The sequence below is a fragment of the Vespa mandarinia genome, chromosome 5, assembly GCF_050613455.1.
Source record: "Vespa mandarinia isolate Hongniang chromosome 5, ASM5061345v1, whole genome shotgun sequence".
NCBI lineage: Eukaryota > Metazoa > Arthropoda > Insecta > Hymenoptera > Vespidae > Vespa > Vespa mandarinia.
The window spans coordinates 9394330-9534575 of NC_140814.1; the positions used below are offsets into that span (position 1 = coordinate 9394330).

The following is a 140246-nucleotide window of genomic DNA, read 5'->3' on the forward strand; positions in this document are numbered from 1 at the left end:
CTATAATTTGATATCATCTACCGCGAAAATTGTCTTTACTGATAGAAACGAAGATGTAACGTTGCGTTATAGTAATGTTATAGTAATGGTCAATAAATGATAAGACAAATAGATATCGTAGAGTGTTAAGTTTAAAATGAAAAGTATCAAAATGGTAATGCGAAAATCGATAATCATAATTTTTTTTTTCTAATTTTTCCTTCTTTATTTCAAACAAATCCTATAATTCGATATCATCTACCGCGAAAATTGTCTTTACTGATAGAAACGAAGATGTAACGTTGCGTTATAGTAATGTTATAGTAATGGTCAATAAATGATAAGACAAATAGATATCGTAGAGTGTTAAGTTTAAAATGAAAAGTATCAAAATGGTAATGCGAAAATCGATAATCATAATTTTTTTTTTCTAATTTTTCCTTCTTTATTTCAAACAAATCCTATAATTCGATATCATCTACCGCGAAAATTGTCTTTACAGATAGAAACGAAGATGTAACATTGCGTTATAGTAATGTTATAGTAATGATCACTAAATGATAAGACAAACAGATATCGCGTTATAGTAATGTTATAGTAATGGTCACTAAATGATAAGACAAATAGATATCGTAGAGTGTTAAGTTTAAAATGAAAAGTATCAAAATGGTAATGCAAAAATCGATAATCATAATTTTGTTTTTAATTTTTCCTTCTTTATTTCAAACAAATCCTATAATTCAATATCATCTACCGCGAAAATTGTCTTTACAGATAGAAACGAAGATGTAACGTTGCGTTATAGTAATGTTAGTAATGGTCACTAAGTGATAAGACAAACAGATATCGTAGAGTGTTAAGTTTGAAATGGAGTACCAAAATAGTAACATTTAATGAGATTCGTAAACAAAGATATTTTTTCAATAGGAGATTGTAATAGGTGACAAAGATACGTAAGTAACTTAGCTATATATATCTACGTAGTAAAATAGATTTTTCATTCTATATTGAAATAGGAATCACTAATTTCGTAAACATCTGATGTTATCGAACGGTTTAAACCAATCACGTCATTTGAATTCTCATTATGTCTCATTATTTCTAAATTTTCCTGTATCCAAGATGCAAATGTATATACGAAACGAGTTTATAAAAACGAGAAATAGTACATGGAATCGTCTAAAGTATTCTAATGTCGTGCATAACAGTCAAATTTCAAAAAAGGTAATAGGTAGTAAAAGTTGTTTTTAAAGAATTGAATACATTTTGGATATTGACCTGTCGTCGATCTCCAACAGTGACGATACCAACGGATAGACTCGTAAGGCGCCACTTCATGCTCGTAAACCAGTCAAAATGTCGACGCTTTTCGACCCTCGTTGCGTTTTAAATCTGTTAACAAGAACAAGAGATTGTGGGCTCCTTTTAATTCCGTTCTGGTAGCTCGTAAAATTTGTCACAAGTTATTGGATTCGTCGAAACCAAAAGCGTGGTGAGGTTGGAGGGAGAAACAAATAGATAGCAAATTTTGTCAAAGTAGGTAAACGTAAAAGATAATTCACGATTATCGTAAGGAAAAGACGAGATATAAAAATAAGAATAAGATTGGTAAAAAAAGAAAAAAAAGAAAAAAAAAGAAAAGTTGATATAGATAAGAATTCGATTCAGACAAAAAGGATTATCGAACGTTTCAAAAGAAGGATGAGTTTTCCCATAGGGAAAAAAAAGAAAGAAGAAAAAAATAAAAGAAGCCAAAGAGAGAGAGAGAGAGAGAGAGAGAGAGAGAGAGAGAGAAACGTGCCACGCGATCGGCTTCTTTATTCTCGCATTTCTTGTTTCTTTCCTTTTTTCTTGCATCGATCGAATTTGACTCCACGAGAGAGCCCCCAGCGAAGAAGAACGAAGAAGAAAGAGAAGAGAGGCGTGTCCGGTCTTGCGGCTTCTACAAAGAGATGCCCACTTCCCCGTGGATCCCTTCCACTCCTCAGGGATCCCCTTCCACGTGGGTCCCAGAAGCACGCTCTCTCCCTCCCTTCCATTAAGTCCCAAGAAAAGCAGCCGGCATGGTCCAGGCCACGAGATCGCCAGGTAAAGCCAGTTTACGCAACGCTTCCGTACGTGAAGCATCCTATACGGGACACGAGAAAATCGTGAAACTTATCTTATCGATCGCGAGAAGTATTAAAGTTTAAAAAGGATAACATGACATACGATTGACCGATAAGCAAATAAAAAAAAAAGTAAAGAAAACAAATCAGTTCAGAGATTGAAAGGGCAGACGTCATTACGTTTACGATATGATTCAAATGTGAAATACAATATTTCCTTCGTATCACGTAGAAAGACAACACAAATAGGATCCTGTGGGGGTAGGATGACCGCCTACGCGAACTTTCAGCAATACGATTTAATGGATTCCGAGGGTTATGGATCAGCGAGTAGTCCTGAATCGAATCCGCGAGTCTCTTGGCCTCATCAGGAGGTTTATCCTCAGCCACCAAGATCACGAGGCAGTAGTTGTGGTAGCGTTAGCTCGTTGGACAGTCACAATCATCAGGAATATCAAGAGATCGGTGCTTTGAATGGTGCTTTTCACGTTACCACTACGGCAACCTTTAATTTCGCTGAGTTTTATGAAGGTTATTACAAGGAAGGTTATAGAAACGATCATCAAACGCAAACTATGATAGGAAATCCAAAGGAACGTACGAAGATCGTATTCAGAACGAACGATCATCATCAACGTCTCGAAGAAATCTATCAAGCTCCTTTGAACAGTACAACGACATTTAACAACGAAACGTTCCCGAGCAAACAGGAATCCGGTTACGCGCCAAAAATGGAACATCATCCCACGAGCGTTGTCTTTGGGAACGACAGGTGCGAGTTCTCGCAAAAGCAGGATACTTTTTTTGTTGCAAAAGCCTATGCTATTGCAAAAAGTAATGGTCTTACTCACTCCGGAAGTAACGACAGTGGACCAGACGTTGGTCCTTACGGTCAAAGGCCAGAGGTCCTTTACTTTGGTAGTACCTGTACTATGCAGAGAAAGGACGGTTGTGCTACGAGCAATCAGACAACAATCGAAAACGATCAAATTAGGTATCATCATCAAAGGAACGAATCTTTTCGTAATACGGATTATACCGAACATAAGGACAAGGAATCCGTGCAAAAGATGAAGAATGGTACTGCACCGGGTGTCGAAGTGCTTAGGAGAAGAAGATTGGCAGCTAACGCCAGAGAGAGAAGGAGAATGAATAGTTTAAACGATGCCTTTGATAGGTTACGTGACGTCGTTCCTAGTTTAGGTAACGATAGGAAACTCAGCAAGTTTGAAACATTACAAATGGCACAGACTTACATAGCTGCGCTCTATGAACTTTTGCAAAGAGAATGAACTCGAATATTTCTTCCTTTTTGTTCTGTTTTGTTTTGTTCCTTTTTTTCTTTTCTTTTCTTTTCTTTTTCGTTTTTTTTTTTCTTTTTTTTGGGTTTCTTTCGTTCAGACTTCTAACATTTGTCATTTCGCGATTTTATAAACGATAAAGTAAACGCGATATGCCTAATCGATTCCTGTGTATATAAATAGATATACATATGTATATGTGTAAACGGATATATATATATATATATATATATATATATATATATATAAACAAGAGAGAGAGAGGGAATATCGATTCGAATTCCTTGTACAGCCGGTGAGTTTAATCAAGAGCAATAATTACAGCAGTTTCGTGCCGCGCGATATTTCATCGCTAATGTTTCTCCCTCGTGCCACATTGCCACGAGATTCCACGTGACTTTTTCCTGCGCGATCTCTTTTCTCTCTCTCTCTCTCTCTCTCTTTCTTTTCTCTTTCTCTCTCTCTCTCTCTCTCTTTCTCTCTCTCTCTCTCTCTAGTAGATAATATCGGTAGCAAAGAGAATAAGAGAGAAAGATGCAGAAAGTATCATACGTCGAGTACGAATACTCGCTAACAGATAAGGAAAAATGTATAAAAATGTGATTCCTCGATAATTCAATATTTTCCTTTGAGAGAAATAATAGAATCATTTTTGATGGATCATTTGAGTTACTCTCAATTGTATAATAAATCTCGCTGGTGGATCGTCTCGAAATATCACGTGCTTAAGCGACTTTTTGTTTATCTTTCTCTCTCTCTCTCTCTCTCTCTCTCTTTCTCTCTCTTTCTCTCTCTCTCTCTGTACATAAGCAGATAAATATGTTCGATTGGAGTCACTTCTTAAATTATTAGATCTGAAACTTTGCCGATATAAACGATGACGACTTTCTCTAACGAGGAAATTTCGCAAACCGGAATATCATCGATTCGAATGAAACTTCGTGGGATTGTAAGGGGAATAACAAAAAAAAAAAAGAAAGAAAAAAAAAAAAAAGAAAAAAAAACAAGAAAAAGAAAAAAAGAGAAAGAAAAACGAAGAGGAAAAGAAAAAAGAAAAGAAAAAATAGAAACGTGAGTAATAATGTAATTAAAGAGAATGAAATTGGCTCTTATAAGTAAGAAACCAGGTGATATCGCATGGTTTTTAACGTCTAAGTCATCAATGACTTGGCGAATCGTTCGATTCCTTTTTATAATCTGCTTTAGTCAGAGATTGTTTACTTTCTAAATTCTTAAAGCGGTATGGCTATAGTATTTTTTTTCTTTTTTTTTCTTTTTTTTTTTTTATTTTTATTTATATTTTTTTTCTCCTTCCTTTTTTCTTTTCTTCCTTCATGAAATCAATCTCGCAATACTTATTATAAATTGTATTGAAAATACGATATCATTTGTTTTTCTTTCCTTTTTTTTTTTTTTTTTTTTTTTTTTTCCATTGAAACAAAATTAATTTCATCCCTGAGATCTAACGAAATCATCATACGAATCATCAAATGAATTCTCTCGAGATTTCATCAAAAGAAGTTCATCGAATTTTATCAAAGAGATGATATAAGCATCAGGAGCAAGGTCGTGATTCCTTCTCGTACGAGTGAATAAAGCTCGATTCACAAGGCGATTCTAAGAACGAGAAAGAGTATGGCTCCCTCTTGCAATTAGGGATATGCAAAAATCGCGGGACAAATGGCAGCGACGGGCCACCTCCACTTAGCAGTCAATCACAATTAAATACAATTTTGCGCGGGCCGCCGGGGCCCGGTAATGGTGCAAAAAGAGAGCAAATTGAAATCTCCTAGCTGACAGAATGATAGATGGTAGTAGTGGCTGGACGAGAGAAAGAGAGTGAACGAAAGTGTGAGAGAGAGAGAGAGAAAGAGAGAGATAAAGAGAAGACCTTCTTCCAAGCTTTTTCTTCGCGAGCTGTGAGAAAGCTCCTCTTCGTTCAAACGACGACGAGTCGTAGTCACGAAGTCGAGCGAAAATATAATATAAGAAGAAACTGCGAAGGGTTGTACGATGATAATCGTCAAGTACTTCATCGACAATTCTATTTCTCTTTTTCTCTCTAAAGTTCCTGTCCGAATATTTCGCCTTTTTTCTCTCTCTCTCTCTCTCTCTCTTTCTTTCTTTCTTTCTTTCTTCTTTCTTTTTTTTATCCTTTTTTTCCCAAAAAAATAACTTCTTTGGCCTGTTAATTACGGTTTAATTAAGGCTCTCGACTGATGACTCGACTCTTCACTCGAAACGAGCTATACTCGACGATTCTATTCTACACGAGTGAGGATTAAATAAATCTTCGTGCTAAGGTGACAGAGAGACAAAAGATGAGAGGGATAGAGAGAGAGAGAGAGAGAGAGAGAGAGAAAGAGAGAGACGATCTACGAACTCAATGACGGCATTCATTAATTTCGTCTCGAGAAAAGCGAGAAAAATTCGTATCAACGTCTTTGTCCGCTACGTAAAGGCAAATTTATTTCGCATCACCTTCTGGCTTCCGCAATTAAGGGAGATAGGATAGGAGTTTCTAACGTCGTCTTTTCTATTATTGTCGATCGTTTCTTCGGAGAAAACTGTTAACGGAAAAAGGAGAACGGCTGATTATCCAATGAGTTTATTTGAGAAGTATCAACGTTATAAAAGATAGATAGACATATAGATAGATAGAACAGGGGAAAAAGAGAGAAATGAACAGATAGAGAAACAAAAAGACAGACGTAGGAAAAAAAAATAGAAAAAACAGAAAGATGATGGAGTAATATTAAAATTAAAAAAAAAGAAAGAGAGAGAGAATGAGAGAGAGAGAGAGAGAGAACAAAATTGGCTGAAAACCGGAAAAGATAGAAAGAGAAAAGAAATAAACGTTACATTAATAGTGGTCCAGAGCATACGATTCTAACATCCCATTTTCTCTCTCTCTCTCTCTCTCTCTCTTTCTCTCTCTCTCTCTCTCTCTCTCTCTCTCTCTCTCTCTCTCTCTCTCTTGCTTTCTTTTACAACGAAGGAATAAAACGCAGGATGCGTAGCACGAACGCAGCTAATCGGTCGACGCGAACGTCTTCATTTACTGTGGCGCGTCGTGCCATCAACGGCGTATATATATTCTTCGCTCACGTATCCCGGCTATTCGCACAATTTCTCTTCGACGGGGCTCGACGAAATCGCGCGCGAAACAGAGGCAACGGCCTCTTCTTCTTCGACTCGCGCGCACGCCATTACGGAAGACAGAGAGTAATACGCGCGACGAATCACTCCGGTATAGTACATCAGCGATAGCACCGTTTTTCCTTCGGGCGAGGACTATACTTTGTACTTAGGGGGGGAGAAACCTTCTAAAGTCGATTCAAAAGCGCTTCTTTCGATACCTGACGTTAGCCAACTTGATTCAATCAATTTGTAAATAGTATATATATATGTATGTATATGAAATATATATATATATATATATATATATATATGTAGGGTGAATTACGTACTATTATATTTTAATATTCGATATTTCAATATTAATAAGAAGAAAAAAAAGGACAAAATGCCACCAAAAATTGATTTTATATCACTAAAATATGTTAAAAATGTATATATATATATATATATATATAAATATATACATATATATGTATGTACCTATGTGGATTTAATGTAACGTAAGAAACATACGTGACTCACCCTGTATGAGGGTGTATAAGATAATTTAAGAATAGCAAATAATTTTCTCTGTTATTATTATTATTATTATTATTATTATTATTATTATTATTATTATTATTATTATTATTATTATTATTATTATTATTATTACCATTATTATTATTTTTTTCTACCTTTTCTACGATCGTACTCTACACGAAGATTTTTTTCTTATTTAATCGATCTCCCCATCCCGTCTTCTTTTCATTTTCTCTTCTCCATAGTAATAGTTATTATTATTATTATTATTATTATTATTATTATTATTATTATTATTATTATTATTATTATTATTATTATTATTATTAATATTATTATTATTATTGTTATTATTATTAAAACGATGAAACAAATTCCCACCAATAAATGTTCCTCGATCAAGACCAAATGTATTTAAAGAAGTGCAATGCGAATAGATGAGAGAGAGAGAGAAAGGGAAAAAGAGTGATAGAGAGAGAGAGAGAGAGAGAGAGAGAAAAAGGACAAAAAGCTAAATACTGAATTACCAAGGATGATTGTGCGTGCACCCTTAACTTCTCCCCCCCCACCTCGCCCCCTTACCACTTTTTTCTCCTTCCTCTTCCTTTCGTAGAATCGCGTGCAGCAAGGAGGAGAATTATGCAGATTTCGTGTTGCGTTCGAAGTGGATCATCGACGGAGAAAGAAAGAGAGAGAGAGAGAGAGAGAGAGAGATAAAAAAGAAAAAGAAAGAAAAGAAAAAAAAAAGATAAAACACATCAAATATATTATATAGTATAGTTATGTATAATATTTTCGAAGGTAAGGGAATTATCACGAAATCGATCCATTGATTCGATAGTTGACGATCTACGAAACTTTCGATCGAAATAGATCGTCGTCGATCAGGAGATCGACGGAACCCATTCGATGGACGAATGCATAGTGATGCATCTCGTGCTGAACCGAATTGGACTCTTCGCTACGAACAGACAGAGAGAAAGAGAGAAAGAGAGAAAGAGAGAGAGAAAGAGAAAAAGAGAGAGAGAGAAAGAAAGAGAGAGAGAGAGACAGACAGAGAGCGAGAGAGAACTTAAACTATTCCTTCGGGCCATCGTCTTCTTCTACGAATTCTTCTATATAACTACCACGTAAACTGCGCATCGGTTAACCTTTTCTAGGACGGCTAAAAGTAGATATCTCTCTTTCTCTTATCTCTTGCAATATTTTTTTTTTTCTTTCTTCTCTTCCTTTCCTTTTATTTTTATTTCTTATATATATATATATATATATGTATTTTTTTTTCCTTTGTTTTCTTCTTTTTTTTTTCTTTTTTTTTTTTTTTTATTTCTATACATATCTTCCCGACGGAGAATGCAAAATCAAAAGGGCCGATTAGCAATTATCTACTTAATAAATTTTTAAAATAAAATAAAATAAAAAGGAGCATATAGGGTATTCAAAAAATATCGCTATCAAACTCATCATCTTACGTGTTACTAAGATCAAATAAATGAAAAGAAAAAGAAAAAAAATAGGTTCATATAAAATTATTTCCAAAAATGATTTATCAAAAGGATATATATACTTTGAAAGATATTTATGATTTATTGTGACTGTTATAAGAAATGTTTGAAAATTTTTCCCTTTTGAAAAAATGGTTACTTTCATTCGTAGAATTATCGATTGCCTAACTCTTTCTAATATTCCAACGATATTGAAAATAATAGTAAGTGCATTTTGAATACATTCGTAAAGTTCATCTTCTGTTTCTATCGTATTTAAAAAAAAAAAGAAAAAACAAAAAGACCAAATCTTTCACGTGACCCCATAAATAAGAGGTCAAAAAAAGGAGGGAAAAAAACAAAAAGAGAGAGAGAGAGAGAGAGAGTTTGGTAAAAGTATATAACTTTTTAAATATAAATTAATACGAATGTTTTTCATCTATTCGATCACAGTAACACGTAATATAAGTTTAATCTCATACTTTTTGAATACTATATAATAATTGTAAAATATTATATCAAATAATTAAAATTAATAATACATTATTCATTTATTCATATGTATATATGTGTATATATACATGTATATATATATATATATATATATATGTATATACACGTACACATTGTATGTAATAAAAGTTAAAGTCGAAGATATGATCAGTTGGACCATAGAAACGAGCAAGCATTGAAACGTGAAAGCTGTAGTCGAAGAACATACTGTATTATTAACCATGCGTTTCGACGATAAGCCGGTTAACGCGTTAACAATGGCGGCTAGCGGAGTCTTCGATGATCCTACCATCCAGTATCCTTGTCTCGGCGTCCATGATTATGACGCGATAATAACGTGAATCCGTTAACGCGCGTGAAAAGTAATCGGAGAGAGCAGAAGGATACGTATAACGGGCGATCATGGAATAAGAAATAAAATTAAAAAAAAAAATCAAAAAATAAAAAGAAAAAGAAAAAGATGAAACTCATTATTTTCAATTGTAACGAATTATCGAATGAGATCAATCGTTACATAAATTTATTATTTATAGATAACCTGGTTACGTTAAAACTTGTCAAATTTGTGTCGCATAGATTCGACTTTCTTTTCTCTCTCTCTCTCTCTCTCTCTCTCTCTCTCTCTCTCTCTCTCTCTCTCTCTCTCTCTGTCTCTGTCTCTGTCTCTCTCTCTCTGTCTCTGTCTCTCTCTCTCTCTCTCTGTCTCTGTCTCTGTCTCTCTCTCTCTGTCTCTGTCTCTCTCTCTCTCTCTCTTTCTCGCTAAATGAACGATATTAAGTTGATCAACGAATAATATCGCTACGTTCAATATTTTATATCTAAATAAAATATTAAAATATTGTAGTGACAATTCTTTAAATGGATTATTGGCCAATCCAATATCACCATATCATTGTATTATATTATCTGTAATATATCATTATTATATATTTAGATATGAAATATATGAAAATTTCTTACATTACTTATTATCCAATTTAATATAATATTAAAAAAACTCGTGTTATATACGGTGACTCATACTATACACACTAACCCAATTTCATTATTCATTAAAGAAAACCTAATTCTCTTTGTTAGATCCTTTTGAGCTAACATACTTATCCTTACTTCCTTTCTTTTTTTATTTTTTTTTTTCTTGTTGTTGTTGTTGTTTCTTTAGATAAAACTTGAACCGAAGTAAGTTTAATTCAACATTAGATAGAAAAAGGGACATACAGAGGGGGTAAGAGTCAAAGATGGCAACGAAGAGAAGGGCAGCGTTTAATTTTCGATTTCCATTGGCTCGCACGTGAGCTGGCGCAAGTCTATGTGCCAGAGGTAATTGGTATCTTACGCGGTCCGTTGAGAGAATAAATCGATCGCGGCGGATGTTGTTGGGGTTTGATAGAACGGCGGATAGCGGCTCGTACAAAGCGACCTTCGTCTGTTCGACCGAACCTGCTACCAGGCAGACAAATTGATACCAGGCAACGCACTCACTCTCCCTATCTTTTCCGCCTGTACTCGGGACTTACCTTACGTGCCTGGAGTAGGTACGGGCGCATAACTTACAAACCTCGATATGCCGCCAGTGGGAACGGTCAGGGTCGGCGAGCACGCGGCGCCTACATCTTCCTATCGAACCTTTCGACTATGGATTCACAAAGCTTGTGTTAACTTTACCTTCTACCGAGACCTTGGCAATTCACATAATCAAATAAAGAATTATGAATTGAACTTCTTCAAAGTCAACTTCTTGTTCAGAAGCTTGTTTCATTTATAAACATATTGAAATGTCGATTGTTTTCAAATAAATCTTATGACAGATCAAAACATTTAAATATTATTAATAGTATATAGTATTATAATATTTATATTATTTATAATATTATATTTTTATATTATTAAAAATATTATTAATAGTATATAATCGATATAATATTTGATTCGAAAAGCTATATAATTCATATATACATATATATATATATATATATATATATATATATATATATATATATATATATATATATATATATGTATATGAATTATTTTTTATACATATTTTATATATGTATAAAATAATAAAATATTATTAATAAAATATTATTAATATTTTTAATATTAATAATATTTATATTATTAATAATATATAATATTATTAATAATATAAAAAACATTTATATATATATAAAATAATAAAATATTATTAATAAAATATTATTAATAATATAAATATTATTAATAGTATATAATCGATATAATATATTGATTAGAAAAAAAGCTATACAATTCATATATATATATACATATATATATAAATATATGAGCTGCGCACTTGCCAAATCGATTAACTCCATGAAACAAGAGAATTGAAAAATGTGATGAAATAATATTAATTGCTTTTTATAATTCCCTTTAATATATAAATTCAAATAAACACTGTAAAATGCTATTTTTGAATCTCATTATTGCAACGATTTATATTAGAGTACGATAATTAATCAAAGATTGGCTTCTGAAATGAATTATTTTTTATTCGACGATAGAAAAACTTTTCTCATCAAATGATATCAAATAACGAATATTAAGGAAATTTATTATCAATATAAAATAATCTTATCAAGTGCTTTGACACTTAAATTAAAAAAAAAAAAAAAAAAAAAAAAAAAAAAAAAGGAAAAAAACAAACAAAAATTCCCGAAGTGGAGTTAAATCGATTTCGAGATTGTACGATCTTCTATACCGATATTGAAATAAGAATTAGGTCAAAGTTCAAGGTCATTGCGAAGGACGAAATCAAAGAGGTATAGAAAAAAAAAAAAAAAAGAAAAAATCCACGAAACATCGATGGTCAATTCTCAAATCGAATTACTATTGGCTAATGTGTTTTGGGATCCATTCAGAACGATCGCACCTGTATCTTTGCTTCCTTATATCCGTTGGCAGTCTCCACCTGGCACATTACTCCCGCAAAGAGTTTACACGCATCCGGACACGCAAAGTTAAGCGTTAGAAGGATAAGACGACTATATCTATCTCTCTTTCTCTATACGATCGTTCTCGAAATAACCTCTCGTATGTTCTGAGAAACGTCATCTCAGTAAGTGGAATACGCAGGTATTTCCACTCTACTCTAGTAAGCTCGTTCTCTCTCACACCTTTCGTATGCCACGAGCAATCGTCATAATTGCAGTAATAGTAGTAATCGCGATAATGCCGTTTTACTCCATTGTACGAGCAACAGACGCATTAACTTCATTACCGTCCCATATAATCACCCATGGACCATCTTCTCTATACGTATGTACGTATGTATGTATGTATTTATGTATATATGTATGTATTTACCAAGAGTGTATTCGCACAGCTGGATAGAAAGCAATGGTTAATAAAGACCAACTTCAAACTGCTCCTTTTAATTCGGTCTTTGCGAGGCATCCTTCTCTGTATATAAATGCTCTGAGTGAGACTATTTGAAAAGGACCAAACAAAACGGTATATCTCCGATTCCGTTTCATCTTGATACATTTAGTAAGATCCAAGAAGTCTAAGAATTTCGTCGTGAAATTCGTCAGCGAAATTCCAGGTGGAATTGATCGATTTAACGGTTCGATGGACTCTGAGAATCATTCTCCCTCTCTTTCTAACAGAAGGTTGCTATAATTTGACGAGTTGAACGCCTTGCGTTCTCTCCTTCGTGTGTCATCCACGTCCTCCGATTCATTGACCGTACATTTCCGCACTGTCACTGCATAACCGTTGCCATGATGTCCCTCCTCCTCCCCCCAGCCTCCCCTCTCGCCTCCCTCCTACTTCGAGTTTCTTCCATGGAGAAGAGATAAAAAGGAGGAAGGGGTGGAAGAAGAAGAAGAAGAGGAAGAAGAAGGATCCTAGTGATAAGTAGAGGATGAAACTTTTTACTTTATGTTATTAATTTCACTTCGTTGATAACTTTCTTCTAACCTTAATTAACCATTACTTAGGAACGTTATTGCGAAAGAATGTTCAATGTTCAAAGTTTTACCAAAAACTTGGAAAAAAGATAAAAATAGGGAACGAGGATGAAGACATTGCTAGAGAAACAGCATGGCTCCGGTTTCTTTCTTCTTATTTTTCTTCTTCTTCTTCTTCTTCTTCTTCTTCTGCTTCTTCTTCTTATTCTTCTTTTTCTTCTTCTTCCTCATGGATCGTGGACGAACGAACGATCTTTTTGCTCGTTCGTAATCGCCACACTAGTCCGAACGAACGAGCAAAACCAAAACGGCCGCCACGGTGTCTTAGAGAAATCACGCCTCGAACGTAACTCTTAAGCGTATATACATCGATTTTATCTCTTTATTTGCGATGATAAGCGCAAATACAAATACCTCGTGATGTGTCCACAAGACTCGACGAAATGTTCGGAGGGGGAGGGTGCAGGGGGGCAGGGGAGACGGTGAAGGAAAAAGCATAGATCGAATTACTTCGACGATAACGCGATGATATATTGTATCTAAAGATGAAGAATTTGAAAAGTGCAATTTTTTCTTTTTTTTCTTTTCTTTTTTTTTTTTTTTTGATTGTATAATGATTAACTGAATAAACACGTTCTTTTTCTTTTTTTTTTTTTGTGTGCGTTCTCTTTTTAACATCTTAGGAAATGGTTGATTTTATTGAAATATAAACGATTAAAATTGGTATTTGTATTTAATCGAATCTATACTTAACTTTCGATATATAAATGCTAATGTAATTAAAAACATCAAAAGGAAAATCATGTCGAACCGATCGATAAAATAAGCAAAACGTCGTAGTCGAATGAATAAAAATAAAGTCCTTCGGTAAGAAATACGATTTCACCTATCACGTCGCGGAATCAACTCGATCGGCAAGCCTATAAATAGTCAAAGAGCGTTAGAAGCGTAATAACAGATTGGACGACGTCGGGGTTTACCGTCGATCCGTATCGCGATTCTCGCGAGTCTCGATCACATGCCGATAATTAAATAGCCGATCTACCGATATATCTATCCTTTTGCTTCACCAAGCAAATGCACCGTCCTCGCGAGTTTACGAGAAAACTGGATAAAGTCGTCAAACGGCGATCGCTTGTGAGATCACAAGCGATTCCGCATAAACATCGGTTCTTGATCGTGTGAGCGAAACTACGAGAGATAAGATCAGTTTGTGTCTCGTGAATATCGATTTTAGGATGGATCAATAATAATAAAGAAAAATATGTTGACGCTATACTTCCGCAAAATGATCATCCGAACGTATATAATTTCAAATGTTTGACGATAATATTTTTAATCTTTCTAAAATTGATATACATATGTATATAATGACCGAAGAAAGTATTTATAGTGTATGATGATTAAAGTAAATGTGAAATCATATTATTCCGAAAGGATCATGTTGAAAAATATTATGTTAGGAAAAAGAACATATGCTATTACTATAAATCGTAATATTATTTCTATCATAATCACGTTTCCTATGATATATATATATATATATATATATATATATATATACTCGCTATATTAATATATGTATTAGTATATATTTCTAATTACATTAATAATTTCATTATTATCATATAATAATAATTATTAACGATTTATTAAGAATTCTTATAAATCTTATAAATTTGAAAGTATAGAAAATTTTAGCGATTAGAATTCTAAAACATTTGGAATAAAATCATTTCCGGAAGAATAAGCAACAATATACTCTTATCTAAGAAGGAAATTGAAGGAATACGGTAGGTAGCGAAGCGAAATATGGGCGGAACTGCGAAAGCAGGACGAATCGAAGGGTACCGATCTCGATCGAAAGAGGTAGAAAGAGGGCCCGAGGGTAGTCGAACATCAGCAGGCACACCTGCCTTATCGCGAACGTCTTTGACGTATTCTTAACGTTAAGTTAGAAAGAGAAAGAGAGCAGAGAATAGTTCTTCAATAGTAGTACGGCGCCAAACTCATCGAAGATCTTAACCTACAAATACAGCCTGAAGCCATAAACGGACACGCCTAGTTAAGCCGCCTGATGAATGCGCAAAAATGGCTGCCGATCGATGCAGATGCAGAGCAGAGTTACACGAAACGTTGATCAAGAGCAGTGGCAGATTCTTCAAAGCGATTTCCTATTGACTAACATACCTCGATATCAACCCTTTCTCTCTTTCTATCTCTCTCTGGTTTTTTTTTCTTTTCTTTTTTTTCTTTTTTTTCTTTTTCTTTTTTTCTAAACTAGGACCGTCATTGTCTTTTTTTCAGGGACGATTTTACAATCCCGATATCCTCGGGCTAAGCAAATTATTATTCGTCTTTCCTAGCGAGACTCAGTCGACCCTCGCCTCTCACCTATTGTAACCGCTCGTGACTTATCATGCTTAATTGCATGGTCTACCGTTGAATTATTGCCGGTTTACAATCGAACGGGAGAAAGAAAGAAAGAGAGAAAGAAAGAAGTGCCAATTAACGGTAGAAACTTTAGACGTTCTTTTGTTTCGAAGCATCTTATAAAAAAAAAAAAAATAAAAAAAATAAAAAAAATAAAGGAAATAAAAAAAATAAAAAGTAAAAAGAGAGAGAGAGGTGGAGAAAGATATATGTATATATATATATATATATATATATATATATATATACATACAAAGACTCTTTCGCTTTCTACAAATTCGTCGAGCGAGTTAAGTACACGAAACATATTTCAAGAACACGACGTACCGTATATTAGCCGAACGACGACGATCCATAATTGTTTCATTAAGATCTTGCATAGCAATGCCGATATGGTTTGGGATGCATAAATCAATGAAAAATTACAACGAATAGTATTTACATCGAGATACTTTCAATACGAGAACAAAGAGTGCACGGGGCACCTTTAAGAATTGTTCCTTCTGAACGATTGAAAAAGAAAAGAAAGGAAAAGAAGGAGGAGGAGGAGAAGGAGGAAAAAAAATGAAAAAAAGAATAAACAAAGTGAATGAGATGAGAAAGAGAGAGAAAATATCGGATTGTATATGTATCATGGGACGCCCTCAGCCAATACCGTTCTGTCTCTCGTTAAGCAACCCGACTAAGCATCATCGTTTCTTCTACAACGAAGCGGCTTACTTAAGCGTGGACTCGCGGCGCTGATTTTACTAACGAAGACAACGATTTATAATACGGTCGAAACGTTGGACGCCGTTAAACGGCACCTGCTATGCAATCCGGTGCATATCATTCGTATATTCAAACGTTGTTTATATATGTTAAACGTCATATCGTACAATGGAAAGAAAAAGATCGTACAAATGGAAAAAAAAATCTTTTCATAATGATAATGACAAAAAAAAAAAATGGAAAGAGAAGTTCCATACGAATGATATTTTTTATATTGAAAAAAGAAAACCAATCGGGATCAATGGAGAAAAACGAAAGTTTTATCGAACGTTTGTTAGGATCTATCGATCCTTAATCCTATCGATATGCCTGAGAGAGAGATACGTGGGGCGGCAGGGGGGGGGGAGGGGAGAGGAAATAATAGACGTGTAAAAAGAATAAGAAAAGAAGAAAGGGAGAAAGTAAAGAAGAATTTGTATCGAACGATTGTTACGATCGATCGATCGATCGATATATCTGAAAGTTAAAGAAGAGATAGACATGTAAAAAAAAAAAAAAAAAAAAAAAAGAAAAAAGAAGAAGAAAAGATAAAGAAAGAAGGAAAGAAAGAAGAGTAAAAGAAAAAGAAAATAAGGAAAAACGAATTAAATTATTGTACGATTCGTTTCATGAGGATTTAATCGAGAAAGAATTTAAAAGGTCGAAAAGAGGTCGAACGTTAAAAAGAATAATATAAATGAAAAATATAATTGTAAAAATATAATAAAGAGATAATGATATAATTGAAAAAATAAATAAATAATAAGTGAATAATATAATATACTAAGTAAATAAATATAAGTGAATAAATTAATCAATTAATTAATTATTTAATGAGTGTACGAGAAGTAAAGGAAAAAAAAAAAAGAAAAAAAAAAAAAGAAAAAAGAAAAGAAAAAAGAAAAGAAAAGAAAGGGAGAAAGAAAGAAGAGGATGATAGATCAAAAAAAAAAAAAAAGGTAAACGAGAAGGCGTAACTCGGATACTAGAGTCGCTCGATTTTACGTTTCCGGTTAGCTCGTATCACGATTTCGCGAATAGACATCGTGGGTCGAAGACTCTCTCTCTCTCTCTCCCCCCCCCTTCCCTCCCTCTCTCCTTCCCTTCCCTCCTTCCCTCACTCACTCTCTCTCTCTCTCTCTCTCTCTCTCTCTCTCTCTCTCTCTCTCTCTCTCTCTCTCTCTCTCTCTCTCTCTCTCTTTCTTTCTCTTTCTCTTTCTCGCTTCACTGTGTCGGGGATAGTAACTCAAAGTTAAGGTAGGTCGGGGCGTAACCCAGGATTAAACGAGTCAATAACTCGTGCCGTTCCTCCTCCACCTACAATGAGAAATCACCACAGCGGACAATGAATCCGTGCGGGATTTAACGTAGGTATTGTCGGGGGCGAGTTCGAGCAAGCACGTGGGCGAGGGTGCACGAATACGTCTTCATGAAATCAAAATCGCCGATACAATTCTGTACGAAGTCATTGAGTCATTTAAAAATTTGGAAGCACGTTCACTTTTCTTTCCTTTTTTCTTTTCTTTTCCTCTTGTTCTTTCTTTTTTTCTTTTTGTTGTTGTCGTTACCTCGCTCTCTTTCAAATAATTCTTCTCCATCCAAAAAAAAAAAAAAAAAAAAGAAAAAGAAAAAAAAAAGGAAAAAAAATATCTTTCCAAGAAAAGATAAAATGAGATTGAAAAGACGACGAATGATATACGAGAGAAAGGTCCTGAAAATATACGATTATAATGGAAAACGTGTGACATATGTTCGAAAGAGAATTTTTGATGAAAATGAAAAATAATATAAAATATATATAATAAAAAATAAAGAAATGAATAATTTCATTTTCTTTTAAAAATCTTCCCTTTTTTTCTTCTTCTTCTTCTTCTTCTTCTTCTTCTTTATCTCACGTTTCATTTTTACTGATTATATTATCCTTTTATTATTAATTATATATGTTTATTATTAATTATTTATATATATTCATATATATTTCTCTTTCTCTTTCTCTTTTTCTGTTTCTTTCTTTTTTACATAGACCAAATAAGACGAAAAGAGATGAAATGAGTATACCATACGGATCTGCGACGAACTTATTATTTTTTCTACTGCCACTCAAGAAATATTATTTTTCGTTATTTGGCCTTCTCCGGCGCGCTCTCCCCTTTACCCTCCGAGCTTATATTTCTCTTTCTTTCTCTCTTTCTCTCTTGTACGATCGCAACACGAGGCTGGCTCTGCGTGAGCAACCGAGACAATAATAATTCACCGCCCCGGGCTCCGCAGCACGCAGACCGTGCTCGCGCTTCTAATCCTTCAGCAAATTGCACGGAGCGCCATAAAATAAGAACCGAAAGAATGCATGCAAAGGAAGGGAGGATGACTGTCCTTCGAACTACACTTTTCTATTCAAATAATAAATATCATAGGAATGATATCTAATATACGACGACTATTCGTCGATATAATATTAATACGCGATCAAAAATATGAAAGATCTTTTTCAATGAAAACGCGGAAATGAAAATAATCTAAGATGAAAATTATATATCAAACGAAAAAAAAAAAAAAAAAAAAAAAAAGAAAGAAAAAAGAAAGGGGAGAGAGAAGAAAAAGAAAAAAAGAGAAAGAAAGATAAGCGTTTTCATAAAAACGATGAGAATAATTTCTACGTATTATAAATCAAACTCGATTAGATATGTTATGAAAATGAATAATATCGTTTTGGTATAATCTCATCAAGAAGTGTAAGTCTCTCTTGCAAGATTGGAACTTTAGGATCGAAAGGTGGTGACCTTTCGCGACCGGTCGAATTCCTAGAGCGGTCAAGAACCCGAAAATCGGTCGAAGTCCTTCTCAAAGCCCGCGGAGAAACGGGCCTGGTAAACCTCTTTCCTAATAAACAGCCGTGAGCTATCACGAAAACGTAAAATGTCTAAGGGTCCACCGAACGGCCGGGGACCTTCGATCTCGCGCGCTCGTCTCCGCCATTGGAAATTGCAATCGGTCCTTCTTCTCCTCCTCCTCCTCCTCCTCCTCCTCCTCCTCCTTCTTCTTCTCCTTCCTCTTCTTCTTCTTCTTCTTCTTCTTCTTCTTCTTCTTATTCTTCTTCTTCTCTCTTTCTCTTTTTCTTCTCTCGAACTCGGCGCTACGTTTCATCGTCTACACGCTCGAGGGGATTTCCATGGAAAAAGAAAGGCCCGTACCATATTCGGTATCTTTAAAAAAATCCACCTAAGAAGAGAAAGAGGATGCTGTTTAAACAATTTGGAATATTAGGACGTTGCCGAAACTCTCGGAGAGAAGAAGATAAAAAAAAAAGGAAGAAAGAAAGAAAGAAAGAAAGAAAGAAAGAAAGAAAGAAAGAAAGATAGAGAAACTTTGAAGAAAAGACAGACGTAAGTACCAGGAAGATCACAGGTCTCTATCGTATATTAAGATTTACTTTAATTAAAGCCAACAACAAGTAGTCTCGGCTCCTCATAAATCAACGTCGATCGTATCGTAAGCATAACGTAATTCTGACATACGTATGTACGTAAAGGTACATTGTAAGGCTAGGTCTAGAACGAAGAGTTGTCTTACACTGGCAACCTGACGAGAATGCCTACAACGTTATCCTACTTTCTTGGAAAGAGTATGATGCGGAATGATGGAAAGGACAAAGATAGAAAAATAGAATCGGAGAGAGGAGATGAGAAGATCATCGTCGATCTTTGCTCGAACAACTTGAAGAGTCAATTAACTGTCTATATTTCTCTCTATCTCTCTCTCTCTCTCTCTCTCTCTCTCTCTTTCTCCCTTCATCCCTCTTTCTAACAGAAAGAAAACACAAATAAAGTCAAAAAGAGTTCGTCTTATTCTAAAGACGGCAAGTTGAGTATATATTTGCTTATTGTCATAGTACCGACATTCTGTCCCCGTGTGAGGTTAAAGAGCAACGGTGGAGAAAGGTAGCGGGGAGGGGAGGGGAGGGGGGTTGAGAGAGGGGGAGGAAAAAACAGGAAAAAAAAGGGGAGGAAGATAGAGAAAGAAAGAAAGTAAAGGAAAAGAGAAAGATATTAAAGAAAGAAAGAAAGAAAGGAGGAAATGTTTATATGCAAGAGAGCGAGTTCAACCTCTAGGAATTTATCACCGCTACCGAGTGCCATTAATATGGCATTGTGCGACCGCGGACACCGACAGTGGCTCGTCCATCTTTTCGTGACGCGTTAACGACTGACCTCCACAGCGAAAGACTCCTTACGAATACTCTCTATCTTTCTTTCTCCTTCTTCCTCTTCTATATCACTCTAACAGGATCTAGATCCGTAATAGTACTCGATCGGTCCAATGGGCCAACTGAAAGAGTTCATCGAGAAAAGTCCGTCGAGAAGGAAACATTGTCGAGTCACCTAATCAGTCACGTATGATCACATAAGAAAGCGAGCCCCTCTTCTAGCTACGAGTTAATTTGCTTACGAATCGCTTCCTAGAGATATATACATATATACATACATATATACATATATACATATCCTACATATATAGATGTATTTTTAACATAGTTTATTATTACTAATAATAAAATAAAGAGAGAGAGAGAGAGAGAGAGAGAGAAAGGGAAAGATCAAAAATTTCGTAGGTAGGTACGATCGACGGTAGCCAGGCGTTGAAATCACCGGTGGCGATGATCCCACAAATAATAAATATACTTACATATAAATATCTTTATACATATATACATATATATATATATATATATATATATATATATATGTATATGTATATATCTTTCTCTCAGTTATTGTCGAACTATTCACACAACAACTATCGTCGAACGATCATTAATCATATCTCGCTCTCGTCACGATATAGTCACGCACGAAGAAGGAATGATTTCACCTTGGCAATGATCCGGGAAACGAAAAGCTTCGTGCACAGTGAATTTACCAAGCAGGTCCTAAGCTAAGTTTCTTTTCTCTCCCTCTCTCTCTCTTTCTCTTTCTCTCTTTCTCTTTCTCTTTCTCTCCATTCAGGGCTGTACGACTAACTCCCATCGCTCGTAGTTTCCTAACGTATGTACCACGCTGCGAGCAGCTAGAACGGACTAAAGTCTAAAAAGAGAGAAAGGAAAGAGAAAGGAGAGAGAGAAAGAGAGAAAGTTCATAAGTCAAGCATTTCCGCATATATCTAGCTCGAGAATCTCCCTCTCTTCCCGTTCGAACGTTAACCGCCGCTCTAGCGGGATATCATGCCAAGCGATAGATACGCACTGGATAATGCGAGATTTATCGCGATTTCGCAGGGTAAGCTATAGAGATTAGTAAACGTCAGATTTCCAATGACGCATTTCATACGGCACTGGACTTAGGACCGGTTGTTCTTTCACGAACAATTCTCTTTTGATACTTCTTACGGATTTTTTTTTTTGGATTTTCTTTTTCTTCTTTTTTTTTTCTTTTTTCTTTTTTTTTTACCTTTTCACCACAAGAAAGATTACTCTATGTATCTATAATAATCATTAATTAAGCATATAATTAGCTATTGATGCTCGTATTATTCTTTTGAGAATCGATTGGGTCATTGTACTTTATCTTAAAAGATTATTTTAAGACAGGTGACTGATAGAGGAAGTTTCTCGATGTGTTAATTAAAAAATTCTAATTTTCAAACGTGTACATATATTATGAAAAGGATCTTTAATAATTATATTCGGATATTTTGACAGTATGTATGATTTAAAGAATTTATTCATATAACCGTATATATATATATATATATTTTTTTTTTCTTTTATTAATAATAAGATCAATAATACCGTGCTACGATATTTTTGTTCGATCTTTCAATTATTAATTCGAATGACAATTGAGAAACGTACCCGTTATTTTTTCGCATGATCGATAAATCGATTTATATTATAGATATATCCAAAATGAGATCGTAAAGTTTCAGATCTGTGGATCTTATATATAAAGTATGAACATTTTCTTGGAATATCACTCGACACCTTCGTGCACGTACTTTTCTTCGTGAAAAAAAAAAGAGACGGAATAACAAGCAAACGGGATATCTCTTGTTCTAATTGGCTCGTTATACAAATAATGCGTTTCCCTCGCTCGAATCGACTTACCGCCGTTGAAGTCAGAAATTTCAAAAACTTATTAATATTCACACTCCAGGCAGTCGCGGCACATTTCATAAATAATGACGATCAATCACGTGTCACGTACAGATGGAGTGATCCGCTCTTGTCTCCCGTCTATATATTCGAAACACGCTAATTTATCAGTCCCCGCTTCGATACAATGAACGCTTGTCATTTTTCTCTCTCACTCTCTCTATCTTTCCATATATCTCTCTCTTTCTCTCTCAAAAGATAGAAAGAAAGAAAGAAAGAGATAGAAAGAGAGAAAGAGAGAGAGAGAGAGAGAGAGAGAGAAAGAAAGTAATTGTAATTTTGACTTTTCTGAAGGACATTTTACTGTCGAGAATCTTTTTGCCGAGGAACCAGTTAACGAGATTCTTCTTACTCCTTAGCTAGTTATTTATTTCACCGTTTTCAAAATTGTTACGTAAGAATGATATCCCAACAAAGAAGTAAAGGGAACGAATTATTTAAATACATATATTATAAATAGTTCCATAACATCTACGTATATATTAAAATACAATGTATCTGATTTAATCCGAATTACGAAATTATCGATATTATTGTATCTAAATAAAGAATATATTACATTGTACACACATATATATATATATATATATATATATATATGATATACTATTTTGCTTGAAAATAAGTACTCTCGGAATTTTGAATAAAAAATACATGTATTGTTTCCAACATTACTTATTAGTAAAATATATATATATATATATATATATATATATATTTATATATATGTATGTCTGAAAACATCGTAATACATGAAAAGCAAACAGAGAAAGAGTATGTCTTATTGAAAAATAAAAAGAAAGAAGAAAAAAAAGTGAAAAGGATGGACGTTTCTTCGCAGTCGTACCATATAGACAGTGCGTGTCACACCGCAAAGAAACACTGCGGTCCAGTCTGGCATAGAGAGAGAGAGAGAGAGAGAGAGAAAGAGAGAGAAAGAGAGAGAGAGAGATAATAATGAAAGCGGTAAAACTTCCGCTACCGGAAGGATATTGCGTAAACGGAAATGCGTGCCTTTTCCTCATTTCTTCATAACTCCTCCCTCATTCAGGGATGAATGAGTGAATACAACAATGTTATCCGTAGAAGTAGAATGAACAGAGGAAGGATACGAATAATTATGAGCTGTCCCGGAAATCGATCGATCCCGCAGCATCGAACCTGAATGAATATCATTGAGGTTGAGCACCCCTAATGAAAATCATTGAGGTTGACCATCCCTGCTTTAAATCTTCCTCACGTAATTCAGTAGGATTATAATTAATTATAAAGGATGATTATGAGGTAGGTAAATAGATTTATAGATAAAAAAGAATCTAATATAATTATCATTTCGTAATTTTTACATTCCTTATAGAAAAGTTTTCATTAAAATTATATTTTTGATAATTGAATCATAATCATTTAAAAATCAAAATCCTAAAAGTATGAAACATTTCTAACGAGGATTGTATAAAAAAAAAAAAAAATAAAAATAAAAAAGAAAAGAGTAAAAAGAGAGAGAGAGAGAGAGAGAGAGAGAGAGAGAATAAAAAAAAAAAGTGAAAAAGATTATATAATAGAAGAATTTGAAAATTTCTTAAAGTTAATTTAATAAAGCGATGTTATAAAGTTATTTCAATTTTCTGAATCACTTTGTATGCATGCGATAATCCCCCACCCCCTCTGTCTCTCTCTCACATACACACACACACACACACACACACACACGTAGTCTAAAAATATACGAGTACATTTTTCTTCCAAAAGCGTGGACTTCCGCAAAAATGAAAAACATCCCGACGATCCACGGTGATCCTTTCCCCTTCCGATGTGTCCGTTCTTTACAATGCTTGGGCCCGCGTATGTCGCATCGACGCGCGCGCGCACGCGTTACCTGCATTTAAAGTACAGGGTACACAGGGCGAAAAGAAAGGTCCTGATTATACACCGAGAGTACCGAACTCAATGCATGACGACGCCGATCTTAAAAGTCACGGTCGCATATATCGAACTTGTATACCCCCTGCGGGTTAACGACGACGATGATGATGGTAATGGTGTTGGTAGTGATGCTTCGGTAACAAATTTGACTAAAAAGAAAAAAAAAAAAAAAAAAGGAAAAAAAACAAAGAGAAAGAGAGAAACAAAGAAAGAAAAGGAGGAAAGAAGACAAAGAAAGAAAGAAAGAAAAAAAAAAAAGAAGAAGAAGAAACGACGCGGCTCGGAGAAAATTAGAGCTTTCATACCGAAACGAAGGAAAAAAAAGAAAAAGACAAAGAAAAAGAAAAAGAAATAAATCTGAAGGTGTAGCTTTATCCTCGATTTACCTGCTGGTCTCTCTTTTCGAATCAAGGAACCAGTCGATGTTTCCGATACTGACCTCGCTCTCTTGCGAATCCTTTTTATTTTTTTATTTTTTTATTCTTTTATTTTTTTATTTTTTCTTTTTTTTTCCTTTTTCTTCTTTTTTTTTTTTTTTTTTGTCGTCAGAAAAGAAACGAAAAGAAAGGACGAAGTGTATCGTGAAAGAGGCAAAAGATTCTCTCACGTAGTGATTTAAAGATACAAAATTACAAATTTTCCAATGTTCTTCTTGGAAAGTAATCTAACGTTAAGAGAAACGAAACAGCTGTTCAAAATTTCGATTGAATCTAAGAGAAAACGATTAAGAAGGATACGACATCGTTTTATTATATTGGAGGGTTGCAATAGAATCGAGAACATCTTTCGTATTATTGTTCGTGGCTGCGTGTGATCGATCACGATATGATAGTTTCAAAATGATATCTAAAAATCGATTTTCCAAGACAACGTCAAAATGATTTACCTTTAATACCGTTAATTCGATCGAATGTTTTTAATGAAATCAAATCTGATTCAAACTTCGTATTCATTGTGAGATATAAAAGTGTCCTGGAAGATCCTTTCCTGAAGCATATATCCTTTTCGAAATAGGATGATCGGTAAGAGTAAAGGGGCATATGGGATATCTAAAGGGATGCGAGTCATCACGAAACTTACGATAGAAAATTGAGGAAGACGTCGAAAGATGGAGGGGGTGGGGGTGGGGGAAATGGGGAAAAAAAAAAAGGAAAAAGAAGAAGAAGAAGAAGAAGAAGAAAAAAAGAAAAGAAAAGAAAAAGAAGGAGGTATCAATGAGGAAGATATTTCACGCGAAATTTTGAAAAAAGAATCGATCGGCCATTAATAAAACCCTGGTAGGTGTTCGTGAATAACGGGGTTCGTGAAGAGATTATTTCTCACTCTACCAAGAGATTTGTTATTGTCTAATCGAACCTTTGTAATGGGAACCGTATAAATTGTCCTAAAAGAAATCTATGCCGACCTTTTACCGCCCACGTGGATATACAATGTCCATGTAAGGATCGAATGTAAGAAGAATTTCGATCGTAGAGAACACAGGGTATAAAAAGTTTGGCTATTTTCACGCGGTCAAATCGTTTATAATGTTAACGAAAAATGAATAGAAACGTTGAATGAAACTCGATGATTGAGAACCACTGGAATAGGGATAAGGTCTACTAGAGGAGAAGGAGAAGGAAGATGAGGAGGAAGAAGAAGAAGAAGAAGAAGAAGAAGAAGAAGAAGAAGGGGTTACGACGAGCACGTGCGAGAAACAAATTGCTCGCGTGGTAGGTGCCACGAGAAATGTCGGAGTAGTCTCGCTCGAAAACAGAGATTCTAGCACGATCAACGCCATCATTTTTATTGGTCTAATCGCATCAGTGATCCTTAATGACCTAACGTAATATTACACCAAATTGAGATATTCCAATTTAACGAGTACATCTAACGTCGAGTGATTTATGAACGAACGATCCACTTTTCTTTGTAAGTCGAGATGTATCTCTCTCAACGGGGTACGTTCAGATGGAAGATGCAGAGAAAGAAAGAGGAAGAAGGAGAAAAAGAAAGAGAGAAAGAGAGAGAGAGAGAGGGAGGGAGGGAGGGAGAGAGAGAGAGAGGGAGAACGACCACCCATCGCGGAAGTGCCGCGAAGACGAATTAAGTCACAATACGGCCGTGAAGATTTCGGGATCGCCAAGCTGATTTTCTTTTCTTCTTACTTTACGTCTTGCCGCTGGCCAAATCGCCTCAACACGGCTGCCAACTTGTTTTCGTATAGTTTAGAGAATATCGTTTTAGAAAGATTCTTGTTTTCTTCTTATTTTTTTTCTCTTTTTCTTTCTTTTTTCTTATCTTTTCACTTAACTATTATTATTCGTTTAACAACTCAAGACATACTTTGTCTTTCTGATATTTTTCCCCCTTTTTCTTTTCTCTTTTTTTTTTTTTTTTTTTTTTCTCGTTAGTTCAACAGCCCCATATCGTATATCTCATTTTATTATTAAACAACACGGCAGCAATGTTTAAGAACTAAGAAAGAAACGTTTCCCAATGCAATTTCACACCTTTTCCTTGCATGATTGGAAAACGATCTATAGATCTTCGAACACGGGAAATGTACGTGCGTCGCAAACAATTAAAACATCGTAACGCAAACGCAAGATTCCATATAAGGTAACGACAGTTAAAAGGTAACTTTTAATTTACAACTTATTAAATTTTTCCCTTCGGCGTCTCTTTGACGATTTGACTAACTGTCCATTCGTAAGAGATCCTCTCGTCCTTGATCCCCGCAATATGATTTATGATGAAGATACATTGACAACGACACGATGTACGTTCAGTCAATGATCTGTCAATGAACCTAGTGAACGGTACTTTTGCAAATAACCGAATGGAATTTTCAATCCGACTCAATTCTTTCTTTTCTTATTTTTTTTTTCTTTTTTTCTTTCTTTTTTTTCCATTTTTTTTTTTCTTTTAAGAAATTTATTCAAAATAATGGATACCGAAGAATGCTTCGTTAAGCACGACCGATTAGAGAAAGAAAGAGAGAGAGAGCAAAACGAACAATAACACCTGTTATCACAATCTCTACTGTTATCTTATATATATATATATATATATATATATATATATATATAAATCTTATATATATATATATATATATATAAGATAAATATATAAAAAGACTAAGACTTTTATTAAAGCAATTATCTATTATTAATTATAATAACCATAGAAAATTGTATTCATTCAATCTTATGACTTGAATCATTACCACCAACGTTTCTTTTCTTATACATTTTCTATTCTTTATTTCTTATCCCGAGGGGATGTGGGTGGGGGTTGGGGGTTGGGGGTTGAGGGTTGGGGAGGGGAAAAAAAAAGAAACAAAAACGAAAAAAAGAAAGAAAGAGAAAAATTCATTTCCATTTTCATCCCAGTGACTAGGTGGTCCTTTTACAAGACCAATTTTCACAGAAGAGAAAAAAAGATATTCACGGCTTAGAATAAGACGGTAGCGATAATTCTCGATCGTCGAAATCAGCCAAGAAAAGGAAGAAGAAGAAGAAGAAGAAGAAGAAGAAGAAGAATAAGAAGAATCACATCAATTTCAACGTCCTGAAGTCTCTGCTCTTTTGTCATTTGAAGAAGTAGGAAGTTCATTATGTCGAATGCATTCGCGTCGATACGCTTATCTAACACAGCTCTGGTAAAGACGTATTCGTCTCTTTCTCTCTCTCTCTCTCTCTCTCTCTCTCTCTCTCTCTCTGTATCTCTCTTTTCTCTTGGAGAGCTCCCTTTTTCGGAAATAGAGAAAAATGAGAATTGAGTCTCTAGAATGGGAAGAACTATCGTGAAAGCTTTCCAATGAGTCATTCTAAACACGATCGTGAACCACCAACCGCCAATCGTACGTCATGACGATGCGCGAATCTAAGACGAAGACGTGCATACAAACGATTAACGAATCGAACGATCTCATCGACATAGTCCAATGCGACAATGTATTGATAAGAGAGTTACTGGAGTTTTATTAATTTTGTCCGAGATCGTGCCAATTTTCCACGTAATAATATCTATCGAATTACACAAACACAAATACACAAATACACACACACACACACACACACACACACAAGCGCGCACGCACGCATATATATGTTACATATATATATATATATATATATATACCTATATGATATAACCATTTATTCATAAAAATTATATATAGGATTATTCATAAAAATACAGATAGGAATTTGAGAATATGAAAATATTGTTTTTTTTAACATTAATAATCAATAAGATCGTCGATTTCTCTGCTCTACCTGATACATCCTCAGTTCTTAAAAAAAAAAAAAAAAAAAAAAAAAAAACAAAGCTATTAAGATATACTAGACGGTAGCTGTGATCAGGTATAAAAATATGGCTGGAAAGAAAAGGAAAAGAAAAAAAAAACTGATGAAAGGATAAAGAGAAAAAAATAGATGAAGCGTGTGCGCAACCTTGAGGAAGTTCACTATATTGAGAGATCATTCCCTCTCGAAGAATCTATAATGATGATGTGAACAACACCCTCCCATTTAAAGGCTTAATATTCAATGATCGGCATCTTAATAATTAAGCACCTGTTACGTCTCTCTCACTATCACCATCAACACCGGACATATGGAACATCATCGTAACTCTTTTCTTTCCACTTCTTCTTCTTCTTCTTCTTCTTCTTCTTCTTCTTCTTCTTCCTCTTTCTTTCTCTTTTCTTTTTTTGTTTCCTTTCATTTCTTTTTCTTTCTTTCTTTCTTTCTTTCTTTCTTTCTTTCTTTCTTTCTTCAACGTCCCTTTTCCCAACGACGATACCCCATATTTTCTTTTTTCTTTTTTTTACTCCCACCTCACGACAAAATCCTCCCACGTTTCCTTCCTTCTGACTTCCTTTCATCTTCTCGACCTTCCATCTCACGCGAGATCCACGCGTACATCCCGCCTTCCGTTCCCAGGACTCCTTCTCTTTCTTCACGAAATACGTGAGGACTTTAATTTTGCGATTTCCGATGAGATCGACCCTTTTACGAAACTGCTTTTCCCTTTTTTGTACAAATAAAAAAGAAGAACAAATAAAAAAGAAGAACAAAAGAAAAGAAAAGAAAAAAAAATGATTCGACCTAATTCTACGATAGACAATTGAATCTTTTCTTCTTTTCTTTTTTCTTTTTTCTTTTTTCTTTTTTCTTTTTTCTTTTTTTTTTTTGCATATAAGTAACTAATCTTATATACATGTTAAGTTTGTAAATTAATCATCGTATTTATTTATAATTTATAATCAAGAGAGAAACAATGTCTCGTAGGAAATAATTCGTATAACGAAGTTTCTTATATTAACAGGTCAAATGACAAGCATTCTATTTTTTTTTCTTCTTTTTTTTCACTATTTTATCGTACAATTTCTTTTGTAACATTTTAAAGACTAAAAACATACGAGTATATTTTATATGTATGATGTAAAATTATGATCTGTATCTTTTATGATCTTTTATCTAAATAAAAAAAAAACAATTATAACAGAAGTATTAACGCAATTTATGCATAGATTTTTTTATAGAAAATCGATTAAACATTCCTTAATGGATGTTAAGTGGATTAAATATTTCTTAATTAAAATAATTTCAAATGAAAATTAAAATCAATAAATCTAATAATTATATCACTTAGAAATACTAACTGATTTATATTGAACAACGGAAGATAACACCTCTCTCTCTCTCTCTCTCTCTCTCTCTCTCTCTCTCTCTCTCTCTCTCTCTCTCTCTCTCTCTCTCTGTCTCTCTGTCTCTCTGTCTTGTAATATAAATGATTTCGTATTGCGTCATCTTAGGATACACAAAAATGACGAAGGAGTAGAAACTGCACGTGGAGGAAGATTTTAACACCCTTTTAAATCATAAGCGAAGCTATGTGGAAAGCGAGAGGGTGCCAGACCGGTTAAGAGAAGGGAAGAAGGTAGAGACGAGTAGAAAGTGGGGAGAGAGAGAGAGAGAGAGAGAAGTAGCATAAAAATAATGAACAGAGAGACCGCCACGTCGAGCCGTTTGAGCCGCGTAAAAATTCCCACGAGATATACGACGTTGTTACCAGGATTGGAGCTAATTACCACCCAGAAGCGACGTCCATATCCTCGGTAATAGTGAATCAGCGTTAGCTGACCTCCTATCACCGACTATATAACCCGACCTCAACGTCGACCTCACCGATTTATTCGCGATCTAACGAGCTAAAAAGATGGAATCGTGGAAGATGACTACTCCACGTGTCTTCACGATATATATGATAGAAAGAAAGAGAAGTATAAAACGGAACCTTATGCATACTAATTGTAAAGCAATGCTCACCGACCCTCGTTTAACGTGACCATCACCATCACCATCATTATCATCATCATCATCATCATCATCATCATCATCATCATCATCGGCAATGTCACGTTTCATCGTAATTATCAGCACTCACTATAAAGAAAATATTTTCTTATACAATGACGATCATTCGATAAAACGTTCGAGACAAGCTTTTAGTTAAAGAAGAAACATATTTTGACTCATGAAACGATTCAACGAGGGGATAAGGATAGATGATAAATCATTCAGAAATCCAAAGAGATCGATAGATCTGTCGGACGGATTTTATGAAACAGGTCGTCTATGATACATTCAAATGAGGAAAATTTAATGAAACAACTTGATAATATAAATCAATGAAAAGCAGATGAATGTTCTAGATGAGAAACAAATCAATTAGAGAAGCAAAAAAAAAAAGAAAGAGGGAGAGGGAGAGAGAGAGAGAGAGAGAGAGAGAGAGAAAGATAAACAGAGAAAGAGAGAGAGAAAAAGAGACAGAGAGTGAGAGTGAGAGAGTGAAAGAGAGAGGAAGATGAGGAAAAAGATTAACGATTTCTAACATTTTGATTTAAAAAGATTTAAATTGATTAGAAAATCGATCGATGAATCGATTATTCAAAACCACAAGTAAAGAGGCAAAGGTCAATGAATTTAAAAAAGGGAAAGAAAGAGAGGAAGAGGGAGAGGGAAAGAGAGAGAGAGAGAGAGAGAGAGAGAGAGAGAGAGAGAGAAAGAGAGAGAGATAGAGATAGAGATAGAGAGATGTTAGGAGTTGTGAAAGTACTTGCTGATCTCAAAGGGAAAAGACGAAGCGAGAAGGTACGCAACGGTGACTGCGAAAGGTAGCAAAGAGAGAGAGAGAGAGAGAGAGAAAGAGAGAAAAAGAAAGAGTGAGAGAGAGAGAGAGAGAGAGAGGAGGAGGACTCAGCACCTCGCTCGGTTTTTCAAGCAAGTAGCAGAGGATAGGAGGGACTGATTGCGCGGGATTCCCGCTTTGAAGTGGCACCGCGAGCGATGCACAACCATCTCGACTCGTTACTACTCTCTCTCTCTCTCTCTCTCTCACTCACTCACTCACTCACTCACTCACTCACTCACTGTTTCTTTCTCTTTCTGCAGTCTACAGAATCGAGATAAGTTCTTATGAATTTCGTTCAATTTTTACAGACGACTAAACCAAATTTTTTCGATCTTATAATAATGAATTTTTAATAGAATGATTATCATTGAAAATTACAAATGGCATCGTGGCATCGATCAATGATACATACATATTTTGTGTCCTTTCAAGGAAAAATAATGATAATACCCAATGATTACAAAACAACTTTAGAAGACATATGTAGAAGCAAAATAATACGAATTTTGTTGTTTCGATAGGGCGCATATGCCGTGCACGGTAATGATCATTACCCTCTAATGACCGGAGGAATCGATCGAGTATGATCGATATATATAGATATATTTATATAGGTATATATAGCTCTATATATATATATATATATATAAATATATAAATATATATATACAACGAGACAGCTACGCCAACATATTTGTAAAGCCATGTCAAGAGTTTCGCACCACCATAGTGGATTGCCGTATCCCTCGCTTGCAACACCGCTTATTAGGTGAATTAAGTGGTTATACTTTGTTTGATCGGGCCCACGGAGGCCCGAATTAAGTTGTTATCGGGAATTAGCTGATTACCGGGCCGCCGTAAGGTGTCGACTTGATTTGTTGTTTGCGAAATAGCGTACAGTTTGTTTACGCTTTTTTTCACCCCCTCCCCCCTTTTTTTCTTCTTCTTCTTCTTCTCTTTTTTTTTGTTTCTTTGAGGGTGAGATCTCCGTTTTTTTCTCTTTTTTTTCTTTGTAAACAAATCGCTGGTTCCATTATTAAGGGTCAAATTTCATTGCACTCTCAGTCCATCGAGTTCCTTGTTTTATTCGAATAAAAAGATCAAAGAAATCAAAAAAGAATTTATTCTACTGAATGTAGAGTGGAACGCGATGGCTCAGAACAAACTGAATCTATTCGTTTGATCGTGTCGAATCGTAAGAAGAAATCTCAAGAAGGAGTTCACACACTTGGAATTCCATCTTTCCGCGGAAATTACGGCCGAGTACGGCGCCGTAATACTCTTTTATTGCTGCGTCGCATCGAATTATAACTACGTCGGCGTAATCTCGTGGCAGATTGCATTTACCAGATCCTTTTGATCCCTTTTTGCCTCTCCTTTCTTTCTTTCTTTCCTTTCCTTTCCTTTCTTTATTTGTCTCTATTCTATCTGGACAAGCGTTTCCCGAACTCTTTCTCTTTCTCTCTTCTTTTCTTTCATAAAATATATGACTCTTCTAAGAATAATCGTAACGATTTAACAAGCAAATTTTCATTCGAAACGACCAAGATGAATTTCTTTTAATTTTCAATAAACGTTCACTGGAACGTGAAACTCGAATCGTTCTGTTCTCAAAAAGAGCTCTTCTGCACGTTCATTCGTTCGTTCGTTCGTTCGTTCGTTCGTTCGTTCGTTCGGAATCTCAGTGCAAGAAAAAGCAAGGATGGCACTGTGGAGGACGTGCCAACCTGTAATTGTTCTCCGATGTAATTGTCGAATGACCTCCCATCACCTCTTCTTAAAGAAATCAAAAAGAGATCAACGATTGCAAAGACAAATATTATTTCAAATATAGATATTTCGAAAAGTTCTATTTTATTTCAAATCAATTTCAAATTAATTATTTCAAATTAATTTGAAATAATTAATTTGATTTAAATTAATTATAATTTCAAATTAATTATAATCAAATTAATTTCAATTTTAATTCATTCAAATTTATTATAATCAAATTAATTTAAATTTTAATTCATTCAAATTTATTATAATCAAATTAATTTGAAATTTTAATTCATTCAAATTAATTCTAATCAAATTAATTTGAAATTTTAATTCATTCAAATTAATTCTAATCAAATTAATTTGAAATTTTAATTGATTTAAATTAATTATAATTTCAAATTAATTCTAATCAAATTAATTCAAATTAATTCGTTTAAATGATAGAACAATAACAACAACGACAACAACAACAACGACAACGAGAACAACGACAACAACAAAAAGAAATCAAATATAATTGCGCACGATAATTCATATATATTATTTCTAAAGATTATTAATAAAATCATGTTTTTCATTATCTATACGACATTGAAACAAATTAATCGAATGAACTTGAAAAGAAAATAAGAGACACTCTATTAAATTTTTGTTCAGAATTTTCTTTTCACAATGATCCGACGTATGTCAAAAGAAAATTGGCAAAAAATCAAAGTCAACGTGTATGTGATTAGAACAAGAAAGAGACAAAGATAAGGTAGAAAGAGAGAGAGAGAGAGAGAGAGAGAGAGAGAGAGAGAAAGAGAGAGAGAGAGAGAGACAGGAAAAGAGGGTGGGAAGGGATTGGGGGAAGGGGAGGTAGTGAAGGGGAGGGGGGAGATAAAACGGAGAATTCGATACGTTTACGGAGAGGATCGAATAAGGGTCTCGAACATAATTATCCCTCAAGTAAAGGAACCCAAGGGCTGCGAGAAGAGGAAGAAAAAGAGAAAGGGAGATAAAGTAAAGGGGAACGAAAGTGAGTGAGAGAGAGAAAGAGAGAGAGAGACAGAGAGAGATAGATGGAAAGAGAGAGGGAAAGGCAGCCGCGAAGAGGGAATCTTATTCTTCGGTACGGCTGGAATCTGAAATGTTCGGAGGGCGTATTATCTTTCTTGCGGAGGCCGGTCAGCGCCACTCGCGGATTCCACGATAGGGATACATTCTACGTATGTGTATTTTATACGTGTAAGTGTAGACGTCATGTATGTTAGAAAGAGCGAGAGAGAGAGAGAGTGAGAGAGAGAGAGAGATAGAGTATGCTCCGCTATTGGAATAACCTTGGCATTATTCGACGGGAAAATCTCTTTCGATGAGAATATGGTTAAAAAAAAAAAAAAAGAAAAAAAAAAGAAAAATGAAGGTCATCCTTTTCAACGAGCAATTAAAATTCCAAAACTATTCGGAAAAGTTAGACAACGAAGGAATATTGACGATAAACTTGAGAACTCTTCTCGTAGAAAAATTTCTCTCCTCCCCTCTTCTCTCTCTCTCTCTCTCTCTCTTTCTGTTTCTCTTATTTTCTTCCTTCGTCTATCTTTCTCTTTCTTTCTTCGTCTATATTTCCCTTTCTTTTTATCTCAATACACGAACCGGATCTTCTTCTCCTGTCTCGTACATCGACTCTCGTGGCTCGTGCCTTTTTGCATCGTCATCGATGTTAGGGTGAGAAATTGAAATGTAGCGATGCGTTCGCCTAATTACCAATTTGATCTTCTCTACGATACAAAATGTCTCTCGTTAAAGACCATGTGAGATAATAAAAAGATTTTTTATACGAATATCGTATTTATATTTACATACGTACATACATACATACATACATACATACATACATACATACATACATACATACATACATACATACATACATACATACATACATACATACATACATACATACATACATACATACATACATACATACATACATACATACATACATACATACATACATACATACATATACATATATCTATTTTTATAACATATATATCATAAGTATATACATTATATAAATATATTATGCATATATATATACACACACACACACACGCATGTATACAATATACTATAAGCTGGAAACAGAACAAAGTTGAAAGAGGATCATTGATGTGCCCTCGGTATAGTCAATGAAAAAGAGTCTAATAAAACACGATTCTGCTTCAAAGTAGCATTGTTAGCTTCGCCACATAATTTGGAGAACGGTAGGTATGTATGTATGTCTACTGTAGGTTCGCGTGGAATCTTCGAGAAGGCATTTCGAGCTATACGATCACCCGAAACAAATAATTATCTTACCTCTAACACGTCTTTCCCGTTGTAAACACTTCGAATTCATTTATATAGAATTAAGATAGATTCGAATTTGACAAATATATTAAGATTTAGTAATCGTAAATTATATCTAAATCGATGATCATCTTTTAAATATTTTTTCAGGAAAATTTGACGAAGTGAAAATAAATTATTTATTTAAAATCTGTATAATAAATTTTTATCAATTATTTCAATGTTTAATAGAACTTAGAATATTTTTATCTTCGTGAAATTTTATATTTAAACATATAATTTCATTCAATGATGAATTCATTCAATGACGACAATGCACTAATCATAATGAATAATAATAATAATAATAAAGATTTATGTAACACTGGCGTTAAATTAAATAGAATATAGGTATACACATGTGGAGGACCGTAAATTATATAAATTCGGCGCTCGTGCGTATTGAAAATTATCGGTTGAACAACCATGGTAGAGCTTTTTAGAAAGCAACAGAAGAAGAAGAAGAAGAGACTGAAACCGCAGTCCAGACGCTCAAAAAGGGATAAAAAAAAAAAGGAATCGCCTAAGAAGAGAAGGAGGAAGAGGGGGAGGGAGAGAAAGAAGAACAACGTGCGATCAAAGTCGAAGAAACGAGAATAGGATGTACCAAACATAGAGAAGGAGAGAGAGAGAGAGAGCTTCATCGTGACGAAGAACGGGGGTTGGTTCAAGAGAAGACGAGACGAGACGAGAAACCCGCTGTTATTACCTTCTAATATCATGGGCATTGTGCCCCAGTGAGAAAGTGCAAACGGTATAAAAGAAAACGTGCTGAGGGCTCTCTCAAAAAAAGGAAGTAAATAATTTAAGCGGAAAACAAAAAGTGAGGACGTGCGACGATCAGGTCCGACACTTCTTTTCTTAAAATTCTTTTCAACGGCACGACAGTGTTCCCCTGTCCCGCGTTCTATTCAATCTCACTTTTGCCTCACGCTAGGTGCCTCCTCTAATCACTGAGTTACCAACTACCGAGATTAGCGTTGTTAGAAATTCAGATGAGCCAATGTCGCGACATGCACGCGATTATAAAGACAAAGACAACGCATCAGACTCAAATTTTTTCTTGTCTTCGAAAATAACTTAAAATTCTTACGACTTAGATACTCTTTTTTGATTTAATTATAATGATATACATATGTATGTATATATAATTCATAACAGTTGATACGGAATTTTTTTAAACTACTATAAGTGATATATTTTTAATATAGACGCTTGAAAAAATTTAAGCTTACTACTACTACTACTATTAATGCTGAAGATTTAATGTAATTAAGGGATAGTATAGCTTTAATAGTTAACATCGATAAAATTTTAGCTTCAGAAAAAAAACGAGAAAAATGCGAAGCGAAATGGATAAAGCGTAAAAGTTTTTTGTCCTTTTCCATCGCAATGTTACTTTCAATCATTGTCAAAAATTAATTTTCATATAATTTTCCTAATTTACTATAAATAATGTATAAATATAAATATAAATTTTATCTTTCTAATCATTTTCTAAAATAAAATATAATATATTGTAACGATATATTATCATTAATTTTTAACGATTAATCATTTCAATTTCATATAAATAACATTAAATAACATTTTCTTCTTTGATTATCATTATAAATTATAAATTATTAAAATTATAAATCATTATAATTATCATTATAAATTTCATTATCTCGTTGTCGTTATTTTTCATTATCTCATTATTTAAATATCAATCTATAATGAATCATATTACGAATCATATCGTATAAATTTCTAAATATTGTTAAACATTTATACATTCGGATAAGATAAATTTGCAAATTGTTTAATCTCTCTTAACCATCATTTCGAGGAACCCAAATTCGGAGTAAGAGAATGCGAATGTAAGGTCCGATTCAGAGATGATCATTCTACCGTCCTCCTTCTTCGTTTCTCTCATCTTACGGCGCATTGCGGTCGATGTTCGATAATCGCGAAGCGGGACGACGAACGACGGGGTTTGTTTTTGCTCATGGCGCGCGCGCGCGCCCGCGCGCACGGTTACTACGTGCTCTGATAATTAAGACATTTCCATTTAGAGTTGACGTCGGTCAGAGTGGTCAGAATCCCACCGCTCGTGGCTCGAACGTACGCTTTCGGCAGTCCATGGATCAAGAAAAAGATAATCGTTATGCATCGTGTTGATAATTAATGGTGTATGATCGAAGACGGTCCTTCTTGGAACTATTAGAATTTCATTCGAATTCGAAAAAAGAGTGAAACTCGTATTTTGCGAGACAGACGAATTTATAGCTATTGTAAAAACTAGAGAGAAAAATTATAAACGTAGTACGGACATCTTAAAGATTATTTAAATAAATCTAAATAATATCTAATGAATGACTTTATAATAACATTGAAAGAATTTTAACGTATTCATTTAGACATACATACATATATATATATATATATACCTATGTATAAAATCTTGTTTCGATAATCGTTACTCGTGTTTACATTCAAGATTCCTTGTAAGTTAACAGAGAACACGGAAAATGAAAATTTATCGGCGGTGATTCATTGCATCTTGCAGATGTTTATAATTTACGAGGATTCCCGCGCCAACTAAGCGAGCCATGATCATAGCGCCAAATCCAAATGCAGAGACGGCTTATAAGACAGAACGTTGGCAGGTTCTTCTACCTCTGTCTTGACAAAATCATTAAGAGACTAAATCCAATAAAGGGGGATGGACCTCGTCGTCCGGGGACACCCAGCATAAGAAAACATTCTCGGTGAGGCGATCGACTGCATCGTAATCGACATCAATGATAGCTCGTCGTGAGTCCGCGAACCAAATCGGATTGTATGCCGACAGTCGTTTCCATGTTAACTCTTACCGTATATAACATATATCCTTCTTATGACACGTCTTTCTCCTTGCTTCTGTCTATTAAATTAGCGAAATTCCTTTGAGGAGTAAACGGGCTGCCATCGGTAGAATAATTATTGCACGTTTCGAATTCCAAAGTCTGAAAATAACGTTTGAAAGACAAAAAGAAAAGAAAAGGAAAAATGAAATAAGAAAGCGAGGAGAAAACAAAAGAAAAGGAAAGAAAGAAAGAACCTATTGCAGTATCAAGTCGTAACAATTTATTACACCTCATTCGTTAAATAACTTACTCGATATTGTTTATGCGTTTAATATGAATTTACGTATTTATTTACATTGAATTAAAATTCCAAGATGGAATTCTTGGATCTCTGGATATGAAAGTAGAAAAAAGTTTTAGAAGAAGAAGAAGAAGAATTACGTATACGATGATATCGCGTCAATCATAGAGAATAAATCGATGGATCTTGGAAAAGGAAGGATATTGAAAAGAAAAAAAAAAAAAATACGAGGAAAAAAAAGAAAAGAAAAGGAAAAAAAAATAAAAAAAAAAAAATGGAAAAAACAATCGTGACGGCGCGAGTTTCAAAGACTAAAGATCATCCGTTTCGTATTCGTTAGATTGTAAAGGGAGAGTGATCGTCGAAGGACAAGAAGGGAAGAAACGAAAACACGAAGATCGATATATAAGAAAACATTCGCTTCGGCAAACTCACGACCGGATATATAATGGATATCTTTATTATCGTGAAGGAAAGACTTTTAGTTCATGAGAGAGTTCGAGTTCATCGATGGTGGATGGACTGGTGACGATTCCGATCGACAACGACAACGTTACGCTACACTAACACTACGAGTAGTAAAACTTCGGTTCCAATTGGTCCTCGTCCCTTCCCCTATCATTATAAATATTTATGAAAACGATACGTTTATACGCGAACGACAAGACCGTCCAAGATTGAAAAAAAACCGGGAGATTTATCGGAACGTGCTCTCGCGCCGACAGCCATTTCTGAAGCTATCATACATCAAGTTGTGCCTCCGCGACGATCCGGATTCTTTCTTTCTCGTTGTGCTTTTCGTGGGACTTCCACTCGTGAAATCCTTCACACTCGATCGCTTTTAATATCAATAATCATATTTATCTTACGATATATTACGGAAACGCTTTGATCTTTTTTTCTTTTTTCTTTTTTTCTTTTTTTCTTTTTTTCTTTTTTTATTATATCTTTCTTTTTATTATATCCTTTTTTTTTCTTTCTTTCTTGTTTATTTTTAAAAGAGGAAGAAGAAGAAAAAAGATAGGTAGAAAAAACATTGATTTTAAATAACAAATTAATAAGCAACTTTTACGAATTGTTTCGAATCTTTTTATTATATGTATAATCCATCTTGAATTTGATTTTCTTCCATTCGATTAATTATGATTTTTAATGTTTATAAATTTTAAAAAAGGTTTAAATTAATAGATAAGAAATTAGATATATGGACATAAGGAAAACAAAGTTATTAATGTAGAATTTGTGTTACGATTAATTAGCAATTCGATTATATGTAAATGAATTTTATATATAGTAATATTAGTTCAAACATACGATATGTGCAAATCCTAGATATACATAGTTCGAAATACTTGATGTAATATTTCGAGTATCGAATTTTTCGCCATCTGATGAGAAAATATCTAAACTAATTTTAGTGGCGCATTCTCAATAAGTAACGCTCGCTTATGCGTACCTGAGAAAAGATATATATATATGTATATATATGTGCACACGATATATGATATAATACGTAAGAATTAGATCATATATTTTCTCGAGTGATAAATTTTGAGCAATTTTAAAAAATCAAAACCATTTAATTTATAAATCGTAAATATGTATATAAATGATAAGAAATTAATTGGAAAAATTCTGTGATATAATTTATCGATTGTCACTATTGTTTTTTAACATTAATTCGTATGATTCTCCGTTAGGTGGCACTGAATATCCAATAATCGATAAACAGATACCTGCAAGAAGGATTACCTACACATAAAAAAAGTTTTATTAAAAATCTGATATATACTCCCTACTTCTAAAAACTGTTCACAAGTGCTTTCTAAAAGAGAGTTTATCGTTACGTCATTAATAACGTCATATGTTGGAGGAATAAATACGATCTACGTATTGAAAACTTCACGATTCTCTGGTAAAACATATATAATAAATTAGACTTCTGAAATTATTATTATACGTTAGACGATAGACCACATACGTGATAGATATTTAACTTTACTTGCGAGTACATCATGCTAGCATTACAAGTATACGCGTTACTATAGCCATGTGTAAGCATGGAAATACATGATACACAAGGTGACGTTGTACACCTACCATTTTCAGAAATGAAGTACGACTTGAATGTGTGTACGGCATATAAACGAATTTGAACTAATATTTATTGATTAAAGTTTAATGCGATAAGGAACCACATTCACACAATGCGATTAGCATTAACATATATAGGTGGTAAAATTGAAAATTGCATAAATGTAAGAAGTAGCGTTATAAATTATAAAAATGAAATTTTTCATTCTAATCTCAAGACTATCCTGAAATCAGCTGTTACAAGCAGACGATAAGCAGGTAACGAATTATTTTTTTTTTTTATATATCAAATGAAATATGCATCAATTATTAATATTATTTCTTAATGTTTATGCTTTATAATAGTTCATCGTTATTAATATTTTTCTTTTTATCCATTACGGATAATTCACAATTATATTCATAAGAATATAATAATTGATTTATAATATTGTAAGATTTCACGCATAGATATATATATATGTATATATATGTGTATTTATATACATGTATATGTATATATATAATGAGAGTTTGTTTAATATTAGGTGTATTATATCTTGTTTATTTAGGATATGGAAATTAGTGAAACAGATGTACAGATAACAAATCGTCCTATTGACTTTATTTCGGTATATGTCAAGGAAGAAAATGATGAATGTGAAACTGAATTTAATGACGTCGAAATTATTGCTGCAGCACAGCATTTTTGTTCTATCGAAATAAAAGAAACCAAAGGTTATGATAAAAATTATAAACAAAGAGAGTTTAATATTGATAATGATAACAATTGGGAAAATAGAAAAAATATAGAATCAAACAATTCTAATACGGATGCTATGCAATCTAGCGAAGCTTGTAATATTGGTAGCATTTTAACAGACTCCATTTGTCTGGATACATTAGATTCAGACACTACAAATGATCAGATCAAAAAACAAATTAATCAGTCTTCTGAAGTTTTTGAATCCCAATCAGAGGACACAGAAACAAACTATAATATATCAACTGTCGCTACGTCAAATCAATTTTTAGACAGTTTGAGTCTTGATATAAAAAAGGAAAATAAACAATCAAGTCATAAACCTGATTCTGATGGAATCTATATGACAGAATGGTTGTGCGATGTAAATGGTGATACGAATTTACGATTGAAGGTTTTGAAGAATGATAAACAAGAAGTACAAATTCCCACTGACATTGAAGCTACAATAACACCCATAGCCATATGTAAGGATCAAACATTGGATCACGGTGGTAATTTGACGAAAGAAGAAACAAAGAAATATAATACAACGAAAAAGAGAACAAAATTAAAATCTTCTACGTTGAATGATTACGAGGAAAGATTGAGGAAAAAAGCTGAATGCATGAGAGAAAAACGAAGAAAATTGTATGAAAATGAAAGTGAGGAGCAAAGAGTACAAAGACTTGCAAGAGAAGCTGCCAAAAGACGAGAAATGAGAATGTATTACGAAACGCCAGAACAAAGAAGAAAACGGCTTGATGCCGAGGCAGCAAGAAAGAGACAATATAGATTGTATAACGAAACGCCAGATGATAGAAGAAAACGATTAGATCGTGAAGCAGAAAGAAGAAGAATCAAACGTCTTTCTTTATATGCCAGTGAATCACCGGAACAACGTAGAGAAAGATTAAATAGAGAATCTGCTAAAAGGAGGGAGGCAAGATTAAATCAATATGCAAAGGAAACGGAGGAAGAAAGGAAAGAAAGATTACGGAAGGATGCTTTAAGAGCCCGAGAAATAAGATTCACAAGATCTGCAGTAGAAACTGAAGAGGAACGCAGACGAAGGTTAGTAAAAGATGCTCTTAGAAAGAGAGAGGTAAGAATGCATGGAAATCATTCGGTAAACAGCGGTTTTACAGAACTTCAAACCGTTCGTAATTTTGAAGAATTAAACAATGCACAGATAAAGAATAATCCAGATAATCAAATAGGAGGTCATTATCTTAGTAACTGGATGATGTGGTTTCAAAATACACTAGCTCAACCTGTACATATTGGAGAACAAATATTTGAATCACGTCCACAAAATAGTGGATAGATAGATTTTTCTCTATATTACTTTTTACTGACCAAATAAATTCGATACTATTGTAGACAATGATAGACAGATAATAATAACTGGAATAAGTGTGCTTTTTCCATACTTCTCATGCCATTTCAAAAGATAGTAATCAGACTGTTTTCTCATGTTTTGTTTGCATTAAAGAGTATTTTAATCCATTTCAGTTGGAACAGTATTATCACTGATCTACCAAACTAGAAATGACTGTACAAGACTTATTAGTAATAATATTTTATAGAATGTAAATATATTATATAATTTAGAATGAATTATGATTTCCAATTTTTAAGCTTTGTTAATTTATGTAAATATATTGAACTTCCAAATTAAATTAACATTTAAATATTTATGAATGTCAAGGGATTTTAAATGAATACATAAAAAGAAAAAAATACTATTATTGTCTATTGGCCTTCATAAAATGTTTATTAATTTATCAATCAATAATTTGAACAATAAATTATATAATTTTTAATCTTAAGCAACACATATCATGCATCCAAAAATATATTGATTAAAATATAAATTAGATACCGCTTTGTAATAAATGTTTGTTAAAATATATATTGTAAATAATTAAAAACAAATTATTCTTGCCAGTGCCTTTTGTTCACTATTATTTATCCAAATCATTTGATTGTTATGAATGCTTTTTTATCATATATCTGCGTTAGTATTAATCTATAATTCTGCAAAATTTCGTAAATGGTATACGGATATATACAGATATTATGTACTTTTTACAATCCATTTATAATAAATAAAAAGAATTGTGATTAGAGATCTATGTGTTATTCATTTTGCCCTTTTCTTTCTTCCTTGATCTAAATTATTTAACTATATACGTAATATTATTTTTAATACTATAATACTTTAATAATGAATACGTTAATATGTTGATTTGTGTAATAAAATAATTTTTTTTAATAAAAGTGTATCCTATATATTCTTTATTCATACAAAACGGAAGTCCTGTATCCACCATTTTAATAAGCTACTTCTTTTATTGCTATTACTATTTAAAAATTTTTCCCAATTCTTATTTAGATTATATTTATAGTTGGACTAATTTGTATAAACCATATTATATATGATTTAATTATTATCGTTCCTTTAATTTATATATTTATTTTAAAATTCATAATCTATAATAATCGATATATTTTATATTTGTCGTAAACGAAACCACCATTGTTAAGATATTCTCGTTTCGAAGCACGTGTGCATCTAACCTCAAAATATAAAGCATGTATTATCCGTTCAAATAAAATAACACTTATTATATGACGCATAAACCTTAAATTGATATACGATCAGTATTGATAATATAAAAATACAAAATGAATGAAAAAATGGGCTTAACAAAACAATATTTAAGATACGTTCCATCTGGTAATGTAAATATAATTGTAAGTCCCCGGTGCAATGTGATTTTTGTAACGTTACAAGGACAAGAGGGTAGATTCGTAGCAGTGGGAGCATGCGAACATGTAATTATTTGGGATCTAAGATTAGGTGAGAAAGTACAAGTTTTAACTGGAGAAAAAATAATTGTTACACGTTTAGCTGCTTCACCAAATAAAGAAAACATTGCTGTTGGTTATGCGGATGGTACTGTTAAGATATTTGATCTTAAATCTGGAGAAAATGTTAGTATATTTGTTGGGCATCGTTCTGAAGTTACATCCTTATCATATGATAATTTAGGCCACAGATTAGCATCTGGATCTAAGGTAATACAAAAGAAGAAATAAATTATATTCATATTTATATATCATGTATTCTATTTTTATAAATATTGATGCTCTCTATTCTTTCAGGATACAGATATAATAATTTGGGACATAGTAGCAGAAACAGGGATATGTCGGCTAGCAGGACACAAAGATGTAATAACTAAAATTGTATTTATGTCTGAACATAATATAATTATCAGCGCCAGTAAAGATACATTAGTAAAATTTTGGGATTTAGATACAGAACATAATTTCAGAACTCTCGTAGGTCACAGATCAGAGGTATATATTGATTATACTTTAATTAAATTATCAATTAAAATATCAGTAATAAATATATAATAAAAAAATGTTTCCTTTATTATCAACATTAAGGTCTGGAGTCTTACATTAGCAAAAAATGATCAATATCTAATTACTGGATGTAATGATAATGAATTACATGTATGGAAGATCTGTTTTGTTGATGCACAAAATACTGAATATGATATTAATTTAAGTACTTTGAATATTGACGAGGACGAAACCACAGATATGGTATGCTTATACAATTTTCTTTTATAAAAAATAAATGAATCTATACATAAATATATAATTTAATATTTAAATATACAAATTTGTAGCAAAAATATCCATTGAGATGTGGAAAAGTTGGAAGTATTTTAAGAAGTAGTAAAGGAAGAATTGTCTCTCTTGAAGTTGATCCATCAAAGACAATAATTGGTTGTCATGGAGTAGACAATACAATAGAATTATTTCATTTTTTACAAGACAGTAAAGTAAAAGAAAAAGTAACGAAAAGACTGAAAAAAGAAAGGAAGAAAGCAAATAGGTCTGTTTTCAAAAACTGAAAAATGATCATATTAAAGTGTTAAATTAAAAATAACAAAAAATATTTTTTTCTATAGGAATAAGAATGATGTAAATACTAATTCTCTTAATATACCAACTTTAAAGGATGAAATCAAACGTTTGCCTTCTATTAAAGTTTCAAATAAAGCTAAAGGATTAGATATGATTATGGGTAAAGGTGGTGAACTCAGGGTAAGTTTTATAATTAATATTATATAATTATTTAACTTATCTCTCTACTCTTCTTTAGTATTTTAAGAAATTACTAATCATGATATACGTTTGTTATAGGTTTGTATTGGAATCGATAATAATTCTATTGATTTATATTCTTTACTTATAGAAGAAAAAGATGCTGAAGTAAAATGTTTACGTTCTATAGCAGCTCATGGACATCGTACCAATGTTCGAGTTGTCTGCTTTAGTTCTGATAATTTAGCATTTGCCACAGCAAGTGGTGATTCTGTTAAATTATGGAATAGGTGCTATATTTTATATTTACATATATATATATATATATATATATATTTATTTATTTTTATATATAGTACCATTTTATACATATTTTAATTTAATTTAATTTTATTTATTGTATATTTTTTAGACCTTCTTTGGCATGTTTGCGTACTGTAGAATGTGGATATGCTTTAACGGCCACTTTTGTACCTGGTGATCGACATTTGATAGTAGGATTAAAAGATGGTAAAATGCTAATCATTGACATTGCATCTGGTGATATTTTAGAAGAAGTACCAGCTCATACTAAAGAACTTTGGAGTGTGACTTTATTTCCTGATTTGGTAAATAATAATAATAATAAAAAAGAATTCATTTGCCTTTATTGATAAAAATAACTTAATTAGATATTAATTTTATATATAGAAAGGAATTGCAAGTGGTGGTGGTGATCAAACAGTAAAGTTTTGGAATTTTGAACTTATTCATGATCCTGATAGTAAAATAAAAGCAAAAGTTTTATCAGTACTACATACAAGAACTCTTAAATTAGAGGAATGTGTATTGTGCGTTAGGATAAGTCCTAATAATAGATTTGTAGCAGTTTCTTTATTGGATTCCACCGTGAAAATATTTTTTTTGGATACGTTCAAGGTAATTAATAACAAAAATATTAATGACAATAATATTAATTAAAATGATATACTTACATAATTGTTTCCAGTTTTTCGTATCTCTTTATGGACATAAGCTACCAGTTTTATGTATGGATATATCTAGTGATTCTACTCTCATAGCAACAGGTTCTACTGATCGTAATATTAAAATTTGGGGTTTGGACTTTGGAGATTGTCATAAATCAATATTTGCGCATGATGATTCCGTGACAGGACTTTCATTTGTTCCTGGGACTCATTACATTTTTACTTGTGGCAAAGATGGTAAAGTTAAACAATGGGATGCTGACATATATCAAAAAATTGTGACTTTACAAGTAATATATAATAAATTATTAAGTTTTACATGTAAACTAGAAAATAAATATATATATATATATAAATTATTGAAAATTTATACAAATAATTAATTAGGGACACTCTGGTGAAGCTTGGAATTGTACTATATCACCAAATGGCGTTTATGTTGTATCTTGTGGATCAGATAAAGTAGTAAGATTATATGAAAAAACTGCTGAACCTTTGGTACTAGAAGATGAGGCAGAAGAAGAAAGAGAACGTGCAGAAAATGAATTGATTACTGGAGAAACTTCGGCTGTACAAGGACAAAAGCAACAATTATTACCTTCAAGGAAAACTGTGAACAGTGAGAAAGGAGTAAGTAATTTATTATATCTTAAAAATATAGTAGTATCATTTTCATTGTTTATATATTATAACTATTTACTTTTTATTTAGGCAGAGTTAATTCTCGAATGTTTAGAAGTATCAAAAGCTTATGATGAAGAATTATCTAAAGTTAAAAATTCTAACATTCTACCTGTATTGCCACTATTGATGCAAGCTTATAATAGTAGAACAAGTGAAGAATTTTTCTTAGAAACTATAAAACGCGTTAGAGCAAGGTAAAATTACGATAAATAAATTTAAAAATTTTAATAGCGATCTATTAAATCGGATATTTTCTTTTTTTAGTGATTTAGAAGAAACTTTATTATTGCTCCCATATTCTGCTGCTTGTGAAATTTTAGAAATGCTTCCCAGATTATTGAAAAGTAATTTTCACACCGAATTATTAACTAGATTAACAATTTGTTTAATACAAGCTCATCATGGACCCATTATGTCAAATCAAAATCTATTATTGACATTAGAAACTATAAAACCACTCATCTTCGATAAAATATCTACATTAAGGGTAATAATATATTCATCCAAAATTATTCAAATTTTAAACAAATTGGCAAATACAAAGATAATATTTTTTTCAGGATATCGTTGGATATAATTTACACTGCATGTTGTACGTACAACGTAATCTAGAACAAAAAGAAGGTGTGCAACTATTTAAAGATGCTACTCAAAAGAAAGGACAAAGAAATAGAATTAGAAAAAATAAGCAAAAAGCCTTAAAAAGAGCCATTATGGCTTTATAATGTAATTATAAATGATGATGTTTTTTGTATATACATTAAAATAATAAAATTTTTAAATAAGAAAAGATATAAATTAAAATGTCTTGAGATAATATATTTGTATATAAGTATTAGGTTGTATATTATGTAGTATATTTGTATATAAGTATTAGGTCGGAAACTATGAAACGAGGTTTTTTTGTTTAGCTTTTTTATTTTCATTCAACGCCCGTTTCATAGTTTCCAATCTAATAGTTATATTTTTGATACTAGGTGGCACTGATGTTCAAATATTTAGTACAAAGTTCGGCCACTTGTCCTTAATCAACATAACCTTTATTTGTTTCAGTTTATTTCAATCGTATTTATAATATTGATATGAGATTTGTACGTTGTGTAATAAAGCATATTTTCTAATAACAATTGAAATAGAATATATTTTTTGTTTTTTGTTTTCTTTTTCTGAAATTAAGAGGAAATATCAATTATCTTTTACATTAAAAGGTGTGTACATGTTTATTTTTACATAACCTAAAATTTAAGTATATTGTTAATAAAGACGATGCGCTTTTAACTTATATTTATTGTTTCAAGAAAACTTGTTAATAAATAATAATGGAAGATTTTATACCAACCAAAGTTTCGAAAGTAAAAAAAGATGCAGTTAAAGATTTTTTTTCGGCTACTTACATAGCTCCAAAGAAAGCATCGAAATCGTCGAATGATATCGATAAAAAAGATGAAGTAGACGTAGAGACTGATAATAGGGACGAGTTTTCTGATGCAAAAGGTAATTCGCAGCTAGATCGAAGGAAGCAACAAGAATTAGAAATGAAAAAGGCTAGATACGATGTTATCAAGTTTGGTATATCCGGTTTCGAAAGTTCTAAGGCCAAAGAAGCAAAAGTAGAACTAGCAATAAGATTAGGTGCAAAACCTCCAAAAAATAAAAGTTTAAATTATAAAGTTTTGAAAGATGAAAGGAAAAAAGAAGCTGAAGCAGCCAAAAACAAAGAACCGATATCAGGACTTAGTAAAAGTTTAATGAAACATAAAAGTAGGCCAAAACAAAAGAAAAATTCGGGTATTTTAGGAATGTATGGAAAAGTACACAAAGATGCACTTGTTAAAAATAAGAAGTAGATTTATAACCATAAACATTTAAAATATCTTTTGTTAACTCATCGTTGTCATTATAACATCAATCATCTATGTCTAACAACGTCCTCTATATATTGTATATTATGTAAGAAGAATAACGAGTAATAAAATAATATTTTTATGTATGTTCTTGGATCAATCCAAGCAAACTTCGAGCATCGATAAAACGGTATTTTTGTTTCTGTACGTACATTAAAAATATATTCTCACATGTACATTTTAAATATGCCACAGTGGAATGATAAAATCTTTAAAAAATCATTTTCGATGTTTTATATTGGAATCAATCGAAAGCAGCTGCGGTTGGCGCCACCTCTAATAACATTTGAAGAAAAGCATTTACTCCTTCTGAAATAACAATTAACGACAAAAATTTTAATATTAATTAGAATCATATAATTTATTTGTCAAAGTGTTTAGGCAGAAATATTTTATCCTTATAAATATAGAAACAAAAATATAATTATATTAGAAAATCATTCACTCACCCATAAATTTCGGCACGTAACCATATTTCACAAAAGGTAGATAAACAAACATGCCTGCGAAAATAAATCCGGTTGCATATAAGTACTCGATTTGAGGCTTGTCGATGATGGGTGCCACTATCAGGTACGCAGAGATTACAAGTACAAGTGCAGGTATGATCAAGGGACATTTGTAAGGTCTTGGATGATTTGGTCTTGTTCTTCGCATCACCAACAAAGCTAGCATTGATCCACCATAGAAAATCCAAGCGGTAAAGGAAAAGAAATCAATTAAGGAATCTATATTTCCAGAAACGACCATTGCACCTGTACAAAGTGGATTAGCATATGCGATTGTATTTGGTTCTTGATATTTTTAATACTAATTTTTATGATGTATCGTTATACCTGCAACGATAGAATGAAATATAAGGCCTGGCGCAGGCGTAAAACGGCGTACATGTACATAACTTAAGCAATCGAGCAAGTGTCCCTCTCTGGATGCAGCAAAACAAAGTCTACCTGCCGCAAAAAGAGTTCCATTGGCGGAACCAAAAGTACTAATAGCAACCGATAAAGGCATAAGCCATGCCATTACGCCGAGTATCCGATTCCCAAATGTCTGAAGAGGGAAAAAAGACGAATGACATTTGTAAATAATTAATAAAAATCATTAAAAAGAATAAGAGGTACAAATGGGTCATTCATCTTACCACAGCAACAGCCTCGCTTTCAATCATCTCCGAAGGCGACATAACCGCCAAATAAGAAATATTAATCAGCGCGTAACAAAGCGTAACAAGAGGTATCCCAATCATAATAGACCTTGGTAGATTCTTCGATGGATCCTTGATTTCCTCCGTAACGTAATTCAAATTATTCCAGCCGTCGTAGGCCCATAGACCCGTATAAAAAGCGGTAGCGAGTCTACCGAAGTTAACGTTACTACCGTCCATGGTATCTAAGGCTCCTTTCAGGTGTTGCGTGTTTCCCTGTATCAACTTGTACGCACCGCCGACGATAACTACAAGTATAGCAATGAGTTTCGCTGCGGTGAAAGCATTTTGTACTCCGGTTGCCAGATTAACGCTGTAACAATTCACCAGAAGTATAAGAATGATCGCAAGGAGAGCGACCAGCTTGACCACCTCGTCGGGAGGATCGCAGTCCGCTACGAAAGCTTCAACGACGTATTGGGCGAAGGAGAGACAGATTATCGCCATTTGCGATGGTTTCAATACCAGGGTAGAAACCCAGGAGAAAAGGAAAGCCGGTGGTGCACCAAAGGCGTCCATGAAATAAGCGTATTCTGCGCCGCTGCTGGTGTTCATCGTGCCAAGCTCCGCATAAGCGAGTGCACCGCACAAGCTCAAAAGCCCACAGGCCGTCCATACGAAGAAGCTAACTCCGACGCTGCCGGTTCGAACTAGGAGGCCCGATGGCGAAACGAATATCCCTGATCCGATCATGGTGCCAACGATTAAAGCCACCCCACTGACGAGTCCCACCCGTCTCTTGAGGTGAACAGCGTGGTTCGCCTCTGGGTCCGTCCCCTCCACCCCTCCGCTCCCTCCACCCCCGTCTTCGTCATCCCCCACACCTCCAGATTCGCCTTGTTGCTCTTCTTGGCGCCTCCGCCTTTGTTGTTGTTGTTGTTGATGTTGCGGTAGCGACGATGATTTAACCCCTTCCCACCCACTACCGCCACTACCGTTGCTGTTGCTACTCCGAGCAATCCGTGATATGAGCGTCGTTTCACCTGGGCTTCCCAACCATTGAAGTTGTTGCTGTTGTTGCTGTGCCTGACTGCCGTTGTTCGTCTGCGGGTCATGTCCAACGGTAGCTGGAATACACAATTTTTCTTTTTCGTTTTTTTTTTCTTTCCCTTTCTCTTCTATTTTCTCTTTCACTATTCATCAGTACCGATTTTTTTTTTTTTTTTTTTTTTTTTTTTTTTTGAATTTTTTTTTCTTTATTTTGAACCATTTTAAATTCTAAACCATTCCATATTTATCATGTATATTCATATACATGATAAATACAATATGATATCATTTATTCATTCAACAATTTTTTTTTATCCAAAATTAAAATCGTAATACAATCAATACTAATTATTCAAGTTACATGATTCATTCTGTATAAACGACAATAAAAGTCGATAGGAAATAACAATATTATATTATAGATTGCAGACTCTACCGATGATATTCCTCTTTACAGGAAATAACGTATTAAGCGAAACACGGGAATTCCAGCTAAACCGTTTCCTAAGTTTAGAGTCACCGAGAATGAACCACGTGATCAAACTTCGTGCATAATTTCTACGACGACGTTATACCACTGGTCTTGAAATACGATTATACTCTTTATACAGTGTATTAAATCAAGAGAACCAAATGACAATATATTCTTTATTGAATGAATTCTTCCCGTCAAAATATTAGTTTAAGAAGATTCCCAGTATATCAATTGACAAATACAATACAACTTTTTTAACAGGTGTCACGAATGATATTGATACACTATTGTATAAAATAAGTTCATAAAAGATATATTTAGAATCTCTAATTAAATTTAATCCAATAATTATAATCAAATTAAAAGAATAATTATTATTTATGCTTTTATAATGAATTACTCAAAACTCGGAGGTGCTCGTCAAGGAACGTGGCCGTTTTGTGTCGCATCCCTTTGCCGACTGGCTGAGGTAGCGTTTCTTCAAAGCCGTGAAGGAGCGAGGGAATCGCGTCATTAAATGAAATGGTGCGTATATTTGCGTTTGTGCAGCACGTGACAAGGTATATGTTATTATATTTATTGTTATAGAATATACGTCGTAACCATTATAGTTTATATGGCCGACAGCCAAAATTCCTTGCTTGCAAGACTATCTCGATTTCTTTTTCGACCAATGATCACGAGATACTCTTATATTTAATATATAGGTTTATATCTTTAATAAATTTGAATATTTGATCCCATATAATTTTTATCCGTATAATTTCTATTATGTATGTTAATATAAAAAAATGTTTTCGTGAACAAACTAAGTTTAACGATATTGATTTATTGATCTATCATTTATCGAAGTAAATTCTTTATCGGAGATCACATTTAAAGGTCGTCTTGCTCAAAACAAAGACACAATATTAAGATTTATAATTGACAGCACAATTAGGACACCTGGTTGAAGTGAAATCGACGATACTCGACATTCTTTTTCAAATTTCTCTCTCTCTCTCTCTCTCTCTTTTTCTCTCTCTCTCTCTCTTTTTATTTATGAAATTTCCATATGAAATTATAAATCGCTAATTCAAATTTTTATTATTGTCATCGATTAAAATCTTCAAAGATACCAAGCATAAAAATTTAAAAATAGCACGTCTTGTCGTGATTCGCGGAACATATGCGTTATGTTATCACCGACACATTTCAAACGAAATACATTTCTGTTGCTTTTAAGAGAGTGATGACGTAAGCAATCACCTTTAAACCATCTCTTTCAAGTAATACAGAGTCAATATTTAAGAATTTGCTAACATGGTAAATATTTCGATGTGTTCACAATATTTGTCAGGATTTCATTATCGTTGAAGTGGACGTATGGAAAAATTTTAAATAAGTTTTTTTTTTTTTTTTTTCTTTCGATATAAATCTTTTCAAAATATGTATAAAGGTAATAACGTCGATTAAATTTCATCCGAATTAATTATTAATAATGATAGATATTTTTTATCGTTTAACCAATCTCATTATTCTCCGAGCAAAAAAAAAATGCGATATCCTAGATTACATAGGAGGCTCTAAAAATCGATAAAAATTCTTATAGCTCATTCGATTGTACAGAGGAAAATAAAAAATATCACACATATATATATATATATATATATATATATATATATATACCTGGTATATTCAAAACAAACTGACAAAGAAAGATGATGATCGGTTACGTGCTTTTCGTATCCTCAGAATAAAAAAAACTTATTCTACAAGCACTTACTATACAACGTTCAGCGCATCATTCTGTTCAATAACTTACCTGATGAACGAACGTAGGGGAAAATATACATTCTTCTATATTTAAGTTTAAACAAGAAATAGACTAGGAATAGAATCCAGAACTATACTTCTCTGCATTCTTTAGAGCATTAAAGATAATCCTAATTTCTAATAATATTATCATGAGTTTTTGTTATGAAAAACTTATTTTAATAATAATACAAAAAAAAAGAAAAAAACGAAACAAAACAGTCACTTTAATACAAGGACTATTGGACAATTCAGCATTTACATTTAATTTTTATTAAAAAAATAAAAAAACAAAAAAAAAGACAGTAAACGTTTTCAAAAAAGAAAAAGTGCTATACATGGTAACGTGATCGGTCACATGATAAAGACAGATAATTGAATGATAAAACTTAATACGAATACGAAGCGTCAACGAGTTAAATGATGATAATCGCTATAACAGGAGAGAAGAAACGAATATATGAGCATGAAAAGACGTACAGGCATCTCTAAATCCCATTAAAACTCATTGCCGCAAAAGCATATCAATGAATCAATTGCAGTTAATTCTCAGTGCTCGTGAGGGTCTACCTAATGTCGCGTAGACATAAAGAAAATGTACTTTGTAGAGCAAGGTTAAAATGAGACGTAGAAGAAAAAAGAAAAGAAACAAAAAAAAAAAGAAAAGAAAAAAGAAAACAAAAGTTGATGATAATAATAATAATAACGTGATAATCTATTCTTTAGAATTCTTCGAAATGCTTCCTCCTTCGCACATAGTTACGAAATGAAATAAAATGCGAACTGTCTTTGCATATTTAAAACTGCTTCGCAGAAGGAAAAAAAAAAAAAGAAGAAGAAACAGGAAAAAAATGATATCCACTTGTATATACATGAAAAATGGATATGATTTTGCATCAATTCCCCCCCTCCCCACCAGTTTACATAATCTTTCATCTAATGACATTGAGACAGGATTGTCAATAATTGAAAGAAATGAAAAGATTCACACGATAATTATTGTGACATAAAAAGCGACTCACTTAAAACCGTAAGCAATATAAATACGTAAGACGTGAAGTTAGTCTTCGTTGAAACATTTAAACAGGCCGGAATGTGGTTGTGATGAGAATGACCAGTATAGATTCGCGTCTAAAGAATAATCAGCTTAAACGATAGGTCGAAGCCTTTTCGATCAGTTTATATACATGCATCAAAGATTTCTCCGATCTATTTGTAGACAATTCACGTGCTATTTATCGTCGGAAGAAGCTTTTAAGGACTCGTTGACGTTCCTTCGTGAAAAACGATATCTAATCGTCGTTTATCGATTATTTCTTTATCGCTATTTCTGATTGGCGGAACGATGGTGTTAAATATCTCTCTCTCTCTCTCTTTCTCTCTCTCTCTCTCATAGTGTCACCCGAGAACCTCCTACTCTATTCCGAGTATGCAAAAAGATAAATAAGAGAAGAAGATAGAGAGAAAGAACGAAGAGGATATTTTCGAAACGTGCCACTGCTATGCTCATGTTCCAGAAGTACGAGGAGTTTCTGGTTTCACGCTATGACGCAATCATCGTAAGCTTTTGCGAACAGTGCTTACACACATTACATAACCTCTACTGAGCTTCGACTAATAAATGAAAGAAATTTAACGAGGATATTCGTACAGTACTTAAGGAGAAAAAAAAAAAAATTGTTTTTTTCCTCTCTCTGAAAACATTAATTGAATCGAACCGACAGTTTTATCGGACTCATTATCACATGATTCAGACTTTATCTTTATATTTTTTTTTTCTTTTTTTTTTTTTTTTTTTTTACGCTTCAGTCTTATCGAATTGAATAAGTGGGCTAACTCCACCGATCGATTAGCGATCAATACTCAAAAGATAAACTTATGCATCATATGCGTCGTTTATCATCATGTGACGTAATCTTTATTAAATTTTTTTTCATCCATTACATTTGAATTTCGCGCCATTAAATGAAACGTTCATTCTATAAATTCAAATCTTAGGAAAGGATCTTCTGGGTGAGTTTTACGTTTTCATAAAATATAATAAGTACGGGAAATAATACTTTCGTAATAAAGAAATCGTAACCTCTAAACCTGTTTTCAAATACTCGTTACATAGGGAATAACAATAGCTCCCCGGCATGTTGCTTATGACAATTATAATTAGCCCGCCAAGGCAAACCAATAGGAAAAGACTACGACGTAATCTTGGCATACACGTGGTTTTAAATGTCCGATGACCAAATCAAATCATTTCTCCGTAACGGCTAATAAATTTCTTTCTTAGAATAAAAACTAATAAGATTACATCATTAAAACATTACATCATAGATATTCTTTAAACGATACAAGTAAATATTAAAAATCCATCGGATAAATATTCTTAGATATTTAAGAGGGATAAAAATAAAGAGTGGGGGGGGAGAGAGAGAGTGGGGAGGGAAGGGAGAGTGGGGGATGAGGAGGGAGTAAGTATCGCAATAATCGCGGGGAAAGATATTTCAATTTCCTTTCGAAGTTTGAAATATCTTAGTTTAGAATTTAATTAATTGATTAATTAATTAATTGCTCGATGAATGATCTGATACAATTTAAAAAGACGAAAAGCGCGCGAATCTTTTCTAGATCAATTTATGTCTCATTGACCATCGCGAAGGACCAAAGAGGGTGGTAAGACAGTTTTATAAGTAAGAGCTGTTAGCTCGAAAGAAGTGGGCGGGCATAAGGGTCTATTCTTACCTCGTTTGAAGGGCGCGACATGCATGACTTCAGGAGGGACCGATTAAAAGGGCGGACCGTGAGACCGCCTCTCATGACACTACGCCGACTTTTCGGTGCAACCAGTTGGTCTTTTGCCTCCCCCGCTTTGCTACCGATGTCAATGCCTTCTAAAATCTCACACTGTGTTGCCCCTTCCGAGTAATGCGCGGCCCTTGCTATTTGTGCGAAGCACGATTTTCTCTCTATCTCTCTCTCCCTCTTTTTCTCTGTCTCTCTCTCCTTCTCTCTCTTTCTCTCTTCTTGACAAACCTTATACTCTCTCTCTTTCTCTCTCTCTCTTTCTCTTTCTATCTTTTCTTGACAAACCTTATGCTCTCTTTCTCTCTCTCTCTCGCTCGCTCGCTCGCTCGCTCGCTCTCTCTTTCTATCTCTATCTCTTTCAACTCTAGCCCTTTTACCCTTCGAAAATCGAGCTCTTGTGATAATCTTGAAAATAAATTCTTTCTTTTTATACTTCTCTTTCTTTCAAACTTTCTGCCTTCGTCGAAGTTCAACCTCTAGTTTAAGGATAATAATATTTAATTTTCGTTGCGTCGTCGTATTACATGCGATCCGCGTCTAGCGAGCTTTCGCGCTCAACTGGGCGTTCGCAATACGAAGGAGGATGAGAACAATGTGGTGGAACGATGAAGGGCGATCGGTGCACGAATAGGACAGAGAGGAAAGTAGTATTCGTACGACAAGAGAGACCGAATAACCGGCGTCGGCGCTTCGAGTCGCTCGATATCCATCCACTGTCATTGGACTCTTTCTAACGGGTAGCCATGAAACTACGAACTACATACATTTTGTTTGCATCACTCTGTTTAATCCCTCGTTCTTTTTTTTTTCTTTTTTCTTCTTTTATTTTATTTTCTTCGATCGAAATAATTTCGAGGAAATTCCAACGATCGTAGATATAAACGTTTCTTTTTTCGAATCATCGAGATAACAGCGATAAATATTTGTTTTGTTATCATTAGCGATAAGTTATTTAAGTCCCCCGTAAAAATGATTATAATTATATTGGCGATTTAATTAAACGTGATAAAAATTTATTGGATTACGTGACTTCTAACGCGTTTGATCGATTTAGATAATTTCAAATTGTAGGTATATAAAGCATATCCATACTATGGCGTACAACGTTAAGAATATAATGATCTGAATTAATTTTGATAAATTTGTAATATTATATCGACACCTTGATGTATAATAGAATTAAATTCTTAATTATTTAAATTACAAATTAGTAACTTACAAATTAGTAAACGCGAAGAAAGGAAGGGGATTATAATAAAATTTACGATACTTTTAAATAGTAATTTTAATACGCATATATTTCATACGCTATTTACACTGTAGATAATTACATAAACTTAGTCATTTATAAGCATAATATGGTAAAGGTTATCACGTAGAACTATTTCATTATAAAACGTTTATATAATAAAAATATCAACATTTATTTATTTCTAAGAAAATTCATATACATTTATGTATCATCTTTGAAATTTAGATATCTTAATCGTAACATATTGTACATTTATTTTTGACGAGAATATTTAAGCTTTCATAGTTCTTATGTCATATTACTTATAAACTTATAATAATAAAACATTTAAAAAACGATGATAAAAAATAGATCACTTTATTGATATATCAATGTAAATCGTAAATGATCTATCAATTTCTTTTTGTATCTAAGGAAATGTTTTATTTTTTTTAAGGAAGCCGACCACAGTCATGCAAATTAAATTAATTTATTTTTGGCTTCATAGATACTGTACTAATTGATACACATATATACATACAGATATATTATGTCTGATGTTCTCTAGATATAAATGCTAGACCATCTGATTGTTTAGCTTTTCATAGCTTCCAATAAAAAATAATTACAATAGTGTGTAACATAGAATGATTGTTCACGCCGAATTATACACAACAATCAATTCTTAACACGTTATGTATATATATATGTATATATATATATATGTTTATAAAATAAGATAATAATCTTATGGAATGTTTCAATGTGCGCTGATGAAATAACGGTAGATAAGAGTTGCTAGCACCCCAAGTACAACAGGAATCAGCCAGGATCTCCAAGAACCACTGCAATAGCCAATCATCACATGACCATGCAGCAACTATTATTTAGATATATAGTGATATTTAAAAAAATTTTCCTAATTTCATTTATTTGAACAACACAAATGGTATAATCAATGGAATCATGCTTCTCGCAAACACTTACATGATTAAAGCCAGGAATAGACTGCATTTCTCTATTACTTTTGCATGTAGTAAAAATAAGTAATAACAAGAAACATTGTATGAATAATAACAAATTTTTAATAGCATAAAGCATTATGAAAAAAAGCAACCCGTTCGTAAATGAAACCAATGTTTTTTTTTTTAACAAATAGAGAATAATTGAACTGATATGATAGAAACATAAATGTATATAGGAACATATAATACATTGTGTATTCATACCTAGAACTGTCTCCATTTGAAGCACCATTTGCCCAGTCCCGTTCTTTCTTATCGTCACTTTTTGTTCTTTCTTCCTAAATTAAAATTATAAAATTACAATAATTACAATGATATTTTATTATTTTTATATAAAATATTTCAACAATAAAAATATTAATTTAAATTCTAATTAAACTGTACTTACTTCTACTAATTCTCCTATTTTATATGGTTCCATCATTTCTCTTGCATCACTAGAATGACCAATATCTTCAAAGGGTTCTGTTCCATCTCGTCCAGCATGTTCCAAAATAACTTCTTCACCACCAGGATGCTTCAATAAAGAAGATCATATATAATTTATATTACAATTTTACATTTGTAATACAAATAAATAAACATAATATAAGAAATTAAATCATTTAATTTATATATGTCAGTAAAGATTTAATAAAAATTGTAAAAGAAATTAAAAAAAAGGAAAGAAAAAAACATTAAAAAAAATATTCTAAAAAGCTTTTATTATATTAATATACCTGTTTTAAAAATTTTGTCACATCATACACTTTATCATGAATAATTATCCATGAATTTGTAGCTGTATTATATTTTGCAACTTCGGCACGTGTATAATATTTAATTGTAGAAGTACCAGTAGCATCTTCGGACGCCATTTCAATATTATTTAATATTTTATATTTTTAGGCACTATCAAAATAATAAAGTTGTTCTACAATCAATGACTCGAAGTCCGTTCTCTTAGAATGATTTCCTTCTAGTGATCTTCACTCAGAAACGAAGTTTAACATTAGAGAATTTCTATTACCAATAGATCACTATTGTATATTGTATTAAATATAGTATAGTTATATACTATCATGTAATATCTCTATGTATATTTCTATTTAACGCGACAATTTTAAAGGCTGATTTTTACGAATGATCCTATTATATAATACATGTTTATCATTTTTATCATAATTCTTATTGGTTAATAAACAAAGGAAGTATGATTTTATAATACTTCGAATTATTAAAAAGATAAAGAGCTTAAAGTGGCATTAAAGAGATATAAAGATATCGATTAGTTAATATATATCTAAAAATTAATTTTTACAATTTCTGTACAAATAAAATGATAGAATATTTATGTTGGTAATACTGTTATGGTTCAACGCCAATTCTCTATGAATTCAAAATCAAATAACGGTCATATGAGTTTTCTTATTCTATATTCTTCACAGATTCATTATCAACAGATAGGATATCTTATTAACGATGGAAGGATTCAAGACACCTGTTAGAAGGAACCGTAGACCTACAGATGATTCCAATTTACAAACCCCAATTAAAATTCCAGCTTCTCCATTTTTACAGCAATTAGCTCATGGAACTGGTATGTGCATTTAAATAAATATTCATAAATAAGGATTTTAAAATCTGTTATGTTAGGTGTACATATTCTTAGTTTGGAAAGATCTCCAAAAGTTGGTTTTGCAAGATCACCTTGGGCAATAAAAAAAAGAAATAGTAAACTTGCAAAGAATTCAGAATATGACAAGCGCTTATGGTCTGAAGCCGATTTATTGAAAAAATTAAATCACCCAAACATCGTGGGTTTCAGAGCATTTACGTTATCTTCCAAGGGTGAACCATGCCTTGCCATGGAACAACTGGATATTTCTTTAGGTATATATGTTACTATGATGATATGAAATGTTCGTCAAGTCAAAGTTCTAACTTTTTTTGTCATTTTTTTTTATAGGAGACTTGATTGAAGATAGAGTCGACAGAGGAGATGACATTTTTGCAGCTAAAGATATTTTATATGTTGGTTATGAGATGGCAAAGGGTTTAGAGTATCTACATCATATTATATATATTTTGCATGGAGATATTAAAAGTTATAATGTTCTAGTTTCAAAAGATTTGAAAAAAGTAAAACTTTGTGACTTTGGAGTTTCTGTACCACTTACAAAGACTTTAGAAATGGATAAATCACAAGAAAATTTTATGTATGTTGGAACTGAATGTTGGAATCCACCAGAAGTATTATTTGGTATATTAATTTTTATATTTATAACCATATATATATATTTTATATATATATATAATAATATATTTGTAATTATTTTATTGAATTAATATATTTACATATTTCTATCTTTTTATTTTTTTTTTTTTTTTTATATAGAGGAAGGTCCTATAACAAACAAATGTGATATATGGGCATATGGTCTTGTTATATGGGAAATGTTAGCCTTATCTGCTCCTTTCGTAAATTCTGATCACTCTAGCGATGATATCGAGGATATTTCTACATCAGAAAAATGTATGTCTTTAACAACAACAAATGATGACAATGATCTTACTATGGATGATAGTATTATGTTCGAGGAAGAAACAAAAAAAAATTATGGTAAGTAATTTTTAAATATTTTAATGAAATTTTTAATTATTACAATAAAAAATATTTTTCCAAATATTGTTAGGCGTTCGGCCACCTTTACCTGCAATTGATATAGGTCCAGAATATGCAGAAGTATTAGACATATTTTATACCTGCACCATTGTAGATCATAAGTTAAGGCCAAGTTCAAAAGGCTTAGTGATGTACTTTTCAAAAATTATGCCTTCTAAAGTATAAATTTATGTCTTTATGTTTAGAATATTATTTTTTATATAGAATATAACTTCATAGAATATAACTTTATAGAATATAACTTTATATATAAGAATATTTGACGAATATTTGGTTTACACATGTGATAAAATGCAAGTTAATATAAAAAAAATTAATTGAGAAATACTATAATTAATAGAATAACAAATATTATTATCCCAATGATAATGCCAATCTTTATCTTTCTCTGGAAAAGTGACAAATTTTAGTAATGAATTCTTTTATTAATATATTAAAAAATATGTTTATGTATACTTTTTTGTATCTATGACTTCTTTCTTCTGCTTTATTAAGGCATTTTTTACCACTCTCAACATCATCTGTAGTATTTTTTGCAAAGTATTCTACACTATTTATTTGCTCTCCCTAAAAAAGAAAAAAAAAAAAAAACAAAAAATTAAAAATAATTAAAAAAAAAGAAAAAAAGGAGATATATATATATAAAGATATCCAATATAACATTTATATGTATTTAATATTATTTATTACTTATTACTTACTTGTTTTTCGATAAGAAAAGCTGTTTCAGTAAACATATCTTTTATTTCATGAATAGATTTTTCCAATTTCAAAACTTCATTATGTCGTACTTCTATAGCAGACAATTGCTCTTTGGTGATTTTGCTATCTTCTAGGATCTACTTATAAATATTTTATAACAAATTTATGAAAAAAAGAATTTCCAGAGATTATATTATTCAATAGATTTATAAGATTTAAAATATCTTGTACAACAACATATGAAGATACTTTGTAAAATAACATCATGAATACTTACATTATCCACAAATATGCTATTTCCTTGTATATTATCTGTTTCATCTATCTCATATGTTGTATGTTTCTTTACTAGAATAGAAATATAATTAATTAAGTATATTTTATTCTTAAAATGAAAATATATATGTATTATATATAACTCACTTAACATTCTCTGTTGCTGTAAAAGTTGTAAGCATTTATCATGATATCTTAATAATGATGCATTGTAATCCTCCATAATATCTGAAAACATCTTTAGCATAGTTGCATATTGTAAACGTCTGATTCGTATATGAGCAGGAGTTTCCTTTGTATTATCTGTATTAAAAGAATCTGTAGCAGCTATATTTTCCTTCATACCTGAAAAAATGCTAAATAAATAAGTGTACATTTCCTGATATATATATATATATTTTTTTTTGTTTATACAACAAAATGTTTATGCGTTCGATTGCTAAGTAAAAAATTAAATCTTTTTTATTATCACTCTAAAAAAGTTTATTCCGTTTAAATACCCATATCCCGCGCATAATAAAACAAAATGGTAGACCAACGTATAACAAGAAATTTATTTTTATAAAAAATATACAAAATAAATGCAATAAATTTTAATTAATTATAATCTTTATTCACTGAAATATTAAAAGAAAAAAAAAACCAAGAAATTAAAAAATTGAGAATTTATAAAAAGTACATATGAATATATTAATCTATATATGCATATATCATGATTATGATTGGTTTGTTGGATTTCCCTCCTTTGGATGAACGTTATCGTTTATTCCAGCGGTAACTACATTTTAGACGAAATGTTATATCACATGTATTTAATAAATATCAGTTTTTGTGATATTAATTGGGACAAAATCATATATTCATTATCCATAGGTGTTCAAAAAATGATAACCTGAAGATCAAATTTACTTTATCAGAAAATGATAGGTTAAGGTTATCTTTACATATTTAACTTCACTTATAAATGATAAAATAGTCACATAAACGATTTTAGTTTATTGGACTTTAGTGATGGAGTTTCTACAAATTTTTGACAATTTTAAATTGGACGATCTGAACGATAAGTGGGTAAATACTGTGTGGGATTCACAATTTCTAACCTACGAGGAACCACCTCAAGATGATTATTTTCTTTTCATTGAAAGCGAGGATATGGACTTATTATTACAAGACACTTGTGAAGTCGTCAAAGATTGGCTTGCTGAAATTCAAACTTCAGAAGAATGCAATAATAAAGAAGCAAATGTTTCTTGGGATGTATTAGTAAGTTTGAATATAAATGTGCATGCTTTGTTATCGGTTTTATACTATATAATAAAATCTGGTCAACGTGATGAAGCTAACAAAACAAGTAAGCAAACTTGTTTAAGCGCAACAAATTTATATTTTATGTTATTGGCTATACCTGGAAGTCATGCTTTTAATATATTTCATCCAAACTTATATAAAAAAGCAATTGAATCTTTGAAATTATGCAAACTCTTAATTCCAATAATTACAAAGGGAAATAAAACTGTAAATTTAGAATATATGGATATTAATGAAGATCAATCGAGCGATCATGTTACTTCACTTTCAGAAAAGGTTTTATTGATTGAAGGTCTTAAAAGTATTTTGTGTAATTTCATCACAATGATAAAGTTATTTTCTTTTAGAACTTATTCACATTCATTAGATATTACTATCTCTATATTACTTGAAGTTACTGATGTCAATCAGTTTGAATATCAAAGAACAAGAACTAAATTATTTTGTAATGCTTATACAGCTCTATTTAAATTATGTGATAATAAACACGGACCTATCAAAGCAACTATTATGATAATAGCAAAATACATACATCCTCGTTTTCTTTTTAATCATAATGATCATCAAATAAAGTTTATGGCAAATATGCATGAATTAACAATAGATTTTTTAAGAAAATTATTAGATTCTTATGAAAAAGAAGCAAAGATTGCTATAATGACATTAATTCAATATATTATGATTAAATGTCCAGAACGGCAAGAGGCTCGTCAGAAGCAAGCTACAGTATTATTAAAACTAATTACAATATGCAAAGAAGATATCATTATACATATTATTAATGATATAATATCCCTTTCGCATCATACTAAAGTATCCTGTAGGCTATTTGCTCAAGAGATGATTGGAAAACTTTTAATGGAATATAATTTAAATAATGATGGTTTAATAGAATCTTCTCAGTGGAAGAAGATAAAAAAAGCATTAATTGCTACAACATTGAGTAGATGTCTGGATTCTTCTAATATGGTAAGAGGTAGAGCTATGGCAACAATTGCAGAATTTACAGATACACAAAATAATATCATTGAAATGCTCGTAGAAGATACATCTGAAGTATCGTCCTCTAATGAGACACTTCCTGTATTCGATGAATTAAAAACAATATTAATAAGAGATGTTAATCTGATGCCAAGATTAAATACAGTACTCGTTATGTTAATAGACCGAGTAGAAGATGAAAGAGCATTAGTAAGACGAAGTGCATTACAGATTTTAAAAAATTTGACTATTAAATTTCCCATACTGACATGTCAAGTTGCTCCTATAGTTGGTCGTCGTTGCAGAGACCCTGTAATGACAGTACGTCGTTTTGCAATACATATATTATCTGTTATTTTAGAATATTTTCCTAGTGATTCACAAATCCTTAATGAATGGGTAGAAACAGTATTACCACAAATATTTGATACTGAAATTAAAGTACAAGAAAAAGCACTAGAATCCTTCCAAGACTTACTAATAAGTAAGATAACAAATCATTCCAATTATACTGATAATGCAAAAAACAGTTTACCATGGAGAATCGTGGGTAAATTAACTGACATGAAAATGATGAAACATTTATCAAGAGCTTGTAAAATATGGATTAAAAATAATCTCATAAACAACTCTTTAATCACAGATATACAATCACATATTGGATCAGAGAATGATACATCTGCATGGGTTCTTTTAACGGCAATATCTGAAAGCATGAAATTACCAAATTTGGATAAACATATTGGCGATTATAAAGATGTTATACAAAAAAATAACTATCATTCAAATTTAATTTTACAAATATTGAGAAATTCTTGGTCGTCATTAAATAAAAATGATATGAAGGATTTGTATGAATATCTTTATCAATGCCTTTGTGATTTCAAAATTCATTTTGGTTTAATTAGTATTTGTCTTGATATCATTGGTGGAATAATGAAACAATTATATCCTATTGATAATAATCGTTTAGTGCAATCTAACACAATGAAATTAATGGAAATATCAGAAGTAAAAATACAAAAAATGCTTAAAACTAACAATAAAACGATGATAGATACGTCAAATTATATAAAAGCTATGTCTACGTTAGGACATGTTGCATTTTCATGTACTAATAAGCTTTCATCATCTACTTTACGTATTTTGGAAGGCTTATTACTTGAATCGGAATTATTACCAGATTCAATAAAGGAAGTAAAAGAATTACAAGCTTTTGCTGTGGTTGTGCTTGGACAACATGCAATAAGAGATCATGAGATAGCACAAGAGGTAATACCAATTTTAGGTAGACTCTTGCGTATGGATATAAATCATAATTCAAGCACAGAAATAGCTATTAAGGTGAATGCTGCTAAAGCTTTAGCAGATCTCTGTATTAGGTTCACTACATTAGTTGAACCTTATTTATCAGACATGTGTATTTGTATGAAAGATCGTAGTTCTATAGTAAGAGAAGCTGTTGTTGTAATATTTATACAGTTATTGTTAGAAGATTTTATAAAAGTAAAAGGACCATTCTTTTTCCATATATTAACAATGCTATTTGATCCAGATAAAATGATACGGGAGTTAACTATTTTTTTAATCGAAGAAAGACTTTTAAAAAAGAATAAAGTACTGATATCACAAAAGTTTTTGGAAAGCATATATCATTATAATGATTATCAATTCAAGCACAAATTATGTGATCGTAAAATGCGAAAGGAAGAAAAAGAAATCTTAACATTTCCAGGAAATAAGAATCATGATAATAGAGCAATTATTTATAATTTTATGATAGAACATTTAGATCCTCCTGAAAAAATAAAATTACTTGTAAAATTAACTACGCAAGTACTTGGTAGAGTTTCTAATGGTACAATTAATGTTACAAGTCAAAAAGGTGCATGTGTTCTAAAAGATACATTATATATACTTAATAATGAACGTTTACAACCATTTCTATCCTCTAATAAACATCCTATAAATACTCAAGATCAAGAAGACTTTATGAATCCATCAGATGTATCAACTACTAATGCAATAACTGTAATTATAGAAGGAATGAAAAGGCATGGTTTAGAGATATTATTGCCAACATTATTAAAAGTAAAAGAGAAATTGGAAATTTTAAAATCACCTTTAAAACATGATGTAATGAAATTTGTCTTTAGAATGTATACAATTTACAGCAAAGAACATCTTGCAAATTTATTAAATGAATATCCACAATTGGAGAAAGAAATTGATCAATACAAAAGGTATGTTCTTGATTACTTCTTTAATATATTCAAATATTCTATGAAAAGAATTTACTGATTACAAACATGATATTACATTTCAGAAATGTTGATAAAGATGCAAACACAGAGACTGATGATATTGAAATACAAAATAATTTGGCATCATTTAAGAATGGCACAGAGAATCTTAAAACAAATGTACAACTTTCTATCTGTACTCGTATACCTAAAGTTATTTTACATCGTATTTCACCAACGTCCTTTAAAAAAAGGTATTCAAAAATATTATCTTCAAATTTAATAAATAATTTACAATCTGAGATAAGTTCTTCAGATAATCGGCCTAATTTAATATCTACAAAGTTAAGTGATTCATATATTTTTAGACAAGAATCTAATCCAAGTACTAGTACACCAAAATTATCTGACCGAAGTTATGGTTATAAACGTGATTATATATTACCAATTAAATGTAATAAAAGATCCTCTCATTCTCAGGAGATGACATTGAATCATAAAGTCATAAAAAGTAGTACAGTGCAAATTGAAAGTGATTCTGAATAGCCAAAATAATCAATTTTATATATAATAAGAGATGTGGCAATTACGAATAATAATCTACAAAGATTATACCTACCTCGTAATTTTTGTTGAATGTATAAAGCTGTTTGTGAGATAGTTTGAGTACGAATTTCAAGTTCTCTTTGCATATCTAGAAATTAAATATGAATAGGTCTTTAAATGATATTAATATTTTGAAATTTAAACATACCTTTGCTTGTATGTGATAAAACATTATTATGCAAATCCTTAACAACTGATATATTTTCCACAAGCAGTTGTATAAAACCACGTACTTCTTCAACCTACATTAACATTATCTTATACTTTTATCATTCAAATATCACATGATTATACGTCAATTCATTATACATACTTCCATTAACACTTCTTTTAATTTTTTATTTTGTGCTATTTGAATGTGAACATCTTGCAAAAATCCTCTGCCGAATGTAGTACTGCTATTACGGCACTTGAAATCAAAATAAATGTATTTATATAGTGTCCTTATAAATTGAACAAGAGATATTAGTTTGATTGATGTGATTAAGTGTTTAAGTAGCACAAGAATAAAGGAAATATTTGCTGATAAGCTTAAAATAAACTATCTATTTGTATAAGATACAAGAATATCATATAAGCCTTACTAATATATAATTCTTAAATTATGTCGTGATATAATTATATGATTTTTAAAAAGGAATATGTACTAACGGCACATAAATCCGGTAAACGATCGCGAACCATGATGAGTATTGTTTCAAGATCAACGTGTAACTGACGATACCGGTGAACTGAATACACATGATATATATCTCATTATCCATCTTATCAGGGCGTTGCAGGTAATAGATAAAAGTCAACGTTCCATTTATATCGTGAAATCGCGTGTGTAATTTAAATGGATAAATTTAAGTTTATGAATAATTTTTTATATGATGAACATCCTTGGCATAGTTTCAATCTAAAACAGATCGTCTGTGTAAATGAAGATACTTTGCATCTGGAATGTAATAGGAAACAGCCACTTAACAGCTGAGCTACAAGGCCAAAATTTAAATCAATTGCGAACACGTGTTCGTCTTCATCTTAAGTGAAAAGCATTGTAATTCCATTTAATATCTGGATGTGTATTACATACATAATCTATGTAATAATACTTTTTCTTATTTGGAAAAAGATCTTGATTTTTATTTAAAATAATATTATATAATTTATTCTGAAAATAAATACAGATACATATGGCATAGAATAAATATGCAAAGTATGAAGTAAGTATATTAATATAAACATCTAAAATGTATAAAATAGAGAAAAAGAGAATTGTAAGTAAGTTTAGTTATATATAATATATAAGTATATTCGAAAAGAGAGTACAACTAATAATGTTTATTTTAAATTTATATATATATCTAATTTAAGTAATGCTGTGATATTGAAAAAGAAGAGAAAATGATTAAATAATCATTCAAATATACAATATATAACAGATTATTGTATAATAATAAATATATTAATATTTAATATACTTAATGTATATTTGTAAGTAAAAACAAAATTCACGAAGATCGTATATTTATTTTATAATTGTATATATTCTTTATAGAAGAGTTACAATAAATATATTATTATTATGAGATTTCTACATTATAAAACAAGAAGCTCTTTTTACATTTAAAAATAGAATTAGTTAATACATATTAATACATGATAGTAAAAAAATACTGTGCTGTTATAGAGACGTTCATTGCATTTTATTATATATAATTTAACAATAACAATGTGTGTATAATCTTTAAACTATCTCAAGAAATGGGAAGACAGTCAAGGTGGTGCAGGTAACATGATATGATAATTCAGAACTTTATCAAGCACTACTGTTAAATATTAATGCAAACGTATTAATTATTTTTATTATAATTCAGATGTTTCAAACTAACTGAACTTTTGAGTATGTTATTTAAAAAAAAAAAAAAATATATAAATTCATTTGCTTTATTTTGAATTTATATACTATGATCTATGTTATATACATGATCATGAAATGACGTTTAAAAAGAATATTAGAAAGGCATTATGATATTTATGCTTGGTTTTGTCTTTTCATTGACATTGTAATATAAATAAATTTTTATGTAAGTATTATTACGATACGATAGTATTTACTTTCCCGCCGGTGGAAAGCCATATATTTCATCAATTTATAGATTTCATCCCTACGTGATATGTTTCAAGGCAAATCAGTCAGTCTTAACGATCTTAAATCTCACGAGAATCATTACCACGCGTATACGTACTATCGGAGTCTTACATTTTTCTCAGACTGCTAATAAGCACTGAAACTTTATAAATTTAGTTATTTTAACAATTACTGTATATAAATAACAAAGTGTATACATAAAAAATAAATATGTAACTTTCAACAATAAATGTATATCAGCTCTTGAAAATCAAATATATCTTCTGCATATGCAGTAATTTGTTGTAACTTATTAATCGTTAACAATAACATCAAATTATATTACTATGCTATATTATATTATGCTACTGACATTAACAGGAATAAAAATGGAATTTCTGAACAATCACTGAATGTTTACTATATATACTGAATATCTTGTTAGTATCACGCAAATTTACGTTTTTATATGATATTAAAATTGCACTTGATCAATGTTAAAATACATAAGGAATATTTTACCTTATGTTAATGTGCACACATGCACATTGTTTGTATAATATTTTTAAAGACTGTAAAATTATCTTTAAAAATTATGATACTTTTTTAAAAGTAAAAATAACAGGAATCTAACATGCTGCAGTTCGTGTCCTTATTTTATCTTTAAGATAATTGGCAACTTGAGTTTGTGAGTGTCTAACAGCTAATTGAAGTGGTGTCACACCTTCTTGATTTACAAGTAAAGGATCGGCTCCTGCTCCCACTAGTTGTCTTACAACTGTCATGTGTCCTGCTAAAGCTGCAGCATGCAGTGCACTTTCACCATTCTAGAATAATGCATAGATACTTATTTTCTCAAGTTCTATGGTGTATATTATAAGTTGTTAATCTTTGTGCTTGGATTCATAGTTTTATATAACCATAAATCTTTTATATTGAAAATATAAAAATGTATAAGCCTTTATCTGCAAGGATAAAGATAAATTATTTTACTTAATCTTAGTTATTTGATAAAATAATAACTGCTTAGAAGGACATGAGTCTAATATTAATGATAGAGGGGAACTGAAGAGGAAAAAGATTTAGTAGGTAAATGCAAAGCATTGATTGTATTTTTGATTATTAAGTTTGATTTAATACCACATCCAAAAGCAATGACTTTTATACATTCCAACCAAAATAAGATAAGCAAATTTATAGCTTTCATATTTTATATTTATATCTAATGTATCCATTGATATAATATTTTATTATATAAAATTATTTAACTTACTGGAAGAATACCAAGTGATGGACGGTATTTGAGTAATTCTCCAATAACAGCAGTATGACCTTTATGTGCCGCTTTAAATAGAGGCGTTGCGCCATCCTATATAAAGTATAATAATTTATTAAGGAATTTATATTACATTTATAAAAACAAGTAATGTTTCTATTATGCTATTTATAATATTTACATGTCTAGTAGCATCAACATTTGCTCCAGCTTTCAAAAGTTGTCGGACGATGTGATCATGACCCATCTGTGCTGCGATCCACAAAGGTGTAGCGCCATCTGTTCTTATAGTATCTATTCTTGTATTATGCTCCAAAAGAACTTCCAAAATACGTACATGACCATTTTGTGCAGCAATGAATAATGCACTAGCTCCATCCTTTATTAATAGTTTAAATTTGTTTAAATTTTAATAAAAAATATAAGATAATTTTTATATAGTAATAAATATTCTTACTTTCATATGTGCATTTGGATTGGCACCTTTATCAAGAAGACCTTCGACAACATCTAAATGACCATATTGGCAAGCAACAAATAATGGTGTACCTCCATCCTACAATTTATAGATTAACATAATAAATATCATTGATATTTTCAACTTTTGCCATTTACTTACCATACTGCAAGAATCAACAAGTGCTTCATGTTCTAAAAGCAAATTAGCAATATCCATAAAACCACCTTGGGCAGCAAAGAAGAGAGCTGTGGTCCCTGTCTAAAAAGAGAAAGTAATTCTACAATTAAATTAAATTAATTTAATGTAATATATAAAATCATATAAATTTATATATTATGTAATACCAGTCTTTTAGCATTAGGATCTGCTCCTTGCTGTAATAATTCGGTGACAGCTTCTAAATGTCCTCCAGCAGCAGCAAGTATCAAAGGAGTCGTTCCATCCTTTTAAGTTTAAAGTTTCTTATTATTTTATTATATTAATCAAAATTTTATAAATGAATGAACATTATGCAAACCTTGTCTTTACAATCAACATGAACTCTACCAGAATCTAATAAAATATGCAGACGTTTTGCATCTCCATGTGCAGCTGCAAGATGTAATTCTACATCCCAAGGTGATTCTTTCTAGAAAAGAAAAATAACATACTTATATTATACAACTTTCATAGAATCTTAATATATACATTATTATATTTACCAAATTGGAATTATTATTTTTTTTATCTTATAGAATAAGAAACTTACTTTCATGGACATATTGAGTCACGCATTTATTGCACGTTCACATGACATTTTCAAAACGGTGATATGTCAAATCCTTGAATTACTTCGTTACAATTGTATTGTACTGCAGCAAGTATACTTTCGTCTGTGTCCACGTGTCAACTTCGCCCATATCATCTTTGTAAGTAACATATGATATATTATACATCCCTTCGGTGACTTTTTATTACGTAAAAATTTATTAATTCGTCGATCATTAATTGTACTAACTTTTAAAGTACTACAATACAACAATCAAAACCTCCATTTAGTCGCAATGACATAGTAGCTAAGTAGATTGTACTTATACAGTGTTGTCAGGTTGATATAATCATTTTCAAAATGGCGCTTTATTTAAAATCAATCTTGTAACTTTGAAACAATAATTAAAATTATAACATTAATTAATTATGCAAATTATCGTACGTTACAATCTTAATTTCAAAATGTGAAAATAGGTGTTAAGGAATAAATATATTCGAGTTAATACAAGAACAGTAGTGACACTTTTAATAATTAATAAAAATCAACTAAAAAAGACAAAAAGTAAGAAAACTTCGTATCGATTAATATGTTCTTTGTTTATTCTTGTAGAGAACGTTTCTTCGATTGTCCATTTGGAATAATAATTCGTGTAACAGTGTATGCAACTCTTCGTTTTTATATACGTGCGTTGCATACACATAACATACGTATTTATTCTGCATGTATGTACCAGTTCGTCGCATAAAGCGCGCGTAAAACGAAACTTCAGTTATTCATATGAGTTCATGAAATTACAGATGAATAACAATATTACATTACCCATTAACACTTTAATCACTTTTCTTTATCACATTTCTTTTAATTAATTTATTACCTTAAGTGAAACGTAACTGTCTTAGTAAATAATTTCAAACACGTATATACATTTCTTCTACGTATTCTTTATAAAAGAATAAATATAAATAAGCTTAGATTTTTAAATTTATCAAAATTGCAATTGTTTAACGTAAGTTAAGATCAATTTTTTCATAAAATAAGATTTACGTGACAAGAAAATGAAAGAGAAACGAAGAAAATCGGAGCATTGAATCGACACGAAGATGATCTTACGATGGCTTTCAAGAGGGGCCTGATCCGGGCTCGTGCGATTGGCTGGCCCGAACGTGTCACGTGGCGATAGTTCGCGTGGGTGGGGGCCGGAGACGCGGCACCGCGGGCGAAAGCGGCGAGTTTCGTTCTAGTATTTACCTCGCAGTGCGAAGATACTTTTCTCTCGGTTATACGATCGGATTCTTGAAGCTAATCGGTTTACCGTGCGACAGGTAATTAGTAATCAAATTCCAACGACATATCGAGAGTATCGGTAAACAATTATATCAATGTGCGTCCGGTGACAAAGTGGCGAACCGTAACACGAGCGTTCGCCATCTTCACAAAATCGCGCGAGTGATCGGTCGATTATAGACGAGGAGAGGTCTTTTCTTCGGCTCCTCCTCTTTTTACAAACGAAAAACTCGAATGCATTGAAGCGCAATGTCCACGTTCCTTGTTCCCTCGTCACGTTACGGTACGTTTTCGTATAAGTTAACAAGTAAGAAATTAAAGGTGATTTAGAAAGACAGACTGCTAGTAAAAGGGTAAAGGTAAAAAGGACGAGAGGGAGACAGTGAGCGCACACCGTGGGATTGTGGAATGTGCGCGCTTACTTACAGGTATCCGACACTCTGCCGCGCATTACCGTCGCGCTTCGGAATTCTCCATGCGTTTCTAACCTCCTTATATCCTTTTTCTTCTCTATACACCTTTTCTCGCTCTTTTCTCCGCCATCTCCTGCTCCTACTCTGATGATTGCGCTCTACCCTCTCCTTTCTCCTTTCTTTTCTTCTCTTCTCTTTTCTTTCTCCTCTCATCCTCCTCTAATCGGAGGAACGTTATGTCGTACGTATATACAGGGTGTCTCATTTCAATCGATTCATTTTAAATACCATTGATATTATTATTTATTTCGTTAAAAGATATAGAAAATATTTATATAACGATTAATAAAGAAAATCAATCTAAATATTAAAGATTAGTTAGAAATATCAAATCTGATACTGTTTTATATTGCTTGTCATTAATAATCTCAATGGTATTCCTATAGATCGATTAAGATGTAACACCTGGTATGTGTATATATATGCATCACGTGTTTCTTTGTATATGCGTGCGTACATGTATTTTTTTGTCTGTAGTTACATGCGTACGTTACAACACGATCGTTCACCTCTCTCTCTTTCTCCCTCTCCCTCTCTTTCTCTCTGTCTCTGTCTCTTTCTCTGTCTCTGTCTCTTTCTCTTTCTCTCGCTTTTTTTCCTTACATCTCGATCTCCGTCCAACATTCTTCTGTCTGACGCATCGTTGATGCTGCGATGTCCTTTGACAGCTGCTAACGGGTGAACTTCCTCAGAGGGGATATATCACCGTATGCCTTTCCCAACGATCTTTCTCTTTAATCCAATCCTTTCATTTCCTTTCGTATGTTCGCAGTACAATGTGTAAAAAAAAATAACTCCCATTAAATAAACATTTACATCGAACTTTATTCTTTTATATATATATATATATATATACTGTTTTAAAACTTGAAATTATTTATTCTAATTAGATCAAAATTTAATTTAATTTTTTATTTTTCAATTAAATCAAAGATTACATACCTGTATTCAAAAAAAAAAAGAAAAGAAAATTGCATAACACCGTCGAAGAGATTTGCACCGACACTTTCACCTCACAAAATGTAAAAAAACTACTTATTTTTGCATAATATATTCATACGTCTTAACGTACACATGTGTGCGCGTGCGCACGATTCCTAGGGCAATTCTTCAATTTTGAAAAGCTTAGAGTTTGCGTCTTCTTTTTTTTTTTTTTTTTTTTTTTCTGAAAGAAATAATTCAACAGAATCTAGAGCGAGCGGAAAAAGAGAGATACTCGAGAGAGATCTGTTGTTCTCGGATGATCGTACACGTAATTATGTATTACACGGAGTACCCACTTTCTTTAATTCACCCTAATGTTGGGGGCGTAGACATGGATTCTTATCGAATTAGTCGTCGGTACTTTAGCGAGTTAAGGAGAGTTTCTCGGCGCGTCGTCTGATTTCGTCCGGTTCAACGATCCAAAAACGAAAGATCAATCTCGTACACGTCTTCTAATCTAGACTCTTTTGTTTTTCCTTGATTTAGCGTCATCAACATGGACGTCGTGTTCGATCATCGAATCTACGAGCTTTTCTAAGAGATCGAAGTTTTGGTTAAGCGTAGATTCTTAAAAAAAAAAAAAAGAAAAAAGAAAAAATAAAAAAAAAAAAAGGAAAAGAAAAACACTAAAGGAACAAAAAAGAAATGGCGCTAAATCATCGATACCACGAGCCTGAAGGCTTTCTGAAGGGTGGAAGAGACGAGATAGAAAGAGATAGTAGAATATGAATGATATTCAAACGAGTATAAAACAAAAGACGATTCAGCGAGGCGATTAATGATTGGCTGCGCTTAAGGGGAGGGGGAGGGAGGGAGGGTCGAATATATTGGTCCCTCTTTTTGACCTCTCTCCTGAGAGAAGGAGAGAGAGAGAGAAAGAAAGAGAGAGAGGAGATGAGCGATAGCGATTTGGGAATGGTAACGTCGCCTGCGGCGTCTGTGCTGGCAACATGCACGGAGACAATGGAGGACGAGCAGGAAAAGTCCTCCCTCGATGGATCCATCGACATGAATCTGGTAAACGGACCGAATCCATGGCTTCCGGCCTATGGTTTCCAGCTACAACATCATTCCCGTTTTCAATCTACACATGAGGATCTACATGTTAAAGGTTTGCTTACACACACACACACACACACACACACACACACACACACATATATATATATATATATATATATATATATACACAAACACATACACACATATATACACATCTGGTTCTATCTCTCTTTCACACTTCCTCTTTTATCCATTCTCATACCACTTCTATTTTCTCCCTTCCTTCTCTTTCTCTCTCTCTCTCTCTCTCTCTCTCCCTCTCTCTTTCTCGCTCTTTATTTTCATCTCTCTCATACTCATATATCATTTTATTCAGTACTTAACACGGAACAACCTTCTTGCTTTCATGATCAAGACCGCTTTCCCTTCTTTCTTCGTTTCATCTATCTATATCCTTCACCTATCTATAATGCTTCTTTTGATCACTTCAACTATATCGCTCGTGGAAGGATCTTTATTTTCTAAGAATATTTCAATCGATCGATAGATTAGGTTCTATTTTTTTTTTTTTTTTTCTTTTTTTTTCGAGAGCAAAATATCATGTCATTATCGCGATTAACGTAAAAACATTGAAATTAATTACTTCGACGTTCGGCGTACGAGTTTATTTCGATCGATCGATCGATCGATCGATAAGCACCTCCTGAAACTCTGTTTCTGATATAGTCTTTAGATATTGAATTGATCTGCGAGTAAGAACTATTAATAGTTTATCGTACAAATAACTGGTATTTAATGATCGATCGAGGATTAATACAAAAAGTTATTATCGTTCGGATCTTTTTTTTTTTTTTTTTTTTATTACGAAAACTTTCATAAATTTCTATTTGAGTGATAAAGGGAAAAGTTTGAATTTGATAAGAATCATAAATGTTTGTTTCATTATACACCTCATAAATTTACAATAGATTTAGTTCTATTCCATTTATTTAACACTATATAAAAAATTCGACATACTTACGTGTTCTACATAAAGGATTCATTTGTAATTACAGATGCTGTGCCAGTGCAACAGGTCGATTTTTTAGAGACTATTTTCGAAGAAACCTCTGATGATTTGCAAAGTGATTCTGATCACAGTGGTACGACTTATTGGCTGGGCTCTGATTCAGAAACGGAAAGTGTTATTCACATCGAGAGGAAAGAAAATCTTACAGGTATGTTTAAATGGATCTTTTGTGGTAACATTTCTCATCCATTTATATAATAATAATAATAATAATAATAATAATAATAATAACTCAACATTATTTTCTAGGTGAAAGAATAAATGATAACGATGCCGAATTCAATTCCATAATACCTAAGAAGAGATGTCGAAGAAATAATAACACAGACGAGTGCGATCCTTATGTGACTTTTGATGATTTTCCAACGTCTCCAAGATCTTCAAGGTCCTCTGGATCGTCTAGATCCAGTTCATTGTTACAGTTCGAGTCTCTGGAAAGAACTTGTGCTACCTTATCACCGTCCAGTTATAGTTTCGATTCTCTCGAGTATTCTTATCACTCGAATGTGTCTCATTTGGGGAACACGTCGCCGGATAGTCTCGAACAAGATAATGATGCAGTAGTACAAAATGGATTTTCCAATTCTGTCGATCACTTTCCACGAATCAGGCCCTACCGTAGCTTCGATAGTTTAAATATCTGTCAAAAGGCTATGGATTTCGAAGAAGTGACATCATTCAATGAACGTGTATCATCGTATCCGAAGAGAAAGTTAAACTTCGCGAGTTCCGAAAGAAACGAATTACGATCAAGGTGAGATTTTGCTCCTTTTTTTCAGAGATGAATATATAACGTTGTAGTTTTAAGATAAAAATAAAAATACTATTGTATATAAAATTACGTGAATTGGATGAAACATCATGCTTCGTGCGAAATAGAATATACATACATTCTCTTGGCAAGAACAATCTAGATCGTGAGACATTGCTTTAGGTATAACAAATGTTTGTTGGCCGAGATAAATGCGATCCTGGCCATGAAGAAATATCCTTGACTTTACACCTATTATTATCAAGTTCGGAAGTAAAATATTATACAAGCTATATTTCATATTTAACAAAATTGTTTAAAGTAAAATATCGCTTTTATCTTTCTATTTATATTATATTTTCTGAAATCTCTCTATAAGATTTCCATTTCGCATGAAACAGAAACTTTTGGTACGAAGAAGAAGAAGAGGAGGAAGAAGAGGAAGAAGAAGAAGAAGAATACGAGGACGATGGTGACGACGAAGAATTCGAGGAAGACGATCGGTTATTAAATCCGAGTCGCCGTGGATGTGGATACTTCGAGGACCAATTGCATGCTTTCGGTGATTCGAGTTGCAATTATGCGACGTCATTGGATTATAAAAACACTATAGATTTGCGAAAGATCGGTGTTGAGTCAAGAAGGGATATGTTCTTAGATCTGAAGTCTGGCCAAAAAGTAGCGTCGTCTTCCACGCGTCTGTTGCAGACAAGTTTAAATATAACCGGTAGCACGGCTCATGGTCATAGTAAGGTGAACAGCGAACATGATGCTCGTCATTCTCGTCATCATCATCGTCAGCAACAGCAACAGCAACGTTTCGGTCACGAGCATCTTCACGAGCAGCGGCAGCACCAGCAATATCAACGTCAACGGTGGACCGAAGAGGAGTGTTTTAATTTTAGATTTACGGAGAAATCTCAGAGCGCACCCAGTTTGCCTTCGATCGTCAACGAATACGCTCACGATCCAGAAATATTGGCGGAGCTAGTTTCTTCGAGATCAAAGTCGTTTGTATCTACATCAAATTTATTCGAGAATTATACTAAAGTTACCAGCGTACCCATCGATCTGGATCTTTGCGGCGTATCTACGAGGGAAGAGGATGAACGATCGTGCAACGATATGAGTATGAAAGATCACAAAATGGCGGAAGTCAAAAGCGTACGTGGTCTGGAGGATATGCTGAATCACGAAGATGGCGAACTGCTTGGATCTAATGAAAAAGAGAACGACATTGAGACGACGAAACGGCGGTCATGTTCGGTAAGGACTCAGCCAGCTCAAAATGCAAGAATCGACGTTGGAGCGATGCACAATGATCTATCAACGACGGATCTACAAAACGGCGAGGATGAGAACATTGATGCTGACAGCGATGAATACGAGGACCAACAACAGATCGCATCAACCGTGAAGACTCAAGATCGTAGCAATGTATTGGATATAGCGATGGCTATGGAGAACGATATAGATGCGGTGGTTGATGAGGCCGTGAAACGACTTAAACGAGAAGTTGAGGAAGGTGTTGGTGGCAATGACATTGTAGATGCCATTCGTAGACAATATTCCAATAAGCAAATGTCGCAAAAGGTAAAGAAAAATGCTAGTTATGAATTGGCGCAACAATTTGAAGTTGATGAGAGAAATTTTCGAAGACGTGCGATACCATCCAATGATGAAAATACGAGGTCACCTAGGAATGCTAGCAGGAAGAAACGAGTCATCAATAATGCTAGTTACGAATTGGCACAGCAATACGATTACATTAAGTCTTTTCAAGCTAACAGAGGGGCTTTTCAACGAATGGATGCCTGTGATGAATTGGAGGAATCCAATTCAGGACGATCCTCGCGTCTCAAAGTATCTGACTCAAGATCGATTCGTACTGGCAGTAGCTCCGCATTAAATCTAAGCGGTGATTCTCGTGCCGATTTTGCACCCTCGCTCGGCTCCTATTCAAAATCCACGGAGAACGTTTCGAAGCATACCGAGGAATCACTTTTTGGTCAGATAAAAAAAAACTCGGCTTTTTTTTCAGTGCATGGAAAAAATGTTAATAATCGTGTTTTCGTAGACGATGAGGTAGATTATCCTTGCCTGGAGAGCAAACCTATAGGAAAGCTTAACCTAATGGACACCACATTAGAAGAGGAAGAACTTAATAGTGAACAAATAAATAAAGATAGGACCTTTCGTGATTTATTAGAGGAAACGATGTTACTCCAAAGCATTGCTTCCTTGTGCGACGATGATTCGCGAGAAATCCCGGGGGAAGTGAAATTACAAAAAAAGAGATCGTTCATAGGCGAATTTTATCCAGAAAAGAACAATTTATCTGCACGTTCGAAAGAGAAAAAGGATTTATTGTCGGAGGAGAGAGAGAAAAAAGACGAGAATTTGTCGGATAGCGGAGTAGACGAAGAAGACAGCAAGAAAGAGAAGCAAGTTGAAAGCGAGGTTTCCGGTAGGAACACTAAGAAGATGGTAGACATTGCGGAGAAGGTAGATGAGACGATGGAGGGGCATAATAAGAAAAAGGAGTCAGAAGTGGTGGTAGAGCAGGCGTGGGGACAAACTCTTCATGGTGATCGTACTTCCCCACCAAACGGCAATAAAACCGACAGTCTGAAAGTTAGTCAGGGTAGTGGGAGTCAGTCGACGATGGCTGTAGCTTTACCAGTTGATACGAATCATCGCGGTGATCGTGACGGACAACCGGAGGAAACGACGAAGTCGAAAATTACAACAGCGACGATAACGAAGACAACGGAAAGTATGACTTTACCGGCGAAAGTTGACGATCTTACATCAACTAGCAAAACTATGGAATCGATCTCAAAGAATGATTCTAAATTTTGGAAAAATACCGCGGTTGAAAGATCAGCGACCATCAATGCGAAACAACCGACGGTATTGAAAAATGAAGAAAGAAAGAAGGGTGGTATCGGTTGTTTCTTACAGAGATTTTCCAAGTTGAGGTTCAGTGGTAGATCGAAGGTACCTCGTTCGGAGATACAAAACAAATGCGATTCCCGTATTGGACAACATTCAAATCGCAATGAGTTTTATCAGGAAAGAACGAAGAAGGAACCGGATTATATCATTATACCCTTGCATCCGCCGGACGAAGAGAGATCGAAGGACGAGGTCGTTGCACTCGAAAGTAGATCTGACGATACCGGGAGAAACAACGTTGATCTTCAAAGGAGTGCCTCCAGTGTTAGGTGAGTCACGTTGTTTTCCATCGGCTCCTATTGGAGTCGAACGCGCGGATAACTGTGCTATTTTTGTATCGGACGTATTTTTGCGTCGCAACGGAAGAGAGGATCGAGTTACGAATGACCCGAATATTATAAATCGTCGTTTTCTTATCATTTTCATTTAAGTAGGGCAAACTAGTTTTATATAGATACTGTCTCTATACTGCGAGAGATTTAATTACATAGATATATGTATAAATAATACGTTTCGCAAGAACGCCCTTTCGTTTCCATCATTACGAAACACAAGGCGTATCTTATACTCTCGGTCTGACTTGTACGCGCCTTTAACGCGTGTTTGTTTACATTAGATTCTATCGAAGTTACGCTGACGCTTTTACCGATGATCTCTTGTTTGACATATATTTTTCTTTTGGATCTTCGCCAAATTCTTTCTTATCGTTAGGATATGCATCAATCTCAAATTTGAATTATTTTCAAATATTTGATAAAACTTTATGAATAATCGTTTCTTCTTGGTAGGCTGACTTATTGTTATGCGAAAAATACTGCTATCTCGACAGTTTTCGATATGTAATAGCTCTCCAGACGAGCGTTGGACAGTTAACAGACAACGTAACGAATATATACCAACCTATCCTGGATAATTCTATTTTACTTTATTGGATTCTAACTTGGAATATATCACGTACTACCTTTTTCTTTAGCTTGTGTTCGAGGAAAAAATTCTTAGAATGAATAGTTACTGTTTGGCTAGCTCCGAAGAAGAATTCGTGACATGAGTTTGCAGTGAATAAACCTTGATTCTTTCGATAAAGATCAGTACAAACGAAACTTTTTATAATTTCTCATTTATTTCCGCATTCCGGAAAGTGAACCGAGTTTAAAGTATAACACAGAACATTCCCACGTTTCGTATCTCCGTTCAACAAACAATTCTCTCCTTTTGAGCTTTAATGACGCCTTGTTTTTAAGTGTTACTCTTCTTCGTGAGATCGCGTAAGCTTCGTCCGATTGTTTTTTTTTCTCTCTCTCTCTCTCTCTCTCTCTCTCTCTCTCTGTCTGTCTCTGTCTTTATTTCTTTCTCTTTTTCTCTTTTGAAACGTGATAAGTAAACGCAGTTATAACGTTTAGATACGATGCACGGCGCATTGTACTTACGAAGTCCGACCATGTTTAAATTCCATGTTCTAGTAAGCATCAGAAATAACGATTACGTAACGCATTATACATTCGCGTATATGATGAGACATGAGAGAAGTGGTTATTGCCAGAATAATTCTTACCGATTTTAGTGAATTACGAAGTAAACTAATAAGAAAGAGTTATACTTCAGTTTGTAATTTTATCAAACAAATAAAAGATCTTTTTTTTTTTTTTTTTTGTTTATTTTATATTTAGTTTTTTTTTTCTTTTCTTTTCTTTTCTTTTTTTTTTTCTATTGATTATAATACGTTATATTGATCCTGTATTGCTAATTGAACTTTGCTTACTAAAAAGGAACAGTTATGTCGTTCTCGACGATAGAATTGGTGTTCCGTTACGAAGCTTGCCAACGAAGGGTTGAGATACTCATCATACATACTTAATTCACGATTTCCTCGATTACATCCGTTAGTTAGAACGTACACGTACCACTTTCACGTTTAGGCATACGCTATTTTGTGTCATTGACACGCGACGTCGCGTAGGTGCCATTCTTTATATCATATAGTACATGATTATCAAGTTCCTGACTCATATCATTATATTCTAGGTTTATAAACGATGAGAAATTATTTGTAATCGTAATAACTTATTAGTAAAATTATTTTATTTATAAAATCGATTGGAATGATTAATTGTCATGATGAACAACAATTACATGTGAATTACAATTTTTTAATCGAAGTTCGAAGTCATTACAAATCCAATGACACTCGGATGTAATGTAACAAGGTAAATTTTTCTTTCGCAATATATTTGTTCTTTCGAATTCCTTCGGAAATGTAGACAACCTTTTATCAATACCAATATTTACGTGATAGAACGTAATAGAAAGATATAACGTACGATGAATGCTTTCTTTTCGAAAGTCAAAGATTATCGTGCTGGTATAGTGTAATGCCTCGACGTTCTTTCTTTGAATAGTTTAATTTCCTTGTAAAGTTGCATGAATATATCGTTGAGATTTAAGCCGACATTTTAAAATATCGCCATTTGCAGGAAGAGATAAATGAAAATTTATGATTTGCAATATATCAGAATCGTTATCTGTATTTTTTGAAATTTTTTTTTTATTCTTTTCTAACAAATCATCTTTCGAACGGTAAGAAGATAACGTAACTTCCTTCGATGCATACAAGACACTCTATCGTTAGATATAACTAAGCTTTTGAACAGTGAATTACCATATGCTTTAACATTGAGGACAGACATATGCACTGTTCCGAGCTCTTCGCGGAGTACGAACCCTAAATAGCTACTATTTTATTCTTATTTGGCAGCTAAGAAGAAATTTCGTGTGAATGGGACTATTGTGAGCGATACGCGTTCTCATGAATCGGATTCTAATGATAAGTAGTAGTAGTATATAATAATATTCTTACTGGATAAGAATTTCTTCTTCTTTTTTCGTCTCAATAATAAATTAGAATCTTAAACGACGGAAAAGCGATGATTATCAGAACTTGACCAAAAAAAAAAATCATTCTCATGACGTTGCAAGTCGGAAAAGCTCGCAAAACACATCCCTAAAAGAATCAGAACTGTGTTGACCAATCTCAGATGTTCTCCCGATACTCCGTTGTCATGCATACGGTGTCTCTGAAAAAGACGGAAAAATTAAGGAAAGAAAAGTTTAATGGCCGTGAACTAAAAAGAATTATAATTTATAAATTTGTTAAACGAAATTTTTATACCGAGCATGAAAAGTTTGACTTGTAAAACTAAATTATTGTAAACTTTGATCTATAAATGAATTAAAAGTCGATTATTAATTCATTAAATATCGTTAGAATTTCTTTTACTTTAATTTAATCAATAAATATCCTTTCTCTTATTGATATATTAATATATATTATTCTTTGATATTATTAATAATATCGATGACTTTTGTATAAATTTATTAACACGAGACACCTTATGTATATACAGAAAGTTTTTAAAATAATAAAAATATTATTTAGCATTGCTAAATCAGGAAGACCTATTATAACAATACTCTTATCCTGCTTAGGGTTATATCTAAACCTTGATCATTAATACATCCTATAGTTCGTAGTCGAAAAGAAAGAAAGGAGGAAGTTAAGTTGACTTTCTTAGTAATAGTAGATGCTTTTTTGGGAATGTATGATGTAAGAGTAAGAGAGGGTTGTTTCAGTTCCGGCAGGAGGGCGCCAGTATGCAGCAGCAAGCCACCCCTACCGCCACAACCACCCCGTCTAGTATCATCGGGCTGTAGAATCTCGGGTGCGGCGGCATCATCGTCGTCGACGACGTCGGCACCGTCGTCGTCGTCGTCGTCGTCGTTATCATCGTCAGCGGTGTCGCGCCGACGCGCCGTGACGGACCTTGGAAATCCGGCTGCCATCGAAATGGCGAAGGCCCGCGCGATGCAGGCCGCTCAGCAAGAGCAGCGTCCGGTCGGACTTCTCGAGACCGACCTCGATGACGAGGTCGTTCTAACGACGAACGTCGTTGACTCTTCAGGCTGTAACAACGCCGGTAACACCAACAAAAAGACTAGAAGTCTGTTAGACCTGAACCACACCTCAAGCGTCGTACCCCAAGGTACGAGCCTAGAGAACGCCCTACGTGTACCTCAGTTGCCCGTTGGCTCTTGCCACAGAAACCAGCGAAACGACGGAACCGCGTCTAGCATCGATCAACGCCCGCACAAATCCATGGAGTTTCTCCTTGACAAGGAGAACCTTCACTTTGTTAAGGTAAGATAATTTTGTTTTCTACCTATCTATCTATCTATCTATCTTACTTTCCTTTACTATGTCTGCCAACTTATATACGTTGTTTTTTCTTAATTAAAGAAAAAAGGGAGAGGCTTCTAAACTTCTACTTTTATGTCATCTCCAAATAATCTTTATCTATTTGAAATCTTTCTTTTCCCACGATCGTTCTTCTTGTTTTTTTTTTCTCTTCTTTTCTTTTCTTCTCTTTCTTCCTTTCTAATTTTACATCGTTAATTCTCACCTTCTAACGATTAACGTTTCGCTCGTTAAGTCTAAACAGATGTTTGCTTTGAGATGTAAAAGAGATATATATATCGATGACGATTAGAAAATAACTTATTATCATTTTCGACTTTAATCTCAAGCACTTGTTACGAATTGTTTCACGATTCTTTATCTCGAGATATAGTAATGTTATAAGTAATAACGTTAAGTTACTTATTTTATCGCCTTTACGACGTTTCGATCCGTCTTCGTCCGCGAACGCTTATTATATTAAATATTTTGAGATCATTTTTTTTTTCATCCCTTTTTATCGTGAGCATCCTCGCGTTACTCGGTGCTCCCTTTATAACGTACTCTTTGTGATAAGTACGGTAAAAGTGGAAGTCGAATAAAGATCTCCGTGGTGTATATATCATATACATGAGGGTGCTATTTCATTCTCAATGCAGTATTTTACACGACTTTGTGTGCTCACCATTACCCAACACCAAATGGTAAATTAGTATTCCTTCAATTAACACCATTTCATCGATCGTTAACACTATGATATATCTCGATACAGTTTATATTCACGATACGTCTCTCTTAACGTATTAATGAATTTTCAAGGTCACATTTGAATCTCCATTTCTCTTTATCTCGACATATCTATCACTTATGTAGCATATCCAATAAGTTTTCTATTTATTCTCCGATGAAATTCATTCAATTTCAAAGAATTCCATAGTAATATTGAATCTTGATCGATCATCGCGGTATATTAAATTAGGTTAATCAAGGATAAGAGATGGCCTCGTACAATATCGTCCAAATATTTGGTTTCTCATCGAAATCTCCGTTTACTTGTTCTCCTTACGCATTCCAAACCATTTTCAGCCTTACTACGGATCCTCTTTGCGCCTAAGATGACGTACCTTTATACTTTATAGAAACTATTCTCGTCCTACTTTCCATTAGCATGATAATGGTCGACGTTTGGCGTGATGAAAAATCCTCCTCATACCCTCTTAATTACTTTGATATGCTCATCCTCCCCTCCCTCTCCTCCCCCCCGGCCTCTCCCCCCATAAAGGAATCAAGCACATCATGATCAACAAGTCCTTCTTTAACGCCATTGTTACGTGATACTCTAAATGTTTCATAGATTTCTTCGTATGAAAAGCAATTGTTCCAAATCGACCGGTCAGACAATGCTTGTCGCCTTTGACAAAAATAGGTTCCATCATTGTGTAGATATATTTAGAAATCTTAACTATCTGGAAAATCTAGAACACCTAGAAAATCGTTCGAAGTTACCGATTACCGATATCGTCGTTGTCTTGCTGCTAAGAACCCGAACTAAACGTAGAATAAAATTATAGAACTCGATATCCATAGATTCTAAAGTATGCGGTGGCTCGTCTACTGTACCGTCATCGGATATCATGATGAGATCAATAGCGTTCTTTTACGAAGTGCGCATAACACCTTCCAAAGCAGAATCTGCCTTCCGCTTTGAAAAGTTTCCACTCGTCGCTTCGATTTTTACCTTTTTTTTTTTTTTTTTCAACGAGACTGTTTTAGATTGTCCTTTTAGAGCAGCGCAACGTAACATTTACTCTCGGAATTGATCAATTGCGTTACGATTTGAAAAAGAATTAATTCTATCGTTGATGTTCCTTTTTTTCCTTCTTTTTTTACTTTTATCTTTTTTCTTTTTTTATTTTTTTTTCTTTTTTTTCTTTTTTTTTTTTTATTTTTATATTTCTTTTTTTAATCCTCCCAATTATAACATTAGAACATATTACTTCATTTTACACTTTATTGAATTTTTATTAAAATACATATATATTTACTTTTCTTAACTTCTTGATATAAATACTATATAGGTCTGTTAAAATAAAGATATAAAATTGTTCTTAACCTTCGTTAAACTTTCCTTTAATTATTATTTCATTTATATTACCTTATACATGTAGATTTTAATTGAATTAAATGCGGTTTGCGTCGTGAAAATTAAACGAGTACTATCGAATTTATTAACATTCTAAAATACGAGCATATATCTAAGTGGAAATTAACTTTACTCTCGTAATAATCCATTTATAAACGAATATTTATTTACGATCACTCTAAACAAATGTTTTTATCGCAATAAAAAAAAAAAAAATGCGGAGGACTTCCGGTTTATATTTGAAAGCAACGACGATGACGACGACGACGATCTGCGCCAGCGCCCGTTTGTCTTCTCCCTCTTACCAACGAAATTGTGTCGCGTGTAGATTCTTCGTATCTCTGGCAAATCGATTCGAAGACCCACACCTGCATCTAAGTACTAACATACCACGCATCTATGCAAATGGTATATGAAGAGGCGGAGAAAGAGAGCTAGCTTACTGACTGCTCACACGTGAAATACTTAATCGCGTGCCATGCTTACGATCATACACACATTGCGTTTGAAGGGACCTCATTGCGTAACGTTCTTCCTGTCCGTACAATGACGTTAGGCTTCATTCGTATAGGAATTCATGTCACGGTATTTTAATATATATAAGTATAAACATGTGTGTGTGTGTGTGTGTGTGTATGTGTGTGTGTGTGTGTGGACGTTAAATGTGAATAGATATATATATATAGACGCCACACACACATACATAGAGAGAGACTTTCAATGCTACTCAATTCCATCTCTCCTTAAGAAGCGCTATTGTGAATATATCGAGATCTATTGTTACATTTTATCAGTTACCTACACACACACACACACACACACACACATACACACGTATAAGGTTTTCAGATAATAATTACAAACATCGACCGTTAGCTTTTTTAAGATTCACTCGAAAGACTTCAGGCATGTATCTTCGATTGTTTTGAACATTTGAACGATCACGGCCGAAGGAAGTGTCATCTAAATTACTGTAGAGTTAAAATCGCAAAGTTAAAAAAAAATGGTTATAATATATATATAATGATAATAAGATTCGAAAAATATTTTATGAATATGGTAAGAAGAATTAATATCGATTTTTTAAACTCTTTATAAAGAAAACTCTTAAAGTTAATACAAATTTAGGATAGAGGATGATAAATAGAAACGACACCGTTAACGATTCTGAATGGTTATTTTTTCTTCTTTTTTTTTTTTTTTTTTTTCATATTTACATATATGTTTATACGTGTATGTGTATTATTGCAGCCGCCAGAAAACGAACTGCAGAAGGTCGGTGAACGTGTGCCAAGTGAGCACGAATTAAGGGTACAAAGGTCTCTACAACGACTAAACGTTCCGGACTGGTACAAAAATTCTCCCACGGCTCGCGATGGTTTCCGATTAAAGAGACACTCCGATGCATCTCAGCATGGAGGTTGGCGTGCGCTCGGCTCGAAAACTACCTCGCTGTCATCTCTTTCATCCTCCTCGAATAGGCAACCAACCACAGGTAAAATTACAATATATATAAATATATTTTTTTTTGTATATATTTTGCATATATAATATGTGTACGTAAATTTCGAGAATAAAGGTTACAAGAGTAAAAGAGATTAATTAAAGTATTTTATTCTTATTTTTAGGCGCTCTATTAAGTCCTAGTCCTACGCCTCCTGTATTCTCAAGATGGAGTACCAGTTTGTTAAACAGTGCTGGAAGTTCACCGGCGAGTTCAGCAAAATTATCGTTCTATCATCGGCAACCTTATTTGGGTTGGCGGTCGCAGGAACGACTAAGCAACCCACGTACACCAGCGGAACGTCTCGCTCAGGGTATACTTTCTCAGCTCCAATCACCAAATAAGGTTAGTCTATAATTCATTCGTAAGGTTAACGAGCGAATGAGCAATAATTTGTCCGTGAATGAAGAATTTCCATTCACCTTACAGCAGCAACAACAACAACAGCAGCAGCATCAGAATCAACATCAGCACCAGCAGCAACAGCAGCAGTCGCAACAACCGCAACATCAACAACAGACGACGAATCAACAACTGGAAGTGAGAAATTCTATAAAGGAGGTGACTTCAGCCATTGTACATTATGTACAAAGCGGCCAAGAGGTCGACGGAAACGAAAGACTCTCTCCCTTGCCTCGACCAGAAGACTGGGAAGATAGGGGTGAAGTAAGATCCACCAGTCCCAGAGGTGAGCACTAAACCCCGCCAAAAACACCTCGTTACCACGAACGCACTATCACCATTTTTGTTCTGCAAAACACAGGTAAATCTTTATTCTTCCGTCTTTTTTGCATTGAATATTACATATACATATTTTTTATTCTATCTTTCTCTCTCCCGCCTCTCTCTCTCTCTCTTTCTCTCTCTCTCTCTCTTTCTATTTTTCTGAGGCGTACGTCGTCTCAAAGTTTTTTCTTTATCTTATCACTGTCGTCCTTTATCTTTTTTCTCTCACACGTCCATGCATCTTTACATTTGCACATACTTTGTCGTCTTCGTCTTTTCTATTCTGACCACTTGTTATTATTTGTTTAGTAAACGGAAGCTTTTTGTCTATTGTCGTTCGGTTTATCGTTTAACGAAGATCATTTTACTTTGTCTCTCCGTATAGCTATTTCATAACAATTTGTAGAATGCGTATAAGCCACTTATCGCTCTTTACTTTTGTCATTTGTCGGTAAAAATTATTTTCCAGCGATACTATAGTTTCTTTAGATTTTTATTTCCAAAGGAAAAAAAGAAAAGAAAAAACAAAAAGAAACCAATCTATTATCACCTCGCTCGACGTATTTAACGTCTGTCGGGCACCGCTTTTTTTGCGACGATGCCAAGATCATTTATGCAAAATTCAAAATAGGTGAGCAAATTTAAATGACCCCAAACCTCCTTAAATATACGTTCTATGCGAAGATGCCACTTCAAAAACGGAACAGAGCTGCGCGGATTTTCGTCACCTTGATTTTTTATTGAAGAGAAAACAATATGGGTCAGTGTTTTAAAACCACTATTATACATCGATACAACCGCGAAGAAATGCTGTTTCTTCATATAATTAAAATAGAATGACGCCTGTGTACATATTATATAATTCTCCGGCGGAAGGATTACGTTCGCAGTGAAATGAACTTTGATAAATGTTGAATAATAAAAAGTGATAAATTCATAGACGAACAAAGTTTATAAATTCATGGAAAAAACGACGAAGAGTTGAGGAATACTTTCTTACTGTATTAGATTTTTCAAGTACTAATATTTCTTCAAAGGAAACATCGATCGGATTCTAATGATTAATTTCACTCGTATTCCGCAAAATGATTTTAACTTACGTTTATGTTTCCTATCGTTCGTTCGTTACTCTATCACGATTTTGTCCTCTACTAACGGTAAGATTAAGAAATCAATATCGAGGATTATATTTGTGAAATGCGATAAAGGACGGTCCTTCATCGATCTTTTTCTACATTACATTCTCTCCTTTCTTTCTTTATTTCTCCAAACGTGTACTACTAACGTGCGCCGATATTCACCTAATTAACACATGTCAAAGGTCACGTGAGTTCTTTCACCGATTGAAATGAGTACACGTGAGAACCCCATTGTGAATGGGGAGAAAATATAGCGACCGAGAAAAAAATGTCGCGATTAAAAGTTGCAAAATTGTGTGTACGATGTTCCTAAAAGAGCGTGATCTATTTCATCGAAGGAAGCGCGAGGCTCTGCTGGATGGAAAGCTCGTTCGTTGGTACGAGACCCGTGGATTCGCCGGAAACTCCGATGAGCCTGGCTACAGATACCGAGTGTTGCGTCGGGTGCAACGCTACCGGTACAGAATCGTGCAGTTGCATGGACTCCGCGACTTCCGGTCTTTATCTAGACGTGACGCCGCCACTCGATGATGCACAACCACAAATGCACGGAATTATCCGCGGCAGTCTTTGCCTGTCGCCGTCGTCGTCCGCCAATTATAATCATCCTCAGATATATCAGCAACGGCAACATCAGCAGCAACAGCAACGCCATCACCGTGGTGAGTTGTTGCTCGCCTAGCGGAAAACAAAAAACAAAACAAAAAAGAACAGAAAAAATATCGCCAAAGCCGCAAAAAAAGCAAAATGGAAAGATTAAAGCATCTTGGATTATTATTAATCGCGATATATCTGGACTTCAGAATTTAGAAATGCCAACTTCGTAGCTCTTCTCTCTTCGTTCGTATCGAATTTATTTTTTAGGCAATCGACTTCCGTTTCTCTCTCTCTCTCTCTCTCTCTTTTTCTTTCTTTCTTTTTCACTCTTTCTCTCTCATTCGTAGAGCCTTAAAATATTTTCTAATTTTGAACGCGACAATTCTTGTATGTATAATATATACATACGTACACGTACACATATAACACACGCGCCTATACATCAAGAAATCGTTTGATCTTCGCATTTCGTACATTTTTAAAAATGCCTACAACATAATAAGGCTGCCAATATTAGTGACTTGACGATGATTTCGACATCGGAGAAACCGCGGACATCGAGTGTAGATATTCTTTTTTTTTTTTTTTTTTTTTTTTTTTTTTTTTTTTTTTTTTATGTATAATGGAGTTAGCTATTTTTTTTCTTTTTTATTATTTATTTATTTTATTATTATTATTTTTTTTTTGCTCTTATTTAGTATCATCGTCCGATAGTAGAGATTGATAATAAAAATGTCTCAATTATAGCACAATTTCTTAGACGCTTTAACGATAAATAAAATTTCTTTTCTCTTTTTTTTCTCTTTTTTTTTTTTTTTTTTTTTTTTGTTTTCAATTTGAACTCTATGATCGGAATCGAGTTGCAAATTTATTTTCGGTGATATCACTCATAAGTTTACATTCGATGTAAAACGCTAAATTAAGTCCCGGTATATCCTATGTCCAGTAAACGCGCGATCATGCACACGTTTTGCGTGTGAACTACGTACCTGGATGTGCCTCTTTTGCTTTCATTTATATATAAACACCAAACTCTTTGTATAGCGATTATAATTGTTTTTGCTTTAGCAACATTGATCATTTATTTCTTCGGCGATTCTGTTCAAAAAGACATTAGAATCGTCGTATAGTTATTAGAAGAATAGTTGTTAGAAATAATTAATATCATTTGGAAGATAAAAGGCTATTAAAAGAATAAAAGTAATTCTATTTTTCTGTTTAAACGTATATACAAAATATTATCATACGTGCCTATGAAAAAAATCAATATACATATATACTATAGTGCGCGAAGAATAATTTTTTATCTAGTTATTATTCTTAGTATTATTGTTATTCTTCTTATTATTACTACTATTATTATTATTATTATTATTATTATTATTATTATCATCATCATCATTATTATTATTATTATTATCATTATTATTATTATTATTATCATTATTATTATTATTATTATTATTATTATCATTGTCATAAGCGTTGAAAGTAATGTGCATGCCTACAAATGTGTGCGAAAGCATCAATGCTTTTCCGAGTATGTACATAAATAGTTTTTCATTAAATTAGATTAACTTTATTACATCTATATATGCTATTTTCGTTATATTAGATATAGTATTACCGTATATATTAATTATGGAACGATCCATGACATATCGCCAACTTACGACATTTTTTCACAAACTGAAACGAACAACAAACTATTTCTATTAATAATATTAGTATTTTGCTTTAGAAGAGTTTATAGTAATAGTATGTATATATATATATATATAATATATATATTATATATTATATATGCGTGTGTATATCTGATTAGTACAATTACTATAGACAGACTATTGATGGTGCATTCACGCAGTGCTTTCATTTACGGTCTAAGATAAATTTCGTAAAATAGATCGACGAGATCTTTTACATTATGAGATCATCTAGTACAGTCAGTTTATATATCATCCTTCCACCATTCATTCTTAATTTTTATTAACGCTATAAATGACGGGTGCTTAAAGATCCCTTTACGTCCCTTTGTAAAATATATACATATCTTTAAAATAATGTCGCGAAAGGGATATAATTAAATAATTATTATTCTTCATTTCTATATATAATCATTTATTGCTCAGTCATCGTAAAAGAAAGATCTTCTAAAAAGCCATGACAATATGTTCTCTCTTCAGACGAACGAAATCTTCCAATTTACGTTCGAGCGATCGCGAAAATTGTGCGATTAAAGGATATTAATGCAAAAATATTCTAATTAAAATTAGCTTCTCAATTTATTTACCCGGTAAAAAAAAAAGGATTTTTTATTATTTCACACCTTTTTTTTCTTTTTTTTTTTTTTTTTTTTTTTTTTTTTTTGTAATATTACAAACTATCTTAGCGAATATTCTTCTTTTATATGATACAAAGTCGTTTTATCTGATAAATTAGATTTCATGTGTTCATTCAAGGTAATACAATATTTGTTGGAGAAAAGTCTCCTTCCTTTGTCGCATCAATTTTATAACATATTAATATAAAGCTATACGAAAGGTCCAGTTTTTCTTTATTAATTATTATTTTGTTCTCTTTTATAACTATAGTATTACGAACGTATAAAAAAAAAGAAAAAAAAAATTCCATTAAAGATCCTTATTTAGTATTTGTAGTTAACTGCTTCTTATGTGCATTACATACATCCACCGTAAAGTTGGTTATATTTTTATGCTGTATAAGTATCGCTACATCAGTATTACATATATACATACTATAACTAAATTTTGTGTATGCATACTTGATACATCTAATGCGTGCATATGCATATATTTTATATATATATATATGTATATATATACATTCATAGTATGTATACATGTAATATATGCGTGAATGTACACATACGTGAAGAAAATATGTGTACATATATCACATGTATTACTCATTATTTGTACGCTACAGCCGCAGCGGCGTTATTGTTATATTGTTGTTGTGTTGTTATCTTTCTTCTTATTCTTAATTATTAATATTACTGTTTATTGTATTATTGTTTATTATCGCTATTATCATTATTATTATTATTATCATTATTATTATTATTATTATTATTATTATTATTATTATTATTATTATTATTATTATTATTATTATTATTATTATTATTATTATTATTACAACTATCGTCAGTTGTAGTTAAAAAATAGTACTACTATTAGCAGGATTGCTATTACCATCATTGCTCTCGCAAAAGCACATTCGCGATACAGAATCAGCTCTCTCGGGCAACGACTCGCCCAAGGATCGGAAAGATGTATAACTTCTTATTAAAGAGTAATGATCGCAGTACCATGATCGCTCGCCGTAGAATGTATGTACATACTCGTACATATATCGTGTTCAAAGCACTTCGTGGGCCGTATTAATTTTGCTCTATAAATATCATACCCTACTCTCTTTGTGTTCGTTAATACATATAAAAAAAAAAAAAGTCGTTCTCGTATATGGGTGCTTCAGTCACTCTTAAAGATAATTCTTGTACTTATATTTTTTGTTCTTATTTATCTGTAGAGAGTATATTTATCCTTTTTAACAATAAATTATTCTTTTCATCCTTTGCGTTAGGCCCCTTGTTTCCTTTTTCTCATCCGACTTTAATCCGATCGTTCTCCCAGCATCCTTTCATGTTATTATAATCTTTTATCCGTGGCCTTCCTAATTTTTTTATTTGTTCATAAAATTACTTATTCATTCATTTATTTTTATTATTATTCGTCCATGTTTTATTATTATTCATGCCACGGTAAGTGACAAATTTTGTGTTATTATAATTGGCTTGTTATCATTTTTCGCTATATGCTTTTTGTTTTAGGTATTCAGAGATCGTGTTTGTTATATTCTTTTTTTGTTTGTTTTTTTTTCTTTCTTTCTTTCTTTCTTTTTATTACTCTCTTTCTCTCTTTTTTTTTTATTTTTTCATTTTTTCTTATTCTCACATAAAGTAGAATATAATAGCACGTTGGTTCTATACAAAAGACGTTAAGTGTGCAAGAAGAAAAAGAAAGAGAAAAACAACAAGAAAACTAAGAAATGAAATTGCTTACGTAAAGCAAAGTAAAGTTTTACGAGCTCTCCACTTTTGACAAGCTATCGTAGTCCAACAATTCTCTACAATTCGATCATACTTCGGTCTAGCTCTAGGTCAAGGCTAGTAGACGACAGCGTGGCTCCCAAACGGAATCACGGTCAGATGATATATGTGCATAATTCTATCGGTGGCTTTAGCTCGCGATCTACGATAAAATACTTCAACGACATTATAATAGCCAAGCCGTGAATGCGCAATGACACGAAGAAGGTTGGATGTCCTATATTCATTAACCGTAAGACGAGATAATTTTTTTTTTATAACGTTCACACAGTAACCCTCATTTTCGATACGTTGAAAACTTCAATAGTTTCCTATCGTGACTTTACCAGCCATTGCAGTTTTTACATAAAAGGAAAAAATAAAGGAAAAAAAAAAAAGAAAAGAAAAGAAAGTTGGCAGCTACAGCTAGTCACAGATATCTGTAATTGTTTTTTTACCGTTTGTCTTTCTTGTGATTTTTCATAAAACGATCCATATACGTAGCATGCCACACAACTGGCGCACTTCCCTATGTAAATTCCTATTTTTACTACATATAAAGCTCGTGCAAATCGATCTCATATAAAAATTTCATTCGTACGGGCAAATCGTGACGAAAACTTTGTCGTTTTCTTAAGTATAATATATAATAAAGAAAGTTTTCTCTAAAACCGTATTCGCGCGCATGCCGCTTTTGATCGTGTTCTTCTTGTTCTTCTATTTCTAATTTATAATAATACTCGGTGTTCATTATACAGCTCGCTTGAACTGATAAACGCGATAATCCCACAATAATGTTCTCGCATATTATTCATGATATACGATGATTAAATGAAGAGTTCAATAACATTATGGGAATACAAAGTGAGATACCATAAGTAAAAATATTCACTTCTTCTAAGAGAGTGATCTTGTGCCTATTTCTATTTTTTTTTCTTTTCTTTCAATAAAATCGATTAGATTCGGGACAGGGTGACATGATCGAGATGACGATGACATCGGCTGTACCGCGAAACAAACCAAGCCCCGGGTCGACGACTCTAGAGGATGTCCTTGATTCCCTTCTGGGTCTGCCACCTGCGTCGCGTACACCTAGTCCTGGACCAGGTCCTGTAGTTAGCTCTACGACTTCGTCGTCCATGCGTCATCGATCAAACATTGGTCAGACTAATGCTAAAGCCGGGAAAAGCTGCAGCGATCTACGTCAAGACCTCCAAGGTAGGAGGACTATGTAAGTTTACGTTTTGACGCACAACAAATTTCTCAACAAAATTTCTATCGAAGCCTAATACCGTGTATGTATATCTGTACATACGCAGGTTGTATCACTTGACATAATCATCAAAATATATTTAGAAATCCTTTATCAAAAAGACACATGATAAAACGATTATTCCACGGCGAATGATTAATCTTTATAATGCAAACTGAAGTAATGCTTAACGCTTTAATACGGTGCAAGACGGAGCCAACGCAATTGACATGAAAGTGAAGTTAAGAGAGAGTCAGCACGAACGATCGAAACGGGCACTTTAAACTTCCGAAGATAAAATAGAAAGAGAAGAGATCCTTAAAAAATTAAAAAAAAAAAAAATAAAAAAATAAAATAAAATAATATTATAAATATCTCATTAATGATATCAAGTGACAGTGGCAATCACTACAAAGTTCGAAATAAAAACCAATGTATAAGTCTTCAATGAATATCGAATGGAAAAAGATTTCTGGAATCGAGTATCAACGGGACAAACGTTTATCATCAAGTTACGACGGACCGAAGTATCCTCTATCTGTAAAAGATTATTTTATTAAATGGATTAAAATTGTATTTTTAAATGAGAGATGTGTGTGTGTGTGTTTCGATCGAGCGGAAAGCAAAATGGTATAGAAATATTGAACGTTAAAACACCTGTATATGTATAATTGTACAATTATAAGCTTGATTTACTGATAACGTAAGAAATATCGTTAATTTGATAACGTCGATTGACCTAATGAACATAACAATTAATGTAGTTAATTCAATTGATAGAATGAATAAATATCTATGAATGCACGAATTACATTGAGATAGCTATTAACGGTAAATATTTATTATGCATGGTAAAGACCAATATTTTAATTTGAATTATTATACCATAACCTGTTAGAAAGAAATATGTTTGCAACGGTATGCAGTTCCTGGTAGAAATAAAGTCTGCTGGAGTCACAAGGACACCAACAATGCCGTTCCTTCCTAGTATTAATTGTTCCTATTACCTATCGCATCCTAAAAATAGATGAGAATAGATAATATCCTTAGGTAAATACAATAGAATTATATTAGAAAACAAACAAATAAGGTGTCCTTCCTTCTCCGCAGCTTATTATTATCCCGTCTTATTTTTTATCATTTAAATTCGAAATTATATCTTACTCTGACGATGTCGAAAATTAATGAAATGTCGCAGAGTCCGTTAGAAGCACGCTCGAGCTACAGGGATCATACGAGGATCAACGTGGCTCATGTGACATGGTAAAGCTGACAAGACGAAAGAGCGATGGGAGCGACCTGATATCTTCGAAAACTGCATCGGTTTCCTTGCAATCGAAATCGGCCGGTCAGCAACGTCGACGACGAGTCTCCTTCGATAACGCTCAACAAGAGAGAAATGGTCTGACAACGAACGCCACAGACAAGATAGTGCACTGTCGAAATAATAAATGCACTAATTCTGCGACTTTACTCGAAGCAAGAAGATCCTACAAGAGCTGCCATAATTGCACCTGCTTGTACTGCTCGAGAGAGTGTAGAAGAGCTCATTGGCAACGACATCGAAGAATCTGTTTACATTCTCGCGCTGGTAGTCTCTGCAAAGAAGTATTATCATCTGCGAAGGAGGATCCAAGGACTTTAAGACACGTCTCCGCCTTGGCTAAACGCGGTTACGCTTCCCATGGACGTGGCGCAGTAAAATGTTTCTTTTCGAGTCCAGAGGCAGCAGAGAGATTTGTTGGAAATGGTTTTCCGGAGCTTGGTGAGCCTACTTACATTAGATGGTCAGATCTCTTGCCTGGTGAAATGGGTGCAGAGCTCTATGCTGAAGTAATGAGGCTTTGTAAATCCTACAATCCGGACACCAGATTGGTTCTCTATGTTGCCATTTGCGTTGTTAGCGAAGTACCAACAAGTGGTGCTGTTAAATGGGAAAGGCAATTAGTATCACGGTGCGCCAAACTTCGTTTAGATTCAGCTTTTAGACAACCCAATTTCTCAACGTCTCCGCAAGGTAAGACAACGTCACCATGTAACATCACTAGGGAAATGGACTCGCCGGAAACGCTCGTTCTCACGTCATTGCCCACTAGCACCAATATTGGTCAAACTGCATCTAGAAGAGCAAGAGAAATTGGTTTTACGAATATTCAAAGACAATTAAGGCTTCGTGGCGTTTCCCTCAAAAGGCACTTTCCTCAAGTATACAGGAAACTTTGCTCATATGTCGATGGTTCTGTTGATAAGTTCGCACCTGTAACAATTTATCCAAGAGATCAAACTTCTGGTAAAAGCTTTATGTGTATTATTATGCTTGATGCAGAACCAGAACGACTTCGTCTACTTCCAACTGACTCTTCCAGAGTCAAAACTGTTGACATTAGCGTAGAACAAGAATAAAGTCCAAGACATGGAATAGATTAGATTGCTACCTTCCAAATTTCTTTAATTTTTCAAAATTCATTGTCCATGGGATAGGATAATATTCTATATCCATTATGATGAGCGATCTTGCAGAATGAATGGTACATTTTGTCAAAGACAAAGGATATATTGGCTATCAGTATATAGCTAATCGAATGTTATTCAATAACTGCTGGTTTTTACTAGATTGCAAATTTTCATATTACAAGTATGCAGTACATAGAAACTGTGATTTTACATGTTCTAAAGTTCTTACCATTTTGCCAATCGCATTAAATGCATGTCGTCAGGAATATTAAGCATTAAAGGATAGTTTCATGAAAGTAGATATGAGAAAGTAATTAAACATACAATTAAATAAAATATACAAATAAAATTAATAGTTATTAAAAATGTTTTGATTCAATAAATAATATACATAATAGGGAATACAATTCTTTAAAAACAATTATCTGTGATAGCTGACTGATCACTTCTTGATTCATTTCTTTATTTATGCATATTATTATTATTATTGAACAAGTCTTCCACAAATTTTATATTTCCTAATACAGTAGTATAGCAATGAATGTATTAATTACAAGAAATATGATATATAAATTTTACTGTTAAAATGCTACATGGTTAGTTTGTACAAAGAAATGTTCTTTTCATCTAAATGTCATTTACATTATTGTGTATGTTAATATCTGAATCTTTATTCTTAATAAATTATATCTGTTGTATTATCATACTGACAACAATTCAATATATTTACTGACGACATGCGCTCTGATTGGCCAACAAATTGATGACAATTTTAATTAATAATATTAATGGAAAATTAAAAATCCTTTATTTAAGATTACTACAGATGTTTTTCACAAAATATGTAGAAAACCAAAGATATATATTAAGTTTAAATTATAATTAAATTAGATCCTGTATTATTAACTTATATATTCTTAAGAACTGCAACCTTTATTACAAAATATTAAGTATTTCTTTTTAATATAAAAATGAACATAAATATTAAATAATAATAAATTTAATTTGAGATTATATTAATCTCTTATTTCAATATTAATTTACTAAAAGATTTGATAAAATATTAAATACAGTACAAAGGTACCAGTATTCTAAACATTGCTACTCGTATTTGTTCCATGATAAAATCTCATGGTACAAAGATAAATTGTCATCTTATATTTTTTGTGCAAACTCATCTATCTAAAGTAGCAAAATCGCTTTCTTTTATTGAAAAAATATTAATAATTTGATCTGTATGTTGCATTAAATCATGCACGTTTAATATAAAATTTATCAGGTCACACTTCAAACTCATAATCAGCCAAATATTAAAACTGCTAATAATAGTAGTAAGAATATAAATTTTTATTCTAACCTCAAATTTTAAATCGACTTGTAATAATACATATTATAATAGCTACTAATTCGTCGACTTATATATTGCGGATACACGTATAAATATTTAGGAGCATAGTAACGTGTAATCGCATAAAATGTGATGGAAATAAAAAATGGATGGATAGTATGATGAGGTTAGTAAAATAATGTCGACATATGGCCAAATTATAAATGACTAATAAATGACCAATCATAAATTTATGAACTGTTGTTTTCCCTGATTGAAAATTTTTTCATTTATTTACAACAAAGTATGCAGTAACATTCTATTTGTTTTATTAAAATTGAGTGCGTTAAGTAATCAGGATCGTAACATTAGGGACCCAAAAGGGTACCATATTTTTCCCAAAGCTAAGAATAAAAACGAATAAATATTGTAATATGGAAACTAGCTATCCATATTTGTTTACAGTAATCAAACTACTTATATTTAAAAAAATATTGTAAGAAAATCAAAAAATAAAATACAAGTTATGTAAGATGATTTGTTAAAGTTTTAGAATTTTGTAATAAGTATATTCGGACAATTATTCCAAAATAATCGAGAAGATTTAATGAGAAATATAAGTAAATTAAAAAAAAATGAAAATTCAGATTTATTCATTATTTATAATTAATTCAAAACTATTCTTAAATTAAAACCAACATAGTGCCCCTTGGCTCCCTAATAATTATTTAGATATTTCCTCCGATAGATACTAGATCGATCGATATATTCGAGAAGACTACATCCAATAATGTTAAAAATATTAAAAAATAATTGTTTTTCTGTACAAAATTTACTCATAGAAGATTTTTTGTAGATTCAATATAAGAATACAATGTTCATAAAGAATTAAAGCATGAAATATTATTTTCTCTGATAACCACTCTTTTACTAAATCTAATTATGTGTAATACATTATATGCATTAGTACAGATACATAAATAATAAAAACATAAAATTAAGTATTAAAAAATTTTATTATTTACTAGATAAAAATTCTAGTACATAAAAACGATTATCTACTCTCTCATTCAAAAAACATGTATCTTTTAATATAATTTTTAGTTTTGTGTATTGGTATTCCATTTGAATCTTAACCAATCAATTTTGAATCCTTATTTCGTGTTTGACCAATGACAGATTAGAACACAACCGTCATTCTTTTTTTCTCTTATACTGTAGCATTATCATTCTATGTGTAGAGAAGAAACCCCGGGCAAATTAACTGTTGGTATTGGAAAGCAACAGAAACCGTTAAAGCTCGAATTTTTATAATTGTCTGAATATACTTTAATTGAAGAATACGAAGATAATTCTGTGATGGGTAATTATACGAGTAAGTTTCTTTCTCATGATAGTGTGGAAGAAAATAATACAAATGTGACTGAAACTGTAGAACAATCAAATCTTGTAAAAGAATGTAATACGATTACTCCATCAACTACGCAAAAAAAATTGATGATAGATCCTAGATCAATTACTGCCGAGATATGTCGAACACCAATAAAGGTAAGATTTTATAAAATTTATATGTTTTTAATATGCTTTTATAACTTTATATAATTTGTATAATTCAATTTATTTTAAAATATGATATAAACTAATTTTATATTTTCTGTCAGTAATTGATTATATTGTATTTTTGTATATAAATGTTCTTCATTTATTTTATAATAAATATTAATAAGAATAGACAGATAAAAAAAATAATGAAACAAAAATTAATAGATACATTGTACACCATCTAAGAATACAAGAATGGGAGTTGATGTAATACCAAAACATATGCAGAGAAAACCATATTTAGAAACCAATTTTGATACAACAATATCACCTTTGACATTAAACAAATATCTGGATCCAAGATCACCAAATATAGATCAGCCCAGAACACCAATTTTGGTAAGTTATTTAAATTCTAATCACTATTATAATAAATTCTTAATATTTTCCATCTTTACAAATATCTCATAAACATATATATTAAGATATATTAAATTTGTTATTACTTAGGTTGAAAATTTTACATCTTGCAAAACACCAACTACTAAATTGAAAAATAATGCAAAAGTATTACCATCAATGAATTATGCAAGTTTAGGATTTGATCCGAGATCTCCATCTACAGATTTTGATAGAACTCCAATTCTTATCCAAAAAACAACTAAATATTTAAAAATAGAATCCAAAGAAAATTTAGAACTATATAGTGAAACAGATAATCATCAAAGATTTTTGTATTGTGAAACAACATCATCTAATACACCTGAAATATTAGCTTTGGTGGATGAAACATGTGAAGCAATAAAATCTTTGCAAAATGTTTCTAAAAGTACAGATAAAGAAGAATTGCATGTAAGTGAAAATACTAATCATATTAGTAATGGAGATGATAATAATGATAATACTTGTAGTCAGAAAAGCTCGCAAAATGAAAATGTCACAAGAATAAATACTATTAAAATATGGAGAGATTCAATGTTATCAGAAAGTTTGGAGCAGTCTGAGATTAATGAAATTAATGATCAAGAAAATGATGAAGAGAAATTTTCATGCTCATCTAAAGAAGAAATTGAAGCTATATTTGGTGATGATGTAATGAAAGGTAGTACACCAATATCTGAACAACTTAAAATTGAAATTGAAAATAAAAATGTACAAGATACATTGGAGAACAGAAAGAAAACAAATGGAAAAACTTTTATACCATATAATTCAAATATAAATGAGAAGGTATTAAATTATGTTATATACAAATATAAATAATATTCCTTATAGTAATAATACTAATTTAATTTTCTTTTTTCTTTAGAAACGAACACCTCTCAGAAATAGGTGTAATAATGCACAATTAGATACAATATTGACTAAATCCCCTCAACATATGTTACAGAATAAAAATTTCAGTAATATAATACAACATGAAAATACATCACCCCATAAAAAATCTTATGCTAAATCAAAATTTAAAGGAATTCAGTGGGATGTGAATTCTACAGTTATTATTTAAATAATTATATGTAAATATAAAATAAGTTTTAATTTTATAAATGAAAACCTTTTGTACTATTTGCAATTAATATATTTATGTATCATAATTTTTTTTTGATTAAGACAAGTAATTCTCACACTTTTGTAAAGCCGATCGTATTTGAAATTTAACCGTTTGTATAGAACTTTGAAGATCTTGACTTGGTTTCACTAATTGTTTAATACTGAAAAGTTAATATTTATTTAATATTACTAATATTTTAACCAATATAAACTTGTAAATAAATTTTTCCTTTGTCAACGTGTAAAAATAAATTACGTTTAACAAATACAATACCTTGAGTTTTTTAAAACAATTCGTTTTTTAATAGCGTCATTATTGGTTATTTTTTTAACAACAATAGTATTTTTTTCTTCCTTATTTGCGTTATTGGATACGTTTTTATCTTTAATGTCGCATTTTAAAATATTACTAGTATCTATGATTGATGGTCTAATGACTTTAACCTTGATATTATCTCTAATAGACTGTCCTTTGTAATTTTTTCTTTTTTTACATTTATCATAATTTTTTATTTCTGGTAATAAATGCTCTGTATCACTTATGTTTCCAGTATTTATTATTTTAGACTGAATTGGTACTACAGTTGTTGCAATTGAAGTTTTAATATTTTGAATGTTTCTCTTTTCTATCGCTATACTAGATTCATAATTTATTTGTTGACCATTATTAAAGAAAGGTTCATTGTAAGTAGCTTGATAATCAATTTGATTAAGTTGGTTTCCAGATAAGGACTGTGAAGTTATTGTTTGTTCTCCTTGAGATAATTTCCTAATATTATAGATAAAAATATTTTTATGAAACATTAATGCATGATAAATAAGTTGACCTTGATTATTCTTTTATACATACCTATTATATGCAAAATCTTGTTTATTACGTTTTAATCGTACAGATACATCTTTACAACGTTGCATAAGTTTTGCTCTTGTTTCTGATATAGATTCCAATTCAGGAGCATAAAAAACATGTAGAATACCACCATAAAAATTCTTGCCATCAAGGAAATGCTTTGCTATTCTGCACAATATATTGTAAATGACGTTGAAAGTTCTGTTAATGCTATACATAAATATTAATTAATTAGTTGAAATTAAACATAATTATATTTTCTAAATATAAACCTTGCACTTCGTATATCTTCATAATGTATATGGTATGCTTCTGTAAATTCTTCTGAAGGATAATTAGAAACTACATGAACTTTTTTTACAGCTCCATAAGGAAAGACAAGTTTTTTTATTTCTTGTCTTAATTGCAATTGTGGTACGTCACAAATCATCAAATGCTGTGATTCATCATTAATTGTATATATCTGTTAAGTGGAGGTGATGCATTACAGAAAATATATGCAAAATGAAAAAAATTATTACAATATATATACACTCACACATATATATATATATATGTATGTATGTATGTATGTATGTATGTATGTATGTATGTATGTATGTATGTATGTATGTATGTATGTATGTATGTATGTATGTATGTATGCATGTATACATATGTATATATACATATATTACTTTATAATATAAATGATCTTGAATATATATATATATATATGGAAGATCATATAAAAAAAACTGCATATTAACTAAAATAATTGACGAAATACTTTTCTTAATACATTTGCAGTAGGATTTTCAAAAATATATATGTAACAAAAAATATATAAAGTTAATATAACCTATAAAATGTTTACATAATATAGTAAAAGGATACATGTTTACGAAGCTACCTTAACTGCAGTCAATTTTTTCCCTTGTCGATAAGGTGGTCGTGTTTGACATAATTTCTGTTGTAAATGATGAGAGAGTTGTGTTATAGCAGGTTCGTTAGACATAGTTTTGTTATTGTCAGCCATATTATCAGCCAGCTCTTATAGCATAAATATTATGCTTCGTTCATATATGTATATAATAGTGAAACAATTTAAATGGTTCAAATATTATTTATGCTATGATATATATTATAACTATTTATATATATATATTTCATTCCATGTTTATTAATTATTGTTAGTGAAATATTAAAATTAATAAGACAAAATAATAAAATTGTAATGTACTTCATTAGATACATAAAAAAATTCCCTAGATTCCATACAGTGATTATAATCTAGGAATAATTTTTTCGTGTATACAATGATCTATACAGCTGGATGGGATTGAATGTATATATCCACAGTCCATGACGATCATGGTGTATACGAATGGTATCCACGAATCGTCAGATATTTGTTAAAATGAAAGTTTACCCGCGTCGAATACCGCGGTACGCGCAGTAGAATAATTTTTAACGTTTTCTTTATGACATTATCTTAACGTTTCATTAAAAAACAAATCGTTACATGACGAATTTTTTTCTGAAGTAGTATAAACGAAGACTAACTGAAGAATTCTTTAATGTCAGTGGGCTTGAGAACGAACTGAAAGTAAATACACATTCTCTTGACCAGTCACTTTTATGTTGCGAATTTTAATTTTGTGAAACACATTTGTTTGTTTGTTATTCTGTTAAGTTTTGCAATCATTTTACACAAAAACAATAAAGTCAGACTTAAAGAGATGATGTATTAAATTGGTTTTAAATTGATATAGATAACTAAAGTTGACAATTAACAATAAACCTATTACTCCTTTCTATTTATAAAAGTGTTTTGTATACCTAAAAAATTTCACAGATCTATACAACTGCATGACTCCCAACCATTTAAGTTATAGCTGTGATACTGGCAACTATTTTTTTTTTTGTAGAAAATTGTATTTACCTGATAATCATAAATGTATTCAGTAAGTGTATAATACATTTTTCAAGTATTTCTTATTTTACTTGATTAGTATAAAAACTAGAACATGTTTATTATTATTTATTTTTTAATTATAATATGTCTTGTACAAAAAATAGTTACTGAATATCAAATGAATAAAATGTGATAAAATATGATCATTTAATAGTTTTACTTTTCTAATATTAATTTTTATTTTTAGGAAAAGGTAGTACTGTAGAAGCAGAGCTGCTGCAGGTACTTTCGATACTTGTGGTGGTCGGTGAATGGTGTTGCAGATAGACTCGGTGTGGGGCTGGGCGTCACCCCCACTGCGCCTCCAGCTAGCTGGAGGGACCAGGGGTGCCTCAGGGAGAACAGGGGCAAGTGTCCCATCCTCACAAAGGATGGGTGACATGGTTGTAGAACGTGCTACCTCTCCAGCACGTTTAAGTCATACATCAGAAAAACATCCCCGTGCTATGCTTACTGAACTAAATGTTCTTCGTCGTCATAGAGAATTATGTGACGTTGTTCTTAACATTGGTTCTAGGAAGATATTTGCACATAGAGTCATTCTTTCTGCTTGCAGTCCATATTTCAGGTATTTGTGTTTTTTATTTCAAATTATTAAAAATAAATAATAAAAAATATAAAACATATGTTACATTTGTTTGATTATTATTACAGAGCTATGTTTACTGGAGAATTAGCAGAATCTCGTCAGACTGAAGTTACAATACGTGACATAGATGAATTGGCAATGGAATTACTCATTGAATTTTGCTATACTTCGCATATCATTGTCGAAGAAGCAAATGTCCAAACTCTCCTTCCAGCAGCGTGCCTTCTTCAGCTAGCAGAAATTCAAGATATATGCTGTGAATTTTTAAAACGACAATTGGATCCATCAAATTGTTTGGGTATAAGAGCTTTTGCAGATACTCATTCGTGTCGAGAACTTTTACGTATTGCTGATAAATTTACTCAACATAATTTCCAAGAGGTAATTTTTAACGAATTTCAGTAAAATGATAAATATTTGATAATTTATTAAATATTTAAAATTCTTCGCAAATTGTTTAAATATTTCAACGGTATAATATTTTTTCTGTTTTTATTTAGGTAATGGAAAGCGAAGAATTTTTGTTATTACCTGTTGGCCAATTAGTTGATATTATATCATCGGATGAATTAAATGTACGAACAGAAGAACAAGTTTTCAGTGCTGTAATGAATTGGGTTAAATATAATGTAACAGAAAGAAGGCAGCATTTAGCACAAGTTTTACAGCATGTGCGGCTGCCACTTCTCAGTCCAAAATTTTTAGTAGGCACTGTAGGATCAGATTTATTAGTTCGTTCAGATGATGCATGTAGAGATTTAGTTGATGAAGCAAAAAATTACTTATTATTGCCACAAGAAAGACCATTGATGCAGGGACCCAGAACACGTCCTAGAAAGCCTACAAGAAGAGGAGAAGTATTATTTGCTGTTGGTGGTTGGTGTTCTGGTGATGCTATTGCAAGTGTCGAAAGATTTGATCCTAATACTGGAGATTGGAAAATGGTTGCACCAATGAGTAAACGAAGATGTGGTGTAGGAGTAGCAGTTTTAAATGAATTATTATATGCTGTTGGTGGACATGATGGACAAAGTTATTTAAATAGTATAGAGAGGTATGATCCCCAAACAAATCAATGGTCGTGTGATGTTGCACCTACAACATCTTGTAGAACAAGTGTAGGTGTTGCTGTTTTGGACGGCTATCTTTATGCAGTAGGTGGTCAAGATGGAGTACAATGTCTTAATCATGTTGAAAGGTAGATAACTTTTTATTTTATTTACAATATTATACAATGAAAATATACTGCTATCATTTATTATTTATAATTCATTAAACCATTTATTTAAATTGAGAAATGAGCAAAAGATTATTATTTGAAATATACAAAAAACATTATATATTCATATAATATATATGATATGTATATTATATATATTTCAGGTATGATCCTAAAGAAAACAAATGGTCAAAAGTATCACCAATGACTACAAGAAGATTAGGAGTAGCTGTTGCCGTGCTTGGTGGTTATTTATATGCTATCGGCGGGTCCGATGGACAATCGCCTTTGAATACTGTAGAAAGATATGATCCTAGACACAATAAATGGTCTCAAGTATCCCCAATGTCTACTAGACGTAAACATTTAGGCTGTGCAGTATTTAATAATTTAATTTATGCTGTGGGAGGACGCGATGATTGCATGGAACTATCCAGTGCAGAAAGATATAATCCTCACACAAATTCATGGAGCCCTATAGTAGCCATGACTTCAAGAAGAAGTGGAGTAAGTCTATTTGTACATTAATTTAAATGCATTTCATTTTAATGAATCAAAATCACACCATTTATTGTTTCAATTTATTTTATTGACCCACATTTTAAACAGGTTGGTTTAGCAGTAGTGAATGGTCAATTGTATGCAGTAGGTGGATTCGATGGTACAGCATATCTAAAAACAATTGAAGTATACGATCCAGAACAAAATCAGTGGAAACTATGTGGTTGTATGAATTATAGACGACTTGGTGGAGGTGTGGGAGTTATGCGTGCTCCACAAACTGAAAACTATATTTGGTAGCTCAGGCTACCCTCTTCAGCCCAAATGGCTGAAACGCCAATGACTCCTCTTACGCCGGTAACTCCTGTTACACCTGTAACTCCCCCTGCTCCAATATCGGTTCCTATTGTTATAACTAATTCTAGAAAACGATACCGTCGTTCAATGAGCATTATATAAAAAAAGAATTTGCATTTTACAAACAAATTTTGCCTTTCTGCTGATGAAGTCTATTTCTTAATGAAATATTTTGTATAAATATTTTGAATCATAATTTATATCAGGGACCGAAACTGATATCATAAATGTTAGTATCAAAAAATCACATTCTATAATACTGGATTGTATTAAATTGTTATAATAATGAGTTAACTTATAGAAATCAAAGATGCCTCAAATAATACATTAACATATGATATAACAAGATTTGTAATTATGTAATAGTATCATTGAAAATCGGTTCCTGATAGAGAAAATTATTTTATTACTTATTTTAATTTAATTACCAATATATACAACATCATTATACGGACTTACTCTGCAGAGATTATCGGAATTTTTTAGAAAAACATTTCTAAAATTTAAAACGGATCTATTTTGAAACAAAATGTTCAAAAACATTGAGATATTATGTTGTATTTCTGATCAATTGGTATCAATGTATTTCTTATATGAAGACTTATATTTGATTCTTACCTCTGCAATATAATCCAGTATTGCTTCTTGTATTTGACTTTCTTCAGTGTTGCTGTCATACCAATTGTCAGTCCTTTATAATAGCAATAACTGTATATATATATATTGGATAAATTTGTTAATGCCAATAATCTGTGCATACTATAACAAATTTGATTATTTGAAGTGATATTTAATAGATTTTTTGCTTTTTAGTAATTATTTTAAGAAACTACCAAAGTAAATGTATATTTCTTTTTCTTTTTTTTTTTTCGTATTTATGAGACTGACTGATCAATTTATGTAATTGTCAAGTTGTTAAATTGATTTTTTGTCATAGTTATATCACTCATCACAATTTGATAAAAATGCTTAAACATTGGATGTTTACTTGAAATTTATTCGCAACATGCAACTATCATTCTAAATATATAACTATCTTTATATTTTATTATTTTTATTTTTTGTATAATATCCAATCATACATACTGTTGTATAGATTTACTATTTTTTATTTTTATGTTAAATTTATGCTACCAGTTTTAAACACAATTTGTAATATAGATTCTTTAATTTAACAAATCGAAGCTATCAAGTAAAAAAAAAAAACATTTTTAATTTAAATATTAAGTTTTATATTATTTACAATCAGTTACTGCCTTTTTCTTAGTTGATTGAATACAATATTACTTTATAAGTTTTCATATAAAATTTATTTGTATTTGGATATGTAATAAAACATACAGATTCCAGTCTTAGAGATAAGTACTAAATTACTGATGTGCATTTAATTTGTTCTACAAAAAATACTCAAGTTTTTATTATGGATAAAGAAGGTTATATCTGAGCAATGCTAAAAACATGCACAATTTAATTGAATTATAGAAAGCTTCCATTTAATTATAGATAAGAAAATTAATCATTTATTTTTATTTAGATGGATTAGATTTCTGTTATAGTAAATTTATTTATTAATGATTTTTTTTGTATATATAGATACATGTGCAAAGGAATTAAAACAATACATTTTGTAATAAACAATGCACATTTAGAGTGTGCTTAACACCTTTTATGTTTGTAAGATTACAAAATGCAAATGGATCAATCATCAAGCCATAAGTTTTATTAGATGAATATTATCAGACAGTACATTTTCTTTAAAAAACATTCTTGTTTTATTTTAGATAAATAATGTATCACACAACACTTCGTAAGATCGTTGTATGAATTTCAAATGTATATAATAACAAAGACACCAAAATATATGCTCATAGAGCAACACAGTTTTCAAAAGTGAATATTTACATAGCTGTATTGATGGAATTCTTTTATCAATTTTCATAACATTCAGAAAATACAGAAAAGGCACTATAATAAATTCTTTTATTCTAAATGCATATAAAAGTACTATTAATGTACAAAATGGTGATAGGGATCATTAAGAAACAATTTCATATTGTAACTTATGTGATAATAATCTAATAAGAAACAGCAAATTTGGCTGAATATAAGCAATATTTTACTAATCATGACAAACGTTAATTGTTACTTTATTTATTTGAGTAAAAAATTTATAAAAAGAATTCGACTATTATATAAATAAATAATTAAATAAATAATCATATAAAGATATCAAAATTTTCTCTGGTTCTGTTACATATATGAGATTGTTGTGGAAAGCAGGATGCATGTCTAATATAAAAATATTGAAATAATATAATGTAGCATTTCTGATAAACCTATTGATATATATATTATTATATTATTCTCCATTAATTTTTTTTTTTATATAACATTCTCTATGAACACGTGAAAAACTGCCAGTCATAGCATATTTTTTAATTAGTTTGTAAATCAAAAGAATTCATTATATAGAATGTAAGTTGTATTCGCACGTGCATTGTTTGCTATCGTGCCTGATCGAGAACACACCAATACAATTCTGTTAACAGATTTATATATTTCAAATGGTACAAATTACTATAAAATAATAAAATTATAGCTATATATACCACAAAATGCTGTGTTTCTCCAAATTATAAATTGATAAATAGATATATTGTATGATAATCTGCAAAGATATATCTAGTATAGTATAATTTTATTTGAAGGAGAGATGAATATACTTATAAATCAATATAATGTTTCATGTTAACTTATACCCATTCATTAATTCTTCTAATTTTTGTAAAATAATTTTATTACAAGCATTTATTTCTTCAATCATGTCAGAAATATATATTGAAAGTTATATCTTACATACAATTTGCAAAATAATGTTCACTAAGCAAGACTGGCCTAGGTTTAAGATTTAAAAAATATCAACATACATAAAACACACACATATTTCCATTAGAACATTTATCAATAATTACATGCATCAATTTGTTTATAGAAAAATATAGAGTTTACATTTACTGAAAGATGGTTTCATGAATAAATATGAGAATGTGAGAATGTTACGGAAATATCAATTTTTTATTATGATCATTTTAATCGTTAATATCCTATCCTCTCCTATTATTATATCAAATTATAAAAATAAAATTGTTTATTTTATTTTATAATTAAAATAATATTTCATGAATTTAAATAATGCAATTAAAAAATTGTCATTACTAAGGCACTGTTTTTTATGTGTTTAATATTGACATTCTTAATATTTAATATATATATATATTATACATAACGTTCTAATACATTGTTTTTAAATCTTTCTGTATTATATTTTTTTAAATATATGTATCTTACATTTCATATACAAAGAAAATAAATTTTAATAATTTTTATTTACACAACATAGTTATATACATTATATAATAAAATTATATGTATGTATAACTACTACAATCAATGATATTAAAGAATTATAATAAATATGAAAATTCTAATGAAAAAATAACGTAGAAATATAAATTATTCCAATGAGAATGCGAGGAATGCTATCAAAAAAAAAAAAAAAAAGAGAAAAAAAATATGACAGAACGCATTTCTTAGGAATATAAAAGAAACATAGATAGACAACTGCAGAATAAAATGAGTGTACAGTATAAGTAACGCTATCTATATACAGGCTGTCTTTCAAAATATTTGTTTTATTTGTTGGCTATTCTTAGTATTTTCAGTTTATTTTAGTGTATCTTTTTTCCTAAACGAATCTTAAAAGGTGAGAACATTTTTAATAGTTTATGCCTTAAGCAATTTTGGACATAACGTTTCTATTATGAAGTTGTGATAGTATTGATCATAAGAGAGTAATAATATTTATGTTAGATGCTCATGAAAGTGGAATTTTTGTTTAAGTAACGAGTAAAATTTATAATTAATTAGATTTCAATTAATTATTGAAATTGTGAAATATTTAGCTGGTAATATTAATTATTCCTTATTTTTATAAGTCTTATTATGAATATAATAACTTGAACAATAAAAGTATACACTGATTACTTAATTTATTTAAAGACTGATATAACATTTTCTCCAAATGTTCATTGATCATACCTATACATCTCGGCTAAATATCGTTTTTAAAAACACTTATTAATTGAGAAATACAATATATAAATAATTCATATTTATTTAATATATTCATTTATGTTCCATAAATTTTTCATACAAAGATCTTATAATTTCAAATTGAACTTATTTGTGAATATTATAAATTACTGTAAGAAATATATCATCATTTAATTTCTACCAGTTTCTACTGGTGTAATGAATATAGATGGCAGAGTTACGCCATTTGAAGAAGGTTATTTTATTATATGAATTCAAGTTGGATAAATGAAGTGTGCGCAGCCATTACAGGAAATCTTAATCATTTTTGAACTAACATTTGTTTCAAATGCCGTTTATTTTATCAATTTTTTTGAAGCTTTCAACCATAGCGGTAGCAAACGCTGGGTTGTTGTATCTTTTGGAAGATAAGGCCAATAAGGAGAAGATGGCGGAAACAGAAGAGTTAGAGGTAAGTAAAGTATTAAACAGTGAAAAGTTGTTCCAACACATTGGAATACGAGTCAATGATCTGCAACGCTGGGCCACTCATGTTGCCCTCTTGTAGTTTCAATTATTACTTTGATTGCATATTTTGTATACTCACACGAAGTATTGTAGAATAAAAAAATTAGTTTTTAGTTGCGCGCTATATTCGTAATATTGTAATTATTGTACAAATATGGTAGAATCAATTATTATTGATGGAAAGTAATTGTAAGTAATGGAAGTTAAATATTGAATATATTTTTGTTCATTACTGACAGCTAACCCAAAATTTCCACTTTCCAGAATGTCGTTTCATTACAATCTATATATAGATTTATCATAGACCTTAATGATCATATGTTCACTGTTTTATAATACTTTATTCTAATAATATTTGTTTATTAACATTCAATTGTGTCTATATATATATATATATATACATATGTATATACATATTTTGTGTGTGCGCGTGTTGTGTGTGTATATATATATATATATATATAGTATAATGTAATATACATATATATATATATATGTACATATGTGATAGGAATAAGAACTCATAACCCCTCAAATATATTTGGTATTGTAAAAATTAATATACTATTGTAAAATTATGATATAATATTTTAAATAATAATCTTTTCTTATAAATATTTATTGCTTTTAATTTTCAATACTGTAAAGTTTTATAATAATATAAATAATTAATTTTTTTTCAGTATTTACTTTTTTCCAATAAATATGATCTTATAATTTATTTAAAACTTAGTTGGAATTATATTATTAAATTATACAATGTCAAGTATGTTGTCTTCTACTTAACTTGAAAATTTTGAGATGTAAACGCATGTACATGATTTGATTTTTATTACAGAATATGGTATTAAGTTTCCGAGTATCTGAGCTTCAGATGCTTTTGGGTTTTGCTGGTAGAAATAAATCCGGCAGAAAAAACGAATTACAAGCAAGAGCATTAGAATTATTACGTCTCAGATCACATCCAGTCCAGCTTAAAATACGAGAATTATACAAGACAATACAGTAAGTAAACATAAATAATATATCTCAACATTAAAATTGATTTTACACTGTTTTAATGATCTAATTATTATTATTAATAATTTTTAAATTTGCTATATATTTTTCATATTATTAAAATATAAAAGCAAACTTTGTTAGAGTAAAAATTAAAAGTACTACTAGCAAATAACCCAAATTTTACATTGTATGGTATGTTTGAGTTTTATATAATTTAGTGATTTATTCTTTCATAATATGAGAGAGAAATTTATTGACATCAAATTAATAATAATTTTTTTTTAATTAATTATTTCAATATAACAAATAGTGTACATGCGTTCATATATATTTAATATAAATTAATTTATGATTATTATATACTATAATTGTATATATATTAGAAAATATACAATTCTATTAATTTATATAGAGCTGATCAATTAGCAGCACATCAAATGTATGTTCAAACTGATGGAACTGGAGATACTCAAATTGATCAAAGTATGCATTCTAGAAGTTATTATACAAGGTAAATGCATTAATTGTTTTCCTAGGTAAAATATTTTAAATGTTATTAATGTAATGTACTTACATAAAATGCTTATAGACAAACTATCGGACAACAGCAGCAAACACAAAGTTCGGTTTCTACTGAAAAAGAACTTCCACCCGCACATCAAGCATCTTTACCTAAAAATCCTAGGACTACTCCTGTATATCAATCTCCAGGTTACACAAGCGTAGCACCACAAGTAAAATACTATTGTATATAGTACATATTGTTTTATAATAATTTGTATTAACTCATTTGAGTTTAATATTTTAGAGAACAAATGCAACATACAATCCATATCCATATGCACCTAAAGTGCTACCAGTACCATTACAGATACCATCAGGACAATATCCTGTTCATCCAGATGTCAAATTGAAAAAATTACCTTTTTTTGATTTATTAGCAGAATTATTGAAGCCATCTAGTTTAATGCCACAAGGATCAGTAAGAGTACAAGAAAATACATTTATGTTTCATTTAACACCACAACAGTCAACTGACATAGCTAGTTCTCGAGATTGTCGTGCAGGAAGCAAAATGGATTACATGGTACAGGTAAATTACTTTATTTCAGACATCCTATATAAATTATTGACGTCATATTAACGTCATATTTTTTTTATTTTATTTTGGGATATAATATATAGGTACAGATGAGGTTTTGTTTACAAGAAACATCATGCGAACAAGAGGATTACTTTCCACCGAATATTGTTGTAAAAGTTAATGGAAAACTTTGTCAGTTACCTGTAAGTAAAGCCTAAATACGATATTTTTTATTATTAAAACAATATAATTTATCAAAATAACAACTATTTAATTGATGTGTATATATATATATATATATATAACTAATGATTAGTATTTATTAATAAACTATAATATTATTAAAATATATAATAACTAATAGATCTAATAGTTAATTTTATCTATTTAGAATCCTATACCTACAAATAAACCTGGTGTAGAACCAAAAAGACCCCCAAGACCAGTAAATATTAGTCCTTTAGTTAAATTGTCACCTACTGTAGGAAATCAAATTCATGTTTCTTGGTCATCTGATTATGGTAGACGATATGCGATTGCTGTATATCTTGTAAGAAAACTTTCGAGTGCAGAATTATTAACAAGGCTAAAAAATAGAGGTGTTAGACATTCTGATTACACCAGAGGATTAAGTAAGTTAATATATTGTGAACGTATTTTCATACTAATATTTTTTCTTTATTGTATATTTTAACTTTTATATTTTTTATAATCTTTAGTAAAAGAAAAACTAAATGAAGATGCAGATAGTGAAATAGCTACTACATCACTCAGAGTATCCTTAGCTTGTCCTCTAGGAAAAATGAGAATGAATACACCATGTCGTGCATCAACATGCTCACATTTGCAATGTTTTGATGCTTCCTTATTTTTACAAATGAATGAACGAAAACCAACGTGGAATTGCCCAGTGTGCGATAAACCTGCTCTACATGACAATCTTGTTATTGATGGATATTTCCAAGAAGTTTTAAACTCTAAAAAATTATTACCAGATGTTAATGAAATACAATTGCTTCAAGATGGTTCTTGGGAAAATTTAGTGCTAAGAAAAGAGAAAGACAGAGATAAAACCGAAACAAAAGTGGCGACTAACTTACAAGATCGTAAGATAGATGTGGACACAGTAGAACTTGGTAAAATATGACGATACATTACATGAAAGGCATAATACATCTTATTTCATATATTATTTTTATATATTTATTTAGATGAAAGCAGTCCTACTATACCAGTATTAAAGGAGAAGAAACGTACTGTTGTCATTGATTTGATATCAGACAGTGATGAAGATGATGAAGATTCCATACCAAGTCAAAGTACAAAAAAAAAAACTAGAAGTTCTACTCCTCCAAAAAAATCTCAAACTAGTTCTATAAGCAGTACAAGTGAATCACCAGATTTAATGATAATCGATTTAGAATGATTGTCTTTACAGGAAAAACAATAGAAATTCAATGAGGAATTTCTTTGATCTGTGATGTGATCATTATCAACTTCACATATAATATGAAAGGAAAAAAAAAAAAGAAAAAAAAAAAAATTCAGAACATTGTTTTTAGTATAATTTTAAATATAAAAATATTCATTAATCAGATACATATATTACTGAAATTATTACTTATTTAAGCATTCCTTTACTTTATTCTGTATGTACAATTTATTTCACTATAGAAACTCATTGCCAGATAACTTTATTATCATTTTCATATTTCAAAACTTAAAAGTAAAAAAATATAATTTTTCACTATAAATAATGAAAAAAGTTGTATATTGTATGAAAAATAAAGTTATCTTTCGATAAGTAAAGATTTTTTTTAATGGGATATAAAATTCTATTAAAATAGTTCGTAACATGTAAACTATTTATTTTCATCAAAAGCAGCAAGCAGTGTATATAATACATATACGCAATTTTATTTCTTCATTATTTACGTATATTGTCGTATATATGCAAATCCGTATTTGTATCTCTTTTTCAACTATTAATTACTAATAAAGATTTACAATTATATATTTTAATATTGTAAACCTTTCTCTAATAAATATATGGTTTTATCATAGGTAATTAAATTATTCAATTAAAAATATTTATAAATTAATGTTCATTTTTAGAATAAAGAGTAATAATATGTTTAATACATCTTTGTATTGATTCTTATGTTAATAGTCAGATTATGTCTCAGAATTTACTCTTCAGGTAAAGGATCATCTTTGGGCGGAAACATATAATTACGTAATGATATTGCAGAAAGTCGTTGGTCCACAGGTTCTCTTGTATCATATAAGCTAGGAGCTTGAAATATAATACCAAGTGTACCTCCAATACATGCTAATGTAAATACCCATAGAAAGAATCTATCTAAAACCATAGCAACAAATTTCCAGTCTTCTATTACCTATAAATACATATTCATTTAAAATACTTATATTATTTATTAAAAAAAAAAAAAAAAAAAAAAAAAAAAAAAAAAAAAAAAATTATGTAATTATATAGCACAGTAACTGTACTTCATTGTCTTTATCTGCATCTTTTATATGTTGTGCTATAAAACGGACCCCTTTAAGCGCTGATATTACATCTGGAGACAAATGTCTGGGCATTGTATTTTCACTGTCAGTAACTGTAATAATATCACAATATTAATTAGTATTAAGTAGCTCAATAATGTAAGATTTAACTGAAGATTTACTCTGTTATAAAATTTTTCTGTCTAAAACATACCAGATGCATGAGGTATATGTCGAGCATCATCCTCTCTTATATTTTTGTACGTGGATGTGACATTTTCAAATCCATCTGTGCCTTTCAATTCTAAAGGATAATCACTTACACTGTTGCAAAGTTAAATCAATCATTTGTATTTTACAATTATAATATATTAAATACATTATTTATATAAAAATAATACAATTTATTGACATAAACATACCTAGAATCAATTTCATTAGTATATCCACTATCCATATATGTATCATCATATTCAGGCGTAGAATATGGAGTTCTACGCATCATTAAAATTCTTGGCATCCAATTTAAAAACACTTGTCTTACCCACGGTGACATATTGTGTGTTGAGGGAGATCTAAAATAATTTATTAATTTATATACGCTATGATTGCATTTATTTTATTTTAATTTAATTTTGTTACCTGAAATGAACATTTAGAACACACACAGTGATCCAAATAGATAAAGTTACTAATATCATCGTAAATAATAAATATTTTCCAAGAAGAGGTATAGCCAATGATGTTGGTGGAATTATTTCAGCTAATAGTAAAAAGAAAACGGTCAAAGACAGAAGAATGGAAGAACATAATGAGACCTAGAGAAAAGTAAATATAAGAATTATAGTTTATAAGTAACATTTAGAAATATAAATTTACATAAATATTTTATAAACTTACTTTTTCACCAGAATCACTTGGAAGATAGAAAACCAATACTGTAAGAAAAGTGATGCCCACGCATGGAATTATAAGATTAACAGTATAAAACAAAGTTTTCCTTCGCATTGTAATATTGAAGGTAATATCTGGATTATTAAATAGAAAATTAAAGTAATATAACTTTCAATTTAATTACCTTACTTAATATTAATTGCTTTGTCAATAAAATAGATTAAATAATAAAAAGAATTTTTTACCAGAATATGGTTCTTCACAACAAGGATAATATTCTTCATTACGAGCTGCAGGAACTTCAAGAATATCCCATTCAACTGATAAATAAAAATCAGTCAGATCTATACCAATTTTTACCAAATTGCTACCAGATTCTTGTAACATATGCTTCAGATCAACCTGTTTGTAAGAATCACTTTTAAAAAATGAATACAACATTTAATGAAACATTTAATTCAAAATTAATTTAAATATTAATGTGTTAACAAGATAAATTTAAAATTTATTAAACTTTATAACCTGAGCTCCATTATAAGTCCATGAACCAAATTTCATAATACAGGATTGTTCATCAAAGGGGAAATATTCTACGTTAATTTCGCAGGATGACTTGTAAATGGCTGGTGGTTTCCAAGACACTTCACCTGTATATTTTAGTGTAGCTTTTGTCATAAGTGTTACTTCATAATTTCCATCAGCACTGTCAAATAATAACAGTTTATAAAATCATTTTCTTGTGTTCCATATTTTGTCCTCTATTATAAAAAATAAATATGGTGTTTGAACAAATATAACTATAAAAATTACAACATAGCTTAAAATTCTGGATTAATTAAATAAAGGATTATATTTTGCATATTATTTACTTATTATATAGCACAATGTCTGGAAGCCATATATTTTCAGAAGGCACATATAACATTTCAACGCCACCATATTCTTCTGGATCCCACTGTAATTTGTAGTCAAACCATTTCTATTGAAAAAATAATAATTAATTGTGGAACGTACAATAAATAATAAATTATAACTGAACTATTATTTCAAGGACTATACTTCACCTGTTCTACCCAGACATTAGTTGTCATCACTTGATTTTTCAGGTTCTGTAAAATGTTGAAATAAATAGAAAATATCAATATATTTATTTATCTTCAAATGCATCATTTTCTTGTTGTCTTGTATAACTTGAACATTAAGTTTGATGTTATACCATCTCGATTAGTTGTGATAGTTTTAATCCCAGCCATACTGTCAAAGTTTCTGTGTTATTAATGACTGGTCGAATGAGTCTATTATAATTTGATAATAAATCATCATAAAGTCGTTTTGTATCTGGATTTGCTTCAAATGTTTTCAAACCTACTGCACCTGATAAAAAAATTAATTTCTTAATATTCTTCTGTTCTTATAATTGTATACAATAAATTACATTGTCAATAAGAATATAATAAATTCCGTTTGCGATAAGATTCCTTTTTTGAATTTAATAAACTTAGAAACTGACCATTCGCAATGCTGAAAATATTAAACACGATAAATGCAAGTATTTGCATCTTACAGGCTTTTGGCACGTACGGGTGTAAATGGGTGGGGTACTTGTGAACACAGAATATAAAACTTATAATTAACACGGCAGTTTTAGAATTAAACTTAATTTATATAAAATAAGGCTAATTATAAAACGTGCAATATTGAAAAAAAGTAAATGTGATAAGCAGAACACGGATATCCCGTAAACTACTGCAAATGCAGTCAAGTGCCTTTAGATCAATATCCGAAGTTAGCGCCATTACCGCTACGCGCAAAGAGAAGTCAACGATTGGATAAACAAATTCAAATTATGGCGCGACCATAAACGATATACTTCTTTATAGAAGGCAAATTGAAAATTATTAAGTTTTATCGTGCATAGTATATTGAAATTTCGCCTTTATAAACTTCTACACAATCTTTTTGATACTTCAAAAAAATACGAGATAAAGAAATTTAAATATACGTAAAAACGTGGTTATGTATCTTTGGGCGATGAACTTACACAATTGTTTAAAGTACACACATTAAAGGATATTTTAACATTGACCTTTTATTTAATATTTAAATAAACAAAGAATTATATTATTGATAATTTCATTTATATAAATGGCAACTGTACAATATACACAGAAAGAAATAGAAAAGAAACGCTTGGAAGCATTACAAAGAAAACGACAAATTCAATCAAAAGTAACAGGACCATTTGATCCAGGAAAAGTACAACAAAATCAAAATATAAAGTTACCTATAAAAAGTTCTTCACAAAATGCAAGTAATTTTCGACGGCCTATTACTGATCCTATACTCAAATCTGAACCAAACAATTCTCAGATTGGGCCTATGCGAAAATACAAAACAAATAATAGATATACACCTATGACAGCACAAAAATTTTTTGGTATTAATTCTGTTATAACAGGAAAATGCTATATGATTACTAACGAAAGATTTGCAATAGAAATATCATCTTATTTACCATCTGTAATTGAAATATTTAAAACGGTGAACAGTAAAATATATGGTAAATTGTATAAAATATTTGAATATGTAATGTATTACATGATATTTACATCAATTAATAATTATGAATAATAAAAAGAAGTTATATTTTAGATATAAAGACGAAGATATGGAATTTTCATCTGAAAGATTATGATAATTTAATAAAGAAGCTATTGGAATTAAAATCTAATCTTTCTATAATACAAATACCAAAATCTGTTCTTCAGGTATTAATTTTATTATAAATAGATTATTTGTAAAAAATCAGATTGATATTTTTATATTTTTAGATTTTCCAGAAAAACTTAAATTCACCCAATGAAATATCTTCTATTGATCTGTCATCAATAGATGCAACATTGAGAGATATGTTAATGCCTTTTCAACAAGAAGGCATCTGGTAAATATTGTACAATATTTTTTATAATTGAAGTTTATAATATGTTTATATTACAAAATTTTGGTAGATTTAAATTTATGTTTTTTATTATGGTATTTCAAATATTTCTTATTTTTCTTAGTTATGGTATTTCAAAAAATGGTTGTTGTATAATTGCTGATGATATGGGATTGGGAAAAACATTGCAAGCATTGGGAATAGCATATTACTTTAAAGATAGTTGGCCTTTGTTAATTGTAGCACCATCCTCTGTTAGGTAAAAAATTAAAAAATATTAATTTAAATAAATTTTACTAAATAAATATTACTTGTATATATTTATTTTTATTTTTAAATTAATTTTATTTTTATTTTTATTATTATTTTTATAGGTATCAATGGTCCGAAGCTATTTATAATTTTTTACCATCTATACCTGCACATTATGTTCATCAATTTACCAATGCTAAAGACTTTGTTAGTGATGTAAAAATTGTTATAGTATCTTATGATATATTGGTAAGAGCAGTAGAAATATTTAAAAGGCGTATTTTTGGATTTGTCATTTTGGTATGTACTAGATTAAATATATTCAGTGCATATGAAAAATTCTATTATGATATATTAATTACAATACAAAAATGTTTCTGTAGGATGAATCCCATATTTTGAAAAACAATAAAACTGCTAGATTTAATGCAGTACAAAGCACTGTATCTAATACACGACATATAATTTTACTTAGTGGAACACCAGCCTTGTCTCGTCCTATAGAATTGTATACTCAGGTTAATCTTGTGCTTCCCAATTTTATGGGGTAAATATTAAACTTAAATGTAACATAATAATGAAATATAATTTATATACAGTTTTAACACAATGCTTCACTTAGATTTCAAGAGTATGGAATTCGATATTGTGCAGGAGAAAAAAAACTTTTTGGCTGGGATTTTACTGGATCATCAAATATGCAGGAATTACAATTACTACTAAAATCAACTTGTATGATTAGACGATTAAAAGCTGATGTGTTAAATCAATTACCATCAAAAATAAGGTGATGTGTGTATGTTTATGTGTATATATATATATATATATATATATATATATATAATAATATATATAATATATATATAATATATATATATAATAATATATATATAATAATATATATATAATAATATATATATATATATGAAGTACATTTATCTATTTATACTTGTGAAAAAATTCAAACATCAGTGATTTTTAGGCAGGTCATTATATTGAATCCAGATCTTATAAAAGTAGGTACGAAAGAAATGGAAGATATGTCCAAAGAGTTAGAGAAAAAAGTTTCAACTGGTCTAGAACATCATAATGCACTTCTTCAGTATTACAATACATCAAGTTTTGTAAGATTAAAAGCCGTATGGTAAAGACATTATTTATTTCTTATATAACGTTTGATGTACTGCATGTGTAATATTTTATTTTTTAATATTGTTATTACTATAATGTTTCAGTAAACATATTACTCAACTGTTCGAAACTAAACAGAAGTGTCTTATTTATGCTCATCATCAACATGTTTTAGATGCAATATGTGATATTGCAGAATCTATGGAAATAGGGTAATTATTAGTACTTATAAATTATAATTATGTTTCTTTACTTTTATCCATAAAGGAGGAATAATTTTATAGATATATAAGGATCGATGGAAGGACAAGTTCAAATAGAAGAAAAGATTTGATCAATAATTTTCAAGATAATACAAATTGTTTGGCAGCTATCTTTTCTATAACTGCTGCAAATGCTGGCATTACACTAACAGCTGCACAACTAGTAGTTTTTGCAGAATTATTTTGGAACCCTGGAGTATGTCATTATTTATTATTTTTAATTATATATATAAAGTTCTATTTAGAATCATTTTTAATGTTAATTATTTATTATTTCTTAATAAATGATTTTTTAAACATAGATTTTATGTCAAGCAGAAGATAGAGTACACCGAATAGGACAAGACAGTAATGTTGTTATCCAATATTTAGTGGCAAAACAAACAGCTGATGATCATTTATGGTCATTAATACAAAGAAAGATAAATATTCTATGCAAAGTTGGTCTCAATCAAAATATTCTCATGGACGAAGTGGAAGTAACAAATCAAGTATTAAAACAAAATGACCAGTTAAAAATAGATTTCTTCATGGAAAAAACTCCAAAAAAAAGCTTGAAATCAGATGATAAGATGGATATAAGTGACGAAATAAATAACGATAAATCATTAGAAAATAATGAAGAAAAAGAAGAAATTCCTATTATAGATATTAAAGAATTACTAAATTTAAGTGAAGAAGATCTACAAAATTGTGATTGGAATTTCTAATAAATAGAATTTAAGATTATACTGATTAAGATAGTTATTTGAATAAAACAAAAAAATTATAATGGATAAAACCAATTTTGCATTTAGAATAGATTTATATTAGTAACTATATTTTTTTAATAATAATACAGTATTATATCTAAATTTAATAAAATGTAATGCAAATGATAATTCAATCTTAATTTATTCTAAAGAATTATATATAAGATATATATAAAAAAATGTATGTTGTGTGTATATGTATATTATATATATATTATATACACGCGCGCGTATATGTATATTATATATATATTATATATGTATATTATATTATTTATTTCGTTATAATCTATATATATATATATATATATATATATATATATATATATATATATATATGGATTATAACGAAATAAAAAAACAATATCTATTCAGCATATTTTTTAAGTTTCTAATGGCAACGGTGGGTTTATTGGATCAATTAAATAATTGCATCGAATTTTATTTATGAGATGTTTATCAGAATGAGAAGATTATATTTTTGGCTGATATAATCGGTATAATATTTTTTTTACTGCGCCAAATAGCATAAAAAAAAAGAATATATTTGTATTTAATATAATAATAATATATTAAAAAGACTTTTATATCCACAAAAGCGGCAGGCACTTTTAAATATTTTAAAACACGCATTTAAAAATATTACATCGTAAAAACTTGTAATTATGGTACGTCGAAAAGATAAGCCGAGGTTAGTACATTTTTCTAATCAACAAGCAATAACACTTTAACTTTAAATTTATATATATATATATATATATATATATATATATATATATATATCAGAATAGAAATATATATAAACAGAGTGAAGATATTAATTTATATATTTTTCTAATGAAATGGACGCTTATTTTGCTCTTTTTCATTCCTTTTTTTCTCTCTTTTTTTCTCTTATTCCGTATTATTGTTATTATATCGAATGTCACTTTATAATCTTAATCTGCTCTTTTCTCGCATGTTTACAAAAGCAGAAATAAAAGAAAATGAACAGATAAGAAGATGCGACTATATATATTTAATTAACATTGCATATAATATTGAAGTAATTCATTTTATTAATTTAGATCAAACATTACGCGTTTGCGAGTCGATTCTTCTACGACCAGTGAAGAGTCTGCAGTAATAAGATCACATGCATCTTCTTTACTATGATTATATTTAAATTATCCATGAATAAAGAATTTCAAATTGAAATTATTTTAATAGCGACCGAAAATACGTCAAAATATACTACGACGCAGGAGACCCGCATTAAGGAATATTATATATCTTCAAAACACAACGCATCTTCTTATACCAAGAGCACCGTTCATTCGTTTAGTTAGACAAATTTTTATAGAATTATATTCTACAATTTACAGGTATTCATATTTATTCATACTTGAAATATTTTCAAATCTACAAAACTGATTAATATTATGGAGAAAATATTACTTATCATATGTTTTCTTATCATATTTTAACAGAATACAATTGATCGCATTAGAAGCATTACAAGAAGCATTAGAAATGTATATGATACAATTTTTTGAAGATTCGTTATTATTAACTAGTCATGCGAAACGTGTAACACTTCAAAAGGATGACATGTTATTGAACCGACGATTAAGAGGTCGATCCGACATTATCAACAAATGAAATAAAGTACACCTCGTTATCGCCTATAAATTTATGTCTTCTTCTTCACATTTTTTTTTCTTTTTATTTACAGTTGTATGCGACAAAATATCATTTAGTTGCGTTATAAATTCTGTAAAGGAAAATATTTTTTTTTCTTATCTAGTATTATATATATATATATATATATATATATATATATATATATATATACATATATATATAATGTATATATAATGTAAAGGCGCAGTTATTTAGTAGAATCGTATAATATTTCACAGTCGCCAAAAAATTATTCTTATCAGAAAATTATTATTATCTTCGATTAACAACGCAAAAATCTAATCCAAGTAATTTAACTGTATATCTTCAGGAAGGATTTATGTTGAATGTTAACAAAAATACTAAAGAAATAATTGAAATACGCGCACGATTTTAGTTCTACTATTCGCCAGAGAATAGTTCCAACCAGATACTTTTATAACGTACAAGAATTACGTTCGTTCATTCGCTTATCGTCGCGTGTGCTGTGTCACTAAAAGAAAGTTTCTTTTATGCTCGACAAGTTTTTCACTCAATTGTTCAGAGATCATCGATTTTACTTGCGAGGGTGAAATCATATTGGATGAGAAGATCACAAAGTTGAAGCACCGAATGAACACAAGGATGAACGGTCATTTGGAAATTTCAAATTTACGACGTAAGTTTATATTATGAATATATATATATGTATATATAAATATGATGAAAATCTATAAGAAGATAAGCTTTTTTCTATACATATAGAAATAAAATGATAATTACAACTGTATTTACAATGTTATATTATCATATAAGTACATAACAATAATTCTTTTACGATTGATCATTTTGAAACACTTGTAGAATGATCAATAAGATTTTTGATATAGATTTTTTAAACTATTTAAATATTAAATAATTAAGAAATATAATATTTTATACAAAGAATTGAATAATTATTTCATTTTAAAATGCGGTGTTTTATAGTTAACAAAAGTGAAAAAAAAAGAGGGATAGATGAAGAAACTGTTGCTGAAATACGAACACGAATGCAAGTACGTAGTTATTGGTCTCTATAAGTTTTTTTTAATAATCTTACTATTTGTAAATTGTGAAATAAAATAATTCATTTAGCATAATATATTAGATATTTATTAAAGTTGTTAAAATCGTCATTTTTCTTGTAGGAAATTTCGGAAAGCATTATTGAACAAGTCAATGATCGTATTAACGATATGATATCAGAAGTATTAAGCAAAACTGATCGTGAAAGATCATTACAAATGTCAGATAATTTGAGTGATAAATACTGTGATAAAAGGTTCGTATAGCTTGAAAATTATGAAGTGTATTATAATTTCGTCTTTTGTATATAAAAAATATTTGTCGTATTATCAAATTCATTAAAATTCCAATTTTAGTTTTATCTAGAAACATATCGAAAAATGTAACTGATTAAAAATATCATATATAATAGTATCAAATAAACCCGAGTACGCTTGCACTTAAATAAAATGTTTACAGTCGAGTTTAAACTACTGATTTTTATATTTGATAAATCGTAAAAAAATATATATAAGATAACGATTTATGTTTTTTATATGAGTATTAAAAATTCTATAATCAAGAACAATATACGAATGAGTTCAGACATAGCATAATAAAACCAACAAATCTAATAACATGATTGAAGGAGACCCTTCTCTCTCTCGTTGTATATCATAAAGGCATTATACGTGTCCACTGATCTGATTTGTGCCTTATGTATGTACCATTCATACATTCGATCATGCGTACTACTACGTCATGAAATTTGCTTACCTGTATACTATCAACATGATGGTATTATTTAGATGCTAATCTAAAATTAAGTTTATATAATTATTAATGATCCTTTCAATACATAATCATTTATCATTCATTTTATTAAATTTCAATTGTTCAATCTTACATATCCGTTTTATAAATAATAAGTCCATAAATTAAATTATTTATTTATATTTAATATTTATAAATATGAATACGAAAAATTAATTTTTTATTATTCGAAAATATGAAAAATTCATTAATATCAATTTTTATTTACGAAATCTTTAAATGAAAGTAAAAAAATCTTTGATATCAGAGTTAATAAATGTCCATGTACATTCCTACAATTGTTTCATCAAGGAGGATCTACCATATTGTCACTATTATTGTCTTATTCCTTATTAAAGAAATAGAGCTATTGCCGAGATTACGAGTCTTCCAATCAGCACGAAATTGATAATGATAACATATGACCGTTGACGTTCAGATTTAAATACGAAATGTTTATTCTCCTTTTACATTTTATATCACAATTTAAACAAATACGATAATATCGTATAAAGATAATTCAAATCATTTTGACAAGAAATATTTCTTATCGGAATTTATTGAAGCCTAGTCATTGAAATAAGTTCAACCTATATATATCTATATTCGATCTCTTTGAAATAATGAATCCATTGTACATCATAAGTAATGTAATATATTATAAATTGTCAAGTTTATTTATCTATGAAGTTCCTCCATATTTCATCATTTTTTCATATAACGGAAAAATACTTACTATGAAATATTATTCTTTCTTTATATTGCTTCCAGAAAATCATCAAAGGAAAGTATCTTACCGGAAAAACAATTTTCTGAAAGAAATTCATTATTAACTGATCTTTTTAACACCAACAAACATGTGCGGACGGTATATAATATATTTACAACGATACTAATATTACTTTTTATGAATACTATTACATACGATATTATGGATAGTGGATCGTAAGCATGATCATTTATACCTCAATTTCATTGAATTTTGATAAAAATTGTAGTACAAATTTATATAAATAAAATATAGTCAACATAATAAATTTGTCGGTAGATATATACATTTTTTTATTTTATTTTTAGAATAAATGTCGGAATGAATATCATAATATGGAGTTTCGGAAAATTTTCAAGAGTCCTTTATATTTGGTCTTTAATGACATTAACGACACTTGGAATTTACATTCCGTTCTATATTTGGGCGCACAAACGTCTTCACTTTTTACCATTATGTAACAATAAAATTGGTTTTTGTTATTAAAAAAGTATCGCTAAACATTTCTTTAAAATTATACTTATAATTTATGATATTATTTAACGCAGCAACTGCTTTAAAAGTATGGGACTATGGATGGATAGCGGGGCTTGTATTATATTTGCTCATTTTCATCGTTCTTCCAGCTAAAGCAATAATAGATGAGGGATTACCAGTAGCTTCTAGCACTGTAATTCTTACAGAACAGGTAAATTTATTTCATATATAAGTATCTATATATGAACGTTCTACTACTAAATACCTTCATAAATATAATAATCACTTAAATATAAACTTATTTAAGCTGAATATATACATCAATGTTTCGTACAAAGCATATTTTTAAAGAGTGATCTACGATCGATCGATTTAAATATACGGATCTAAAATGTTTCGATTTAAAATGTAATTCTAAAAATTAATTTTATTTGCAACTTTAAATAGGTTCGTATGTTAATGAAATGTTACGCTTTCATAAGAAGTACGGCACCAAAATTTCTTAAATACAAAATACACGCGGAAATGGAAAAGCCAGTAATACCAGATTTTTCGAAGTATCTGTATTTCTTCTTCGCTCCAACGTTAATCTATAGAGATAATTATCCTAGGTAAACTTATAGATGACTCCGAGCATCATGTGTAATGTTCAATTACATTTGTGAATTTTTCTAGGACAAAAAGTATTCGATGGAAGTTTGTTCTCTGGCATTATGTAGAAGTTTTGTTGGTAATATTTTACATGGCTTTCATATGCAAACGCTTCTTTTATCCGATATATGGAAAACATGGAATGAAACCTATAAGAAGGGAAGAATTGTTTCTTAATATAATCAACACGTCCATGCCTGGAATTCTTTTCTTCCTTTGTGGATTTTATTGTCTTTTACACGCTTGGTTAAACGCTTGCGCTGAAGTATTGCGTTTTGCCGATCGATTGTTTTACAAAGTAAAAAACAAAATGAACTACATTTTTTTTTAAGAAGACTAATTTATAATTTTAATCATTATCACACAATTTTGATGTATTTCATTTTCAGGACTGGTGGAATTCATCATCTTATAGCGTTTACTACAGAACATGGAACGTCGTCGTGCACGATTGGCTTTACGCCTACGTATACAAAGATGTGGTTGAGATCTTAACGAACCAAAATAGGTTTATCGCAACTTGCACCGTATTTTGCATATCCGCATTCGTACATGAATATATAATGTGTTTTGCCTTCCAATTTTTTTGTCCCGGAATGATACTTTTGTTTGGTTTCATCGGCTGTCCGCTCACTTTTATCACAAGAAAAGCTGGCAATATATTTCTATGGTTTAGCCTTATCTTAGGTAACGGTGTAATGTGTAGTATGTATGCTATGGAATTCTTTGGAAGACAAAATTGTGGTGAATATCCTGATAAATTCTTGAATTTCATTTTACCGAGAATTTGGTATTGTAACCCTATATCCGAATGAACATTAAATAAAATATACATTATTAATATTGAAAGAATCACTTTTTGAATGCATTGTCTCTTGTAATATATTCACTAAAACATACATGTATTTTGTGAAAACATTCACTTTTTTGTTTTTATTTGCATTTGAACCATCGTATATATTGCCGCAATTTTGAAAAAACTTTATTCAGATTTTATAATTATTCTCCTATGAAAGAAACAAACTTGTGAGAAACGAATGATTTTGTTCTATTTTTTTTTCGGTAACAGAAATAGTACGTTTCTATTTTAAATATAAAATTTTAAATATTTATTTTTTAATTCTTCTATCTAAATTCTAGTTCCCTGTAAATTTTTTTAGTATCTTCCACAAAAAAATGTTCATAAAATCATAAATAAATATTTTATTGACTAATCGCTAATCATAATATTATATATTTTTTTTCATGTCGTAAATCAGTTTACAATTTATTAAATATATTGAAAGAAATATGGAAAAAAATACTATCATATTTCATATGTTTATTCACAATGTTGACATTCACAAATATATTATATATTCACTCAACATTTTATTTTAATATAATCTATTCGGTAAATATATGATGTAAACAATTCCAAATGGACTCATAAATAAATTATTCTGTTGTTATCACTATCATCTATCTGTTATTAATGTTTCATATTCTATTTTCTAAAGATATTAATAAATAATATAGTAAATCTCAATGCCTCTTTTTCCTTGTCGTAATATTCATTCAAAACACATGCACATACGCACGCATGCAAATGCATACGCTATCTCTCGTCCCAGAATGATACTTTTCGCTTTATTTCCTTTGAAAAAAATTATCACGATTTTTTCTAAATTCCGCCGGAACAGTGCCGTAAATTAAATCTTCCTCTTTAAAATGAGACTTTGTTCATTAAAATTGATAGAGAATTACATCTGTTCTCCTTAATGGCGTTAATGTTGTTTTCAACATTTTTCACGAAAAAAAAGTTTAGTACTACATCGAAATTTTCGACAAAAGAGATGAAGCTCGTACATCCACTACTAATTTTTATATGCTTGAATGATGTATGTCCGTGAAGTAGTGATTGCCTGCTTAGTTGTGTATGTAAATAACTGATGCTTAGATTTTCTAAACATTTTCAAACGCAAAAAAATGGGTTTCACGATGCTCACTCGGAGAAGCTACAGAAACTCCTCACTCGATCATTTTAATGAGCTTTGACCAAATGATTCTATGGGAAAAATAAGGAAATACGTGTCCAATCGTTTATGTCAAGGGATTTGAGTTTCTAAAATATTGTAAAATTTGGGAAAAATTTGTAGCTTCTTTTAGATTTTATAGAATATAAAGATAGAGATTCTATAAGCAATGTGTATTGTACATTGGTAAGCATCTATATTCGTAATTTAGGAAATATAGATTCCAGGTTAAAATGATTCCCAATGATTTCTTTTTATTGTATCGATGTAAACGAAAATAATGAATTAATTTACTCTTTTTTTCCTTATTAGATAATTTAGTAAGATGTTATTATTCAATCTCTTATATTTATTTCCTCCATTGATGGCTGACGTGAATTTCGCGGTGATCTCTACTAGATAGAACACAGCAACAGTATAATTTTGTTCAATGATAAATGCATATAAAGTACATACATTTGTCGATTATTTTTTCAAAATTAATAATTAGTGAACATATATATTTTATATTATTTTTAATAAAGATCAAAACACGAGTTCATTCCCACGTTATCTACGAGCGCTCCTCCTAACGCTATTTTGTTATGATTTTCTCTTTAAATCATCTCATATTATTACTATTACTACTACGATTACCATAATAATAATATATAAGGTAATAATATGGCAATAAAAATAGTAATAAGAAGAAACAAAAAAATATACTTATATTGTATACACCATGACACATATAATGATAGTTTACGATAACAAAAAAAGAAAAATTTTACGTGTCGTTTGACGCGCGACACTCACAAATAAAATTCTTAATAATTACGACACATGAACGCCCATCGAAAAATATATCTAATATAAATGACATATGAATAAAAGTACAAAACGTTTCTTTTGTTTTCATCCTCTATCGTTTCTCTTTATCTTACTACCTTATGATCATTATACATTTGTTTGCACAATGTTTCTTAACCGTTTGCGTACCAGAGGGTTTTAACAAAACATGCTCGAAAAACGCCAAGAAGCGCGATCGCGCTTCTTCGATTACATATCGAAAAAAAGCCAAAAAATAGTGCTACCCACGATAGCACTATTTCAATTACGTTTCGAAAAAAGCCGAAGAGTGCGATAGTGCTTGTCATGTTCAATGCGATAAACAACGGGGCCGTCTTTTGTTTGTTTCTTTTATACCAAATTCAGTTATGAATGAAAAAATATATATGTATAATATACATACCTATTCTATTAATTTAAAATAAGTAACAATAAAAACAAATTAGTTTATTGATAGCGATGCGACGTACATGCGTCTGAAAGGCTGAGCGCGTTTCGACAAATTTCGGGTGGACCGTCACTTGTCTGTTTCGGATAAATGCCCTGGGTTTTTTCGACACAAAATCTGAAGAGTACGAAAGTGGCTCGTGATACGCAAACGGTTAATCACGATCAGTCGAAGCTAATTATCTTTACTATAATTACGGTGGTTTCATATATATAAAATGTATTAAATAATATTTAAATGTTACAAATATTTAAGTACATTTTTATTATTATTATTATTATTATTATTATTATTATTATTATTACTATATTATATTATATTATATTATATTATTATTATCAGTAGTAGTAATAGTAGTAGTAATAGTAATAATAGTTGAAATAGTATAGAGTGGAATAGTCCTATAGGAGAAACCACATAAGAAAAAGCACATCATCGATTAAATGAAAAGATCGCAAAATAGAAACACCGAACGAATACAACAATAATTGAAAGTCTCTAATTCATACGGTGGATTTACATTATGAATATATATAATTCTCTCATTGTCGATAATTTTAAATCACTTATAATCAGAATGATTATTAAGATCTGTATTTTCTCTATATAAACTCTTTAAATCATTTAAATATTAAAAAATCATTATTTAAGAGATTTAATATTTTACACGAAAAATAGGAGTAATTCATCTTAGAGGAAAGTATCTTACCAGAAAAATAATTTTCTGAAAGAAATTCATTACTAACTGATCTTTTTAACACCAACAAACATGTGCGGACGGTATATAATATATTTACAACGATACTAATATTACTTTTTATGAATACTATTACATACGATATTATGGATAGTGGATCGTAAGCATGATCATTTATACCTCAATTTCATTGAATTTTGATAAAAATTGTAGTACAAATTTATATAAATAAAATATAGTCAACATAATAAATTTGTCGGTAGATATATACATTTTTTTATTTTATTTTTAGAATAAATGTCGGAATGAATATCATAATATGGAGTTTCGGAAAATTTTCAAGAGTCCTTTATATTTGGTCTTTAATGACATTAACGACACTTGGAATTTACATTCCGTTCTATATTTGGGCGCACAAACGTCTTCACTTTTTACCATTATGTAACAATAAAATTGGTTTTTGTTATTAAAAAAGTATCGCTAAACATTTCTTTAAAATTATACTTATAATTTATGATATTATTTAACGCAGCAACTGCTTTAAAAGTATGGGACTATGGATGGATAGCGGGGCTTGTATTATATTTGCTCATTTTCATCGTTCTTCCAGCTAAAGCAATAATAGATGAGGGACTACCAGTAGCTTCTAGCACTGTAATTCTTACAGAACAGGTAAATTTATTTCATATATAAGTATCTATATATGAACGTTCTACTACTAAATACCTTCATAAATATAATAATCACTTAAATATAAACTTATTTAAGCTGAATATATACATCAATGTTTCGTACAAAGCATATTTTTAAAGAGTGATCTACGATCGATCGATTTAAATATACGGATCTAAAATGTTTCGATTTAAAATGTAATTCTAAAAATTAATTTTATTTGCAACTTTAAATAGATTCGTATGTTAATGAAATGTTACGCTTTCATAAAGAGTAAGGCACCAAATTTCTTAAATACAAAATGCACGTGGAAATGGAAAAGTCAGTAATACCAGATTTTTCGAAGTATCAATATTTCTTCTTCGTTCCAACGTTAATCTATAGAGATATTAGGTTGGAAACTATGAAACGGGCGTTTTTTGTTTAGTCTGTATTCAGCTGCGACTGAAAGACATACATTGTAACGCTCGACATTTTAATTTATAAAGCTTAAATATCGGGTGAATATGAAGGATGTGGTAAAATTTCATATTGTAGAGAAGTTAATTTGTCAACAGTAATTGAAGTTTTACGTGATCGTGCGTTATCATGCAGTAATATTGCGCCGTGCCGATTAAACAATGCTGATTGTTTTTTCATAAGTTTCTCATGTATGATATCAATAAGACATCGCTGTTATAGTTTCGCCTGGTTGTAGAAGGGAATAATGGATCACTCCTTGGGCATTCCACCATAATTGGTGTTAACCATAATTTTTTTTTGATAAAATCTCGGTTTCGGGATGTATCCTGGGGGTGTATTCTTATCTACCCATTGGCTTGATCGTTTTCAATTATCATACAAAATCCACTTTTCATTACAAGTGATGATTTGGTGTAAAAATGGCAATCGTATATTGCGAAGCAACAAAGATGCGCACTTGCTTTTGCGTTCGATCATCTGCAGTTGCGTCAATTCGTACGGCACATGAGTACAATTTTTTGACTTTATGTATTGCACGCAAATGTTTTAACACAGTTGTATGACTAGTTCCCAGTTTAGATCCAAGTGTTTGACTAGTTGTATGTGAATCGGATTCCACAGTCCTTAATTCCTCGTTATCAATATGAGCCGGTGATCTTCCTCGAGGCTCATTGACGATAGTCAAATTGCCAGAACAAAATTTTTGGAACCAATATCGAGCATTTTTTCATTGGTGGATCCATCTCCGAATGCCTGATTAATATTTCTTGAAGCTTGAGCTGCGGTATGATTTAATTTAAACTCGTACAAAAAGAGTAGATGTAAATCGCGTTTTGTTTCCATCTGATTTAGGATAAAAATAAAATAAAAATGGGATACAAACACGAAAAAATTTTACAAAATGAGTAAAAAGAATATCTTTAAGCTTTATAAATTAAAATATCGAGCGCACGTTACAATGTATCTCTCTCAGTCGCAGCTGAACACAGACTAAACAAAAAACGCCCGTTTCATAGTTTCCAACCTAATATTTCTACAAAAATTTTGATAATTCACAGTTTGACTTTGATCGACGCTGCCAAGCAAGAAAGATTTCGTGACGAGCGATTATAGTAAACCGTGGTAGCATAGAGTTCTTTGATATTAACCCTTTGCAATCGGCGTCATTTTCGCGCGGACGAATCAGCAACTCGAGATGTTTTGTAGCACTTTTGGTGAATTTTTTACCTCTAACTTGAAATAATTACACACACAAATTATCCTATAAAACTTTTATATTTTAACATTTTATATATCTTTAGACCTTTACGAAGATAATTTCTAAAATATTAGTTTTTGTAATTTTGTTTTGTATGATATTTCATATAACAATTGCCGAGATGGATGCCCGGCTTTTCGGGACAAGTATCACAATAATATGTTGTTTGATGTCTTTTGCCGAGTTTATTTCTTTGAGAGCAGACTTTACAATCTTTCCTAACTCCTGTTAGAATGTTATGCAACTTTCCATTCAGGCGGATCTTTTCGGAATTGGAGGTTGAAATTGAAGCTCGATCACGTATTTGATGAAAATCTCCAGTTAATTGTTGAACTAAGGTTTTCACATACCGCAAGTGTTTAAGCGGCCGTTGTCTTCTCTGTTCTTCAGTGATTTTATAAAGAATATATGAATTAATTGCACAAATTTCCAGACCCCAAAAAAATAGTTTACGCCACCATTTCAAGGATTTTCTTAAGAAACAGTATGTTGAAGCATATTGATCTGTACGATCGACACCGCCCATATATTTTATATAATTTATTACAACATTAGGCTTTTTGACGTTAATTTCAATACCATCTCGTAAAATCCTTTTTACAGTACTCATTCCTGCATTACTCCAATTGGTCAAGCATGTGACAACCTTCTTGTCCTTCCATGCTAAAACTAAAGTATTTCTTTTGCGGTATGCTACTGTCGATTTCTTGCGGAATTTTGTTTTTTTTATTTGATTTGGCAAATTCTTCCTATTCGTTAAGATTGTTCCTGTCAAGTGGCATTTCAGTTTGAATAATTCTTCAGCCAAGATAAAACTGGTGTAATACCGATCGGTGAACATATGGTGTCCTTGAGTACCAGGTATTTTCTTCAGCAGCATCGTATAAAGGTGCAGCGGTATTCTTGCTGATATTGGAAGATCGGGCCTTATCAATTTCTCCGTTGTAAAACTTCCATAATAAGGAAGAATACCACAGATATACCCAGTATTTGAGTCTGTCATTGTGTAAACTCTAACACACCATTTGGTTGGTTTTTTCGGATTATAAGTGATAAAGGAAATCCGACCTTTGAATTTGATAATTGACTCATCCACACAAATTTCTTTTCCCGGTGTAAAATACTCTAAAAATTTAGAATTTATGTATTCAAGAAAGCAGCTTATTAGTTGTAAACGTGTTCTTGGACCAGTATCTCGTGTTGGGATTGTTTTTAGATGAAGCATCCAAAAAATCTGATTGAATCTGTCTCTGGTAAATTTGTTTGAATAAAAAGGAATATAACTTATATCATTCCGTGACCAATACTCTTGCAAATTCGCCAACGGCATTGTCCCCATATTTATTATGACTCCAATAAATGCCCACATTTCTTCGATAGTTACACTGTGCCAAGCTCGCCATATTGAGTACTGTGATGGCGTCTTGTTCTCTAACTTTTTTCTAGCGTAGTTATTTGTTTCAGTAACTATTTCATTCACGAGTTCATTAGTAAAAAATAGTTTGAAAAAATCCAACGGTTCTTTCTTGTCTAGGAGTATGTGCGGTCCAGCAGGAGTGTCGCCGGCTATGAACGGTATTCTCGAGGGTATTTCTTCGGATTCTGTACAACTAATCCATTCAGAACTGTCCGATTGTGGATCTTCTGCAGTATCACTATCGCTGTCACATTCACTGTTTATTATTCTGATCTTTCGTCTTCTTACACCACTTACTTCATTACTATCATCATCATCACTGCTCGTGTTCTCTTTATCGTCAAGCTCTCTATGTATAGATGTAATTTCCTCGTTAAGCAACGTTACTTCAAATTCATCTTCACTTGAGCTTATTTCATTACTAAGTTCCATGCTTATGGGCATCAGAAACTTCAACTTTTATAATCCTTTTGCCATGGTTTTCAAGTTCGAACTAAGACCGAAAATAGAGTCCGGTTCAGGATTGCACACTAATTTCAGATAAGAAAACATTACTTCCATTGGGAAATGGAAATTATGTTATCTTCGTAACATTATATAGGAAGAGTTTAGGAATCCACATGAAAGAAAGAAAACATAAACAGTTCTCGCCGTATGTCGAATTGCCGCATCAAACAAAGTAGTGAGCGAGAGTCACCACTCGAGTTGCGGCATTAAATCATGTGGTGAGTGAGAGTCACCTCTCGAGTGCAAAAAGTTAATGTAGAAAAATCTGAACCAGGATTAGCAATATGATACGACTCGCGCGCTTCCTTAACCATAAAATTCATTAGTACTAAAAATATACTGAAATATAATTGGCTGTTCAGTGCTGTACTCTGATTGGTCAATCTTTGATAACATATGTGGTAACTATGCAGCAATAACAGACCGGGCAGATAAAAATAAAAACACGTGGATTATTGTTAAACGATTATCTTAACATAGGTTATTAAAACTTTGTTTATTTGAATTAATGTAAAGAATTTATATGTGAAAAATATTATATTTATTTTGACGTCTTTGTGCTTCTCATTTCGTCTGAAAATTATAAATATTTAAAATGGTGAAAGCAAAGAAGATGAATATGTCTGAAAAAGCGCAATTACAACATAACCAACAAAAAAAGAAAAATTTAAATCCCTTCGAAATACATATAAATAAAGACAAACAAAATGTTTTAGGACGAAGGAATAAAGCAGACAGAGGTTTGCCTGGTATATCACGTGCTAAAGCTATTAGTAAACGCAAGGGTACTCTGTTTCAAGAGTATAAATTAAAAAATAAAGACAATGTGTTTTTAGATAAACGCATAGGTGAAAAAAATTTTCGTATGACACCAGAAGAAAAAGCTATGGCAAGATTTACAGCAGAACGTATAAAAGCTCATAAGAAGAAAAACATTTTTAGTTTGAATGACGAAGAAGTGCTGACGCATAGAGGCCAAACTCTTGAAGAAATAGAAAAATTTGATGATCCAAAAAGTGATGATGAATTTAGTGATGATGAAAATAGAGATGGAAAACTGAATAAAAAATTTGTTGAATCACATTTTGGAGGCGGCATTCTATCAAAATCAGACTCAACTATATCTAGAAAAGATCTGATTGCTGAACTTATTGCTGAATCCAAAAAACGAAAAGCTGAGAAGCAAAAGATACGTGAAGAAACTGTAGATTTAACAGAAAAACTAGATACTCAATGGAAAGATCTTCTTCCTATAGTATCAGCAAGTAAAATACCAAATCAAGATCCTGTTGATAAAATAAAAGTTGATGATTATGATATGGCTGTACGTGAATTAAAATTTGAAGCAAGAGGCAATCCTACTGACAGATTAAAATCTGAGGAAGAAATTATTAAAGAAGAGAAGGAAAAATTAGAAGCACTTGAAGCTGATCGTTTAGCAAGAATGAAAGGATTTATATCAGATTCAAATGCAGAACTAAAACATAAATCAGCTGATGATCTTGACGATGGATTTTTTGTAGAGAAAATATCTGATGAAATTAAAAATGATGGAGTAAGTAATGACGATGATATATTTAATGATGATATTAGTCAAAGCTCAAACGATACTAGCAATAGTAATGATTCTGAATTTAATGAAAATGTAAAACAAACAGAAATTCGAGTAGAAAGAATGAAGAAATCTCTTGTAAATGATAAAATTGATAAGACAAATAAAATTAATCAAGAATCAAAATTAATAAATGATGAACATGAAGAAAGTAAAGAAGAATATGAAACAGATTTGTGTGAAAATTCGGATGTACAGTCAGATTCTAATAATGTAGAAGGTGAAAGTTCCTCAGAAGATGACTTATCAGATTTAAAACAATCTGACTCCTCTAGCGAAGATGAGGAAATATCTGACAAAAAAAGTATTAGATTTGGAAATAATATATATACTGAAAAATCAATTAATATCAAAAATGATAAGTTGAAGTCAATAATAAAAGCAAATAATGAACCAGTTATTGACAAAATTGTCAGTATAGATAGAAAACAAGAAATTAGAAATGATCTTTTAAAAAGAAAAGAAATCATGGAAAAAGCTAGAAAAGAATTGCCTTATACTTATAAAATACCAGAAAATTTTGAAGAATTACAAAAATTATTACAAAATCAAAATTCCGATTATCAATCAGTTATTGTAGATCGCATAATAAAATGCAATCATTGGACTCTGGATAAACAAAACAAAGAAAAATTATCCAAATTATTTATATTTCTAATGAAATATATTCTTAATAATAATATAGAAAACGATGATGTAGAAAACATTGTTAACTTTTTTCAAGTTTTTGATAGGTAAAATATATATATATAGTAAATATTGTATTCTATTAAGAACATTAATTAAATTTTTATTATATTATATATTTTAGGTTATGTCCTTATCTAT

The 140246-nt window shown here is 31.2% G+C and overlaps 21 protein-coding genes and 1 long non-coding RNA gene across 58 annotated transcripts in view; 15 read left to right on the forward strand and 7 right to left on the reverse strand.

Moving 5' to 3' along the window:
• Positions 1–2106: 2106 nt before the first annotated feature.
• Positions 2107–3379, forward strand: LOC118448392 (uncharacterized). Its single transcript, XM_035881595.2, has one exon. The coding sequence runs from the start codon at positions 2354–2356 to the stop codon at positions 3377–3379; it is 1026 nt and encodes a 341-aa protein (XP_035737488.1). The 5' UTR covers positions 2107–2353.
• A 37073-nt stretch (positions 3380–40452) lies between these two features.
• Positions 40453–43345, forward strand: LOC118448406 (uncharacterized). Of its 3 annotated transcripts, none has more exons than XM_035881615.2 (3): positions 40453–40600; positions 40795–41037; positions 41331–43008. In XM_035881615.2, the coding sequence occupies exon 3, from the start codon at positions 41334–41336 to the stop codon at positions 42825–42827; it is 1494 nt and encodes a 497-aa protein (XP_035737508.2). In that variant the 5' UTR covers positions 40453–40600; positions 40795–41037; positions 41331–41333; the 3' UTR covers positions 42828–43008. The 3 variants fall into 3 exon arrangements, with proteins under 3 accessions (XP_035737508.2, XP_035737507.2, XP_035737509.2); XM_035881616.2 differs by adding an exon at positions 43016–43345 and having other exon boundaries at positions 40456–41037; positions 41331–42574; XM_035881614.2 differs by having other exon boundaries at positions 40455–41037.
• Positions 43346–43942: 597 nt separating this feature from the next.
• Positions 43943–48036, forward strand: LOC118448368 (WD repeat-containing protein 3). Of its 2 annotated transcripts, XM_085657457.1 has the most exons (14): positions 44198–44341; positions 44418–44584; positions 44672–44869; positions 44963–45124; positions 45211–45419; positions 45496–45631; positions 45731–45921; positions 46044–46239; positions 46322–46549; positions 46620–46889; positions 46987–47229; positions 47311–47477; positions 47548–47770; positions 47844–48036. In XM_085657457.1, the coding sequence occupies exons 1-14, from the start codon at positions 44332–44334 to the stop codon at positions 48006–48008; spliced, it is 2565 nt and encodes an 854-aa protein (XP_085513583.1). In that variant the 5' UTR covers positions 44198–44331; the 3' UTR covers positions 48009–48036. The 2 variants fall into 2 exon arrangements, with proteins under 2 accessions (XP_035737425.2, XP_085513583.1); XM_035881532.2 differs by having other exon boundaries at positions 43943–44584; positions 47844–48034.
• A 131-nt stretch (positions 48037–48167) lies between these two features.
• Positions 48168–49137, forward strand: LOC118448370 (uncharacterized). The gene is made up of 2 exons (XM_035881536.2): positions 48168–48491; positions 48582–49137. Exon 2 carries the CDS (start codon positions 48603–48605, stop codon positions 49128–49130), a length of 528 nt encoding a protein of 175 aa, XP_035737429.2. The 5' UTR covers positions 48168–48491; positions 48582–48602; the 3' UTR covers positions 49131–49137.
• A 6-nt stretch (positions 49138–49143) lies between these two features.
• LOC118448369 (b(0,+)-type amino acid transporter 1) lies at positions 49144–57185 on the reverse strand. 2 transcript variants are annotated; one of them, XM_085657458.1, is made up of 5 exons: positions 56387–57185; positions 50329–51458; positions 50024–50237; positions 49637–49942; positions 49144–49496 (listed from the first exon to the last, which is right to left on the reverse strand). In XM_085657458.1, exons 1-5 carry the CDS (start codon positions 56409–56411, stop codon positions 49432–49434), a joined length of 1740 nt encoding a protein of 579 aa, XP_085513584.1. In that variant the 5' UTR covers positions 56412–57185; the 3' UTR covers positions 49144–49431. The 2 variants fall into 2 exon arrangements, with proteins under 2 accessions (XP_085513584.1, XP_035737426.1); XM_035881533.2 differs by lacking the exon at positions 56387–57185 and adding an exon at positions 52257–52465.
• Positions 57186–57922: 737 nt separating this feature from the next.
• Cyt-b5 (Cytochrome b5) lies at positions 57923–59738 on the reverse strand. 2 transcript variants are annotated; one of them, XM_035881538.2, is made up of 4 exons: positions 59425–59738; positions 59094–59222; positions 58910–58983; positions 57923–58525 (listed from the first exon to the last, which is right to left on the reverse strand). In XM_035881538.2, the coding sequence occupies exons 1-4, from the start codon at positions 59560–59562 to the stop codon at positions 58441–58443; spliced, it is 426 nt and encodes a 141-aa protein (XP_035737431.1). In that variant the 5' UTR covers positions 59563–59738; the 3' UTR covers positions 57923–58440. The 2 variants fall into 2 exon arrangements, with proteins under 2 accessions (XP_035737431.1, XP_035737432.1); XM_035881539.2 differs by having other exon boundaries at positions 58404–58560; positions 59425–59736.
• Positions 59739–60063: 325 nt separating this feature from the next.
• Positions 60064–61576, forward strand: LOC118448486 (lymphokine-activated killer T-cell-originated protein kinase). The gene is made up of 5 exons (XM_035881804.2): positions 60064–60284; positions 60341–60577; positions 60654–60947; positions 61083–61307; positions 61381–61576. Exons 1-5 carry the CDS (start codon positions 60167–60169, stop codon positions 61533–61535), a joined length of 1029 nt encoding a protein of 342 aa, XP_035737697.1. The 5' UTR covers positions 60064–60166; the 3' UTR covers positions 61536–61576.
• A 46-nt stretch (positions 61577–61622) lies between these two features.
• LOC118448488 (syntaxin-1B) lies at positions 61623–68482 on the reverse strand. Of its 3 annotated transcripts, XM_035881809.2 has the most exons (9): positions 68138–68482; positions 67800–67895; positions 67635–67728; positions 67500–67574; positions 62496–62693; positions 62350–62420; positions 62072–62209; positions 61827–61937; positions 61623–61758 (listed from the first exon to the last, which is right to left on the reverse strand). In XM_035881809.2, exons 1-9 carry the CDS (start codon positions 68168–68170, stop codon positions 61684–61686), a joined length of 891 nt encoding a protein of 296 aa, XP_035737702.1. In that variant the 5' UTR covers positions 68171–68482; the 3' UTR covers positions 61623–61683. The 3 variants fall into 3 exon arrangements, with proteins under 3 accessions (XP_035737702.1, XP_085513449.1, XP_085513450.1); XM_085657323.1 differs by having other exon boundaries at positions 61749–61937; XM_085657324.1 differs by having other exon boundaries at positions 61749–61937; positions 68071–68482.
• Positions 63085–67817, forward strand: LOC118448485 (condensin-2 complex subunit D3-L). 2 transcript variants are annotated; one of them, XM_085657320.1, is made up of 3 exons: positions 63086–66880; positions 66964–67134; positions 67249–67817. In XM_085657320.1, the coding sequence occupies exons 1-3, from the start codon at positions 63360–63362 to the stop codon at positions 67424–67426; spliced, it is 3870 nt and encodes a 1289-aa protein (XP_085513446.1). In that variant the 5' UTR covers positions 63086–63359; the 3' UTR covers positions 67427–67817. The 2 variants fall into 2 exon arrangements, with proteins under 2 accessions (XP_085513445.1, XP_085513446.1); XM_085657319.1 differs by having other exon boundaries at positions 63085–66880; positions 66964–67817.
• Positions 68483–69069: 587 nt separating the features above from the next.
• On the reverse strand, positions 69070–74559 carry LOC118448487 (uncharacterized). 3 transcript variants are annotated; one of them, XM_085657322.1, is made up of 9 exons: positions 74450–74559; positions 72087–72242; positions 71856–71966; positions 71683–71781; positions 71498–71596; positions 71336–71434; positions 71060–71257; positions 70876–70971; positions 69070–70429 (listed from the first exon to the last, which is right to left on the reverse strand). In XM_085657322.1, the coding sequence occupies exons 2-9, from the start codon at positions 72096–72098 to the stop codon at positions 70232–70234; spliced, it is 912 nt and encodes a 303-aa protein (XP_085513448.1). In that variant the 5' UTR covers positions 72099–72242; positions 74450–74559; the 3' UTR covers positions 69070–70231. The 3 variants fall into 3 exon arrangements, with proteins under 3 accessions (XP_085513448.1, XP_035737701.1, XP_085513447.1); XM_035881808.2 differs by lacking the exon at positions 74450–74559 and adding an exon at positions 73800–73911; XM_085657321.1 differs by lacking the exon at positions 74450–74559 and adding an exon at positions 72336–72476.
• On the forward strand, positions 73295–99749 carry LOC118448484 (uncharacterized). Of its 10 annotated transcripts, none has more exons than XM_035881794.2 (12): positions 73295–73656; positions 75317–75941; positions 76888–77049; positions 77151–77655; positions 78054–80879; positions 84223–84802; positions 88233–88476; positions 88610–88830; positions 88915–89173; positions 90689–91012; positions 96022–96292; positions 96381–97121. In XM_035881794.2, exons 2-12 carry the CDS (start codon positions 75725–75727, stop codon positions 96397–96399), a joined length of 5628 nt encoding a protein of 1875 aa, XP_035737687.2. In that variant the 5' UTR covers positions 73295–73656; positions 75317–75724; the 3' UTR covers positions 96400–97121. The 10 variants fall into 10 exon arrangements, with proteins under 10 accessions (XP_035737687.2, XP_035737690.2, XP_035737680.2 ...); XM_035881797.2 differs by having other exon boundaries at positions 96022–96279; XM_035881787.2 differs by lacking the exon at positions 96381–97121 and adding an exon at positions 97512–99749 and having other exon boundaries at positions 73296–73656; positions 96022–96279.
• LOC118448489 (uncharacterized) lies at positions 93438–97612 on the reverse strand. The gene is made up of 2 exons (XR_004840176.2): positions 97478–97612; positions 93438–97330 (listed from the first exon to the last, which is right to left on the reverse strand). It is a non-coding gene; the product is annotated as an uncharacterized LOC118448489 (long non-coding RNA).
• Positions 99750–101335: 1586 nt separating the features above from the next.
• Positions 101336–103143, forward strand: LOC118448408 (uncharacterized). The gene is made up of 4 exons (XM_035881623.2): positions 101336–101642; positions 101862–102035; positions 102147–102866; positions 102946–103143. Exons 1-4 carry the CDS (start codon positions 101454–101456, stop codon positions 103141–103143), a joined length of 1281 nt encoding a protein of 426 aa, XP_035737516.1. The 5' UTR covers positions 101336–101453.
• A 65-nt stretch (positions 103144–103208) lies between these two features.
• LOC118448409 (uncharacterized) lies at positions 103209–105257 on the reverse strand. 4 transcript variants are annotated; one of them, XM_035881624.2, is made up of 5 exons: positions 104930–105257; positions 104310–104500; positions 104038–104247; positions 103462–103956; positions 103209–103348 (listed from the first exon to the last, which is right to left on the reverse strand). In XM_035881624.2, exons 1-5 carry the CDS (start codon positions 105053–105055, stop codon positions 103243–103245), a joined length of 1128 nt encoding a protein of 375 aa, XP_035737517.1. In that variant the 5' UTR covers positions 105056–105257; the 3' UTR covers positions 103209–103242. The 4 variants fall into 4 exon arrangements, with proteins under 4 accessions (XP_035737517.1, XP_085513185.1, XP_035737519.1 ...); XM_085657059.1 differs by having other exon boundaries at positions 104310–104473; positions 104914–105256; XM_035881626.2 differs by having other exon boundaries at positions 104914–105254.
• Positions 105258–105334: 77 nt separating this feature from the next.
• On the forward strand, positions 105335–109494 carry dbo (Kelch-like protein diablo). Of its 5 annotated transcripts, none has more exons than XM_035881613.2 (7): positions 105335–105625; positions 105875–105983; positions 106182–106562; positions 106649–106964; positions 107084–107781; positions 107967–108309; positions 108412–109494. In XM_035881613.2, exons 3-7 carry the CDS (start codon positions 106246–106248, stop codon positions 108601–108603), a joined length of 1866 nt encoding a protein of 621 aa, XP_035737506.1. In that variant the 5' UTR covers positions 105335–105625; positions 105875–105983; positions 106182–106245; the 3' UTR covers positions 108604–109494. The 5 variants fall into 5 exon arrangements, with proteins under 5 accessions (XP_035737506.1, XP_085513182.1, XP_035737505.1 ...); XM_085657057.1 differs by having other exon boundaries at positions 105393–105465; XM_085657056.1 differs by having other exon boundaries at positions 105335–105983.
• Positions 109495–112476: 2982 nt separating this feature from the next.
• Su(var)2-10 (E3 SUMO-protein ligase Su(var)2-10) lies at positions 112477–117071 on the forward strand. 7 transcript variants are annotated; one of them, XM_035881619.2, is made up of 10 exons: positions 112477–112625; positions 113132–113224; positions 114119–114285; positions 114695–114793; positions 114872–115016; positions 115091–115375; positions 115468–115569; positions 115758–115998; positions 116086–116502; positions 116578–117067. In XM_035881619.2, the coding sequence occupies exons 2-10, from the start codon at positions 113201–113203 to the stop codon at positions 116790–116792; spliced, it is 1695 nt and encodes a 564-aa protein (XP_035737512.1). In that variant the 5' UTR covers positions 112477–112625; positions 113132–113200; the 3' UTR covers positions 116793–117067. The 7 variants fall into 7 exon arrangements, with proteins under 7 accessions (XP_035737512.1, XP_085513167.1, XP_035737511.1 ...); XM_085657041.1 differs by having other exon boundaries at positions 112486–112625; positions 112958–113224; positions 116578–117068; XM_035881618.2 differs by having other exon boundaries at positions 112490–112625; positions 112958–113224; positions 115091–115369; positions 116578–117071.
• Positions 117072–117250: 179 nt separating this feature from the next.
• nAChRbeta2 (nicotinic acetylcholine receptor beta2) lies at positions 117251–120567 on the reverse strand. 3 transcript variants are annotated; one of them, XM_035881759.2, is made up of 12 exons: positions 120353–120567; positions 119988–120145; positions 119836–119880; positions 119641–119750; positions 119294–119474; positions 119017–119173; positions 118778–118905; positions 118520–118695; positions 118300–118452; positions 118092–118201; positions 117878–117990; positions 117251–117765 (listed from the first exon to the last, which is right to left on the reverse strand). In XM_035881759.2, the coding sequence occupies exons 2-12, from the start codon at positions 119988–119990 to the stop codon at positions 117556–117558; spliced, it is 1386 nt and encodes a 461-aa protein (XP_035737652.1). In that variant the 5' UTR covers positions 119991–120145; positions 120353–120567; the 3' UTR covers positions 117251–117555. The 3 variants fall into 3 exon arrangements, with proteins under 3 accessions (XP_035737652.1, XP_035737651.1, XP_035737650.1); XM_035881758.2 differs by having other exon boundaries at positions 120336–120567; XM_035881757.2 differs by having other exon boundaries at positions 120282–120567.
• A 147-nt stretch (positions 120568–120714) lies between these two features.
• Marcal1 (SWI/SNF-related matrix-associated actin-dependent regulator of chromatin subfamily A-like protein 1) lies at positions 120715–124145 on the forward strand. 2 transcript variants are annotated; one of them, XM_035881752.2, is made up of 11 exons: positions 120715–121331; positions 121424–121539; positions 121603–121712; positions 121834–121968; positions 122084–122261; positions 122345–122508; positions 122584–122748; positions 122944–123105; positions 123197–123304; positions 123377–123551; positions 123658–124145. In XM_035881752.2, exons 1-11 carry the CDS (start codon positions 120917–120919, stop codon positions 124063–124065), a joined length of 2136 nt encoding a protein of 711 aa, XP_035737645.2. In that variant the 5' UTR covers positions 120715–120916; the 3' UTR covers positions 124066–124145. The 2 variants fall into 2 exon arrangements, with proteins under 2 accessions (XP_035737645.2, XP_085513166.1); XM_085657040.1 differs by having other exon boundaries at positions 123674–123836.
• Positions 124146–124772: 627 nt separating this feature from the next.
• On the forward strand, positions 124773–126431 carry LOC146873024 (uncharacterized). Its single transcript, XM_085657144.1, has 5 exons — positions 124773–124798; positions 125175–125229; positions 125317–125471; positions 125577–125754; positions 126101–126431. Exons 1-4 carry the CDS (start codon positions 124773–124775, stop codon positions 125746–125748), a joined length of 408 nt encoding a protein of 135 aa, XP_085513270.1. The 3' UTR covers positions 125749–125754; positions 126101–126431.
• Positions 126293–130422, forward strand: LOC118448470 (sterol O-acyltransferase 1-like). Of its 2 annotated transcripts, XM_035881761.2 has the most exons (9): positions 126293–126427; positions 126736–126803; positions 126936–127069; positions 128377–128550; positions 128683–128831; positions 128923–129062; positions 129299–129462; positions 129527–129800; positions 129892–130422. In XM_035881761.2, exons 1-9 carry the CDS (start codon positions 126382–126384, stop codon positions 130315–130317), a joined length of 1575 nt encoding a protein of 524 aa, XP_035737654.2. In that variant the 5' UTR covers positions 126293–126381; the 3' UTR covers positions 130318–130422. The 2 variants fall into 2 exon arrangements, with proteins under 2 accessions (XP_035737654.2, XP_035737656.2); XM_035881763.2 differs by lacking the exon at positions 128377–128550.
• A 3095-nt stretch (positions 130423–133517) lies between these two features.
• LOC118448402 (sterol O-acyltransferase 1-like) lies at positions 133518–134491 on the forward strand. The gene is made up of 4 exons (XM_035881608.2): positions 133518–133650; positions 133783–133931; positions 134023–134162; positions 134399–134491. Exons 1-4 carry the CDS (start codon positions 133613–133615, stop codon positions 134489–134491), a joined length of 420 nt encoding a protein of 139 aa, XP_035737501.2. The 5' UTR covers positions 133518–133612.
• A 3716-nt stretch (positions 134492–138207) lies between these two features.
• The window catches only part of l(3)07882 (Nucleolar protein 14 homolog l(3)07882), a 3419-nt gene continuing 1380 nt past the window's right edge, over positions 138208–140246 (forward strand). The window contains exons 1-2 of the mRNA XM_035881751.2: positions 138208–140152; positions 140230–140246. The exon at positions 140230–140246 is cut by the window's right edge and continues 113 nt beyond it. Of these exons, the coding sequence (XP_035737644.2) occupies positions 138402–140152; positions 140230–140246 (1768 nt within the window). The 5' untranslated portion in view covers positions 138208–138401. The remainder of the gene's footprint in view (positions 140153–140229) is intronic.

Coding starts and splice junctions, on each gene's coding strand:
- LOC118448392 (XM_035881595.2), top strand. CDS start 2,354: ATGACCGCCTACGCGAACTTTCAGCAATACGATTTAATGGATTCCGAG.
- LOC118448406 (XM_035881615.2), top strand. CDS start 41,334: ATGGAAATTAGTGAAACAGATGTACAGATAACAAATCGTCCTATTGAC.
- LOC118448368 (XM_035881532.2), top strand. CDS start 44,192: ATGAATGAAAAAATGGGCTTAACAAAACAATATTTAAGATACGTTCCA. Junction 47,478..47,547: donor ATAAAACGCGTTAGAGCAAG/GTAAAATTACGA, acceptor TTCTTTTTTTAG/TGATTTAGAAGAAACTTTAT. Junction 47,771..47,843: donor ATAAAATATCTACATTAAGG/GTAATAATATAT, acceptor TATTTTTTTCAG/GATATCGTTGGATATAATTT.
- LOC118448370 (XM_035881536.2), top strand. CDS start 48,603: ATGGAAGATTTTATACCAACCAAAGTTTCGAAAGTAAAAAAAGATGCA.
- LOC118448369 (XM_035881533.2), bottom strand. CDS start 52,305: ATGCGACACAAAACGGCCACGTTCCTTGACGAGCACCTCCGAGTTTTG. Junction 49,943..50,023: donor ATTTCATTCTATCGTTGCAG/GTATAACGATAC, acceptor CACTTTGTACAG/GTGCAATGGTCGTTTCTGGA. Junction 49,497..49,636: donor TTACGTGCCGAAATTTATGG/GTGAGTGAATGA, acceptor TTGTTATTTCAG/AAGGAGTAAATGCTTTTCTT.
- Cyt-b5 (XM_035881538.2), bottom strand. CDS start 59,562: ATGGCGTCCGAAGATGCTACTGGTACTTCTACAATTAAATATTATACA. Junction 59,223..59,424: donor TGACAAAATTTTTAAAACAG/GTATATTAATAT, acceptor TCTTTATTGAAG/CATCCTGGTGGTGAAGAAGT. Junction 58,984..59,093: donor AAATAGGAGAATTAGTAGAA/GTAAGTACAGTT, acceptor ATTTTAATTTAG/GAAGAAAGAACAAAAAGTGA.
- LOC118448486 (XM_035881804.2), top strand. CDS start 60,167: ATGGAAGGATTCAAGACACCTGTTAGAAGGAACCGTAGACCTACAGAT. Junction 60,578..60,653: donor ACAACTGGATATTTCTTTAG/GTATATATGTTA, acceptor TTTTTTTTATAG/GAGACTTGATTGAAGATAGA. Junction 61,308..61,380: donor AGAAACAAAAAAAAATTATG/GTAAGTAATTTT, acceptor AAATATTGTTAG/GCGTTCGGCCACCTTTACCT.
- LOC118448485 (XM_085657319.1), top strand. CDS start 63,360: ATGGAGTTTCTACAAATTTTTGACAATTTTAAATTGGACGATCTGAAC. Junction 66,881..66,963: donor GAAATTGATCAATACAAAAG/GTATGTTCTTGA, acceptor ATTACATTTCAG/AAATGTTGATAAAGATGCAA.
- LOC118448488 (XM_085657323.1), bottom strand. CDS start 68,170: ATGGTTCGCGATCGTTTACCGGATTTATGTGCC. Junction 62,210..62,349: donor ATAGCATATTTGTGGATAAT/GTAAGTATTCAT, acceptor ATTTATAAGTAG/ATCCTAGAAGATAGCAAAAT. Junction 61,938..62,071: donor CTTTTCTTATCGAAAAACAA/GTAAGTAATAAG, acceptor TTTCTTTTTTAG/GGAGAGCAAATAAATAGTGT.
- LOC118448487 (XM_085657322.1), bottom strand. Junction 71,782..71,855: donor ATGTTGATTGTAAAGACAAG/GTTTGCATAATG, acceptor TAAACTTAAAAG/GATGGAACGACTCCTTTGAT. Junction 70,430..70,875: donor CATCACTTGGTATTCTTCCA/GTAAGTTAAATA, acceptor GCATTATTCTAG/AATGGTGAAAGTGCACTGCA.
- LOC118448484 (XM_035881787.2), top strand. CDS start 75,725: ATGAGCGATAGCGATTTGGGAATGGTAACGTCGCCTGCGGCGTCTGTG. Junction 75,942..76,887: donor TGAGGATCTACATGTTAAAG/GTTTGCTTACAC, acceptor TTGTAATTACAG/ATGCTGTGCCAGTGCAACAG. Junction 89,174..90,688: donor AAGATCCACCAGTCCCAGAG/GTGAGCACTAAA, acceptor ATTTCATCGAAG/GAAGCGCGAGGCTCTGCTGG.
- LOC118448408 (XM_035881623.2), top strand. CDS start 101,454: ATGGGTAATTATACGAGTAAGTTTCTTTCTCATGATAGTGTGGAAGAA. Junction 101,643..101,861: donor TATGTCGAACACCAATAAAG/GTAAGATTTTAT, acceptor AAAAATTAATAG/ATACATTGTACACCATCTAA. Junction 102,867..102,945: donor ATTCAAATATAAATGAGAAG/GTATTAAATTAT, acceptor TTTTTTCTTTAG/AAACGAACACCTCTCAGAAA.
- LOC118448409 (XM_035881624.2), bottom strand. CDS start 105,055: ATGGCTGACAATAACAAAACTATGTCTAACGAACCTGCTATAACACAA. Junction 104,501..104,929: donor AAAAATTGACTGCAGTTAAG/GTAGCTTCGTAA, acceptor TCCACTTAACAG/ATATATACAATTAATGATGA. Junction 103,957..104,037: donor CAAGATTTTGCATATAATAG/GTATGTATAAAA, acceptor CTATAATATTAG/GAAATTATCTCAAGGAGAAC.
- dbo (XM_085657056.1), top strand. CDS start 106,246: ATGGTGTTGCAGATAGACTCGGTGTGGGGCTGGGCGTCACCCCCACTG. Junction 106,965..107,083: donor CTCAACATAATTTCCAAGAG/GTAATTTTTAAC, acceptor GTTTTTATTTAG/GTAATGGAAAGCGAAGAATT. Junction 107,782..107,966: donor TGTCTTAATCATGTTGAAAG/GTAGATAACTTT, acceptor TATATATTTCAG/GTATGATCCTAAAGAAAACA.
- nAChRbeta2 (XM_035881757.2), bottom strand. CDS start 120,330: ATGCAAATACTTGCATTTATCGTGTTTAATATTTTCAGCATTGCGAAT. Junction 120,146..120,281: donor TATTTTCAGCATTGCGAATG/GTCAGTTTCTAA, acceptor TTTTTTTATCAG/GTGCAGTAGGTTTGAAAACA. Junction 117,991..118,091: donor ACATATACCTCATGCATCTG/GTATGTTTTAGA, acceptor ATATTATTACAG/TTACTGACAGTGAAAATACA.
- Marcal1 (XM_035881752.2), top strand. CDS start 120,917: ATGGCAACTGTACAATATACACAGAAAGAAATAGAAAAGAAACGCTTG. Junction 121,332..121,423: donor GGTGAACAGTAAAATATATG/GTAAATTGTATA, acceptor GTTATATTTTAG/ATATAAAGACGAAGATATGG. Junction 123,552..123,657: donor AATTATTTTGGAACCCTGGA/GTATGTCATTAT, acceptor TTTTAAACATAG/ATTTTATGTCAAGCAGAAGA.
- LOC146873024 (XM_085657144.1), top strand. CDS start 124,773: ATGGTACGTCGAAAAGATAAGCCGAG. Junction 125,230..125,316: donor CGACCAGTGAAGAGTCTGCA/GTAATAAGATCA, acceptor TTATTTTAATAG/CGACCGAAAATACGTCAAAA. Junction 125,472..125,576: donor TTATATTCTACAATTTACAG/GTATTCATATTT, acceptor ATATTTTAACAG/AATACAATTGATCGCATTAG.
- LOC118448470 (XM_035881761.2), top strand. CDS start 126,382: ATGAACACAAGGATGAACGGTCATTTGGAAATTTCAAATTTACGAC. Junction 126,804..126,935: donor AAATACGAACACGAATGCAA/GTACGTAGTTAT, acceptor TTTTTCTTGTAG/GAAATTTCGGAAAGCATTAT. Junction 129,463..129,526: donor TATAGAGATAATTATCCTAG/GTAAACTTATAG, acceptor GAATTTTTCTAG/GACAAAAAGTATTCGATGGA.
- LOC118448402 (XM_035881608.2), top strand. CDS start 133,613: ATGAATACTATTACATACGATATTATGGATAGTGGATC. Junction 133,651..133,782: donor GATATTATGGATAGTGGATC/GTAAGCATGATC, acceptor TTTTATTTTTAG/AATAAATGTCGGAATGAATA. Junction 133,932..134,022: donor TCTTCACTTTTTACCATTAT/GTAACAATAAAA, acceptor TATTTAACGCAG/CAACTGCTTTAAAAGTATGG.